General features: G+C 39.0%; 2 protein-coding genes across 4 annotated transcripts; both read right to left on the bottom strand.

Annotated features, from left to right (window-relative positions):
• Positions 1-45,694: 45,694 nt before the first annotated feature.
• On the bottom strand, positions 45,695-140,040 carry POC1B (POC1 centriolar protein B). Of its 3 annotated transcripts, none has more exons than XM_057743195.1 (12): positions 139,782-140,040; positions 139,358-139,442; positions 120,227-120,398; positions 115,011-115,190; positions 97,753-97,860; positions 97,511-97,626; positions 96,298-96,431; positions 94,165-94,233; positions 93,284-93,436; positions 84,628-84,708; positions 49,465-49,683; positions 45,695-46,044 (listed from the first exon to the last, which is right to left on the bottom strand). In XM_057743195.1, exons 3-12 carry the CDS (start codon positions 120,370-120,372, stop codon positions 45,940-45,942), a joined length of 1,311 nt encoding a protein of 436 aa, XP_057599178.1. In that variant the 5' UTR covers positions 120,373-120,398; positions 139,358-139,442; positions 139,782-140,040; the 3' UTR covers positions 45,695-45,939. The 3 variants fall into 3 exon arrangements, with proteins under 3 accessions (XP_057599178.1, XP_057599179.1, XP_057599177.1); XM_057743196.1 differs by having other exon boundaries at positions 139,693-139,953; XM_057743194.1 differs by lacking the exons at positions 139,358-139,442; positions 139,782-140,040 and adding an exon at positions 124,795-124,814.
• Positions 133,008-139,316, bottom strand: GALNT4 (polypeptide N-acetylgalactosaminyltransferase 4). The gene has a single exon (XM_057743193.1). It carries the CDS (start codon positions 138,783-138,785, stop codon positions 137,037-137,039), a length of 1,749 nt encoding a protein of 582 aa, XP_057599176.1. The 5' UTR covers positions 138,786-139,316; the 3' UTR covers positions 133,008-137,036.
• Positions 140,041-144,179: the final 4,139 nt, after the last annotated feature.

Below are 144,179 nucleotides of genomic sequence, written 5' to 3'. Positions count from 1 at the left end.
TGAGACACGGATTCTAGGGCTCAGCTGCTTCCTGTAGGAAGCCTCGGAAAGTGCCCGGGCCCGTCCCAGAGCAGGTGTCCAATTAGATATTCTCTCTCCTTCCTTCCCTTCCTTTCCCACTTCCCTTCCTTCCCCAAAACACTGCCCCAGAGGAAAAGACCCAAGAAATTACTGAAAATTCGTGTAACAAGTTACTCCTACAGCTACTCTCCGGTTGCCATTCCTGAAATTATCAGCCCCTTGTTATTAGGTTACTGCCTAATTCATTTGATAAATCACTATGTGATGAGATGTGTTATCACACACACACACACACACACACACACACACACCCTTTTTATTGAAGTGTAGTTAATTTAAAATGTTGTTGATCTAATGCAGACAATGAAGAGTTCCTAATGTAGACCAAACTGATTCAGTTATGCACCTATATACATATTCCTTTTCATATCCTTTTCCATTATGGTTTATTATAAGGTATTGAATCTAGTTCCCTTGTTTATTTTATATATAGTAGTTTGTATCTGATAATCCCAAACTTCTAATTTATCCCTCTCCCCCTGTTTCCCCTTTGGTAAGCATAAGTCTGTTCTTTATGTCTGTGATTCTGTTTGTGTTGTAAATAAGGTCATTTGTGTCATATTTTAGATTCCACATATAAGTGATATCATATGATATTTGTCTTCCTCTGTCTGACTTCCTTCACTTAGTATGGTAATCTCTGGGTCCATCCATATTGCTACAAATGGCATTACTTCATTCTTTTTTATGGCTGAGTAGTATTCCATTCACACACATTTTTAATGTGAGGACTTCAATACCTCAATTCAAAACAGTGATAAGAGCTGAGAAACTTAAGCCTTCTCACCATCAAGTACTTGCTACTCTTTTAAATCAACCCTAGCTATGAATTGGATTTATATTTTTTAGGGTCTCTTTAGGATGCAAATAACCCCTTAAAGCCTACTGCTTGTCAAATATCTGCCTCAGGGAAGAGTCAGAGCCTAACAATTATAAGAGTTGCTTGAGGCTCAAAACTCCTCAAGGCCATCTTAGACATATGAATCTCCTGCAGTCCAAGAATGACTTCTACATAGGCCAGTTCAGCAGATGTAACCACAGGATCATAGAGTCTCAGAGTAGGAGCTGGTCTCGTATGTTCCATCGTCTATTCCAAGCTACAATTTCCTTGCCAAGTGGTAAGCTAACCTCCCATAAGCTGGCCTCCTTCTGGCAGGGACATGGAGATTCTTATCTCCTTTATTTTCACATATATCCTTCTAAATATTCCTGTATTACCTGAAATAAATCAATGAATGTCTCATCCTTGAACCCACAAGAATTTAACTAAGAGTTCTTGTGTTTTCCAAGCCTCCTCTTCTCCAGGCTAACCATCTGCAAACATTCAAACCCTCCTTCTGAAATGGCTTCCAGTTGCCACAGCTTCTCTGTCCTCCCCTCCCTCCCCATCCTCTCTCTAAAATTCTTGGTCCTACCTCCTCACCTCCAATAACCAGCATCACAAACAAAGCACATCAAATGGCAGCCCATCCTAAGCATGTGCTCTGTATCTCCAGCATAAGCAGAAGGCTTTTATGAAATCAAATCAATATACCTTTTTTTTAATGATAAAAATAAAGATTTCCCTACCTAATCAGTCCCATGGCTCCCAAGGATTGTTAGAACCAAACTTGTGAGAAATGAACTAAAATGAGTGACCATCTGTATGCACTTGAGGGGAACATGATAAGGAGTCTTCCATTGTTCTCCTGACCACTCCTCTCCCTTGGGTACAATAATCAAAGGTATTGGTTCTTATTTCAATTGACTTAGCTAGTATTTGGAAAATAAGTATCTGAAAGAAAATGTAAATGTTCTTATGTATGTTTATTTTTTGGCTGCAAGTAATGGAAAACCTCATAATTGCATAAACCTTAGGATATTGTTGAATGCAGGTATCTAAAACTGGGTGCGTAAAAAGGTCTGTGCTTTTGCTTTTGTTTTCCACTCAAGGTTAGAATCTGTTATTCTGCCTCCAGAATTCTGCTTGGCATTTTCACATAACTGTGTTCAAGACTGAAAGTTCTGAAAATGTGGAGCCACCGGCAAACTTCCCCTCCTATCTCATTAGTTAGAGGCATCAGGCCAATCTGAGCTACGGGGAAGCAAGGAAGTAAGTTTCTGGCGAAGGGAGGTGAGATGGTCATGACCAGGCAAAGCGTCTGCTTCACTGTGTTTAGAATGTTTAAAAATCGAGTTTTATTTTATTATAAAGGTTGGCATATAATTATTAAGAAAGTTTGAGGAAAAAAAATTCCCCAGTGCCAATACCCAAAGTCTTTTCTCAATGTACTATTTTAACATTGTTCTAATCATACTGTATAGTGTGAGGTTTTTTGTTTTTTGTTTTACTTAACATATTATTCTAAAGCTCTATGGTTTTTGAAGTATAGTTATCATTGTGAAATAAAATAGAAACCAAAGGAGGCAGCATAGAACAATGGAAAGAGGGCTGGCTCTGGTGTGAAAAGACCATGCGTGTGGCCTGGGTCCTGGCACTAATCCAGCGCTGTATTCCCATTTCCTCAAAATAGAGAAGTGTGTTTCCTTAGTTCTACCATTTCCGAGTCTTCCAAGTCATGAGAACTGTGTCTTTGAGACACACAAGCCCGCTGTTCAGATACTGATTCAACACAGCAGGTCAGGACCACGAAGGCAAGCAGGCAAGTGAGCTGGAGGTTACCACTGTGTGAAACTGAGGCCTGATATGTAATAATGTAAAATATAATACATGATATGTACTATATGACATTACCAGTGCTTCCTATTTTTCAACGGAAGCCAGAAATCTGGATTTTCATGTGAAATTGTTTGCTTTTCAAACATGGATACCTAATTTGAAAAACAAAATACTCTAGAGGCCAAACAAAACATGTCTATTGAATGCCTGTCTGCAACTCTGGCTAAACCAGCAGCCAACTTGATCAACACTAGATAAAAAGATGTGCAGATGGGGGAGTAAGAAGAGCTGCTTATAAGATGTTTTGGCTAAACAGCAACTGGGTTATCACAATCCGTCCAAAACATCAAGTGCTTATATTAATGGTGAATAAATACAATCTAGGACTTTATCATCTCTAGTTTTTTACATTGACAATACAGTTACTTCCCACTGCTGATTCCAAAACACCCTCAGATATGAGCTGAGCTTTAATGTGCTCTCTTGAATACGTGTGTGCTATACTGGAAACAATAAATTCAGGACCCTGCTAGGACGACTCTTTTCATATGTGTTTTTCATGATCATGATTTCTATGGTTCAAAATCAAGTCCTGTGTCTTTCACCTCAATCATTCAGTTTAAGGACAAAGTGAAAACGACCTCAGGTAGTTTGTTCTCTTCTCACCCTGAATGTTGCATCTGTCATCTCTCTCCTTTTCAGAGAGAGGATGATCAACGTCGCCAGTCACTGCAGGCCTTTGCACCCTGCAATTATGACTCGCACTTTCTGAGAGCTGTGTGGAAAGAGGATTTCACAACTTTGAACTTTTTACGTGATTTTTGCCTTCGACACATTTGTTATTAGAGTTCCAAAAAAGCAACAGCTCTCTACGAGAACATCAGGTTTTTAAATGATTCATCTTCTCACAGACCTTGATATTCAATCCAGGTGTAGGAATAAACAGTATAGCCCTTGGGTTCTATCCTCCGGGCTTGGAAAGGCTTCAGTGAAATTCTATAGCAAAAGGCCCCTGCACTTCCCCTGACTTTCTCTTTGTTCTACTAACTTTTTATCTCTGAAAAGCAAAGGGATTTCCTTTGGGGATTAAGCAGAGGAAACAACCTAAGGTAGCGATAGAGTTTCATCAGAATTATGAGATGCAAAAGTATCCTGAAGTCAACTCAACAAGAAGCTCTTTGCCCCCATCTTGGAAGGGTCCCCCTGTATACCCAGCAGAGAGCATCACAAGCCCTTGACCCGCTGAGGCTTCTCATCCTCTGTTCTCCTGACCCCACGAATATCTTGGACAAACAGTAGTGGGTTTTTGAGTGAGGTGGAGAGGTGTCTCATCTGAATGTGATACATGCCAATTTTTTTTTCCTTTTTCTTTTAAAACTTTTTACAAGTATTATTTTGCTAACATGAAATCATTTTGAAATAAATATTTAAAAATGGATAGGTGCCATTCTCATCCTGCCACATCCTGGTCTTGAGTCACTGAAAGCAACAGAGGTAGAAGAACAAGACAGATGATAAATTTTCTTAATGATAGATCTTAGAAGCTTCTGTTCAAAGAATGAGATGCAAGTGAAGAGTTTCCCGTTCACAGAAGGCCAATGTGCTGCTCTACAGATTGCTCCTAATCACACTTCTTATTCCAAACCTGGAGTCTGCAGAGGGATTAGGATATGACAGTAAAAGAAAAGGATTTGTGTCAAAGCGGCTACACGAATGCCAGCCTGACATATCCATCTTCTGTCAACACAAAGCTGGATTAAAAAGTACATATTTATCTGCTATTCTCACTAAAAATCTTGAAATAAGCAACCACATAAATTACTTTTCTATTAGATTTCTCAGATTTTCACATTCTGATTAATGGCTGACATTTACTTTAAAAATGTTCGATGGTAAACTGAATAGCCAAATTTTAAGTTAACCATGTTTTTATTAATAACTTTTGAAGGAAAACGAGTTTTTCCCTTTCTTTTTGGTTAATGATTAACTTTAAAATTTCCAAAGAGCCAGCTATTTTGCACATTTCCTTATATAACTTTGTTGTATTTTCCTTTCACTTATTATGATCGCTTTTTACATTTTTAGGGATATGCTTGGTTCATACTTTGTTTTTTGGCTGTATGCCATCTAATTTGACATATTGCATTTCTATTTGTATTTTAAAATACTCCTTATTACATTTGGGGGTTTCCTCTCTGGCCCAAGTATTATTTAGTGGAGTTTGTTTTGTTTTTCTTATTTTCTGTGTGATTATTTTATTTTGTTATGTCTAATTTTATGATTTACTCTCTGGATATGTGGAATGTAGAGCTGTGATTTACTTACATTATGTAGTACAGAACATGGTCAATTTTTATCTAAAGTACACTTAGGCAAAAAAGCAAACTTGCTTATATTTCCATGTAGTTTTTTGCTCAGGTGTTAAGTATGTCTTATTCATTTTGTATCACTTTATGTCATGTGGATTAACTAAATTCTACTTCTGACCTGTTGATATTCCTAATTACATTTTGCATTGTATTTCTGCCCATTATTTCTATTCATGTACTTTATAAGTCTAGAAGTTTAAGGTGATTGAGTTATTTCTCCTACTGCTTTTGTTGTAAAATCTACCTTATTATGAGAAGAATCTCAAATGAGTGTCTTTACTTTTAATAGAAACATGCTTGAGATTTGACCCAAAAGAAAATGCAACTGATGGACTCTGAAAACAAACAAGTAGTTACACACACCCTCTCCACCTCCATTAACCTCTGCCTCTTGGCAAGCCACTGACCTATTTTGCTAGTAAGTCCGGGCTACCATTGTGTTATCTGGCTGAGTCACAGTTGGGGCTGGTGGAGGACAACCTGGCAATTACACTGTGTTCCTAGATTCAGTGCACATTCATAAATCTTCTGGTGCATGAAGTCTAAGATCTTGTGATTTGCTAAGGTGGAATGTTGTATAAGCCATCAGGGAAAATGAAGCATAGAGTATATTGATATAATTCCACTTAAATATCTACTATAGACCCATCTGCTTTTACCATTAAAACTGCTCATGAGCTGAGCATAATTATTTGTCAGTAAGCTCCAAATATGTGGATTTTTTTTTTTCCTCGGCAGCTGAATATTTCTACACAGGGGCAGACCCTCTTGTACAGTTGGGCCACTCAGGATGGCTGTTCTCCTGCTCCGTGTCCATCTCCTGCTCCATCAGTCCCTGCCTCGCCTACACCCCGCACACAGGACCATCCCTGCCCCTGTCCCAGCTAGTGCTTGTTCTAAGCCTTAGGCCAGAATGGCTCCGCTCGCTAGTTTATTAAAGGGACACATCTGCCCTCATGATGCTCATTAACCGGAGGGTCAGTGACGGATGTGTCTCAGCTGCTGGTTTCCGTGGTAACAGATAAGCCAATCCAATGGTAATTCCCCCTACAAATGGTAGCCTCCGCCCCTGGGAAGTGAAGACTGCTGCCACGTCCTGCCTGCCTTCGGCCTCGCGGGGTGAAAGTGTTGCTCCAGAGCCTTTTGCTTCGGCGAGTAAGCTCCCCTGTTCAATAAGCCATGATGTCTGTGGCTGCCTGCGGGCTGGGCAAGCACAGGGCTCGCCGGCCTGCAGGGTGCAGCCCAACAACTGACAAGCCCCAGGAGGCCAGGGAAACTCCCGGGAGCACCATGATGTCGGGAAATAAGGACGGGGAATGGAAAGTCGTGGAGGTCATCTTGGGGTGGCTGTCCACTGGTATCTGGGGCCTGAAAGTTGGGGGGGGAAACCTCGGGCTGCACGTGAGGCCCTGTGGCAGCTGACGACCGTGAGAGATGTCTTTCTTTTCCATTATATTGATATATCCTGCTAACCTCCGTCTCTTTCCAGTTTACAGTAGCAGTGCCGAGTTCACAGTTCATTGACCACATGAGGATGGCTAGTAAACACAGACAAAATGCAAGGACCTGGGTTATCTACAGAATACAGGTATACCCCCACCCACCACCCCTAAACAACCACAGATGCAGGCTTTAGGGATAGTAACTCAGGGACAGACTTGTGAATGGGATGTTGCCGGTTACCCTGAAAGGGTTTGGTTGGGGCCTGAGGCAACAGCAAAATAATACGAGTACCCTTGGGCTTCCGGTCCCAGCTATGAAAGGGGGCGGAGCAACGATGTAGTGTAATGGAACGGTGGCTCTGTGCCGTCCACAATGCCTTACACCAGGTGGAAGACGTTCCAAAAGGCCTACCTGGGTCCTCAAGCAACACAAAAAACCCACTTTACCAGCCATGAAGTTCAGGAATGGGGCGACAAAAATAGCCTACACTGGTTTTTCCACCTGCCCTACAACCCTACTGCTGCTGGGCTAATTTGAAAGGATGAGTGGGTGACAAACAATTGAGGTGGAAACCTGCTTTCTCCACACGTGGACCCACGAGGCTAACTCAGGCCCTACGAACTACAGCTGAACATCCCAGGAGCAGTTGCCCCAGTGCCTACGCTGTGTTAACCCAGAGGCAACTAGTCAACATAACCCGATTTCAACTGTTGACCACCGAACGATTGTTAACGACTACCGGTCAGGACAATAACTCACTTTTGCCCTTGTCACAGGATCCCCCAGGGGAACACATTGTAAAATGGGACTCGCATGTTTAGGTCCCTGGTGGTTTGGGTTTGCTGCCCTGTGGGGGCTAGGATTAGAAAGGGATTTACAGATTTCACCTGTCTTCTATCTGGCCCCACCTAAAACCACTCAGGTTATTAATCCAGGCCCCCTGCTGGAGGAAGGCAGCATCCTACTAACCTTGTGCTCTGTTGTTATACGGCCTCTCCAGTACTGGGCACTGGCATGAGGACAGGGTGGACAGGCGGGATGGTGCTGCAGACCAGGAGGAAAACCACAGGCAGGGCTGGTATGATCTCAGAATGCTGTTACTGCTTGTATTTTGCCTAGCAGTCATGATCTTCCCTGTACATGCCTGTTAAACATTTTACATTTTTCCCCTAGTCTGAGCAGGGGGCATCACCTTGTGGACAGGGCCTCACTGAGAAATGAGTTTGATTGCCGGGTCTACGGCAAGGTGCTGTTGTCATCCTCTGGACTTCCATGAAAGGTTGACCTGATAAGTGCCTGGCTCCAAAGTCTGCCCGCCTCTTGGACTCTTGATACTCTAGTTGCTGTTATCTGTATTGCATTTGTGGCATCTGGTTGAAGGGCACCTCTACATACCTGATGCCAGGGATATCAAGGATGAAGGGTGGACCGAGATCATAAGGATTGTGCTGGGTATGTGCAGTGGTGGAGTGTGTGGCCAGGCCACTCAGGATGGCTATTCTCTTCTCCCTGTACATCCCCTGCTCGACCAATCCCTGCCTCACCTACAGTGCCTCACGTGAACGTGCACACCCCCTCTTGACCACGTGCATGGCCCCCCTTGATCACATGTGCACCCCCTGTTGATCATGTGTGCATCCTCTTGATGACATGCATGCCCCCCTGATCAAGTGTGCACCTCCTTTTAATCACATGAATGCCCCCCTGGTTGGGGTCCTTTGCAAGAAAAAGGCTGATTTTTCAGCTCTGTTACATATTTTGGGGTTTTGAACTCAAGGACAGAGCTGCTCCCTGAAGGGAGGGAAGCTCTCACCAGGGCTGTGGTTCCCACCAAGACCACCGCCCAGGTGCCTGAGAACGGCCAGATTCTGCCACATCTGGATCCCCCACTTTGGACTCATAGCAAAACCCTTTGAATGAAGCTTCTAAAGGGGAGATCATGAGTTTCTAGGCTGAGATCTTGGTGGATAAACATCCAGAAGACCAGCTCCATACATGCTGGAAGGGACCTTCTAAGAAATGCGACTGGAAATGGAAACCACACTGCAGAAGAAAAACCCTGACCAAGATCACGCAAGCCTGGGCTGGTTCTAGACCCTGACTCAACCTTCTTACAGCAGGCAGGTGAACCCTGCTGGATATTAAGTTGCCATTCAGAAGCTATGCGAAAGGAATCAAGGTGAGTGGGTTTGCTGCAGTAGTGGCTTTGGTCAAGTCAAACTCTTCAGAATGCCATTTCTATCATTTGCTGGGGTGGAAGAAGGATGTGTTCTTTGGTTAGTCTTCTGTTTATAACCTCCCTAGCCTGGAAAAGAAAACTCTGATGACTAGGATTTCTCCTACTGGGGCAAAAGTAGGGAACCTCTCTAGCATTGGAGTTGTCATCCAAAACTTCTTTCTGGACCAGATCATGCTGACCCCTTGGTTGTGCTGGTCAAATTTTCAACCATCCCCCACTATGCTGACTTCTGATGGCACCTGTCAATAAGGCCGATCTCCTGTCCCCTGTCTTACCCTCGCCTAAACCGAAACTTTGCTCTCTGCCTGTCATGGGATCCTCAGATTTAGTAACAAACTAACCAACCCTGGCATCTACAACTGTCAAGGTTCGATTTGGTCCAGATATTGGAGAAGCTATGTTTTTTCAAGCCTATGTCCCTTCCATATTTCATATTGAAGTGTTTCAGCCAAAAGGATAACGATGGAGGCACTAGAATATGTAAACAGGTGAGACAATCTCCGCTGGATGCTGTCCTAGATAATCCCCCTAAAAAATTCCAAATCTTCATCGTGGCTGGCATTCTGTGTGCCCCCTGAGGTATATCTCACAGATTCAGTTACCAGTCTTGGGCCTGTGGTTGCTCTGACATGTGGTACATAGGTGGGATTTGTTTCTCGGGATCCAAAGGTGAACTTGAAACCAGAAAATACTCTCAAAGGAGTGCTAACCAGTTTCATTTCTCAAGCCTTTGTCGGTCTGCACCCCTTACAGTCAGGAAGTACCCAGAGCTGACCTCACCCCTTTCCCTCAAGATAGAGGAATGATCCAAAGATGGGGGCACTGAGCCCTGAACCTGAGGGTTAAGCCCGTTCCACCCGCCCTCACGAATCAAAGTCCTGAAGACGTCATGTTCTCCCATGAGCGCGGAGCCTCATCAGTGAGCTGTTTGCCTGAGTTACTTTCTGGGAACTTGGATTCTCAGCTGTGCATAGTTGGGGCTGAGCAGGTGAGACTGGATAGGACCACAGACCCCTCCACTGGACCTGCGTGCGCGTGTGCCCTGGACCTTTGTGAAGGTGTGGGCGCCTGGAGCCTCATTCTGCCTGCGCAGAAGGAAGCTTCCCGCACCTTTCCCCAATCACCTGTGCCCACGCTGCGTGCCTCAGCAAGCCCTGCAGCTTCATCCGGAGGGATCAGTCCCCCGCTTCTTGGAGGCAGGCTTGCGGCCTGTCCTCCCATCTCCTTGTCTGGCTGCCTCGTGAAGAAATCCTCTCCTCGCTTCCACCCTCTGCATGTGGGCTTGCCGTGCCTCTGGCAAAATGAACTTGGCCTGGTGACCAATTCGGAAGCCAGCAGGAGGGAGTCCAGAGGGACCTCTGCCCGAAGGTTGTGGCCCCTGGGGGCACTGAGAGCCGGTGTGTGAGCACCACTGGCATAGGGTCCCTTGGTTCCAGCGCAGCCCCGGATTCCTCCAGGCGCCGCCGACCACCTGAGCTTGGTTTGGTTTTGCAGCGGAGAAGCGGTTTGGGTAGGAAGAGGCCTTTGGGTGAGTAAGCTGGTTATGGAAACGCACCAGGCTCTAGATTGTTCTGCAGTCCTGAGCAGGTCATGGTTGGAGGCTCCATTGGAGGGGTTTTGGAGACGACAGGAAAGGTCTCGGCTGCTGAAGTCCTCCGTGCCTGGGGGAGAGGCTGGGCTCAGCTGTCTGGTCTTGTCTGTTCTGGCCTCACATGTCCAGGACCCTCTGTATCTGATTGTCTTGTGAAGGATGGGATATTGGAGACTGAGCTGCTTGGTGACCACAGCAAAGACCCTTAGATTTCATTACTGCGACCACCTGGAAGCAAAGCCCCTTCGAAATGGGAGATGTTAATTCAACAACTTGCAATTCCCTCTAGGTTGCATTCTCCAAAATTGGGTAACTTTGAGTTATGAATCTAAGTTGGAGACACGGTTTTAATTCTTGCTGTAAAACGACAGGTTTTGGAATGAGCTAGATGCATTCATGAATGGTAACTTGTTCTGTTGGGTTCAGATTTCCCACCCTAGAATTCAGTTAGGTCACACCACCCACATGTGGCAAAGAGAGGCATGCGATGGAAGAGTAATGTATATGAGATGGAGACGTCCCGGATTCTTATAGGCATGTTTAGAACAAATGAACATTTCTAAGACGTCTCGTCCATCATGGCTGCCTTCCCCCGCAGATCCCCTTCTAGGGTCCTGCCCCAGAATGAAGAAAGGCGGGGTCCCTCTGTGCGTTCCCTACACTGTAAACCATGAACATGCATATTCATTTTGTCTTGGTGTCCCTGACGACACAACCCTTTACACTCCAGGGGTTGGTCTGGTGGACATACCAAAGGCGTCCAGCAAGTGGGTCATCTTGCCTTTAGCATTTTTGCTAACTGTGAATTTTACCTTGAAATCATGTGTTGGGTGAATAATGATGAGTTCAAGTTTGCCTGCCTCTGTGGGAGTGAAAAAATAGAACATGTATCACTTGAGTGGGTTTAGTATAATTTGCCAGTGAACCTATTGAGGCATGCTGCTTTCTTTTATTCTGAAAATTCATTAATTATTTATTGGATTTCTTTACGAGTGATAGGTCCACTCAAATTTTATATTTCATCTTGTAAAAGTTTTGGTAGTTTGTGTCTTTCATGAAATTGATCCAATTCATCTCAGCAAATCTAGAGCACAGAAGTGTTTGTAGTATTTCTTAATACAGATTGTATTATTATTAATATTGTTCTTATCATTACTCTTGGTTTTGCCTTCCAGCATGCTTTTTAATTTTTTTGTTGAAAGCCCCGTATTTTGTATCAAGTAATAGGAAGTAAAATTGACAAGACTTTTGTGTGAGGGTTTATGACAGTCTGGGTGGTAGTTGTGCTATGATTAATATTTGTGGGTTTCAAACTCCACTTGAGTCTCTTGACTCTGGGCTTCTTTAATTGCTCAACCTCAAAGAGAATCTGCCTCTTTAAGTTCTTTCTGTGGGATCCACTGTTTTTATTTTGGACTCTGTTGGTGTGATGTTGAGGTATGGAGAAGGGAATGCATTTTATAATACTATGACCAAATCAGTGTTCATATGGGTGTGTGTCTTTGGACTGAGACCTTCACAAATATTTCTCCAGTGAAATATGAAGTGTGAAGTATAAAGAATGGCATTTCTTCAGCTGGATTAAGACTGGCAAAACATTTTTTCCTGGAGTGTAAACTTTTGTCGTGGAAAATGCAGTGCCCTTATTTCATGATAGTTTCTCTTCCTCACTCTTGACAGACCCACAGTGGGAAGTTTCTTGGTTTTCACTGTGAAAACCTGGTAGGGTTCCTGGAGATACAACCTATGAAGATGTGTGGACACCTGACTTTAGTTACCTGGATGGTTTCCTTTTCAAAGTCCACATTCCATCTCCAGGAATTTGACAAAATCACCATTAAGTCTGAGCTACCCTGTGATGGCTCCAGAAGCTTATGCTTCAGATTGGCAGGTCTCATCTGTGACTCTGTGCACATCTGTCCCTCCAGAATTTGATGAGTCTCTTTGCCCTTAGACTTCAGTTCTCTAATGTGTCCAAGAAAAGCTGATCTTTTTCATTTCATTCATTTTCTTCATCTGGGGACCTGAGTGATGACTTACAAACTTTATATATGTAGCTAATGTGAAAAGTCCTAGAAGTGTGTTTGCTGTGTCTTCCAAAAATAAGTGTACATCTTTCAGATTTAACAATGTTAAAATATAGTTTCCCTCTAACATACTTGGAAATTACACCCCTAAAAGAGTGTGCATTTATCATGGTATCCATCCAGAAGGTCCAGATTTAAATTTTATAAAATTTTAACAAGGACCTATTTTGATCTTCACTGTGCCCTTAGCATTTGTTGAATGGCCCCACCTAACACCATAAGCATAGGATATGCCTGATTTTCCTGCCCTTGGATATTATGACTGTCCTTTCAAATCATCTTGAACTATCCTTTCAGTAACTCTCTCAGATTACATAATACATGAGAGGGAGTTCTATATACAGTGTAGTCAGTTTGCTCTAGAATTTGTACATGAGTTAAAAGGTGGTCCAAGTTAATAGTTAAAATAGTTGGGGCTATTGGAGGTGAAATATAACAAACGTGTGATGAGGATAAAGACAGGGCATCTGACATGTGTTATAATAGTATGGGGCAGGTACTCTTTAAATCAATGACATAATGTGTTGAACTACTTGATAGGTCGTAGTACCATTTATAGATGTAGAGATGATGAAGTTGGTCTTGAAAGACAGAAGGAAAAGATGTTCAAAACAAAACAATGATACAAGCCAATGTTCTGAGTGCAAGATTTCAAGCCAACAGTGTACACACATGTGCTAAGTCAGCCACTTTAATTTCCATAAATTGCAAGAGCAGGAAATTTAAATCATTTAATGGTATTTCTGGAAGGTTGAAAATTCCCAGTTGTGTAGTTTTAAAGAGATTGGCAAAGAGTGAGGCCTTTATTTACATAGTTCAGAGAAAACTGCTTTTATGCAAGAGGGCAGCATGAACAGATGAGCTCTAGCAATGCTGTCTCATCTCCAAGTGCAGGATGAAAGGTGGAAACAGGAAGTGCTATCATTAAAATCCAGGGGAAGGCTATGGGAGCAATGCAGACCAGAGATGTCCTCAAAAGTCTCAAAGTCAGAGGCTGTAGACGTGAAGAAGAAAGCACACGTCCCCATCACCAGAAACCTAAAAAAGTAATTCCTGCAATTTGGACACTACTAATCCTCAGGCCAAACAAGATCTCCTAGTGAACGGTATTAAGACTCATAAGAAAGCTGTGCATTGAATCAATTCTTGCACAAAAAGCATGTGGAAAGAGCAGACAAACCTACCAATATCTTGGGAGTTCAAAGAAAAGTTTCCTCTACTCAGTCTAGAGATCCAGTTTTGCAGATGGTAGTTCTAACAATCAGATAATATCTTTTCCTGGCATATTTGAATAACTTTGTGTTTATTAAATAGTTTCTTGCCCAGTAATTTATCTCCAAGAAATCGTTTTATTTATCCTTAGCCAAGAATTGAGCCTAAAGGAAATTTACCCTCAGGAAGAGACGATGATGGTTGTTTGATGAAAAATTTCCCAGTCAGATGAATATAATTCCCCCAAGTACCCACACAATGGCCTCTGCTTTGAGGATACATCATAGTTTGGAATATTTTTTTAGGGGGAGTAATTTAATTAATTAGTCAATTAATTTTGTTAATTAGTTAATTTTGTATTGAAGTATAGTTGACTTAGAATGTTGTTTCTGGTGTACAGCAAAAGTGATTCAGTTATACATATATATCTCTCCTATATATTTTTTCAGATTCTTTCCCTTATAGAATCTGACAAAGTTTCTGTAATAGGTTATTACAAGATACTGAGTACAGTTCCCTGTACTACACAGTAGGACCTTGTTGTATGTCTATTTTAGTAGTATGTATCCGTTAATCCCAAACTCCTAATTTATCCCTCCCCCAGCCCCTTTTCCCTCTGTCTTTTTGTCTGACTTACTTCACTTAGTAGGATAATCTCTAGGGCCATCCATGTTGCTGAATATGGCATTATTTCATTCTTTTTCACGGCTGAGGGTAGTATTCCATTGTGTGTGTGTGTGTACACACACACCACATCTTCTTTATCCATTCATCTGTCAATGAACATTTAGGTGGCTTACATGTCTCAGCTTGAATTCTGAGCTTTCTGAAAGTTTTATCTGAATGCATTTAGCTGAATAGGTTTAGCTTTATTTTCACTCTAACTGAAGTCTTACTTTCTTTACTGCATAAAAGACCAACAATGATTATTTAATCTGATTGCCTTCTTTTTATCTATTTCTTTTTGCTTTCGAGCTTAGATGACTCTTAATGTACTGTACTATATTTTACCCCTGTGATCTTGTGTTGTTAATACATGAAATAAAAAATAAAGTCCAGAGCATCTCATCCCTCCTCCCGTCCATCACTTGTGCAAAGCCAACGTGGAGATACTCATTTTCCCAAATACGGACTCCATCTACCATCATTCTTTTTAGGTTCTGTTGAGTATATTTCTTCTTGATACCACCCTCACCTAGAATAAACATGTTACTTTGAGACTCATTTAATAAGGCTTGATTATATCCTAGAGATCTTACTGGTCTTCTCTTTTCAAACTTGAATGGATTTGTGAAAACACCTACTGTAAATTTCTCAGTTGTCAACTTTTCTGCCCGAGTTCTTTTTTTCCTACTTCTGATGTATTACATTCAGATTCTTTGATGTAGTAATCACCTGACTATTTTTCTTTTATATCAGGAAGCTTTATTGAGAAATAATTCATATGCCACCAAATGCAGATTTTCACTGTAAAAATCAATCAGTATTACCATGTGTGTACAATGTAACACACAACCCATCAAGATATAAAATATACCACCACCCAGAAAGGTCCCTCATTTCCCTCCTCAGAAGAAATCATTGATCAGATTTCTGTCGTTTTGCCTACTCTACATCTTTGTAAAACTGCAATCCACAGTGTCTGCTCCTTTGTCTCATTCTTCATAATTTTAGAATTTTTCATGTTGCTGTTTATCAGTAGTTCTTTTCCTTTTTATCATTGAGTCTCACTGTATGTTTTGTTGTTGTTGTCGTTTTTACTCACCTGTACATAGTTACCTGGCATGTATCTAGTTTGCGCCTATTATGACTAAATCTGCTATCAATATTCTTGTGTAAGGCCTCTTGAAGACATGCATTTTTCTCTTTCTGGGTTAGATGCACATCCAGGGGAATTACTTATTAAGCTGTATATGTTTAACTTTTAAGACACAAGCTGACAGTTTTCCAGAGTGTTTGTACCATTTTAAACACATCCTCACCACATTTGGTGTGGCAATATCATTTAAATTTTAGCTATTTTACTCTGCACTAATGACATCTAATTTTGGTTTTATATTGTGCTTCTCTAATCCTAATGATGTTGAGGGCACTTTAGTGTGCTTGTCATTCACTTGTTTAGCTCTTTCTGAGAAGAATGTTTAATTTCACAACAGCATAATGTAATCATTTTCCTTTTATGGTTAATGCTTACATTTTGAATCGTTTTGAACTGATGTGTATGCATCGTCAGAGGTGGGAGTTGAAGTTCATTTTTATCCATACAGGAATCGAAGTATTTCACCAACACTCATTGAAAATATTTTTCTTTCCCAATGAACTTCTTCATCATTTTTGTTTACAAAAGGTCTACATATATACAAGTCAATTTCTAGACTGTTTTCTCCCTCAGTCTGTGTGTCTGTTCTTTGGCTACCATCACATTTTCCCTTATTTTTCCTTTTTTCCCCCAATTTTTTTTATTGTGGTAAAATACATATAACATAAAATGTACCATATATTCATAATGTATGACCATCACCAAGCATCCATCTCCTGAACCCTTTTCCTGCTGTAAAACTGCCCATCTCCTCTTCCTCCATCCCCTGACAACCAACATTTTACTTTCTGAGTCTGTGACTTTGACACTTTACATACCTTATATGAGTGGAATCATGTTTTGATATCAGTAGATACAGGAAAAATCTTGTTATAGTGTAAATCCTCCACTTTTTCTTCGTTTATTCCAGGCATTATAATATAGAAATTATATCATTATATATAATATACATAACTAATAGTAATAGATAAATAATATTATGTATTCATGATATATTAAATAATACTAATATTAATTTAATATTTACAATTTGTATCAATATGATTATGTGTGATCTATATAAAATATATAATTTCTGGAACAATGCCTGGAATAGACAAAAGACAAGGAAAAAATATGTTTTTAAGGTATAGTATCACATCTTTGTTACCCTTATCCTGAAGTAATTCATCTTTTGATACTATTGTGAATGATGTGTTATTTCAGTCAACTCATCAGACCTCCAGTCTGTTTTTCCAGCCCAGGGAAACTCAGGAAACCTCTGCGCGGCAACTTTAGCTGTCCCGGGATCATTCTGTGTTAGGATCCTTTGAGTCTCACACTGAATTGATGCAATTAGCAGCCAGGCTGGGATTTTAAGGGAATTTTTCCTGACTTCTGAGCTCTGCCTTCTGTGGCCCCCTTTGTTGCAGATGGGGACCCTTGATTTACAGGGTCACAGGCTGTATTGAGGGTCAGCCTCTGACTTCCCAAACCTGCAAAACGGCTGTCTTTACCCATGTTACTTGTGTGGTCACACAGGGAGTGCCCTCAGGTGATGGTCAGACGTATGCCCATCTCATCTACTTTCCCGTCTCTTTGCAAAAGGATGTTGACACCTCACATTCTTCTGTTTGGTTACCCACCTTCAGAAATATATATATTTAAAAATTTTGATTGTTGTTGGCAGAAAGATGAGTCCAATACAAGCAGTTTTCCTTTCTCCATAAACAGAATTTCCTGTCAATATACTTAGTCATAAATTTTACACAAAGTCATTATACTGAATTTGGAGGAAAGACAAGAACTAGATTAGAAAATGTATAAAATGAATCATCCTCATTGAAAAATTACCTTTAAATTAATTTGGAAGGTATGAAATATTATTTCATTTGACCCTGGCCATAGCCCCCACATTGGATATCTAAGTTCTCAATATCTGAAATATTTAATAGATTATACATTCATTTTGACTTCCTCACCTTAAGTCTTCATATTAGGTTAAATAAAAATTTGACACAAATACATTTTTATGTAAGCAGCACAGAATGAAATGACAGAAAGTTTCTCTATCTCCAAATATTTCCCCTTTCCTCATTGCGGTCACCACTCCCACCCACCCAGCCGCAGGCAGACAAACCCTGATCTAATTTTATCACTCGCGGTCAGATTTATGTTTCTCTAATTTCATGTAAATGGATCATATTTTGTTTCTCTTTTGTTTCTGGCTTCATGCAGCATAACATTTTAGAGATTATTGAATGTAATCTTGTGGTTCAGGAGTTGTCCTATTATGTTTTAAAACATAAATGACTATTTTTTAAAGCTCTTTATTGGAATATAATTGCTTTACACTCTTGTACCAGCTTTTGAGGTACACCAAAGTGAATCAGCTGTATTTATACATATATCCCCATATCCCCTCCCTCCCACGACTCCCTCCCATCCTCCCTATCCTGGCCCTCTAAGTCATCACCCATCATCAAGTTGATCTCCCTGTGTTATACAGCAACTTTCCACTAGCTATTTTACGTTTGGTAGTATATGTATGTCAGTGCTCCTCCTTCACTTTGTCCCAGCTTCCCCTTCGCCCCCTCCCAACCCTGTGTCCTCAGGTCCGTTCTCTACATCTGCATCTTTATTCTTGCCCTGTCACTTGGTTCATCAGTACCATTTTTTTAGATTCCATGTATATGAGTTAGCTTACAGTATTCGTTTTTCTCTTTCTAGCTTACTTCGCTCTGTATGTACATAAAATGACTATTTTTAGAGGAGTTTTAGGTTTACAGAAGAGTTGAACAGAAAGTAGAGTCCCTGTACACACCCTCTCATCCTGACAGTTTATCAGCATCTCACATTAGTGGTGTGTGCAGTGTTTGGGGTGTTAAAAGTGCTTAACGTCAGGTTGCCAACATTAAAGCATCAAACAATAGTTTTACTGCCCTTAAAAATCCCCTGTGCTCTGCCTATTCCTCCCTACCTCCACCTAAGCCCCTGGAAACTGCTAATTTTTTTTTTTTAACTCTCTCTGCATTTTCCTGAATGTCAGAGTTGGAACCATACAGTGTGTAGCCTTTTCAGATGAGCATCTTTCACTTAGTGACATGCATTTAAGGTTCCTCTATATCTTTTTATGACTTGATAGCTCATTTCTTTTTAACATTGAATAACATTCCATTGTCTGGATGGACCACAGTTTATTAAACAACTCACCTACTGAGGGACATCTTGTTGACTTCCAAGTTTTGGCAATTATGAATAAAGATGTTATAATCATTCATGTGTGGGTTATTGTGTGCACATTTATTTTCACTTTACTTAGGTAAGTACCAAGGATAATTGATTGTTGGACTGCATGGTTACTGTATGTTTATTTTTGTAAGAAACTGTTAAAGTGCCTTGCAAAGTGATTGTACCATTCTGCATTCCTATCAGTGAGTTCCTATTGCTTCACATCCTTACCAGCCTTGGTGTTTGTCAGTGTTTGTATTTTAACCATTTTAGTAAGGTGTGTAGTGGTCTCTCCTTGTTTTAATTTGCAATTCCCTAATGATCTATGATGTTGAAGATCCTTTTATATGCTTATTGAGCCTGAGTATATCTTCTATGGATATTTTCAATTGGGTTTTTGTTTTTATATTGTTGGGCTTCAACTGTTTTATGTATATTTTAGATAGAACTCCTTTATAAGATAAGCACTTTGAAACATTTTGTCTAGTTTGTCTTACTTTTCCATTTTCTTAATAGTACCTCTTGCAGAGCAGAAGTTTTTAATTTTTAATGAAGTTCAATGTATCTTTTTTCTTTCATAAATTGGGCTTTGGGTATAATATTTTAAAATTTACCAGAAATCTAAGATCATCTAGATTTCTCCTGAATCTTGATAATTCACTTCATTCATTTTTTTCATTAACTTTAGGAAAAAGTTCTATTTTGGCATGCACCTGTTACATATTTTGCTAATCGTATCCTAAATATTTCATGTTCCCCATTGCCTTTAAGCATTTCATTTTGTTTTAAATTTCAATTCCAAATGTTTTATAACATATGTAAAAATTAGTTTTGTTTCTTTAACTTGTTCCCTGGAATCTCACTAAACTTACTTGTCTGGTTCCTGTTGTTTATTTTGTAGATAATTTATAAAGAATGTACAAAATTATCATGTTGTGTGTGAACACGGAAAGTTATATGTCTTACTTTTGAACCTGCATTCCTTTCTCCCCCCCTTTTTCTCCATTTTGATACTGCTATCAGCTCCAGTAAAACGTTGACTAGAAGTTGTAGTAACAGATGTCTTCTCTTTTGCTCTTCAACACTGGACTTAATCTCACCATTAGGTTTGAATGCTGTATGTGTGTTTTTATTTTATGCCTACATAAAGTTCATAACATTTTAAAATCCATAGTTTCCTGATAATTTTCATAATTAATATATTAAATTCTGTCAGGTGTTTCTTTATCTATTGAGATGATTATAGGAAATTGTATGAGATTACTAGGGCTGCCATAATAAAGTACTACAGACTGGGCAACTTAAACAACAGACGTGTATTTTCTCACATTCCTGGAGGCTGTAGTTCTGAAATCCAGGTGTCGGCAGGGCTGGTTTCTTCCAAACCTCTCTCCTTGGCTTGACTGTCTCTCTGTGTCCTCACATGGCCTTTCCTCTGTCCTCATGAATCCCTGGTGTCTCATTGTTGTGTCCGAATTTCCTTCTCTTATAAGGACACCACTCAGATTGGAATAGGACTTCTCCAATGGCCTCGTTGTACCTAATTACCTCTTTAAAGGCTCCATCTCCAAATATGGTCACATTGGGATGTACTGGGTATTAGGGCTTCAATATGGGAAATTTACAGGGGGTGGGGGGGACATATTTCAACCTATAACACTAATTTCCTCCTGGATACAGGTCTGTATAATATATACACACTCTTACATTTACCTGTGTAGAAATCTTTATGAGTAGTCTGTCTTTATTTCTTAATGAGCATTCAAGTTACCATCTGCTGTTATTTCTTAGCAGCAAACTGCTTTTAGTCTCTCTTCTGAGGTAACTATGCTAGTAATCAAATTTTCTAAGTCTTTATCTGTGAAAGCATTTATTTGGCCTCCTCGTTTGAAGAACAGTACTGTTGGATATAGGGTTTTTGTTGGGTCTTTTTTCTCTCTTTCAGCATTTGAATGTCATCCCACTGTTTTCTAAACCCCATCACATCTGATCAAAAGTAAGCTGTTAATCATTTTGAGGTTCCTTTACTTGGTGGGTCTTTTTTCTCTTGCCAGTGTTAAGACTGTCCCTGTATCTTTGGCTTTTGACAGTTTTCTTATGATGTATCTAGATGTTAATGTCCTTATATTTGTTCTACTTGGAGTTTCTTGAGCTTTTTGGAAGTATAAGTTAGTTTTTTTTGTTGCTTGTTTCCCATCTAATCTGGGACATGTTCAACCAATATAGTTTCAAATTAAATTTGTGCTTTTTTTTCTCTCTCTTTGCTTTCTATGACTCCCATTATATATGTTTTGGTAATAGTGGGATTTGACAGGTCTCTGAGGCTCTGTTCATTTTCCTTATTCTTTATTCTTTCTGTCCTCAGCAAGAATAACAACTACTGACCTAGCTTCAGATTCACTGATTCATTCTTCCTTCAGGTCAAATCTATGGCTTCGTCACACTAGTAAATTTTTCTTTTATTTTACAACTTTTAATTACAGAATTTCAATTTTTTTCTTTTTTTAAAGGAATTTTTATCCCTTTATCAAAAGCCTTTTTTGGGGTATTTTATTTTCATTATACTCTAGTTTTTACAAATGTTTTCTTATTTGAACATATGTGTAATAGATGATTTAAAGTATTTTTTCACTAAGGGCAATATCTGGCCCTTTCCATTATTTTATGCATATTTATAGGCCATCCTTCCCTCTTTGTTTTTCTATCTGTTTTTTTTTTTTGAAAAATTGGATGTTTTAGATCATTATAGCATAACAAATTTGAATTCTGATTTTTCCCTGAAGCTGTTGTTTCCATTTTTTGTTTTATTATTATTTTGAATGAGGAGCTCAGAAAATTTTGTTTTTTGCTTAGTGACTTACCCATAATAAATTTATAGTCTCTATTCCCTTCAGTGTGTAGTCACTAAAGCCTCCCCTCAGTTTTTGTTTTTTTATTTTTTAATTCTTGTTTTCGTTTTTAAGGCTGACTTCCTAGGGGTCAGACCTGAGTCAGCATAGCTTAGTAGTCAACCACTAATTGTTCAGTTTTCTTTAAACAACTCAACAAGGCACAAACATCTTGCCCTAGGAGACCTGCGTGTGGGTTGCAACATGCATTCAAAGTGCAGGCAGTTTGCAATCAGCCCTGGGCCAGTAGGTAACCAATGCCCTCTTCCTCCTTTCGTGGCACTACTGCAGCCCTGCATACGCACACAGCCTTCCAAATCCTCAGGAATACGCCAAAGGTTTCCAGAATCATCTGGTGCGGTTTCATCTTTCCCATTTCCCTTGTTTTTGACTAGTCTCTTGCCTGATCTAGCAGTATGATCATTTTGGGTTGCCCTGATGCTCTTTTTGTCCCCATCGATCAATTACTACTGATTTTGAAAACACCCCTGATATGGGACTTTTATGCGCAGCTGCAGATAAGTCAGCCTACTCCATCAGCAGCAAGGCTGCTGGTCTTTGGGGATGGGGCAGGACAGTAGCAGCCCCAAGTCAGACAGCACAGCCTGTGCTTTTTAAATTTTTTTCACCAACATTCAGTACTTTTTCTTGAGTAAATATTGTTCATAATTATTGTACACTTTTAATTAATTTCCAGAACTCTAAAAGAGTTGTCTTTGATAATTTCATAGTTTTGTGAGTTTCATAGTTTTTTTTTTGTTGGAGGAGAGAATATTCTGAGTTCCGCATTCGATCCTTCCAGAAGTTCTATAATAACCTTTGGGTTTTTATCAGCTGAAGTTGCTCACTTAGCCCATTCCATTGGTGGCTTTTGGTTAAGAAAGTGATGATCTCCTACATGCTAAGCATTTTGTTCATTTCTAGTGGATAATTGGGAATTCTGTCTACCTGAAAATAGACCCTGACTTTACGTGGGTATCCTGGTGTTATTGTCCTCTAATCATAATGGGTTCTGTATCATACTGGGGCTTCATGCATTACAGGTGCAAGTGCTTTGTCTTGCATCTTAACCAGATTCTCTTCCTATGGTTTAGCATCCATCTTATCAGATTTATGAGACACAAGGATTAAAAAGATAAGAATGACAGATATGCAGAGCTATATCTTATATTCTAAGATAAATTATGAAGAATGAGAGAAAGGAATAGATACTGTGGACTCCAGTTTTATGAAGATGGAGATTAGGCAAAACTATAGAAATCTGATCAATGATTTCCTGGTGAGGGAAAGGACCTTTCTGGGTGATGGTGTATTCTATATCTTGATGGGTTGTGTGTTACATTGTACACACATGGTAATACTGATTGATTTTTACAGTGAAAACCTGCATTTGGTGACATATAAATTATTTCTCAATAAAGCATTCTCAAATAAATAAAATATTCAGCTGATTACTACATCAAAGAACCTGAATGCAGTACATCAGAAGTAGAAAAAAAAACTTGGGTGGAAAATTGATGACTGAGAGATCTAGAATAGGTGTTTTCATGAATCCATTCATGTTTGAAAGGTAGATCTCTAGAATATAATCAAGCCTTGTTAAGTGAGTTTCAAAGTAACACATTTATTCTAGGTGAGGGTGTCTGTCAGGCATGGTACCAGGAAGAAATATACTCAACAGGATCCAAAAAGAACAATGGTAATTGGAGTCTGCAGGTTGGAACAATGAAAGTGTATCTCCACTGTGGCTTTGCACAAATGATGGAGGTGAGGCTTATGAGATGCTCTGAATTTTATTTTTTATTTCATGTGTTTGACAACAGGAGATCACAGGGGTAAAATATGGAACAGTATGTTTAAAGTCAACTAAGCTCGAAAGCGAAGAGAAATAGTTAAAAAGTGAGCAATCATTAAATAATCATTGTTGGTCCTTTATGGAGCAAAGAAAGACTCCAGTTATAGAGTGAAAATATGGCTAAACCTTCAGCTAAACACACTCAGCTAAGACGTTCAGAAAGGTCAGAATTCAAGCCAAGACATGGAAGCAACCTAAATGGCCATTGACAGATGAATAGATAAAGCAGATGTGAGATATATATATATATATATACACACAATGGAATGTTACTCAGCCATAAAAAAGAACAAAATATTGCCATTTGCAGCAACATGAATGGACCTAGAGATCATCATCCTAAGTGAAGTCAGAAAGACAAAGACAACTCTATTATATCACTTATATGTGGAATCTAAAAAATAATACAAATGAACTTATTTATAAAAGAGAAAGAAACACACAGACATAGCAAACAAACTTATAGTTACCGGAGGGGAAAGGGGCTGGGGAAGAGATAAATTAGGAGTTTGGGATTAATAGATACAAACTACTATGTATAAAATAGACAAGCAACAAGGACCTACTGTATAGAACAGGGAAATATAATCTTGTAATAACCTATAATGGAAAAGAATCTGAAAAAGAAAAAATATATATATATATACTATTAAATAAATGCAAAGATATTCAAATATGTCAGGAAAAGGTATTATCTGGTTGTTGGGTCTACTTTTTGCAAAAGTGGAGCTGTAGATAGAGTAGAGGAAATTTCTTTGAGCTCCCAAGGCAGATGGGTGGATTTCTCTACTCTTTTCACATTCTTTTTTTTTTTCCCTTCAGATTTTTATTGGAGTATAATCGCTTTACAATGTTGTGCCAGTTTCTGCTGTATAACAGAGTGAATCAGCTGTATTTATACATATATCCCCATATCCCCTCCCTCTTGAGCCTCCTTCCCATTCTCCCTGTCCCACCCCTCTATGTTGTCACCAGATATCAAGCTGATCTCCCTGTGCTATGCAGCAGCTTCCCACTAATCATCTATTTTACATCTGGTAGTATATATATGTGAATGCTACTTTCTTGCTTCATCCTGGCTTCCCCTCCCCTCACTCCCCTGTGTCCTCAAGTCCGTTCTCTACGTCTGCGTCTTTATTCTTGCCCTGTCACTAGGTTCATGAGTACCGTATTTTTTTAGATTCCATATATATATGCGTTAGCATACGGTATTCGTTTTTCTCTTTCTGACTTCACCTTGTATGACAGACTCTAGGTCCATCCACCTCACTACAAAAAACTGCAAGAATTGATTCAATGCATAGTGCCCTTTTGAGTCTTAACGATGTTCACTAGGAGATCCTGTTCGGCCTGAGGATTTGTAGTGTCCAAATTGCAGGAATTACTTTTCAGGTTTCTGATGATGGGGATGTGTGCTTTCTTCTTCATGTCTACAGCCTCGGACTTCGAGACATTTGAGAACATCTCTGGTCTGCATTGCTCCCATAGACTTCCCCTGGATTTTAATGATAGCACTTCCTATTTCCACTTTACATGCTGCACTTGGAGATGAGACAGCATTGCTAGAGCTCATCTATTCGTGCTGCCCTCTTGCATAAAAGCAGTTTACTCTGAACTATATAAATAATAGAGGCTTCACTCTTTGCCAGAAAAGAGAATAACACTCCAGAAGAGAGAATTTAACTTTCCAGAAATACATTAAATGATTTAAATTTCCTGCTCTTGCAATTTATGGAAATTAAAGTGGCTGACTTAGCACGTGTGTGTTACATCATTGCCTTGGAATCTTGCACTTAGAACATTGGCTTGTATCATTGTTTTGTTTTGAACATCTTTTCCTGTTGTCTTTCAAGACCAGCTTCATCATCTCTACGTCTGTAAATGGTACTACAACCTGTCAAGTAGTTCAACACATTGTTTGTCTTTAATTAAAGAATACCTGCCCCATACTATTATAACACATGCCAAATACCCTGTCTTTTCTTCTCATCACATGTTTGTTATATTTCACCTCAAGTAGTCCCATCTATTTAAACTATTAACTTGGACCACCTTTTAACTCATATACAAATTCTAGAGCAAACTGGCTACATTCTGTACAGAACTCCCTCCCATGTATTATGTAATCTGAGAGAGTTACTGAAAGGATAGTTCAAGATAATGATTTGAAAGGACAGTCATAATATCCAAGGGCAGGAAAATCAGGCATATCCTATGCTTATGGTGTTAGGTGGGGCCATTCAACAAATGCTAAGGGCACAGTGAAGATCGAAATAGGTCCTTGTTAAAATTTTATAAAATTTAAATCTGGACCTTCTGGATGGATACCATGATAAATGCATACTCTTTTAGGGGTGTAATTTCCAAGTATGTTAGAGGGAAACTATATTTTAACATTGTTAAATCTAAGAGACGTACATTTATTTTTGGAAGACACAGCAAACACACTTCTAGGACTTTTCACGTTAGCTACACATACAAAGTTTGGTCACTCAGGTCCCTAGATGAAGAAAATGAACGAAGTGGAAAAGATCAGCTTTTCTTGGACACATTAGAGAACTGAAGTCTAAGGGCAAAGAGACTCATCAAATTCTGGAGAAACAGATGTGCACAGTCACAGGTGAGACCTGCCAACCTGAAGCAAGTCTGTTTGCTTGGCAAGTCTGTTTTCAATGTCTGTGAGTCTGTTTCTGTTTCATGGATAGTTTCATGTGTCATGTTTTAGATTCCACGTGTAAGTGATATCATATGGTATTTGTCTTTCTCTTTCCGACTTACTTCACTTAGTATGATAATCTCTAGGTCCATCCATGTTACTGCAAATGGCATTATTTCATTCTTTTTTATGGCTTACTAGTATCCCATTGTATGTATGTACTACATTGTCTTTATCCATTCATCTGTTGATGGACATTTAGGTTGTTTCCATGTCTTGGCTGCTATGAGTCATGCTGCTATGAACATTGGGGTCATGTAACTTTTTGGATTATAGTTTTGTCTGGATATATGCCAGGAGTGGGATTGCTGAGTCATATGGCAACTCTAGGTTTATGAGGAATCTCCATAGTGTTTTCCATAGTGGCTGCACACACTTACATTCCCACTAACAGTGTAGGAGGGTTGCCTTTTCTGCACACCATCTCTAGCATTTGTTATTTTGTAGACTTTTTAATGATGGCCTTTCTTACTGGTGTGAGGTGGTATCTCATTATAGTTTTGAAATGCATTTCTCTAATAAGTAGCAATGTTGAGCATCTTTCTATGTGCCTATTGGCCATCTATATATCTTCTTTGGAGAAATGTCTATTTAGGTCGTTTTTCAATTTGTTCATTTTTTTGTTGAGTTATATGAGCTGTTTGTATATTTTGGAAATTAAGCCCTTGTCAGTTGCATCGTTTGCAAATATTTTCTCCCATTCTGTAGGTTATCTTTTCATTTTGATTATGGTTCTCTTTGCCATGCAAAAGCTTGTAAGTTTGATTAGGTCCCATTTGTTTCTTTTTATTTCTATTGCCTTGGGAGACTGACCTAAGATAACATTGGAAGGATTTACATCAGAGAATGTTTTGCCTGGGATCTCTTCTAAGAGTTTTATGGTGTCATGTCTTATATTTAAGTCTATAAGCCATTTTGAGTTTATTTTTGTGTAGGGTGTGGGGGAATGTTGTAACTCCATTGATTTACATGCAGCTGTCCAACTTTCCCAGCACCACTTGCTGAAGAGACTTGTCTTTTTCCCATTGTGTGTTCTTGCCTCCTTTGTAAAAGATTAATTGACCATAGGTGTGTGGGTTTATTTCTGGATTCTCTATTCTGTTACACTGATCCATATGTCTCTTTTTTGTGCCAGTTGATTACTGTAGCTTTGTCTGAAGTCTGGGAGGGTTATGCCTCCTGCTTTATTCTTTTTCTTTAGAATTTCTTAGACAATTCTGGGTCTTTTATGGTTCCACATAAATTTTAGGATTAGTTGTTCCAGTTCTGTGAAAAATGTTATAGGTAATTGATAGAGATCACGTTAAATCTGTAGATTACTTTGGGTAGTATGGCCATCTTAACAATATTAATTTTTCCAATCCAAGAGCATGGGATTTTTTTTCCATTTCTTTGAATCATGTTTAACTTCCTTTTTAAATGTTTTATAGTTCTCAGTATATAAGTCTTTCACCTCCTTGATCAGGTTTATTTTTTATTTATTTTTTTTAAATTTATTTATTTATTTATTGGCTGTGTTGGGTCTTTGTTGCTGCATGCAGGCTTACTCTAGTTGTGGCAAGTGGGGGCTACTTTTCATTTTGGTGCATGGGCTTCTCACTGCAGTGGCTTCTCTTGTTGCAGGCACGTGGGCTTCAGTAGCTGTGGCTCACAGGCTTAGTTGCTCTGTAACATGTGAGATCTTCACAGACCAGGGATCGAACCGGTGTGCCCTGCATTGGCAGGCAGATTCTTAACCACTGCACCACCAGGGAAGTCCCAGGCTTATTTTTAAGTATTTTATTTATGGGGGTGTGACTTTAAAAGGTATTGTTTTTTTTACATTCTCTTTCTGATATTTCATTGTTAGTGTAAAGAAATGCAACCAATTTCTGTATGTTAATCTTGTGTCTTGCTACCTTGCTGAATTTGTTGATAAGTTCTAGTATTTTTTTGTGTGGAGTCTTTAGGGTTTTCTGTATATAGTATCACATCATCTGCATATAATGACAATTTTACCTCTTCCCTTCCAATTTGGATAACTTTTCTTTCATGTCTGATTGCTGTGGCTAGGACTTCCAATACTATTTTGAATAGACATAGTGAGAGTGGGCATCCTTCTCTTGTTCAAATTTTAGCAGGAAGGCTTTCAGCTTTTTACCATTGAATATTATATTGACTGTTGTTTTGCATAAATAGCTTTTATTATGTTGAGATATGTTCCCTCTATATCAACTTTGGTAAGAGTTTTTATCATGAATTGATTCTGAATCTTATCATGCTTTTTTCTGCATCTATTAAGATGATCATGTGATTTTTGTCTTTTATTTGTGTAGAGTATCACATTGATTGATTTGCATACGTTGAACCATCCTTGTGAACTTGGGATGAATTCCACTTGGTTGTGATGTATGATCTTTTTTTTTTTTTTTTTGAGCACATATCCTCCTACTCTGCCACCTTGATCGTCTCTGTATGATCTTTTTTATGTGTTGTTGGATTCCATTTAATATTTTGAGAATTTTGAATCTATATTCATGAAGGATATTGCCCTGCAGTTTTCCTTTTTGGTGGTGTCTTTGTCTGGTTTTGGTATCAGGATGATGGTGGTTTCATAGAATGTCTTTGGGAGTCTTCCCTTCTGTGCAAGTTTTGGAAGAGTTTGAGAAGGATCGGTATAAGCTCTTCTTTGTATGTTTGGTGGAATTAGCCTGTGAAGCTGTCTAGTACTGAACTTTTGTTCATTGAGAGCTTCTAAACTGCAGATTCTATTTCACTCCTAGTCATAGGTCTTTTCAAATTATCTATTTCTTCTTGATTCAATTTTGGTGAGCTGTATGTTTCTCAAAACTTGTCCATTTCTTCTAGGTTGTCAAATTTGTTGGCATTTAATTGTTCATAGAATTTCCTTATGTTTTTTTGTATTTCTGCTGTGTCAGTTGTTATGTCTTCTTTTTCATTTCTTATTTTTTGTTTATTTGGGTTCTTTCTCTTTTTCTTTTTGGTGAGCCTGGCTAGAGGTTTGTCAATTTTGTTTATTCTTTTAAAGAACCAGCTCCTGCTTTTATTGATTTTTTTCTATTGTTTATAATCTTGTATTTATTTCCTCTCTGATCTTTATTATTTCCTTCCTTCTGTTGACTTTAGGTTTTGTTTGTTCTTCTTTTTCATATTCTCTTAAGTGGTGGATTAGGTTGTTTATTTGATATTTTTCTTGTTTTTTGAGGAAAGCTTATATTGCTATGAACTTCCCTCTAGGAATGCTTTTGCTGCTTCCCATACATTATGTATGGTTGTGTTTTCATTTTCATATGTCTCAAGGTATATTTCAATTTCCTCTTTGATTTCATCATCAACCCGTTGTTTTTGTTTTTTGTTTTTTGTTTGCTTTTTATAAATTTATTTATTTATTGGCTGCTTTGGGTCTTCATTGCTGCCTGCAGGCTTTCTCTAGTTGGTGGGGGGCGAGTAGGGGCTACTCTTCATTGCGGTGTGCAGGCTTCTCACTATGGTGGCTTCTCTTGTTGTGGAGCGTGGGCTCTAGGTGCATGGGCTTCAGTAGTTGTGGCTCATGGGCTTGGTTGCTCCATGGCATGTGGGATCTTCCCAGAGCAGGGTCAAACCCATGTGCCCTGCATTGGCCGGCAGATTCTTAACCACTGTGCCACCAGGGAAGTCCTGACCCATAGGTTTTTTATTAGCATATTGTTTGGTCTCCACGTGACCATTTTTTTCTTATTTCTTTTTCTGTGGTTAATATCTAGTTTCATGATGTTGTGGTCAGAAAAGATGCTTGAGATAATTTCTGTACTGTTAAAATTGTTGAGGCTTGTTTTGTGCCCTAATATGTGGTCTATTCTAGAGAATGTTCCATGTGCACTTAAAAACAATGTGTATTCTTTTTTTGGATGTAATGTCCTGAAAGTATCAATTAAGTCTAACAGTTCTATTGTATCATTTAGGATCTCTGTTTCCTTATTGATTTTCTGTTCAGAGATCTGTCCATTGATGTGAGTGGGGTGCTAAAGTCTCCTATTTTATCTCTCCCTTTATATCTGTTAGTATTAGTTTTATGTATTTGGGTGCTCCTATATTATGTGCATATATGTTGATGAGTATAAAATCCTCTTCCTGTATTGATCCTTTTATTATAATAGTGTCCTTCTTTATCTTTCTTTATGGCCTTTGTTTTAAAGTCTATTTTGTTTCATGTGAGTATTGCAACCCCTGATTTCTTGTCATTTACATTTGCCTGATATATCTTTTTCCATTCCCTCACTTTCAATCTATGTGTCCTTTGCCTTAAAGTGAGTCTCTTGTAGGCAGCATATTGTAGGCTCTTGTTTTCTCATCCAGTCTGCCACTCTGTGTCTTTTGGTTGGAGCATTTGGTCCATTGACATTTAAGGTAATAATTGATAGATATGTATTTATTACCATTTTAAACCTTGTTTTCCCATTTTATATTTCTTCTTTGTCCCTTTTTCTCTTTGTTTTTCCTTTTGTGTTTGAAGATTTTATGTTTTATTATACTTATGTGCTCTTCTTTTTGGTTTTTGTGAATCTATTGTATGTTTTTGATTTGTGGTTACCCTGTTTTTCAAGTATGTTACCCCCTTCCTATATCTACTTGACTTAGACTGGTAGTTGTATAGACTCAAACACATTCTAGAAAAAAAATCCACATTTTCTTACTCTCCTCCCCCACATTTTATGATTTTGATGTCCTCTTTACATCTTCATGTTCATCCTTTTGGTGTCCATTTGGTTATCATCACTTGCACAAAAATTTTTAATTTTTTTAAAAATGTGTGTACTGGCTTATTTAAGTGCTTTACTTTACAATTGTGATTTTCTCATTCCTATAGGGTCTTACTTCTTTTCTATTTAGAGAAGACCTTTCAATATTTTCTTTAGGATAGGTTTAGTATTGCTGTATTCTTTTAGTTTTTGTTTGAGAAATTCTTTATCTCTCCTTCTATTCTAAATGATAATCTTGCTGGGTACAATATCCTAGGTTGCAGATTTTTTCTTTCAGGACTTGAATATATATTACCACTCCCTTCTGGCCTGCAACATTTCTGTAGAGAAATCAGCTGATAGCCTTATGGAGGTTCCCTTGTAATTAACTCTTTGTTTTTTTCTTGCTGCCTTTAGAATCCTATCTTTATCTTCAACTTTTGCCATGTTTATTATAATATGTATTGGTGTAGGTCTGTTTGTATTTATCTTGTTTGGGACCCTCTGTGCTTCCTATATCTGGATATGTTTCCTTCTTTAGATTTGGGAAATTTTCAGCCATAATTTCTTCAATATATTTTTGATCTCCTTTCCCTTTCTTCTGCTCTGGAGTCCCTAATATGTGTAGATTGGCATACTTTATACTATACCATAGGTTTCTTATATTGCTTTCTTTCTCTTTTTTTTTTTCCTCTCATTTGGCTTTCTGTCTGCTGCCCCGTTTGGGTGATTTGCATTATTATGTCTTCCGGGTCACTTATTCATTCTTCTGCATTATTCATTGCCTTTAGCTCAGCTTCCATCTCTGCAAATGAGTTTTCTAATTTTTCTTGGTTCCTCTTTATAGTTTCTAGTTCTTTTTTACAGTACTCTGCATTTCTGTCAATAGCCTTTCTTAATTCCTTCAGTATTTTCATTATCGCCTTTTTGAACTTGGTGTCTATTAGACTGAAGAGGTCTGTTTCATTGTTTGTTCCTTCAGAAAATTCTGCTTCTTCATTTTACTTATATTTCTCTTACTCTGTGAGTTTAGGAGAAACAACTATGTACTGTGGTCTTGGAGGGCTATTTACATCTGAGGACATTCCTGTGTAGTGGGTTTAATATATTTGGCATGAGGGTTGTTTTTTAGTATGGATGCCTGTTGCCTCTTTCCTCAGTGTGTGCTGGTCATTATCCCCTTGATAGGAGGTGTGCAGATGTAGCAGCTGATGACTGGTCTGGGTTCTCAGCAGTGGCTGCGTACCTCTGGAGCATGTGGTGTGAGCAGAGGCAGCTTATGACCACTCCTGGAGTCCAGGAGGGAGGCAGCAACAGCTCATGACCACTGATGGGTGGCAGAGGCATCTTGTGACCACTCCTGGAGTCTGGGAGGGAGGCAGCAGTGGCTCATCACCACTTCTGGCATCAGGGCAGGTGACAGTGGCTTGTGATCACCCCCAAAGCCCATGCAGATGGTGTCCTGCCCTCTGTGAGTGTGCGCACAGAGAAAAAGGTACAGTGGTGGGTCCTGACCCTCCCCTCCTCTTGTGAAAATTCCAAACAATGGTGCCTGATCTCTCAGGTGGCCCAAGCTTCCTCTACATACACCCTCAGTTGTTGTTGCACCAGATTCCAGCTCCCCCCGACCCAGCCTCTTTCTGCACAGCCAACCCCAGTCCTCTCCCTGGGTCTTATCTCCAGAGCCCAAGTTCCAGCACCCAGCCCTCACCTGCACTGGTGGATGTGTGTCTTAGGCTGTGGAGTGCAGGGCAGTAGCCCTGACCACCTGTGCAGTCCTTTCTCCACTCTGGCTGCCACAAGCCAGCTGCTGCATTCTCCTCTGAGGTTCTGAAGCACCACTTCTGGTGATCTCCTTGTTGGTGAGGGGGCTTTCCAGGGTGCAGGAATCTTTCCTCTTTCACAGCTCCCTCCCAGGGGTGCAGGTCCCATCCTGATTCCTTTCTCACTTTTTTTTTCTTTTGTCTTATCCAGTTACGTGGAGATTGTCTAGCCCTTTCAGCAGTATGATGTCTTCTGCCAGCATTCTCTACATACTCTGTGAGAAACATTCCACATGTAGGTGTATTTTGTTGTGTTTGTGGGAGAAGGTGAGCTTTGCATCCTACTACTACTCCATCTTGATCACATTCCCTAGTTCATTGTAGTTTAGATTTGCATTTTTCTAATGATTAGTGATGTTGAGCATCTTTTCATGAGCTCTTTGGCCATCTGTATGTCTTTGGAGAAATGTCTGTTTAGAACTTCTGCCCATTTTTTGATTGGGTTATTTACTTTTTTGATATTGAGCTGCACGAGTTGTTTGTATATTTTGAAGATTAATCCCTGGTTGGCCGCATTGTTTGCAAATATTTTCTCCCCTTCTGTGGCTTGTCTTTTCATTTTGATTATGGTTTCCTTTGCTCTGCTAAACCTTTTAAGTTTAATTAGGTCCCATTTGTTTGTTTTTATTTTCATTACTCTAGGAGGTGAATCCAAAAAGATATTGCTGCAATTTGTGTCAAAGAGTGTTCTGCCGATGTTTTCCTCTCAGAATTTTATAGCATCTGGTCTTACATTTAGGTTTCTAATCCATTTCGAGTTTATTTTTGTGTATGGTGTTAGAGAATGTTCTAATTTCCTTCTTTTCTGTGTAGCTGTTCAGTTTTCCCAGTACCACTTATTGAAGAGACTGTCACTTCTCCATATTATATTCTTGCCTCCTTTGTCATAGATTAATTGACCATAGATGTGTGGGTTTATTTCTGGGCTTTCTATCTTATTCCATTGATCTGTATTTGTTTTTGTGCCAGTACCATACTGTTCTGATGACTATAGCTTTGTATTATAATCTGAAGTCAAGGCACCTGATTCCTCCAATTCTGTTTTTCTTTCTCAAGATTGCTTTGGCTATTTGGGGTCTTTTGTGTTTCCATACAAAAATTTAAAAACTTTTTGTTCTAGTTCTGTGAAAAATGCCATTGGTAGTTTCATAGGGATTGCATTCAATCTGTAGATTGGCTTAGATAATATAATCATTTTGAAAATATTGATTCTTCCAATCCAAGGACATGATATATCTTTACATCTTTTTGTGTCATCTTTGATTACTTTCATCAGCCTCTTACAGTTTTCAGAGTACAAGTCTTTTCCCTCCTTAGGTAGGTTTATTCCTAGGAATTTTATTCTTTTCAAGGCGATGATAAATGAGATTGTTTCCTTAATTTCTCCTTTTGATCTTTTGTTGTTAGTGTATAGAAATGCAAGAGATTTCTGTGTGTTAATTTTGTACCCTGCAACTTTATCAGATTCATTGATGAGCTCTGGAAATTTTTAAGTAGCATCTTTAAGATTTTCTGTATATAGTATCATGTCCTCTGCAAACAGTAACAGTTTTACTTATTCTTTTCCAATTTGGATTCCTTTTTTTTCTTTTTTTTTTCTCTGATTGCCATGGCTAGGTCTTCCAAAACTATGTTGAATAAAAGTGGCAAGAGTGGACATCCTTGTCTTGTTCCTGATCTTAGAGGAAATGCTTTCAGCTTTTCACCTTGGAATATGATGTTATCTATGGGTTTATCATATATGACCTTTATTATGTTGAGGTAGGACCCCTCTCTGCCCACATTCTGGAGAGTTTTTATCATAAATGGGTGTTGAATTTTGTCAAAAGCTTTTTCTGCATCTATTGATAAGATCATGGTTTTTATTCTTCAGTTTGTTAACATGGTGTATGGTACTGACTGATTTTCAGATAATGAAAACTCCTAGCATCCCTGGGATAAATCCCACTTGATCATAGTGTATAATCCTTTTAATGTATTGTTGAATTTGGTTTGCTAGTATTTTGTTGAGGACTTTTGCCTCTGTGTTCATCAGTGATATTGTCCTATAATTTTCTCTTTTTTTGTAGTATCTTTGGATGTGGTATCAGGGTGATGGTGGCCTCATAGAATGAGTTTGGAAGTGTTCCTCCTGCAATTTTTTGGAAAAATTTCAGAAGGATAGGTGTTCACTCTTGTCTAAATGTTTGATAGAATTCACCTGTGAGGCCATCTGGTCCTGTACTTTTGTTTGTTGGAAGTTTTTTAATCACAGTTTCAATTTCAGTACTTATGTTTGGTCTGTTCATATTTTATATTTCTTCATGGTTCAGTCTTGGAGGATTGTACCCCTCTAAGAATTTGTCCATTTCTTCTAGGTTGTCCATTTTATTGGCATATTGTTGTTTGTAGTATTCTTTTATAGTCCTTTGTATTTCTGTGGTGTTGGTCATAATTTCTCCTTTTTCATTTGTAATTTTATTGATTTGAGCCCTCTCCCTTTTTTCCTTGATGAGTCTGGCTAAAGTGTTATCAATTTTGTTTATCTTTTCAAAGAACCAGCTTTTAATTTCATTGATCTTTTCTATTGTTTTCTTCTCTCTATTTCATTTATTTCTGCTCTGATCTTTATGATTTCTTTCCTTGTACTAACTTAGGGTTTTGTTTGTTCTTTGTCTTGTTGCTTCAGGTGTAAAGTTAGGTTGTATATTTGAGATTTTTCTTGTTTCCTGAGGTAAGATTGCATCACTATAAACTTCCATCTTTGCTTTTGCTGTGCTACATAGGTTTTGCATCATCAAGTTTTCATTTTCAGTTGTTTCTGGGTATTTTTTTATTTCCTCAGTGATCCATTGGCTGTTTAGTAATATATTGTTTAGCCTCCATGAGTTTGTGTTATTTATAGTTTTTTCTTGTAGTTGATTCTAATCTCATAGCATTGTGGTTGAAAAACATGCTTCATATGATTTCAGTTTTCTTAAATTTACTGATGTTTGCTTTCTGACCCAGCATGTGATCTATCCTGGAGAATGTTCCATGTGCACTTGAGAAGAATATGTATTCTGATGCTTTTGGATGGAATGCTCTATAAATATCAATTAAGTCTGTCTGATCTAATGTGTCATTTAAAGCCTGTGTTTCCCTATTGATTTTCTGTCTGGATGATCTGTCCATTGATGTAAGTGGGGTGTTAAAGTTCCCCACTATTATTGTATTACTGTCGATTTCTCCCTTTATGGCTGTTAGCATTTGCCTTATATATTGAGGTGCTCCTATGTTGGGTACATATATATTTACAATTGTTATATTTTCTTCTTGGATTGATCCCTTGATTATTATGTAGTGTCCTTTTTGTCTCTTGTAACAGTCTTTATTTTAAAGTCTGCTTTGTCTCATATGAGTAGTGCTACTCCAGCTTTCTTTTGATTTCCATTTGTGTGGAATAACTTTTTCCATTCCCTCACTTTCAGTCTGTCTTTGTGTCCCTAGATCTGAAGTGGGTTTCTTGTAGACAGCATATGTTCAGTTCTTGTTTTTGTATCCATTCAGCAGGTCTGTGTCTTTCAGTTGAAGCATTTAATCCATTTACATTTAAGGTAATTGTCGATACATATGTTCTTATTGCCATTTTGTTAATTGTTTAGGATTGGTCTTGTACGTCTTTTTTCTTCCCTTCCTCTTTTATTTTCTTGTGATTTGATGACTATGTTTTGTGTTGTACTTGGATTGCTTTTTCTTTTTGTGTGTGTGTGTATCTATTATAGATTTTTAGTTTTGCAGATACCATGAAGTTTCAATATACTGTCTATATATAAATACAAGATTGTTTTAAATTACTGGTCACTTAATTTCAAATGCATCACCAATATCCTGCATTTGTACTCTCCTCATTATTGCTGGTTTTGATATCATATTTCTATGTGGATAATATCTTACCTGTACTGTAGACTTGCCTTTACTGGTGAGTTTCCCATTCATAATTTTCCTATTTCTAGTTGCAGCCTTTTCTTTCCCACCTAGAGAAATTCCCTTTAGCATTTGGTGTAAAGCTGGTTTGATGGTGCTGAATTCTCTTAGCTTTTGCTTGTCTGTAAAGCTTTTGATTTCTGCATCAAATCTGAATGAGACTCTTGCTGGGTAAAGTATTCTTGGTTGTAGGTTTTTCCCTTGCATCACTGTAAATATATCATGTTACTCCCTTCTGGACTGCAGAGTTTGTGCTGAAAAATCAGCTGATAACGTTATGGGGATTTCTTTGTATATTATTTGTTGCTTATACCTTGTTGCTTTTGGTGTTTTCTTGTTGTCTTTAAGTTTTGTTCATTTGATTAATGTGTGTCTTGGTGTGTTCCTCCTTGGGTTTATTCTGTATGGGACTCTCTGTGCTTCCTGAACTTGAGTGAGTGTTTCCTTTCCCATGTTAGGTAAGTTTTTGGCTATTATCTCTTTAAATATTTTCTCAGGCCCTTTCTCTCTCTTTTTCCTTCTGGGAATCTTATTTTGCAAATGTTTGTGTATTTAATGTTGTCCCAGAGTTCTCTTAAATTGTCCTTATTTCTTTTCATTCTTTATCCTGTTCCATGGCAGTGATTTCTACCAATCTGTCTTCCACTTCACTTATTTGTTCTGCCTCATTTATTCTATCGATCCCTTTTAGTTTATTTTTCATGTCAGTTATTTTATTATGCAACTGTTTGCTCTTTATATCTTTTAGCTCTTTGTTAAATATTTATCTTCTCAGTCTGTGCCTCCATTTTTTTCCCAATATCTTAGATCATCTTTACGATCATTACTCAGAATTCTTTTTGAGGTAGATTGCCTGTCTCCACTTCACTCAGTTGTCCTCCTGGGGTTTTTATCTTGTTCCTTCATCTGGAACATATTCCTCTGCCATCTCATTTTGTTTAACTCTGTAATTGCAGTTTCCATTCCATAGCCTGCAGGATTTTAAGTTCCACTCCACCATCTTGTCTCAAACATATTTTGTTTTGTTGTTGATATAAGGAAACCAACTCCTGCTGAGCCTTGAGCTTGCTGTTTATTTGCTGCCTCTAGAGTGGTGGGTAAATTCCTCTAAATCCTAGTGCCTCAGCTTTTGTTTTGTTTTCTTGTTTGTTTTTTCCTGAGCTTTCAGAATCATTTGAAGCATTTCCTAGGAGTAAATTTTGTGAATCTTGTATAGGTGGCATCCTTCTCACTCTTTTGGGAATGCCTCTTGCTTCTTATTGATTTGAGTAGCTATTAAGATATCTCATTAATGGCTGGATGATGAATCCTTTACATTAGAGAAACTTCTAAATTGGTAGATTTTTAGAGAGCTCTCATTATTAACAGCTGTTTCATTGGTAAGTATAAAAAAAAATTAGAAGGTGGAAAAAATATATAGTGTTTAACCTAAGAACTCTTATTTTAAAATAAACAAAAAATGGTTTGGGAAGCCACTTCCCTTCAATGAGTCTCACAGGTGTGAATAAAAACAGCAGGATAATTAATGTTAATTAGGCTGATAAACAGGGAATAAGAAAAAAAACTGAAGGAAAGTCTAGAGACTTCTTCCCAATGAGGTGGAAATTTTAAAAGTAGTTGTCCCAAATGGATAAAGACATCTTTAGATGATTATTAAGAAATAGGATAAATGGACATCAGTGGTATTAAAACAAAAGTTTGATACAATAACACCTAAGGTTGGATAGGCCAAAGAGACCCCTTTTTGGTTCCCAGCATTCAAGCACCCCAAACAAGTTTGCTCTATTTATGCCAGCTTACATGTATACTTAATAGGTTGGAAGAAAATAACACTGAGATACTTTATGAACAATTACTTGGGGCAACAGTTAGGCCTAGTTAAAATCAAGTTAAAAGATTGATAAAAGGGCCTGAGTCCCTTGGTTCAGCCCCTTGCTGGGGACCCCAGAGACTTCTATACAAAAATAAAAAGGGATGAAAGGAAAGCTTCTAGGATTCCTTGTAAGACCAAGGCTTTTTTATTGAGTCCTAATGGAAACTAAAGGTACAAAAGTTGATAGAATTGAGATGAAAATTTATAAAAATTGGTATATTTAAGTAGGTTTAATTGAAGATGGTTCCATCTCTCTTGCTTAATTGTATTGTGGGATAAACAATGTCTCACTGGGGAATGCCTTCCCTGCTTGGAATTATAAGACAGGGCATATGAATCTGCCCCTCAGGAAACATTAATTAAACATACTAAAGGAAAAACCAGTGGGGTTACCTGAAACTGTACAATATAAAGTAAAATCTGGGAGCTAGTATTTAGGGGCTAAAAAAAAAGAAACCAACAGAAACTTTGCTCTGGGTCTCCCCTGTGCACTCTGAAATAGCGCCTTTGTTGAATCCCTTGTGCAAGTTTGTGAAGGCTTAATAAATTAAACTGTAAAATTCTAGAACATAGAACTCTTGAGTTTCAGTTTAGTTGGAAATCTTCTCACTTATATGAAAAAAGCAAATTAAAGAAAACATAGTTGGGCAAATCAATCTTTTAATATTATTTAGGAGGCAGACTAGTTCTTTGGAGAATTAAAAGCAACTATCTTTTGCAAATCTCTACAAATCAGAAATTTAGATATAGCCCACAAGGACCTGAGATGGAGTCTGATTAGTTCAATCAGATAGAACCTGAAACCAAGCAGAGAAAAGGGAAAAAGTGGCCTTTTAAAACTGGAACAGCTGGAAGGGCTCCCTTACCTAGAGTCTAATTCATAGCCTCCTTAAGAGTTTATCAAGGACAAATAAAAATCTATGTCTTTTCCACAAAGAGTAAAGCCCTAATTATCTGAGCAAATAAATTTAACTTATTCCAACTATATTTATAAACTGTTTTTATTGTAAGTTTATATTATTTACAAACTTACTTTTATACTGTTTATGTCTAAGTAAGCTTATATTGTAACACCTGATTCATAACTGTTAAAGTGAAGCTATGAGATTTCTAATTATGTCTGTTTATATGTCTGTGTGTATTACACGTGTCTCTACCTCTAGAAAATATTATCAAAATTAAATTTACAAAAGACCTCTATTTAATTAACTTGAAAGTAAGCAGTAACAAAATATTTCTAAATATAGAGGAAACTGGTCAGAATGAATTTCAGGTTCACATCATCTAAGAAATATTCAATATTAAGCTAGTATCTGGTATTAAAGCTAGCTTAGGCTTGTTGGTTTATCAATATAGACATGTCTTTTATTGTACCTAGGTTAACTGAAGGTCAATAAGGTCATGTCATTTCTGTTGGAGAGTTTGTCAGCAATAAAAAAAATTAACTTGCTATATTTTCATAACTTGTAAAACAAAAGTAAATAAGGAGTTTTCAGATGAACTCTTTAGGAATTTATTTTGGGTATGTCTATCTAAAATAGTTTCTCTAGATTTCTAGTAACTTGAGTTTTGCTAAGTTAAATGATGGTAATTCATTGAATATCGAAGTCATTTCAAATAAGATAAAATACTGGAACATTAAATGCTAAGCAGGTCTAAAACTCCATACCTTTGTATCCTTATGAGAGGGAAACTAAAGATGTTTGGGTTTACTAGACACATGTACCAGAATGAGGAAGGAAATCATGCTATGAGAAGATGTATGTTTCTGGAGGTTATAGATTATTCCAATCAGGAAATGATGGTATGACAAAGTGTGCGCAATTACTTGCTGCTTGTCAGTTTTTGCTAGAGATTAAGGTTTTTAAGGGTTAAAATTGTAATGTGTAATTTATTTTAAACAGTGTCATTTTTTTATATATATATATTTATTGGCTGTGTTGGGTTTTCATTGCTGCACACGGGCTTTCTCTAGTTGTGGTGAGTGGGGGCTACTCTTGGATGTGGTGTGCAGGCTCCTCATTGCCGTGGCTTCTCTTGTTGCAGAGCACGGGCTTTAGGCGAGTGGGCTTCAGTATTTGTGGCACATGGGCTCAATAGGTGTGGCTCACGGGCTTAGTTGCTCTGTAACACATGAGATCTTCCCTGACCAGGGATCAAACCTGTATCCCCTGCATTGGCAGGCAGATTCTTAACCACTGCGCCACCTAGGAAGCCCTGTAATATGTAACTAAAGCTACTAAAAATGAGGGAAATGTTTCAGTACGCAAGGAAAATAGGATGTGCGTTTTCAGCAAAAAGAAGGCATGAGAAATGGCAATACATTTTGTTAAGTGAAAAGAGTGATTTTTGTTCTAGAGCTGGCTCTTGATGGAAAAATAAGGCATAAACTCATATGGATTCAGAAAGTTGTGAAAGTTTATGGAAAGGGAGCCCTGAAAAAGTAGTTTTGTGCATGGTTAGGCTGAGATTACATTAAATTTAATTAGGTAAATGGATTTTGTTAAAAGCAGGCTGGTGTAGGACTGGATTTGCTTCCTCTCTTTGTTAGAGAACAAAGTTTTCTTGGAATACTGCTTTTGATTGTGTTTCTTTACCTTTAAGTGATTTGTATTTGCTTTTGAAATATTTTGTCACTTTGGTTAAATAAGTATTGTTTCATAGTGACCTATGATCCTATTTGACCAAGTGTTTTGAAAACTTGATATTTTTGACAAACTTCTTAAATATCAAATTCTAATTGAAGTTCTTTTGACCTCCAGCTAACACTGGGATGCCTCAAAGGAACCCTGAGGCACCTTAGAGGAATGTTAAACTAATTAGGCTTATTTGGTATGTTAAATTACTTGAAGCATTGTCAAATGATTGGAGACAAACATTGTATAGGTAAATGTCATTATTATAGATACTCCAAAATTTATATGAAATTCCTAAAAATCTGATATGTCCTGGTATGTTATCAGTTATAATTCTAATTATTATCTCAAAATGTTGTATGTCACAAAAATATCCAAGTTTCTTGTCAACTGCATTGTAATCAGATCTTTAATGATGCCATTTTAAGTGTCATTTAAAGACAATCATTGTTTTACTCTAATTTTATAAAATGAGGATCCCCAGGAAGATTCATAAAAAGGACTTTCTTAAATTAACTAATTAATTTTTGGCTGCATTGGGTCTTCATTGCTGTGCGTGGGCTTTCTCTGGTCATGAGTGGGGGCTACTGTTTGTTGGAGTGCACAGACCTCTCAGTGCAGTGGCTTCTCTTGTTGTGGAGCATGGGCTTTAGGTGCACGGACTTCAGTAGTTGCAGCACACAGGCTCAGTAGTTGTGGCTCGTGGGCTCTAGAGCACAGGCTCAGTAGCTGTGACACACAGGCTTAGTTGCTCCACAGCATGTGGGATCTTCCTGGACCAGGGATCGAACCTGTGTCCCCTGCATTGGCAGGCAGATTCTTAACCACTGCACCACCAGGGAAGTCCCAAAAGGACTTTTAGACAAATTAAGTTTCTGATAACTTTTATGTCATACCATTGAACTGGGTAAGAAATTATAAAACTGATTAAAAAAAAAAAAACCTGATGACTTCATCCAAATCAACAGGAATTAGTTACATGGGACTGAATGAGCTGATACATATGACAATTTTATGACTCTTTTCTGAAATATACTGCCTTTTCATCTTTTCCAGAAAATCTTTCCTCTTATGCTGGTGATCTACAAGTTGATAAATTATACCACTGTAATTGATGATAAAACATTTATCTTTTTCTCTCTGATTATTCCAGTTTGGCTTCACCAGGTGGCTCCCCTGCGGACTTGATGGCTTACTGAAACCAAATTATAACTAGTTATACTAATCATTGTTTCAATTTGCTCTCTTGTTGTTTTCAAATTTATACCTTGTGCCTCTCTGTGCTGTACTGGACCTCATTAATGTTACTAGCTATATTACTTATTCTGTCCATTTTATAGGATTGTCATCTCATGAACTACCCAATACGTAACCAGGCCTCTGACAAAATTAATGATGGCTAAAGGTCTTGAGGCAGTTGATCATATGCAACTCTATAAAGAATAATTGTAATAGTGCAATTCTAGATATGGGGAGACGAAATAAGGGAAAATAGTCCCTGGATCATAGTAGACTAGAAAGACAGGTGATCCAGAGAATGTTAGATCAATAGCCCTAATCCAAAAAATAAGCAATCTTCACCTGATCTAGGAAAGAGCCTTCCTAGCACTGTGGTACAAAATTGGCCATTAAATGCCTCCCAGATGTTGGTTCAATTTATGACCAAGAGGAAACACTGTGGACATAGAATGTTGCCAGCATTTCAGTAAATAAAGGATGTTGCTGCTGCTGCAACCACCCCCAACTGTGCACCCTGACCCAATTCAGGATGGAGAAAAACAGGATACTGGCCCTACATAGTTAAGGTGCATATCAAAGGGATCATTTCAATAAGCCCAGACTCTCGCATCTTCCCATACATGGAAAAGTGCTAAAATTCATTAACTTGAGATGTGTGGTTTTCTTTCACAGTGATCTTTTGATGGTCTTTGCTACCTGTTTTTGTTTTTGTTTTGTGTGTATTGTTTTGTTTCATTTGCAAAACTCCTATATATCCTGGCTCCTGTCTTACCTCTTTGGAAAGAGTCCCTCAGAGTTATCTGGCTTAAGTCCACTGAATAAAACATAATGCTCAACTTTTAGGTGTCCAAAAAAATGCTCAACCTATCTGTCAAGCTCCTCCTATGAACAAGACACTGTGCTAGATGGGGAATATAAAGATGATAGTGCTTGGATTTTGAGTCGGTTGGTCGTGGAAGAGGCAGCACTGTAACTGTGTTGCAACCTATGTTGTACTAGAGCTATGCAGGGAGTGAGTGGAGGGTTACTATTCCATAGAGGCTGGTTAGGAAGAGCACCTCTGAAAAGGCAACATGTGAGCAGGTCTGGAATGTTATGAGGGATACCTGGGGACAGAGCTCCAGGCAGAGGAGATGGCAAGATGGCCCTCTACCCCTTCATGTTAGACCTCCCCTCCCCCTTGGGGGTCACCCTTACTCACTGCCCTCTAGCCACAGTGGCCTCTTTTCTTCCCTTTGTAGAAGCAAAATGGCTCCCACCTGAGGGCATTTGAACTCAGACTTTTCAAGAACCACTCTGGCCTGCCGTGCAAGGGTGACTGGGAGACAGTTAAGAGGCACTGCAGTCATCCAGGTAAGAGACGATGGTGGCTTGGGTTTGGTGGCTGATGGAGGTGTGAGAGATGATCAGGTGTTTCATATGTTCTCATAAGATTTGCTGAAGGAGTGGGAGTGGAGTGTGAGACCACAGATTTAAGGATGACTCTGAGGTCTTCAGCCTGAGCGCCTCAAAGGAGAGTTGCCCTTTATCGAGATGGGAAGACTAGGGGAGGAGCTGGCTGGTGGCTGGTGGTTGGGGGTGGGGCGCAGCAGAGTTTGGCTTTGGACATGTTCAGAGACTGCCTGCCACGTCTTCCAAGTGGAGATGTTGATCATGCAGTGAATATTCGTGTAGGACAGATGAAAGGCGGGAATCTGAAGAAAAGAATCCTCAAAGGCATAAAAAGAAAGGTGTGTGTGGGGGGGATTATAAAATAACCCTCCTGAAAATAACTTATGTTATTTCCCTGTTTTAATATCACTTATAAAGCTCTATGACTGTAAAAGTATGTGGCAATACCACGTTGTAGGAAGTGGCTATAGCTGGTCAACGGTTTCTAAAGTGTGGGCCTGAGGCCAACAGCATCAAATCTCCTGTGAGCTGATTAGAGATGCAAATTATTGGGCCCCACCAGACCAGACCTAGTGAATCATAAACCCCAGGCGCAGAAAAAGGCCGGAACTGTTTTGACACGTTCTGCAGGAGACTGTTATAAAGGTTAAAGTTGAGTGAGCTAGATAAGAAGTTTAGTATTTCTAGCTTTTAATCACTTAAAAAGAAACAGCTCTTTTAAAGGTAAAATGTCTTTATTGCTTGAAGCATAAAAAAGTAAACAAAAATTGGTATGACATTTCATTTCTTAGTCTTCTCAATGAGGTTATAAAAATACAACGCCACTTGTAAACTCTTGAAACTGTCTGGAAATTTACACTTAGTATTATCTAAAAAGGCACTTAAAACACACGAGATGATAAAACAAAACCACCTCATAAATACAGTTGAAATTGCTTTGACAAATTTCTAGATTTAGACTCGTACATAAATAGGGCTTTTTTCTTTTCCAAAACATAGACAGTATTTTCCCCATGTTATACCTACAAACATCATAAGTGTGGACTGCCTTCTCCCACCTTCTGTTCTAGATATAGGTTAACAGAAATGCAAACTAAATTCATTTTTTTCAGTTTAATCTCTTATTTTAAGATAAAATTCTTAATTTATAACCAAGATCTTTTAGAAGGCCTGGCTCATTTTCATTTGGTTTCAAATCACAATTCATTAAAAACAAGAATGGGAAGACAATAATGCAGATGTTCTTTTCAAGAACTTACACTGAGCTACCAAAATCACCCTCAACATTTCTGAAGAATGTGAACGTACAAGTAGGTATATTTTTAAATATTGCTGTTGCATCATTCTGGGTTTGAGGATTCTGCACTCAGTCTTTGTAAACTGAGATCACAAGTTTGGATGCAACCCAAATCATTCACTGCATTCATCTATGGGAGCAGATACATGCACTTCACAGGTTTCTAACTTCATTTTCTTTCAGGTTGGTCAGAGAATAAACAAGGTACACCATAAGTTAAATCAAAACCCACTGCCATATGTCTGTATGTGCTGTTGCTAATTAACTGTGTTCTTGCTGTGGAAGTTCTGTGGTTTGGGAGTTTTATGAGATCATCTTTGCAAGGCATGGGTAAAGAATAAAGTTTTTTTTAACTAAAAGAAATACAAGTCAGATCATTAATTCATTCTCTGCATATAAAATGCTGTTTTAGAGGTAAGTGAATTATTTCACCCCAAAGGTATTGTTCACTAAAGACGTACACTAATTGTTTAAGGAATTGCCTGAACATGGTCAATTTGAAATAACAGTGAAATCCAGAGATTTGATTACTTTCCTGGCAGGATTTGGATTATTAATGAAAACTGACATTTAAAATAATACTGGGGAAAATACAGAGCCACTTGAATGCGTCTCACTTTATTACTGCAATCATAAACGCTAATGATTTGAATTAGTCCTCAACATTGATTTGTGTGTTTAAATTAGTCCTTAATTATGCCTTTTCTGCCTTTTGTTCTGTTGCTCACCCTTTTAAGAAATGCCATGATAATTAGCACACGGTTGTGTTGCATGAAGCATCTTGTACTGCCTTCCTGAGTGTATGGACACGTGTTCATTTCTTGTGCCTCTGCTCATATTTTTCTTTTCAACTTTTCTGTTGGATAGCATTGAAAAGTCTTTGCTGATTTTCAAGGCAGTCTTTCAGCTTATCCTCTGTCAAAGTCAGTCGCTGCTCCAAGATTGAAACAGTCTGCAAAAAGGAGGACAAAATAATCAGTGCCTGGTGGCTTGGTGCTGAGGATGATGATGTGATCTGAGCGTTGACCTTTTTCAGAACTGGAATGCCCACCCTTTTGCCAGGAGGTTGGCTCAGATATGAGCCCCAGAACTTGCTCTGCTTTGTGCCCTAACACAAAGTAAAGCACTGTCAATTAGTTTGAGGAAAAGAAAAAAAAGGAGGCATTTGAGGAAAATGGAGTAAATGATCAAGTCTCTGCAGACAATTCTAAAGTCTCATCTTCTAAAGCATCAATGCTAGAGAAGAGGCCACATGAGGCATGTTAAGTAGTGTCACAGGTGACTTGGAATGTGGGAGGTGGGGATGGAATGCCATATACCCCACCACTGGTATCACTGGTCAATCCATGATGGACCATACCTGTATTACCCTAGACAGCTGAATACCTAGCTTACTTTGAAAATATAATGACTGCCACCAATTTCTGCACCCAGAAGACGACAACAGTACCTCACAGGGTTGTTACAAAGACTGACTAAATGAAATCAGGTATGTAAAATGCTTAAGCTAGTGCCTGGCACAGAGGACTTCATGAATCTTAGCTCTTCTAACTCCTTCAGCTCATAAGTGAGTATATGACTACACATACACACACTCACCTACACACACACACAGACACACACGACTACTTTTAAATCTAATTGTGATACTGACTACTTCATCTTTAGTCTTTTATCTTTTAAAAATACTTTACTATAAAAGAGATTTAGGAAGTTGCACAAAAAGCATGTGTCACTTAATGAATTCTCATCAGAGAAGCACCCTTATGACCAACACCCAAGTCAAGAACTAGAACTCTGCCAGCCACCCCACACCTTGCATGTGCTTCCCCCATAACACTATCCTGACCATTATAATAATCACTTTCCTGCATGTCTTTATGGTTTTATCTTTCAAGTGTACATCCTAGACACTATAACTTTATCTTACCCAGTTTCAAGATTTGATGTCATTTAAAGTCTTTCAGTCTATGGATCCCCATTTTCTCCGTTTATTTTCTTTATAATTTGTCTTTTGACAGGTTCAGGCCATTTGACCTGTAGAGTCTCTACCAGTCTGGATTTTAGGAACTGTGTACTCCAGATACAGTTTAATCTGTTCTACTACCCTCTGTATTTTATGTAACTTTGAAGCCAGATTCAAAGGCTTGCTAAGACTCAGGTTAGATCCCTCGGTAAGTCTATTCTTTTTTTAGAGGGCACAATAATAACATTTGATTCTTTTTTCATGATGTTAGTAGCTACTTAATGCCTAGATCTATCGATTCTTGAAGATTGCCAATGATATTCTAATTCCATCATTTAAAAAATTTATTAGTTGGGATAATTTATAAAAGATACTTCTCTCATATATTATTTGGTTACCTGGTAGTACAGTTCATATAGGAAAAGCAACATAAATGCTTGGTTACTTGAGTCAACAAGTTTCAAAATAATGAATTGATTCCCTATCAGCCTCTGAAGGTAATCAGTTTTTTCTTTTAAATGTTACCTAATAGCTTTTGCTCTCATATTTCATACTATAGATCATGACTCATTGAAATTAATAGCAATGCTGATAATACTTTCTACTGTTTCTTGACTGCCTACCTACTATGTGCCAAGCATTTTGTCTGATACTTTACATACATTATCACAATGCAAGATGCAAAAGCTTTTGATATGTATATTATCAACTGTATATTAACACTGGTTACTCACCTCCCATCTTAAAAGTTATAATGAGAAAGTGATACTACAGTCTGTACTGAATCATAAACATTGCCACTGGGTTAGATGTTCAATCATCTGTAAGTAAAGTGAATCAGAATGTGTTTATTTTACTTGCTATTTGCCCACAGATTCACACTTGTTCCCATTTTGCAAGTGTGGTATGCCTGCTTTTAACTTCTTTCATATTTGAAGGAAAGTCAGTCCATAAAAATTAAAAATAAGAAATTAGAGGCTTTCAATAAAATTTAAAGTGATCCATTTAAACTTAAGTCAGGAAAAAAGGCAAAATGAGTCATGAAGCTGACAGAGTAGAGGATGGAAAGACCCTGAAGGGGACCTGCTACCCAATGTGACAGTGCAGATGAGGAAGCAAGGGCCCTGGGAAACAGGCCAACCAAAACTACAGCTGGCATGCAGCTGAGAGAAAAACTGCCTTTTAAAAGAAACACAAAGTCACCTCCAGCTCAATACTGTAAAGCAAAAATGGATGATTTTCCTATGATTTTCACTGAACAAATCTCATGACTCCAAGGCTCATCCCCACAGTCTGTCATAACTCACATCCCTTAACTCCAAGGCCTTGAGATGTTATCTAAAGGGTAAAAACTTTAATTACTGGCTTTAAACCCAAAGGGAACCTTAAAAGTCCGATGCCAAGGTCTTGAATTCTCTGGAGAAGAGAACTGGACATCTGGATGATCCTTTAACTGCCCTGGCGATTATAATGCACAGCCAGATTTGAGAACAAGAATTAGATGATTTCTATGCAAGAGCAATTTCAACTTGAAACAGTTATTCTGGGAAAGTAATTGACATCTTCTCTAGTTCACATTATAGCCTCTTTCTGTATAATTTGGGACAGTGTTTGCTCTGATAAATATTAGTATCCTCATTCTATTTATCAAAGAGAAATGCTAAGAATTCTTCAAAGGAAACACTGAGCAAGGGTGGAAGGGCAACCTCTGATTATCCATTTTAATATACTGCTTCCATTAAATGACATCTGTATTTCCTGACCAAGAGTTGGAAGACCTTTGGTATATTAAGATCCGTGATATTCCTTCTTTGCAAAAGTAAATTGGCATCAAAGGACTGGGTAATATTCTAAAAGGGGAATGCGAAAACCTTACCTCCAGAACAGAGCATCAAGAGTAAGAAACTTCCGAATGAGGGAAGTTATACATTGGACAGAGAGAATTTCTTCAGGGTGAAAAACTAAAAGCATTGTCAGTATTTCATTCTAACCAAAATGATTAATCCCAATACATTTTTCTTATTGCTCTAAATATTTCTTTGATAGTGTCCAAATCTGAATACACTGCATCAAAAATTCTTAGGGCAAAACATTACTGTACAAAATCAAATACATTTGTAGCATGAAGTACATGGTCTCCCCCATTTGCTTCCCATCCTCAGCTGCCAGATAGAGCACAGCGTGTGTGTGCACACATGCATATACGTATATGTGTGCATGGGCTCTGCCTTTGCCTCCACAAGATCTAGAGCAGCTCAGCACAGCATGCATTGCTATATTAACTATAGCCTTTGAGTTTGCCTTGCTAAAAGAAAGAAAAATATCCCCCTGCTCTGCTAGTTCTGCAACCTGCTGTAACTAGGATTTTGTACATCTTACCCCCAAGTGCAAAGCGTGCCAACCCACCTGTGTCAAAACATTGAGCTGCTCCATAATATGCTCTAACGCATCAGTCACAGCGAGTGGTATGCTTCTTTGACTCTCAGAAGGGAGGTCGCTCATGTCTTCTGTTTTCTTTTTCAAGGCTGAAGGTGAACATTCTGATGACATTAAAGAAGGGTTCAAGAAATATCCGCAGACGTCTTCACCCTTGTCTGGTAGAGTTCTAACAGTGGTTTCTGTTGGCTTTGACACCATAGAAAAGACAGGAAGAGTTATATTTTCCAAACTTTAAAATGATATATATTAAAGTTTTCAATATTCCTCTTTTAAAAAAGCCCAGCTTTCACTTCATCGTTCATCCTCGACTACAGCAAATTATGGAAGTTAAAATTATAAGAAGAAAAAAAAAGGCTAAAAAAGAATGGAGGAAATTCACCATTTTCCTTGATTTTTTTTTTTTTAATGAAATATATTTCGTATGTATCTGTCTGAAGGACCAGGTGTTCTATCACTAAAAAGATTGTTACATGCTATCTAATTCTTGACTTTTAAAAAGTCACATCCATTAAGATGACTATTATTTAATTTCTTGGGGGGTGGAGATAAGATGGCAGAGTAGGAAGACTTGAGCTCACCTCCTCTCATGAAAACACCAAAATCACAACTAATTGCTGAACAGCTATTGAAAAAAAGACTGGAACCTAACAAAAAGAAATTCTACATGCAGAGACAAGAAGTCACAACAAACAGTAGGAGGGGTGCATTCATGGTATGTCAGGCCCCCAGCCTGGGGGACTGGCATCAGGAGGAACCCATAGAGCATTCGGCTTTGAAGGCCAGCAGGGCTTGACTGCAGGAGCTCCACAGGACTGGGGGAAATAGACTCCATTACTGGAGGGCGCACACAAGGTTTCATATGCACTGGGACCCAAGGCAAGGCAGTGACTCCACAGGAGCCTGGGCCAGATCTACCTGTGGGTTTTGGAGGGTCTCCTGGGGAGGTGGGAGGGCAGCCGTGGCTCACTGTGGGGTCAAGGAAACTGATGGCAAAGGTACTGGGGAATATTCATTGTTATGAGCTCTCCTGAAGGTCACCATTTTGGCACTGAGATCTGGCCCCACCAAACAACTTATAGGCTGCAATGCTGGGATGCCGCAGGCCAAAGAACCAACAGGGTGGGAACACAGCCCCACCCATCAGCAGACAGGCTGCCTAAAGTCGTCCTGAGCCCACAGCTGCCTCTAAACATACCCCTTGACATGGCCCTATTCTCCAGAGGGAAAAGACCCAGCCCCACCCACTAGTGGGCAGGCACCAGCCCCTCCCACCAGGAAGCCTGCATAAGACACTGAACCAGCCTCACCCACTAGGGTGCAGACACCAGAAACTAGAAGAACACAAACCTGCAGCCTCAGAAACAGAGAATGCAAACACAGAAAGTTAGATAAAATGAGATGGCAAAGAAATATGTTCCACACAAAGGAACAAGATAAAACTCCAGAAGAACAACTAAATGAAGTGGAAATAGGCAATCTGCCTGAAAAAAGAATTGAGTAATGATAGTAAAGATGATCCAAGAACTCAGAAAAAGAATGGAGGCACAGACTGAGAAGATACAAGAAATGTTTAAAAAAGAGCTGGAAGATTTAAAGATCAGAGTAGAACAATATGATAACTGAAATGGAAAATACACTAGAAGGACTCAATTAGCAGAATAAATGAGGCAGGAGAACAAATAAGTGAGCTGGATGACAGACTGATGGAAATCACTGTCATGGAACATATTAACGAAAAAAGAATGAATAAAAATGAGGACAGTCTGAGACCTCTGGAACAAAAGTAAATGCACCAACATTCGCATCATAGGGGTCCCAGAAGGAGAGGAGAGACAGGGCCTGAGAAAATATTTGAAGAGATAATAGCTAAAAACTTACCTAACATAGGAAAGGAAACACTCACGCAGGTCCAGGAAGCACAGAGTTCCATACAGGATAAACCCAAGGAGGAACACTCTAAGACATGCATTAATCAAACTGACAAAAATTAAAGATGAGAAAATATTAAAATCAACAAGGAAAAAGTAACATATAACATACAAGGGACTCCCCATAAAGTTATCAGCTGATTCTTCAGCAGAAATTCCGCAGGCCAGAAGGGAATGGCACAATATATTTAAAATAATGAGAGGGAAAAAACTACAACCAAGAATACTCTACCCAGCAAGGCTCTCACTCAGATTTGACAGAGAAATCAAAAGCATTACAGACAAGCAAAAACTAAGAGAATTTAGCACTACCAAACCAGCTTTATGACAAATGCTAAAGGAACCTCTCTAGATAGAGAAGAAAAGACCACAACTAGAAACAAGAAAATTACGAATGGGAAAGCTCACTGGTAAAGGCAAACATAAAGGTAAGAAATCATCCAGATACAAATATGATATCAAAACCAGCAATCATGAGAAGAAGAGAATACAAACACAGGATATACTGGAAATGCATTTGAAATTGAGACCAGCAACTTGAAACAATCTTGTATATGTATATATATAGATGGCTACAGCAAAACCTCATGGTAACTACGAACTAAAAATCTGTAATAGATACACACACAAAAAAGAAAAAGCAATCCAAACACAGCACTAAAGATAATCATCAAATCACAAGAGAAGAGAACAAAAGAGGAAGGGAAGAAAAAGAGCTACAAGAACAAATCCTAAACAATTAACAAAATGGCAATAAGAGCATCCATATAGATAATTAACTTACAACATAAACCAGTTTAATGCTCAAACTAAAAGACATAGACTGGCTGAATAGATAGAAAAACAAGACCCATATATATGTTATCTATAGGAGATCCACTTCAGATCTAGGGAGACATACGGACTGAAAGTGAAGGGATGGAGAAAGGTATTCCATGCAAATGGAAATCAAAAGAAAGCTGGAGTAGCAGTACTCATAACAGATGAAATAAACTTTAAAATACAGACTTACAGGAGACAAAAAAGGACACTACGTGATGATCAAGGAATCAATCCAAGATGATATAACAATTATAAATATATATGCACCCAACATAGTAGCATTTCAATATATAAGGCAAACACTAACAGCCATTAAAGGAAAAACTGACAGTAACACAGTAATGGTGGGGAACTTTAATGCCCCACTTACATCAATGGACAGGTCACCTAGAAAGAAAGTCAATAAGGAAAAACAGGCCTTAAATGACACATTAGATCAGATAAACTTAATTGATATTTATAGAACATTCCATCCAAAAGCATCAGAATACACATTCTTCTCAAGAGCACATGGAACATTCTCCAGGGTTGATCACATGCTGGGCCACAAAGCAAACCTTGGTAAATTTAAGAAAATTGAAATCATATCAAGGATCTTTTCCAACCACAACACTATGAGATTAGAAATCAACTACAAGAAAAAAAAAAAACCTGTAAATAACACAAACACATGGAGGCTAAACAATATGCTACTAAACAACCAATAGATCACTGAAGAAATCAAAGAGGAAATCAAAAAATATCTAGAGACAAATGAAAACGAAAGCATGATGATTCGAAACCTATGGATGCAACAAAAGCAGTTCTAAGAAGGAAGTTTATAGTGATACAATCTTACCTCAGGAAACAAGAAAAACCTCAAACAACCTAACCTTACACCTACAGTAACTAGAGAAAGAAGAACAAACAAAACCCTAAGTACAAGGATAGAAATCATAAGGATCAAAGAAGAAATAAATGAAATAGGGACGAAGAAAACAATAGAAAAGATCAATGAAACTAAAAGCTGGTTCTTTGAAAAGATAAAATTGATAAACCTTTAGCCAGACTCAAAGAAAAAGAAAGGAGAGGGGTCAAATTAATAAAATTAGAAATGAAAAAGAAGTTACAGTGGACACCACAGAAATACAAAGGATCATGAGACTACTACAAGCAACTATATGCCAATAAAATGGACAACCTAGAAGAAATGGACAAATTCTTAGAAAGAAACAATATTCTAAGACTGAACTGGGAAGAAATAGAAAATATGAAAAGACCAATCACAAGTATTGAAATTGAAACTGTGATTAAAAATCTTCCAACAAACAAAAGTCCAGGACCAGATGGCTTCACAGGCGAATTCTATCAAACATTTAGAGAAGAGTTAACACCTGTCTTTCTGAAACTATTCTAAAAAATCAAACAGTATGGCGGTTCCTTAACTAAAAACAGAAATACCATATGATCCAGCAATACCACTCCTGGGTATGTATCTGGAGAGAACCATAATTTGAAAAGATATATGCACCCCAGTGTTCACTGCAGCAGTATTTACAATAGCCAGGACATGGAAGCAACCTAAATGTTCATCGACAGGTGAATGGATAAAGAAGATGTGGGATATTACCAAGCCATAAAAAAAGAATGAAATAATCCTATTTGCAGTAACATGGATGGGCCCAGAGATTATCATACTAAGTGAAGTAAGTCAGACAGAGAAAGACAAATATATGATATCACTTATATGTGGAATCTAAAAGGATGGTACAAATGAACTTATTTACAGACTCACAGACTTTGAAAACAAAGTTATGGTTACCAAAGGGGAAAGGTGGGAGGGAGGGATAAATTAGGAGTTTGGGATTAACATCTATATGCTACTATATATAAAAATAGATAATCAACAAGGACCTACTGTATAGCACAGGGAATTCTACTCAATATTCTGTAATAACATATATGAGAAAAGGATCTGAAAAAGAATGGATATATATACAGCTAAATCATTTTGCTTAAACTAACACAACATTATAAATCAATTATACCCCAATAAAAATAAAAAATGACTATTATTTTTAAAAATGAAAATAATAAGTGTTGCTGGAGAAACTGGAAACCTCATGCATTGCTGTAGGAATATAAAATGGTCAGCTACTATGGAAAACAGTTTGGCTATTCCTCAAAAGATTACAACATAGAATTAGCATGCAGTCTAGCAATTCCACCCCTGAGTATATATCCACAAGAACTGAAAGCAAGGACTTGAACATATACTTGTACACCAATATTCATAGCAGCACAATAGTCAAGACAGAAAACAGAAACAACCTAGTACCCATCAACAGATAAATGTATAAACAAAATGTTGTACACACATACAATTGAACATTATTTAACCATAAAAATAGAATTCTACTACATCGATGAACCTTGAACACATTACACTAAGTGAAAATAAACAAGACACTAAAGAAAATACTATATGAGTCTACTAATATCAGGTACCTGGAATAGGCAAATTCAGAGTATAGGTTACTAAAAGATGGGGAGGAGAAGAAATGTGGAGTTTATGTACCCATTGCTTAATGAGGAGAGAGTTTTTGTTTGAAATGATGAAAAAGACCTCAAAATAGTGGTGATGGCTACACAATACTGTGAATACTTAATGCCAGGGAACTGTACACTTAAAAATGGTTAAAATGGTCAATTTTATGATATGGATATTTTACCACAATAAAACAAATAAGCCCTCCAAACATATGGCAATGAAAAATCTAAAAATAAAATTAAGAAAACAACTCCATCTACAAAAGCATCAAAAAGAATAAAATGCTTAGGAATAACAAAAAAAGTGCAAAACTTATATACTGAAAACTACAAATAAACCATCAATGAGAGAAATTAAAGATCTAAATAAATGAAAAGACACTCCAAACCCCATGTTCATGGAACAGAAGACCTAAGATCGTTAAGATGGCAATATTCCCCAAATTGATATATACAGATTCAATACAATCCCTATCAAAATCCCAGCTGTCTTTTTAAAAGAAATTGTAATGCTGGTCTTAAAATGTATATAGAAATGCAAGGAACCCAGAAAAGCCAAAATAATATTGAAGGACACAGTTCAAGATTCACATTCCCCAGTTTCAAAATTCACTACGCAAAACTACAGTAATCAAGACAGTGTGGGACTGGTATAAGGACAGACATATAGATCAATGGAATAGATAGACCTTTCCATATATGGTCAATTGATTTTTGACAAGGTTGCCAAGATAATTTAATGAGAAAAGAATAGTCTTTTTCAAGAAATGGTGCTGGGAAAACTATATTAAATTCAAAAGAATGGATTTGGGCCCCTACCTCACACCATATACAAGATTAACTCAAAATGGATCGTAAACATTATGATAAGAGCTAAAGCAATACAAATCTTAGAAGAAAACATAGGAGTAAATTTTCCTCACCTTGGATTAGACTGAAGCTTCTTAGATATCATACCAAACTACAAATGACAAAATAAATAATAAATTGGACTTTATCAAAACGTAAAACTTTTGTATTTCAAAAGACAACAAGAGGGACTTCCCTGGTTGTCCAGTGGCTAAGACTCCAAGCTCCCAATGCAGGGTGCCCAGGTTCAATCCCTGCTCAGGGAACTAGATCCCACAGGCATGCTGCAGCTAAGAGTTTGCATTGCTGCAACTAAGAGTTCTCATGCTGCAACTAAAGATTTCACATGCTGCAATGAAGATGCCACATACTGCAACTAAGACCCAGCACAGCCAAATAAATATTTTTTTAAAAAGTTAACAAGAAAGTGGGAAAAAAATCACACAGAATTGGGGAAAATATTTGCAAATTATGTATTTGATAAGAGACTTGTATGAGAACATTACAACTCAAAGATAAAAAGACAACCCAGTTAAAAATGGTCAAAGGATTTGAATAGACATTTCTCTAAAGAAGATAAACAAATGGCCAATAAGCACATAAAAAGATGCTCAGTATCATTAGTTATCAGGGAAATGCAAATCAAAATCATAATGAGATACCAATTCATACCCATCAGGATGACTAAAATAAAAAGGAAGGAATATAACAAGTGTTGGTGAAGATGTAGAGAAAACTGGAATCCTCATACATTGCTGGTGGGATTGTAAAATGATGCAGCCACTGTGGGAAACAGTTTGAAAAAATTCCTCAAAATATTAAACACTGAATTACTATGACCCAGCAATTCCACTCCTTGGTATATACCTAAGAGAAATGGCATCCTTTACATACATCCACATAAAACTTGTACATGAATACACAGCAGCATTATTCATAACAACCAATAAAATGGAAACTATATGCATCAGAATGTTATAATAATTAATGCAAAAATAAAATGTGGTATTTATTATCCTTACAGTGGATATTATTTACCCACAAAAAAAATAATGAAGTGCTGATACATGCTACAACACAACGAACCTTGGAAACATTAGGTTGAGTTAAAGAAGCCATACACAAAGGCCAAATATTATGTGATTCCATGTATATGAAATAGTCAGAATAGACAAATATATGAAGATAGACTGAGATTAGTGGTTGCCAGGGGCTGGGAGGAGGGAAGAATGGGCAGAGATTGGTAATGGACATGTGCGTGATGAAAATACTCTATTTTTGGAGTGACTTAATATTCTAAAATTAGACAGTGGTGATGGTTGTACAACTTTGTGAATATTCTAAAAACCATAAAAAATGTTTCTAGTATGTGAATTATCTCATTAAACCTATTGTAAAGACAAAGAATCTAAATATATGCATCACAGAAATCAAAGAATTTTTAAAAATTTTAATCCGTTTTTCATCTCTGGTTATCACTTGGCATATGGGATTTCCAGACAGAAGGTATCTCAAACATGGCAGGTATACTTCTGATGATGATGCTGGTGACGACAACGGTGGCGACAGTCAGCACATGCAGAGCTTACTGTGTACTCGGCATTGTTTCAAGTCCCTTACACATGTTAACTGGTTTAATCTTCACAATAACCCTATCAGGTATGTTCTACTATTACTCTCATTTTACAAACAAGGAAACAGAGATACAGAGAGACTAAATAACTTGCCCAAGCTCACACAGGTAGGAAAGGTGTATGAAACATAACCTATCATAAATCTAAGAGATGCCAAAGCACTCTGGATTGTAACCTTGGGGTCAAAGCCACTGTTCTCCATGATCTTCCCAACCATTTTTAGAAAGATGAAAACTTTCAAATTTCCCTCTGTCATAATCTTACTAATTAACCATTTGTTGAAAATAATAAAAACAAACTCAAAAACCCACCACTCCCAGTTCAAGCTTATTTTAAAATACACATAAAACACATCTTAGTACTCCTACCCAGCTGAGTGGATCTGCTCAGGTTCTTTTTATTTGTTCACTCAACAAATATTTCTGGAGCCTCGCTCTGTGTGAGGGGTAGTTCTCAATGGTGAGAGCCCAGCAATGGGTGGCAGGACCCAAGATCCTGCTCTCCTGAAGCTTACGTTCTGGTACCTTCAGTTTAGTGGTACTTTATCTTTTCTACTTTTCTCCCTCAGATTTATGAATTTTTATATTTTTGTTTTGTTGCATACCAGCATATATTTATGTCCAAAACCATCCTGGTCTCTAAGCAGTTATGCTCTGTACCCTCAATTTTCTACCTTTGTGATATGCCTGACAATCACATTGTCTGAACCTAAAATACCTGAATGAAAATGACTTTTTTTTAAAGCATAAAGCACTCATTAACATCCACACCCCCACCAAACAATCCTGTTACTAATGCTTTGAATTACTTAACTCCGTGTGATGAAGAAAATCTAAAACTGTCCTTGAAATGTTCAGAAGCGAAACTCCTAGCAATCACAGATCACAGAACAAGTTCACATAAAGGATTTTTAATGTCACTCATTAGCTATGAAGCACCTATGACCTATGATTCATGTTCTGAGCTAAGGGAACTTAGAAAACAACCTACAGCATTTCTCTACCTGGGTCCCCAACTATTGACTGGTAGCAAACACTGAGATGAAAGCTGTGTGAAAATGAGTATGGAATACGTAAAGGATTCACCAAGAAGTCCTGTCTCTCCCAGTCACAGTCTGCATTCCTGGGCCTCGGCAGCCTCCTCATTGACTGGGGATGCTGTATGGATGGCCACACACAACCATCCTCACCAGAAAGTAAATAATTCCGGCGCAAAAGACATTTTTTTTTTCAACATTGCTTCTGCTGTGCCTTCTCTGCCCTCCTAGCATGACTGAATCTTTTTTGATCTCCAAATTTCAGCTTAATTGTCACATCTTCCGAAAAGTAGGCCCTGACCACCCTAATGAAGGTGGCCTGTCTACTGGCTACCATGGCATCCTGATGTCTTCTTTCATAACTGTTCAGAGTTGTCTTTTCCTTGTCTATTATCTGTCTCCCTCACTAGACTATGCTATACCTACTCTTCTCACCACTGTACCCACTGGACTTCGCAGAAACAAATATTTTTGAATATGTTAACCACTCACATGCAGTTTATCACCATTCTCACAGATGGGAAGCATGCTCTCTATGACCATGACAGTCTTTTTTATCACAACATACCTAAGTATGTACACACATGGTTGCAAATATCACTAATCTCATTGTAGTAGCAGCTCCAGCCCTTCATGGGAAAAGGCCTCAATCTAATTAACAAATTGGTCATTGAACCCTGGGGGTTTCAGTCAGGGTGGTTAGTAAAGAAAGGGCAATAGGAAATGGGCAAAGAAAGATTTAAGGCCATAGACAGTCCAGACAGGAAAAGATCTCAATATAACCTTAACAATAGTTTTCTTGTTTGGGACCAAAAAAAAAAAAAAAAACAAACCTATCATATGACACATAAAGATGAATAGAAAAGGGAAAAGGGTATGGGCAGAGAGAGAAAAACATATGAGATCTCCATCCCACATTAGCCAACTGACAGATCTATTTTCCTATCTCTCAAAGCTATTGGGACCTAGATAATAGCAGATTCTTTCCCACCGACCAAGCTTGCCTTTGCTTCCTGTTTATACAGGAAAAGAGCAAGATGCACAGCTCAGTAAGTTTCAATGCATTCATTCATAAAATCAAAAAAAAAAAACTAAAGGGAAAAAAATATGTTTACGATTATGGGTTATTAAAAGTCTAGCAAATGAGGCTGCAGTACCTGCTGCTCCTCATATATTGAGGTCCTCTCCTACTTCAGAGTTGCTAATGTTCATTTTTTGGGTGAATGCTTACTGAACACTGACATGATAGTAAGCATTTACCAATGTTAAATGTGAGTACAATGTGATAGCAGCAATCAAGGAGGAGTCTCTGTTAAGGGGGGAGAATTAAGGCAGAGCAAGGCCTGGATCCCCCACAGTGCCTGGCATATATCTGGCAGTGAATAAATAAGAAACAGAAGCAAATGACTGTAAGAAAAGAACAAATGCTTTGGAAGTCCATAAAGGAACAAATCACACATTCCCTTACCTCTGACTTTTTTGCAGACACTTGAAATACAATAACATTCATGGATTCATTCAGCAAAAGAAGGCCTCCTATAGGTAGGCATTAAAGCTACAGCAAAGAACAAATTAGATATGGTACCTTCCTTCACGGAGCTTACAGTTCTCCAGTGGGCCACTTCCTTCAAATGGATGGCAGGGCAATCACCACCCTTAAGTTCTCCTTGGATAACCTCATAGTTGCCATCTCAAAGATGGGAAATACAACCTCACCAAGTGCTCAGAATGAATATGAATGACTAAGAAATCCTTATCTCTACAGGTTAAAAGTCTCCACTTTCCCTCTGAACATAGGCAGTAGAGTAAAAAACACAGAGTTGACTGATGCAGACCACTTTGTCCTGAGAGCTAGGCACAAAACCTGTCACATTCTGGGGTCAAATGACTCTTAACAGGTTGTTTAAATGCCATGATTAATATTTTTAATTAATTTATTTTATTGGCTGGGTTGGGTCTTTTTTGCTGTGTGCGGGCTTTCCTTTTTTTTTGTTAAGTTGTGGTGAGTGGGGGCTACTCTTGTTGTGGTGCGCAGGCTCCTCATTGCCGTGGCTTCTCTTGTTGTGGAGCACGGGCTCTAGGCACGTGGGCTTCAGTAGTTGCAGCACACGGGCTCAATAGTTGTGGCTCACAGGCTCTAAAGCGCAGGCTCAACAGTTGCTGCGCACGGGCTTAGATGCTCCGCGGCTTGTGGGATCTTCCTGGAGCAGGGATCAAACCTGTGTCCCCTGCATTGGCAGGCGGATTCTCAACCACTGCGCCACCTAGGAAGCCTGCCACGATTAATTTTAATGCAAAAAATTTCATTTGTCACATTAGAGAATGAATTCTTTTAATGCATCAACAGAAAGTGAAAACTGTGACATTAGCAAGTAAATTTTTAATGGGAAATTAACCATTCAACAATGTAATCAAGGTCTACACATTTAAACTATTACTATTTATATAATTAACAATGAAACATTCAAGATACTCTGGTGCCCAATTACATACAGAAATACATGCATTATATTTATTCTGTTTCTTCCTCTCCTCTTTTCTCCTTCTATTACCCTTCCTACTTACCCACAGTCTGGGCTGGAATGTCAGAACTAATCACTGGCACCACTTCACTCTCAAGGAGGCAAAAGACCTGTACTCTCAAAACTCTAAGATGCTGATGAAAGAAATCGAAGATGACACAAACAGATGGAAAGATATACCGTGTTCTTGGACTGGAAGAATACTGTCAAAATGACTATACTACCCAAGGCAATCTATAGATTCAATGCAATCCCTATCAAATTGCCAATGGCATTTTTGACAGAACTAAAAAAAAATTTTTTTTAATTTGTATGGAAACACAAAAGACCTAGAATAGACAAAACAGTCTTGAGAAAGAAAAACAGAGCTGGAGGAATCATGCTCCCTGACTTCAAACTATACTATAAAGCTACAGTCATCAAAACAGTGTGGTGCTGGCACAAACACAGAAATATAGATCAATGGAAAAGGATAGCTCAGAAATAAACCCACACACTTATGGTCAATTAATCTACGACAAAGGAGGCAAGACTATACAATGGAGAAAAGACAGTCTCTTCAATAAGTGGTGCTGAGAAAACTGGACAGCTACATGTAAAAGAACGAAATCAGAACATTCTCTAACACCACACACTCTCATATGTCTTCATTCATGCCATCAGTAGAGCATTCATCACTTCTTCTTATATTTGTGTTTTCATGTCTATATTCCCTACCAGATTATGAGGGTTACTCTCTTGAGGGTAGGAGCCATAACTTGGTCATCTTTCTTCCTCAGGTGCCTAGCATAGTGCATGAGAGACAGGGCTCAACATCTGTTGGACTGAATTCAACTAACTGTCCTGCATCTGCTGAGCCATCCACAAAATGTAAATGTTAATAATTTGACAGTATTTGGAGAGAAGTATTGATATAAACCCAAAGTTAAGCCAATACGATTCTCTACTAAATATTACTCTTAAATGCCTCCTCAAAGGCACAGCAAGGGAACAATGTAAACATTTATCACTTAACTGAAAATCACTTCTTGATTTTTATCCCCCAAAAGTATATTTGATGGTTTCTGGTGAAATATCATAAGGATTTTCTGACAAGTGTAAATGCAAAAGGAGGTACTTTATGTGTAAAGATAAGCAGTGACGTGAACTTCAGATATATATATTTAGTAAATGGGTTAAAATAAGTCAGTTTGGACTTATACTTAACATTTCTAGTTTTGGTTTAATTCTGTAAGTAGAGAACAAAACAGACCAAAGTCAGAAAAGTCTATCCAAAAGTGGTCTTGACCCTTCCAGCTAAAGTGAGTTTCCCATCATTGAAGGTTCTAAAGTAGACTACGGATGATCACTTGTCAGGGGTATTGTGAGAAATATACAAGTGTCAGATCAGGAAATTCAAACTGAATGCCCTTTAAAAGTCCTTTCCATTCCTGACATTCAGAGATTTTTTTTAAATCACTACATACACGCACACACACACAAACACACTTATAAAATGCCTGCCTGAAATAGACTAGGATAACAAAAAATGTATTTTTCTTGGACAAAAATAAAAGCAAATATTACTTTTCAAAGAAAGAATGGATCATTTATTTTCAGTGATAACATTTAAGAATAGGGATCAGAAACGCCAATAATCTTTATATGGGATCTAAAACAATGAAGACATACCATTTATTCAAACAAAATTGTATTTATTTAGCAACTCTGTGCCAGGAAAATTCTAGGTGCCAGAGATACAGGAGTACATTAGTTTCCTACCACTGCTGTAACAAATTACCACAAGTTTAGTGGCTTAAAATAAAACAAATTTACTATCTTAAAGTTCTGAAGGTCCAAACAGATTTTATGCGGCTAAAATCAAGTGTCAGCAGAGCTGTGTTCCTTCTGGAGGCTCTAGGGGAGAATCTGTCCTTGCCTTTTCCAGCTCCTCAAGGCTGCCTATGTTCATGGCTCTAGGCTGTACCATTGCAATCTCTACTTCTCTAATTCCCAGGCCTCCCTTCGACTGCATTGGACCATAATCTAGGATAATATCCCCATCTCAAGATCCTTAACTTAGTCACACCTGCAAAGCCCCTCTGCCATGTAAAGAAACATATTCATAGATTCTGGGGATGAGGACACGGACATCTTTATGGACCATTACTCTGCCTGATACAAGAAATGAATAAACAAAAGAGATCCTGTTGACGTGGGTATATATAGATATGTGATGTAATGTCAGGTAGTAACAAGGGTTATGAAGAAAAATAAAGCTGGCTAAGTTGTTACATCATGATTTAGCTCCATTGAGGATGCATTTTTTAATTGGGGTAGAGAATAAATTTTGGGCATGTTAAGTTTGATATGCCTATGAGCCTTCCAAGGGGAAAAGTCATGAATACAATTGGAAATATATGATTCTAGATTTCTGTGGAGAGCTTGGGGCTAAAGATATAAATTTGGGAGTTATCAGAATACATATATATATATATATATATATATATATATATATATATATTTACCAGTTTTTATAAAGGATACAAATGAACAGCCAGGTGAAGAGGTACATAAGGCAAGGTCTGGAAGGGTACCAATTGCAGAAGCTTCTATTCCATTGGAGTTGGGTGTTCAGCATATAACTATTTACAGCCACGTGTCTATGACCACTGAGGGAGGAGCCACACAAGAGAACAGTGGCAAAGACTTTAGAAGGCAGGAAGAGAAGGAGCAGGAAAGATGACTAGCTGTCCATGAGGTAGGAGGGGTACTAGACCATAGGCTAAGTAAGGAAAAAGTTTCAAGGGGAAGGGACCAAGACCAAGTCCTGTAGAAAGGCTAATTTGGATGAATCACTGGGACCTTGACATGACTGAAATGGTGGGAACAAAAGCTTAATTGAAGTGGATTCAGAAGAGTAGAAAGTGAAGAAACGAAGACTGAATATATCCCTTTCTTTTGAGGAGTTTTGCTATAAAGGGGAGCAGAGCAATGAGACAGGACTTGAAAAGGGATGAGAGGTAAAATGAAGTTTTCTTTTTTAAAGATGGGAAATGTATTACAAATACGTACTGATGGAAAAGATCAAACAGAAAGAGACCACTGATGTCACAGGACAGTGAGGAGATAACTACTTGGTAAACAGATTGCTAGCCAGTACTGAGCACTCCTGGAGTTTTGCATAAATATATTTAAGGGGAGATCAGTCAGCATGGCTGTCTAGTCAAATTCAGTTGCTTGGGTGTAGGTATAGAGTTGGCAGAAAAAATAGATTTAACCAGGCTGAAGTTTTTCGGGGTGAGTACAATGGAGAGAGAAAGAGGCAATGATGATGAACTATAGAATCTAAGCCCATAATGGCAAGGCACACAGACAAAGAAGGTGGGCAGTGATAAGACAGAGGCTCAATGGATTGGAGGTCCTTCTGGGGTTGATGAATTATCAAAACTGGAGGACTAGAGGAAGTGGTGGCCAGTGACTGGGAGGCTTTACACAGAGTTTACCATCAGCACAAAGGATTCAGACAGTCACTGAGTTCATCTAAGAATCCTGACCAAGAGAGGATGGCTGTCTTTCAGAAGTGACTCAGAGCGTTGCTCTGTCTTTGGTTCTTTCCTTGAGATCATAAGCCAGTGTTAACCAAGGAGTGGATGGATTAATCAGAAAAGCAGAACAAAGAGTTACGGAATCACCCATATGGGGTTGCCACAGGACAATACCGGCAGGATTCGTTCCCAATTTCTAAAACTCTTAGGAAGAAAAGGCTCTTGATCCTGAAGGAGAAAACCGCATCCCTTCTACCTTATATCTGCCCAGTGTACTGTATATCCTTGTAGGAACATACCCACCTGATCCAGCCTGACTGATTTAAAAGTATTTCTAGGATAAACTCAGAGAATGTCATGTGAAATTTGTGTCTCCCAGACTAAATTTGCTGAGCTGAGAAAGTCTTTTGTTTATCCCTGGGGAAAAATCATACGTCTTTTTCTCAAAGAGAGGAAAAGAGGCTTTGGGGATAAGGTTTTACTGAGGGCTTTGATTTTTCTTCTTCAAACCAAAGTGGAAATTTCATTTTTGTCAGAAGACTTGAAAAACACCCCCGCCCCAATGAAACTATCAACTAGAATATCTGAATGATTAATTCAGTGCCCTTGAAAATGACAGCCGAGGCCACAAATCTGTCTGTCTTTGTCTTTAATCTTTACTGTCATCTCCAGAGAAGCTTATTAACTTTGAAGCCATGAATAGGTAGGATAGAGCTAGGACACATAAAATCTGTACAAAAATTTCCTTTCATGTTTCACTTCTTACATGATTAGGCAAAGATAAACTATGAATCCCTTAAAGGAATATTTGTCTTCTAATGCCCTATGCTGAGTCTAGAAACGTGCACTACACCAGATAAATTTTAATTAATGATAAAGTACTGACCAAAATTATCTGGGGGAGGTGGAGGGAGAGAGCAGGTAGTCAGTGAACTAGAATTAGTACTCTCTCTTCTAAGTCAATATAAAACTAAAAATGCTATTCCCAGCATTCTAGACAAATATAACACCAGTAGAACTTTCTGTAAATTCCAAAGAGAAAACAAGTAGTCATTACATCTTTTGTGAATCCTGCTGTTATACCCTAAAGGCCTACAGAGTGAGGGATTCATTCTTATTATCTCTTTTATATAAAATCAACAAGAATATTTTATGCAAATTGCTGAAATGACTAAGGTAGAAATCAATCATTCTTTATAGTGATACCTTACTCTGTTCAAAAAAAGATGTGTGCGTGTGTGAATCTAAATTCTGAGGCAGGTAATAGCTTATGTTGTACAAAGATGTACTTTTAAAAAAATATTTTACATTCAAGTAAGGATTACCTCTTGGAAAAAATTGAATTTTGACTTGGAAAACCACATTTGGTTTAGTTTCACCCACATCATGTCTCAAAAAAGCCATCTGTTCACCTTTCAGAAAGCTGCCCCTTCTTTACATGCACAATAGCAATCAAGTGAAATTAATACAGGCGTGAACAAGAAATGCAACCTCACTGCAACACGAACATTTCTGAATGAATCTGTAATCCTTCTCTTTTCATCTAATAATGACTGATTTTTTTAAGTTCCAATTTTGCTTTTAAAAATTCAATGAAAATACTAAGTGAAGTAAGTCAGAAAGAGAAAGAAATATACCATATGATATCACTTATATGTGAAATCTAAAATATGACACAAATGAACTTATCTATGAAACAGACTCACAGACATAGAGAAAAGACCTGTGGTTGCCAACAGGGTGGGGGAGGAATGGATTGAGAGTTTGGGGTTACCAGATGCAAACTATTATATGTAGGATGGATAAACTACAAGGTCCTACTGTACAGCACAGGAAACTGTATTCAATACCCTGTGATAAACCATAATGGAAAAGAATATGAAAAAGAATGTATATATAACTGAATCACTTTACTGTATGGCAGAAATTAACATAACATTGTAAATCAACTACAATAAAATTAATTTTTTAAAAATTCAATGAAAAGATATAAGAATGATAAAGCAACCCTCTCCCCTACCTTAAGAAATAAAGTATACCCTTTTATGATCTATCTCCCACCTTTCCCTCTTAAAGGATACCAGCATCTTGAATATTGTGTCTCTCATCCCTTTACTTTTATCACATAGGTAGACATCTCTAAACAGCAGTATTGCTTCTGCATGTATTCAAGCTTCACATAAAACAGTATTATATTAGATCTCTTTAGTATTTTCTGTTAACCAACATTGTTGGATTTGTCCATGGTAATGCTGCTAAGTTTACTTCACTTATTTTCACTGCCAAATACTATTCCATTGATTGGGTATTCCACAATTTATGTGTCCTTTCTACTGTTAACTAGCACCGAATTCCACAGTAAGCATTTTATACATGTCTCCTGTACACAGGTAGGTGAGTTTCTCTAGAGTATCATAGTTCAGTCTTAGTTTTACCAGATATTGTCCCAAATGGTGGAATCAACTTACTCTTCATGAGCAGAAGAAAGTCCCTTTTTCTACAAAGTCAAAAATATTTGATTGTCAGACATTTTAAATTTTAACAAAATTATGGGTAGGAAATAGTATCCCGTGGTTTTAATTTCATTGTTCATTTCCTTGATTACTGGTAGCTTGAGTATATTTTATGTATATATTGATCATTCTTCTGCAAATTGCCTATTTAAGTCCTCTGTCTATTTTTCAGTTGGATCAACTTCTCTTTTTTCTAAATTTATACTTGAGTTCCTTATAGAGAGAGAAATGCCAGTCAAAACAACAATGAGGTACCAACTCATGCCAGTTAGAATGGCCATCACTTAAAAGTCCACAAATAAATGCTGGAGAGGATGTGGAGAAAAGGAAACCCTCCTACACTGTTGGTGGGAATGTAGGTTGGTGCAATCACTGTGGAAAACAGTGTGGAGGTTCCTCAGAAAGCTAAAAATAGAATTACCATATGATCCAGCAATCCCACTCCTGGGCATATATCCAGACAAAACTATAATTCAGAAAGATACATACACCCCTATGTTCATAACAGCACTATTCACAACAGCCAAGACATGGAAACAACCTAAATGTCCTTCACCAGATGAATGGATAAATGAGATGTGGTACATGCATACAATGGAATACTACTCATCCATAAAAAAGAATGCCATTTGCAGCAACATGGATGTAACTAGAGATTATCATATTAAGTAAAGTAAGCCAGAAAGAGAAGACAAATACCATATAAAATTACATATATGTGGAATCTAAAATGTGACATAAATGAATCTATCTACGAATCGGGGACATAGAGAACAGACTGGTGGTTGCCAAGGGGGAGGGAGGTGGGAGAGGGTAGGAGTGGAAGTTTGGGATTAGCAGATGCAAACTGGTATATACAGAATGGATAAACAACAAGGTCCTACGGTACAGCACAGGGAACTATATTCAATGTCCTGTGATAAACCATAATGGAAAAGAACATGAAAAAGAATGTATATATGTATATACAGTTATAAGTGAATCACTTTGCTGTATGGCAGAAATTAGCACATTAAAATTCAACTATACTTCAATAAAAATAAATTTTAAAAAAGTTCCTTATATATTATGGATACCAATACTTTGTTTATACGTGTAATACATCCCCTACCCTGTGGATTGTGTTCACTTTTATGGGATTTTTTTACAGACGTTTTTGTCTTAAATGTAGTCAAATTTATTTAACTTTTTTCTTTTATGATTTGTACATTTTATATTTTGCTTAAGCAATCCTTGCCTACCCAGAATACATAAATATATTCTTCTGTTTTCTTTTAGAAGTTTTGAAGTATGGTGTTTCTCACTTAAGTCTTTAACCCATCTGGCATTGATTTCGTTTGTGGTTAAAAGTTAAGAACATAATTTTATTTTATTTTTTTCATACAGCTAGCTATCCCAGAAACATTTATTGAACAATCAATTTAGTGACGAACCATCTTCGTGGGTCTACAGAGTCAGGCCTTTCATATACCAACCATCTGCACTTGTGTGGGTCTGTTTACATGCTCTCCACCTTGTACTCTTTGTCTCTCCGTGTAACAATATCACACTTAGAGCTTAATGAGTCCCCAATATTCAGATTTCTTCAAAATTGTCCTGGCTGTTTTGGGCCCTGTGCTCTTCCATACATACCATAAAATCAACTTTTTAGGTTTCATGAAAAAATCTCACTAGGGTGTTTATTGGAAGTGCCTTGAATGTGTAGATTTATTTGGGGAGAACTAACATCTTTATGACACTGAGCCTCCCTATCTACAAACATAATATTCCAAAACACATGGAACATTTAATAAATTTCATGTTATCCTGTCATGGAGGGCACTCTAATATTTTCTTTATCTTTTCAATTTTAGTATGCACGCTGCAAAAGCAAATACACCACCACCATTTTAGTATCATAATAATGTACACAGAGAGCCAACCAAACCAACAAGCCAAACCTTATCCTCAAATAACTATCCTCATTATTTTCATGAAACATAAAATTATCACAGAATCAGAAGGATTATTTAGAATAAATTTCCAAAAAAATTATTTCCTGGGCTTGCTGACTCTCTAATATAAATGATGCCATTTCTTGACCTTTTTTACAGGCCTATTTTTTGTTCCTCAAAACTCTTCAAATGCCAAGTTCAGGAGAAGTGAGCTGTGTGTTAAAAGTCATGAGATAATTTTTTTTTTTAATTGTACACACAAAGTAACTCATGCTTTGCTCACTTGAATAAGACTAGCTTCCTTACTGTGCTTTAATACTATGAAGAGGCAATTTTAAGGCAGGAATTTATCTAATCATTTAACAAAGCTACATTCAGAAAACTGGCAAGCTTTACAGAACATCTTTTAGAGGGCAAATATTATATTTATTTATTGTCCTATTCACCATCTAGCATAATGTGAACATTCTAGTGCGGTTAATGATAACTGTGATTGTAACAGTAATGTATATTCACAGCTGGGTATTGAGAACCACTCTTCTATTTATTGTTCATTATATCATTCAAAAAACAGAGAGTGAAAGCATTCTGTGTGATCTCAGTATACACAGTGCACTTTATGTTAGTTGACTTTAATTTGCATTTGCAAAATAATGAAGTCATTCCTCATCTTCTCCAAACAGATGCAATTTGCCCCTGTTCTAAATCTCTGTAGGAGTTCAATTTTGTTTCTTAAAGGCAGTTATCAATTTTCCCTGCCTTTCTGCTACGTGTGATACTGTGTAATTATCCATGCTATCATATAATACGGCGCTATATGAATGGGGCATCAAGTCACATAGACTTGGGTTTAATCTTGTCTCCTCTGTGTACTGACTCTGTGACCTTGGACAAATTACTTGGCTTCTCTAAGCGTTAGTTTCCTCATCTGTAAAATGAGGTAAAATAACCCTGAGCTACATTATAAGGTTGTTGTGAGAATATAGGTAAAGAATTTAATCTATAGTGTATAATCAATTACCTATCATTATCAATATTATCATATCGTGTACTCCCCCCACTCCACTAAAATCTAAATTGCACCTTTCTAGAAGGCAGAAGCCAGAACTCACCTTCTTGCAGATAGCTGGCAATATGATAAGTGCCTCCTATGTGTAAGGCACACATAAAGTAATTAATAAAATTTGTTGAATTAAAGATATTTTTCTATTCCTTATATTCAAATTAAAAAAAAATTCTCCTACGTCTAGTTTCTCAGATTAGTTAATAGGCTATTTAAGGGCTGGTGGCAGTTCAATAAATAAATAAATGAGTGACACTAAATAAAGTAATAAATGGATAAGTATATGCTGAATACACATTTAAAATGGAAATCATCGTTTAGCAAATCCAAAACAAAATATTAAGACATTTTCAGATATAGTTAAAAAAAAGGTTCCCATCTTCAGGCAGCTGCCTGAGAAATGTCCATGATACTTTTTTAAAACACTTAGTAGACAAAGATCCAACATCTTTTTTAAAAATTCTGGTCCTATCATTTTAATGGGTGAAAAATGATTTCCTAATAATAATACAAGAAGCCAATCTAACATCAAGCATTTAAATCAATGAATCTCATCTAAAACATTTAACCTCTTGAAAAAGATTATATAACTGGACAAAGTTAGAAAATTATGGCATAAAATCTTCAGGACAAAATGCTCACAAGTAGAAAATCAGTAAGAAATACTTCATTATAGGGACTTCCCTGGTGGCACAGTGGTTAAGAATCCGCCTGCCAATACAGGGGACACAGGTTCGATTCCTAGTCTGGGAAGATCCCACATACTGCAGAGCAACTGAGCTCATGTGCCACAACTACTGAAGCCTGCACACCTAGAGCCCATGCTCCACAAGAGAAGCCACCACAATGGGAAGCCCGCACTCTGCAACAAAGAGTAGCCCCGCTCACTGCAACTAGGGAAAGCCCACACGCAGCAACAAAGACCCAATGCAGCCAATAAGTAAAAATAAATGAATACATTTTTTTAAGTCATAAAAAAAACTTTATTTTAAATATCTGAAAATAAGATGCCATGATAACAGTATTACTGTTTGATAGACATATATTTTTCTTTCCTACATTTTTGTGCATAGAAAGTTATGGGAGCTTTGTTCCTTTCTAATTTTGCTGGTGGAAGAAACTCAGAAAACAAAGGATAACAATGACTGGTAACTAACAAGGACCTACTGTATAGCACAGAGAACTATACTCAGTATTTTTTAATAACCTATAAGGGAAAAGAATTTGAAAAAAAATATATAATATATATAACTGAATCACTTTGCTGTACACCTGAAACTAACACAACATTGTAAATCAACTATACTTAATTTAAAAAATTAATTTTAAAATGACTATAAAAAAAGATTTTTTTTTTTTTGTTAACCAGTTACCATGGGGAAAATGGTCCAGGAGAATTAATATTCAAATACTACCATAAAGTTTAAAAACATTTTTCACAGATATCACGAGTCAAAGAGAATATGAACTAGATTCTATAACTTTATAAAAAGAGTGGTTAAGAATCATGAAAATTTATCTACCCTAAATACATACCAGAGGAGTAAGCAGGAAGTTCTTAAAAGAGGAAGCCGTGACACCACTAATGCACGTCTGCTACTTACATCCATTAAATGCAACCAGTTTTATCTGCTTTATATTTCAGTCACAGTATTTACCAAATAACCAGCATTATTCAAGCAAACAGTCTTCTAATTACCCCTCTTGATGAATGAGATGAGATTACTGCTGATCACGTATTTGTCATAATCATTACTGTATTTAGTATGAAGCTGCAGTTCAGGGATCATCCTGTGGGACCTCACAGCTCGATCCATCAGTTAAAGATTCTCAGGTCTGTACTTCTGCCTGGATGCTCCATAACAGGCCCTGTCTCTGTCCTATCTTGGTAAACAGTGCCATTTTCCACTCAGGAGCTTCAAATTTGGGAGCTATTCTAGACTCTTCCCTCTCCTATGTCCAATCAGTAAACAAAACTTTTAACTCTTTCTCTTCAAGATTTCATGGCTCGGTTTCCACTTCTTCACTCCCGCCATCAAGCACCCCTCACTCCGTATCTGGATTACGACCACACTTGCCTCCTAATTTTCATGTCTCCAGCCTCACTTCCCTCTAACCCCTCCTTTATCACATCTCTAGAGGAACTGTCCTAAAACTCAGATTTGTTTTTGTCACTCTCCTGCTTAAAGTCTTTCACTGGTTCTCCAAAAATTTTTAGGGGGAATCCAAACACCTTCAAATGGCATTCAAGGTCATTCACGATCCAGCCTCATCTATTCTCTCCTGCCTCATCTCTTGCTCTCCCTCAACCCCACCCGACTATTTGTCAGCCCCAAGAGTTGGCTGCTATTCCCTGCAGCCAACCAGGAATGTCCATGTTTCTCTGGATTCACCACCCCCTCTCAAGCCTTCTCACCTGTACACATACTGAACTCTGTCCTTGTTCTCCATAATGGTAGGCAAATTGTTAAAGAACCAGCTCCAGTTTCAACCCATTCCAGGAAGTTATCTCTGATTAAGTTTTCTGTCCCCCACCCGAATTTTCTAGCATGCGCGTGTGCGCGCGCACACACACACACACACACACACGCATTTTACCACTCCGCTGATGTACTCCCATGGCAACTTAGGCATTTATCACTATTATTGGACTGTCTTTCGTCTGTGCATTCTCATTGCTTGGTATATAATAGATGCACAGCAAATGTATTGAATAAAAGAAAGAATAATCTATTCTAGCTATCTTTGTGCTCACCCTGCCCTCTCCACTCACTGTTCAACCCACTTCATACTGGCTCGTATCCATATTAGTCCACTGAAAAAGCTCTCCAAAAAGTAACCAAAAATTTCTGCTAAATTCATTACTTTAAAAATCCTTCTCTTGGCTTTGAGCAATGTTGATGCCCCCATCTTCTTGAAACACTCCTCTCTTGGCTACCCTGATACCACATTCTCCCACCCATTGCTGGGCTCTAGCCCTCTTTTCAATCCCTAGAGCATACCAAGGTCTCTGCAAGTCAGTCTTTGCATACACAGTTTCCTCTGCCTAGAACACTCCAGTACTTCTAATCTTCTCATGCCAACGCTTACTGAAGCTTTAGATCAGCACTTCTCAAACTTCAATGAACACACAAATTAGCTGGGGATCTTATTAAAATGCACAGTCTGATTCAGTAGGTCTGGGAGGGGACCCAAGACTCTGCATTTCTAAGAAGCTCCCAGGGGATGCTCAAACAAACCATGGACCACATTTTGAATAGGAAGGTTTTATATCTCAGCTCAAACAACTTTTTCAGGGAAACTTTCTTTGATTCCGCCTTACCTACACTCCTGACATTCAAATGCCCACAATTCATTCTTTCACTGTATCATGTAACTTTCCATGATACATTTTGCTTATCATTATAACCCACATTTATCCTCCTCCCTCTCAACCCCCCTACTCCCATCTAGTGCCTGGCATGTTCATTTTTGAGAAATGAATGAACAATGTCTGTTGACTCAGCCCCTGACTTAGGCTGAGTCACTTCCCTTCATGATGCTACACACCACAAGGTTCACTGCCCTGAGCTCAGCTCCTGCAGAAATACAGCTCATCTGTGGTTAGTACTCTGAAAGATTTTCTATTCCTGCCAAGATTCACTTATTTGGGGTCTGCAGAGCTATGGCAGGAGAATAATTAATCCCATATGTACAGGTTTTTCCACTCCAAGCTGTTTGGCCATAGTCTCCATATACAGTCAACTAGTACTCCAGATTTTCTTGTGCCAGGTGTATAAGAAGCAGAGGAAAGAAAGCAAATCCTAGTTAATGTGGTCAGATCCAAATCTCCCACCCTGGTGTGAGGACTGGCACCAGGAAGGATAGAGGCAAGAGGAAAAGACAAAAACCGTCAGTACAATCTGATTTTTTTTCCATTCAAAACTCATTTAGATTCTCATAAAATTCATTTTTTTCTTACATTTAGGAAAGTAATTTTGACTAAAAATACTGTAGGGAAAATTATATAAGTTAATGACTGGATAGAACAGCTAGAATATTTGCATGAAATAAGTTGTGATAGGGAATATAATGGAAGAGCTTAATTGCATAAAACACACGACAAGCAGAAGCAATGCCCCTGTTGCCAAGAGAACTGCCTAGAAAAAGTGCCAAAGCAAAACTAAAAATAAACAAATAAAAATAATTTGAGATAAACTCCAGGAATGTCATTTTGCTTGACTAATAAATACACAAAAATAGTCGTGGCACATAGTAACAGAAATAACAAGATCTTAATGCTTGATTAAAATACTAATCATATAATACCTTAGGGAAAACTACTGCTCTCTAAATAAAACGTTTCAAATACATAATTTATTTTTAAGTAGAAAAAATTTTTTCTCAATTCTGTTTGCTAAACCTATCAGTATACTCAACTTTAAAGATGGTCATTTTTAAAAAACATATTATTTGTTTAAAATCTTTCATGTCATTTAATTGCATATCAGAAAGAGGTGTTTTCCCCGAGTTGAGAGGAAGAGGGTGTGACTCTGATAGATTAGTGCCCAAAATGTAAAACAGCCATACTTTTATGGCATTTATAATTCATAGAACATATATAAATGATTTCTTGAAAAAGAACAAACTAAGTTTTTAAATAGTTTTAACAGCTTGAATTTTTTTCAGTACTTTTACTGTGTATTGAATTTTACAAAAAGTACACAGAATTTTCTAAAAGTACAAATCTGGGAGAGTGCATGTCTTAGTCAAATTCTTCAAAATTTCAACTGATTTTCCAAAGCACACAATTGTCTTCACTTTATCTTAAATTAATGCATTTCCAGTTCTGTATAAAACAAGTAATTATTTATCATCCTGAAATTTCATTTGATGATTAATTATTATCCCTAAAATGCATTTTTTTCCTGAATTTAGAATAACATTTACTCTGATACTTTGCCTGATGCTAGATATCATTTAAAATGAATTTATTTTGCATATTATCAACCTTAGAGAATGGACAAAATAGGCACAGATTCATTCTACTGAGCCTGTAGCTTCAAACAGAAGAATTTTTCAAGTGAATTACAAAATGTCTTTTCAAGTTTCACCTATGGGGACAAGGCATACTATTACCGTAACACTGTAATAGTACATAATTACTCCTTAAGAAGAGATAAGAACTGAGTCCAAGGAGCCATGAACTTGGAGGGACTGGATCCCATGTAACTGTGGGTAGTCGTGATCTGAGCAATAATAGCAGCAAGAGAGAAAGGAAGGTTGGAGGAGACAGTCTGGGTTCTGCAAATAGGCGCACAGCTGTAAAAGTATCTCAAATCACTAGGAAAAAAAAACCCAAAATATTATGGAATGGGGCATGCTTTCGAGACTTGCCCATAAGATTTATAGCCAAATAAACAGGTTACCAAGAAAACATAGCTCTGTTTAAAAATAAAAGTCAATGGAAAATAGGATTCACTTTATAAAATTCACACTGTACCCAAATCTGATGGAAACTGATGTTATCACCTATTCCACAAAGGAAATATCTGCACACACCAGAATGAACAGCAATAACACCACCAAAGACGCCTTATGCACACACAATTCTTACCACAAAGAATACTCTTTAAAAAAAAATGAACAAACAAAAAAGTGAAAATAAATGACAGGGTGAGGTTGGAGACCTGGGAAGAGCAGTAAAAGTAACTACAAAGGCCTGTGAAGGAGGTAAATCCCATACTCAGTTTTTGTGAACTGTTATAATGACGTTCTATACAGCAAGCCTTCTCCTGACCCAGAATCAAATTCAGAATCATATACATGCATTTTGTTGTTGTTAAATATGGCATGGCTGTATAATATTCCATCACTTGATATACTATAGTTTTATTTAACTAATACTCTCATAAAGAATATTTGATTTGTGTTCATTTGTTATTGTTGTTATAAGTAATGAAGAAATAAACATCCTTGAACAGACGTCTTTTTCTGTACTTCTTATTTCTTTAGGATGATTTAGGATCTTTAGAATGATCATTCAGCAGGAAAACAGAAACCACAACAGTTATTTCAGCAGAGAGAATTTAATACAGGGAACTGGTTAAACATGTTTGGAAGGCCGCAAAGGGATCACAGAGGTGAGAAGAAACAGTAAATGCATGAAGCAACTACCTCTCTAGGGCTGAAGGAACAAAGGAAAGAAGTTGGTTTGTTAGAACCTTAGACACTTGGAGGCTCCTCCCTGAGTTGAGATGGTTTGTTCATAAGAGGGAAGAGGAATGTTCATTAAAAAGACATTCTGAAAGGAAGAGGAAATGCCTGGCATTCCTTCTCCATCTCCCCTTCAACTTAAAACAAACAACAAGTAATTCTTACGTGCTTCAGTAAAATAATCCAAACAACTACGTGAAAAGTAAAGGAATTTTGCCACCATAAACTCTGAAACCCACTAAAATTCTGTAGTGATCTGGAAAACAATTTAAAAAGAACATATGATATAAAGACTGGGTTTTATAGTGGCCTTCACTGTCGCAAATGAAGGAAAAAGAAAATACTGTAGGAATTAGGAGAAAAAAATTACACCAGAACATACTTTGGTGGTAAAAGTCATTTCAAGTCAGTCTTAATGTTTAAATGATAGGAGCTGATGGGCTGGTTGATTTGAAGCAGCAGAGTTTTCTATATGCTTGAGGATGTATGACTGTGCACACAGTATGAGATCTGCTGATGATGCCTGACTATCTCAGAAAGTAAAAGCAAGGAGACTGAAAGACACAGATGGAACTAGGCAAGAACCAGCACTGGGCATCAGTAGCCCCTTCACTCAGATTCTGAGGATGTTAACCTCTCTGAAGTCTTAATATACTTTACATAACCCGACTTTATCATAAAGCACAAAGAACTGACTGAAAAATTCATTTTGGCACACTTGCTGACTATTTCCACCAAATAATTAGCTGTCAGGTGGCTAAATAAAGGAGCAATGCCAACTAGCTTCACTGTATAAGCAGCACCAAATCACTCAAAACCAGATGGGTGTAATGTACAGAACAGCTGAAAGCAAAGCTCACTCTTTTCCACGCAACTCCAACAGACCCACCAATGGCATTTAGGTCCGTAGTAAACCATCCTCCAGGTCAGCAGGAAGCTCATTATGGGCTGACAGTCCAGGAGACAAGCACTTTGCAGAATATGCTCCTCTAGTGATTTCCTGTGTGAAAAGCTCACTGCTGTTCCTGCATTCCTCAGGGTGCGTTTCTTCTCATCTCAGAGGATGTTGCTCTTCCACAGGAAGAGGAAGGAACCAGTTGTTACTGACTGTGTGGGCTGAGGCTGTCGGGCATGTTCGGCATGCCTGAGTCTCAGCTGTGGGAACTGGGGATGCGGCTTAGATTCCCAGGCCTGCGACAGTCCGGATGACTGCAGCAGTTTAGAAATACAGTATCTCAGGAAGTTGGAAGGCAGAAATAATACCTGGAACTTCAACACCTCCAGTTCCCAGAAATGTGCTAATTTTCTAAAGGAAATTCAAAAACGTATTTACTCTGTTGGGCTCCCAGTTAGTATGTTTTATAAAATCCTTTTGCAGATTGTCTGTCTCTCTCCCTCTCTCTCTCTCTCTTTACATTTCGTTAAAGAAAAGTTTTATAAGTCCTAAATCACTTTTGTCAATGGGTTATAAAGACTAGTTTTACTGCATAAATTTTTTACTAGGATTATGCTTAAAAATTTAATTAGTATAAAATTTTTGGTAAAAGGAAACACTCATTAATGTAAGCTTTCTTTCTCTGTGACCTTGAAACTTAAAGGAAATGAAGCTCAAATTAGCAAATCCTTAAGGATAGTTAAATCAAACACTTGAGGCTTATGATTATTATGATTTTATCAAAAAGTACATGCTATTTGGAGGAAAAAAGACAGCCTCTGACCCACACTATTAATCTCTTTTTAGAGTGGTATTATCTTAGTAAATCAGCTTTAAAAAAAAAAAAAAGCCACATTCCTTTAACAGACCAGAAAGTTTTAGTTGGCTGTTTTTTCTATAATTCCCCAAACACATTTTTTTTTAAAGGTCAGCTATCACATTCACAACTGTTGGTAGTTCTCAAAACATATGGGTCATAAGGTACTTCAAAGGCAAGGATGCAACTAATTTTGAAATAGTTTCTTCCTCTAATGTTTTCTCTATCTCTAAAATTATTTGTATCGGAAAAAACTGTAAGTATGTTTTCTATTCTAAAGGGTAAGAGATTTGTGGAAGTGTATTTTTTCTTATTTACTTCTGTTAGTTATCATGTAGGTCTTATTTTTTTAAATGCTTTGACAATTTAATTACTTTATTTCTTTCAATTTCAAAGGGTGATGTTTTCAAATTATTTCTCAACCCTGGTAAGAATTCATCTTTTACTCCTAATAAGCATCTTAGAGTTACACAACTTTTTGAGACAATGGGTTAAAAAAAAAAAATTACTGTATCTCACTTGACATATCCACTATCATTTGAAATTGAGACTAAATGTCTTTATTAAAAGGAGGATAAATTGTGGAAAGCACCTCTGTGTAAAGTCCATTGGCAGATTTTATAAATGCCTATGTTTATTTTCTTTCAAACACTTAAGAGTGGGAGCAGGAGAAAAATACCAAGGGCCACTGAACTGATGCCTAAAGATACCATAAATATGTCTGTTTCCTAAAGCTTAGCAAGCAACAACATGTCTAGTTTCAGAAATCATATGCACTAAACTTACAAATCAAATGCTACTGTATAGACTGTTGTAAAGTTTAAACACTTAAGAACTTCACCCACCTCCAAATTTAAAAGCTGTTTATATGTAAATCCAGGAATGTTAGTACACAGAAAAGTAGTATAAGCAGGAGGTTTGTGCAACAAGATTTTTACTGATTTTCCTGGAAAGGTAAATGGGGTATCTGGGGACAACACATAGCATACTGCCATTTTATACTTTTCAAGTTACAGATTTTAGTTTTGAGACATTTAGGTTTACATGCACTGTGTTCTTTCAAGTAAGTCTTTCCAAATCTTTGCTTACACAAGCAGTTAGGAACTGGAACAACTCTGAACTAGTTACGCAATGTTGTCCAGTAACCAGGACGAACTGTTGCCACAACATCCACGGAGATGTCCTCTCTGTATCTGCAAGTTTACTCTTTGTATGTCCTTTTATTTTATCAATACATCAGTATTTTTCAGATAGCATATATCATATCCACTCCAGAAAGTGGATAACTTTTTTCTTCCTAAAAATAGGCTGATGCGACAATCTTTCCAAAAGGAAAACCAATGAACTTTGCTGAAAAATGCAACTCTAAAAGGACACCTACGAAGGAGGAGTATGCTTTATTACTGTGCCTCTCGAAGTCACAGAAACAGCACAGTATCTCTTGCTTTGATTCAGCTGATCACTCTCCTGATGCCAGAAAAGAAGACAGGGAAATCACAAGTCTTCTATCTCTCAGCAGCCCCTCTGGCAAAATGATGCTGAGCCAGGGGATCATCTCGGCTCCCATGAGATTACTCAGGGCTGCACCTACCATCCCTGGGGAAAAGCAGATAGGGAATCCCACAGCTGACATCCAAGTCTGTCAGGAAATCCTCTTGGCTCTGCCTTCAAAATGCATCCAGAATCAGATCACTTACCACCACCTCTTCTGCTACCACCCTGGATCGAGCGAGTCCTGCCTCCTGTCTGATGATCTCATTACCTTCCAAAATGGTCTCTTTGCTCCCCGCCACCATCACCCCCAGCTGATTCTCAACACAGTATCCAGAGCGAACCTGCTAAAACACTCGTCAGATATTACACCCCTTTGTCTTCAGGAAACCCTCCAGTGGCTCCTCCTCACTCCCAGTCTGGCCTTACAGCACTGCTCCCAATGGCCTGGAGTGCCTCCCCAGATACGCATCTAACTTGTTCACTTCGTTCCTTCAGTTCCTTCCACAAACGTCGCCTTTCACGTGACTCTTGTCCTGGCCATACTATCTAAATGCACCCTTCTTCCTATCTGACTTCAGTGCTACTCACACCTTTGCACTATTCCCATCTACTAGCCTATGTGGTTTATTTGTTTAAATCTGTGAATTGCGTGTCTGCCCCTCTATATGACGTAGGTGTCTCTAGGGCAGGTATTTTTTTGTTATTCAAGAAGTATTGATTGAGAGCTAAAGATGTGTGTGAGTAGGTATGCTCCCAGCATCCTACCACATCTGTTATCCATTAGTTAGGCAGCATAGAGGCTCCAGATTAGATGAATGCATTTTTATTACTGTGGTGCATACTGTATTCTCAATTACTTCTGAGGCATCTACTTATACCTTGCTTTCCCCACCTGGAATGTCCCTATCAAAATCCTACCCATCTCCGGTCAGGTTAAGAACTGGTAAAAGGTTTTCTTCTAGAGAAGTCTTGTAGTTTCCTCTAGCCCATTCATGACCATTTCTGAATCCTCCTGTTAACAACCTTTCTTTCAATAAATTTATTTATTTAATTCTTTATTGGTTGTGTTGGGTCTTTGTTGCTGCACACGGGCTTTGTCTAGTTGCGGTGAGCAGGGGCTACTCTTCGTTGCAGTGCTCGGGCTCCTCATTGCTGTGGCCTCTCTTGTTGCGGAAGCATGGACTCTAGGCGAGTGGACTTCAGTAGCTGCACACATGGCTCAACAGTTGTGGCTCATGGGCTCTAAAGCGCAGGCTCAGTAGTTGTGGCACATGGGCTTAGCTGCTCAGCAGCATGTGGGATCTTCCTGGAGCAGGGATTGAACCCGTGTCCCCTGCATTGGCAGGCGGATTCTTAATCCACTGCGCCACCTAGGAAGTCCCAACAACGTTTCATTTGACAATCATATACACTTGGCATCTAGTATATTGAAACTGCCACTTACTTCTTATACTGTTATTTCTCTCTAGCTGGGTTGTAAGTTTCTTGAGGTCAGGCAGCCAGATAGGCATCCTGTCTTCAGTATATCATGTGATGCCTCCGTGCAGTGTGACTTTAAATATTTTGACTGATGGAGCAAAAAAAGACTGTAGACCTTGATTTTCTTCTATGATGTAATTGCAGATTTTCAGTTTATTGTGAATAATTAATTTAATCTGAAAACTGTCCCTAATTCTAAAGAAAGGCATAAATATTACGTTCATAGTCTACACAGTTGCCAGAGCGAAGACAAGAACACTCTTTCAGTTCTCTGAGAAGAGTCCAGTGTTTTGACAGTTAATCAGAGTAATACTAGCAAGATCGTCGATTACACTGTGCTCATTTGTTGGACAAACTAATAAAATACATCAAAACCTAGGAATACAGTTCACCTAAAAATAACAATCTTAATAATCCTAGAGTATTCTAAGTAAATTTTATTCAGTCAATATTAAAAAACCAACCACCACTTTATATTAGGACACAGAAGAGAAATTCCTCTTACCTGCCTTTGAGGGGAGAGGGGCTGAGAATGCAGCCATACGGCATGTCAATGCTAATGCTAAATGCCCTTGTACAATTTTAATGACAAAACCTTGATCTATTTCTAATAGAATAAATGAAAACATTAAAAGACTCAATGGGAATCTTGAACTAACTAATCTTTAGAAGATCAGTAAATAACAAGAGACAACATAATTGGAATAAGATTCAGAAATTTGAGATCAACATTTTTAAACTATGTCTATGTGACAGCCAGTATATCCCTTTACCGAAATATTTTTTTTACAACAAAGCTTTAAAAATGCAGACTGGGAACAGCTTATTTTGATCCTGAAATATTGTATCAAATTTCCTGCCTGGCATTAGAGACATAAGTGCAAGCCACAAAGATACCAACTGTTACACTGTATGCCATAGTTTCTTCTCTCTTGTAAGAAGGCATCAGAGCATAGATATCAATACACTTAGATTTAGAAATCATCCTGAATGTAATATTAAATCTAGTCAAAACAGGAACAGAAGCCAACTATTTCTTACTCCATAAAAAACCTGCTTTTATCCTACTAAGAAATTTCACAAATTAAGGTTTAAAGAGTAATCTTTTTATATCGCATCTTGATGAAAATGAATTTCTAAAGAAACCTTCTTCCAGTCTGCAAAAACCAAACAAATCCCCAAAATAAACAGTAACCACAATAACAAAAACAAAAACCACCTTTAAATACTGCTTTTTTTTTGGCTTCCAATATTTCTCTGGGTTTTTAAATTATAATCACATGTAATGTTCATACCAGAACAGTGCTTCATGTCAGAACAGAAACAAATCTCCTTTACAATTATGTTTGATTTGTTGTGCACAAGCAAAAGAAAAGCAGCCAATACAGAAGAGATGACAGATTAAGAATTACCAAGAAAAAAAAAAGAATTACTTACCACTAGATTAATGGAAAGGCAAACAATCACAGTGATTTCACGTTAGTTTTCTAACCACTTATCTATCAATGAGCTAAAAGAAAGACACATACACTGAAAATTTAAAGGAAAGCTCTTTAAAGATACTCTTTATAAAAATCTAAATGCTTCATGAGCATCTGTCTTCAGAAAATGTGTTAGTAAAATAAAATCAGGAGTCTTTATGCCTTGTTGGGAGGCAAGCAGCTATCTTCTAGATTGTAAAAGCATCTCCCAAAGTGGGACATCATTAGCCTAATTCCAAACCTCTTTATAGCAAACAATTTTTTCTTTTCTGCGTTTTTTTGTTTTATTTTTATCTCGCATCAAGCACGCAACTCAAAGTAACAGTGTAGTCTTCCTTTTAATGGTTATGTATTGGGGTGAACCATGGGAAATCACTGATACGTATTAGAACGTTTTTGCCTACAAAATGGCAATATCATATAATTCAGCCTAATATTATCTCTTAAGTGGATAATAATTGCCCTCTTCGTGGTCTTATTATTCCGCTTTGTAACACTTTTGCAGTTGTGTTACATGTTTATTATAAAAATTGTCTTCCCTACAGAGAACAGACTTATGGTTGCCAAGGGGGTGGGGAGGAATACATTGGGAGTTTGGGGTTTGCAGATGCAAACTATTACATATAGAATGGATAAACAACAAAGTCCTACTGTATAGCACAGGGAACTATATTCAATATCCTGAGATAAACCATAATGGAAAAGAATATGAAAAAGAATGTATGTGTATGTATAACTGAATTACTTTGTTGTATAGCAGAAATTAACACAACATTGTAAATCAACTTCAATTAAAAAAAAAAAAAAAGAACTGCCTTCTTGAAGTACCACACACCAGTATATTCCTGAGTTAGGGTCCTATAACATAGACGCTTGACTTTGGCACTTCTGCATTACTATCCAGGGACAGACACCCTGCTATCACTTGCTAGGTGGTATTTATGTCCAACTCCATAGCACCTGGATTGAGAACACCTGGATTCCTCAGGTCATGAGGCTTTGCAAAGTTCGAAGGGTACTGGAAGGGAAAGTGAGTCTCAAAGCTCAGACCAAAGATTTTTGATGATATCTGATATCTTCTAGGCCAGAAACACCCAATTTTAGCCTACCAACTACCTCACAAGAAGGCAGCACATCTCAAAAATCACGAATCTTTTGCTCCTCTCACTATTGAGGCAAAAACCCAACTCACCAGAATTTGTAAACTTCAACAGTGAGACTTTTGAATAATTCGCTGAACGTAAGTATTGAGCGCTTACTATAAGCTAAGGACCGTGGCAAGAATTCGATGTGTAGTTAATTTTTAATGTCATAAGTAAGTTATTAATGCAGGAATGCTCATAAGGTTATTCTATAAACATGAACATTGTAAGAGACCAGACCACAGACTTGCTTAAGGTCCTAGTTGTCACCAACAATTCTTGGACCTCTCTTTGACAATCAGCCCCTGGGTTGAACCTCCAGCTGATTTCCTGTCTCTGGAACTTCTCACGAGTGATCTAGGAATCTTCTCTGCATGGAATAAACACTGAAAAGACCCTTTAATAAGCAGACTTCTTTCTGACACAGAATAGACTCAAGATAGACTAGTTCTCTACAGAATTCCTTTACAATAAATACAATTCTTGAGATTTACTGGAGAGTTTGTAATGTTGTAATGTCAAGTATTTTTCTTGCTTGTTTTCTTTTTTGGCCACGTATTAATAATTTACCCAAAATATTTAACTATACTGACATCATCACAGTAGTGTAGCCAATTCCTCCCATTCATTCTTATGACTAGTTTTGCCCTGACTAGCAGAATTGATGACAGAAATAATCTGCTTTGCAAAAGATTAAGCAGACTCAAACTGAAGGGTAAAACTCTCAATTTTTGAAGTCTTTGGATACACTTAGTAAATAAATTATATACACACACACACACATTTTTAAAAACAAAATTGCAAGTGTTAGAAATTCTTAATTTCTGAATTATCCATCAAGAGAGAAGAACAAAGGGAAATGATTGCTTTTCTTACACCTTCTAAGGCGACTAGGTGTAAGTTTAGCACCTCTGAAAGGCAATTACCAAAGAAGGAAATCTATTTTGTGACAGCAAGTGAAATGTCACACGGGTGGCACCTTAACAGGAGATGAGACAGTATGGATTCTACAGCTCTCAAGTCGTCAAATTGAAGCTCTTCTGGAAATTGGTACTGCTCCCCCTGGTGGCTATTTAGACACATGGTAAACATGACTTTCGCACAAGGTTTTTTTCTATGCTAAGAGGTTAAGCTATTTAGCCCATTTTTTATCTTCTCTCCTACACACTTTTTAAGGAAAATGGATTGTGCAAAACAATTAAGTACCACTTAAATGCCAAAGAAAACTTACTGTGGTAGAATCAAAAGTAAGGATGTCCACAACAGGGGGAGTAGAGGTCTGCAAATCGATTACATCAAGCTTTGGATTAATCTGTATATATACATTAAAAAAGCTAATATTAGATTTTTATACCATAAGAAACTGGATGCCATCTCTAATAATCTAGAGGGTATTTCCTAACATATTCTAAAATTAAAATATATTGGTATATTAGTTGGGATACAAAAATTTTAAATAAAATATTAGCCTATCAAATCTATCAATATATAAGAAAAGATCATTGTGAGCAAGTTGAATTTATCCCAGGAATAAAAAGTTGCTTTTACAAAAATTAATGGGATTCACCTATAAAGGGATTTTAAAAATAAAATAAAATGACCCACCTCAAAAGATGCAGAAAAAAATCCTAGCCAGTTCAGTAAGACAAGAAAAGGAAATAAAAGCATTAAGATGTAAGAATTAGAACAGAAGAAATAAAAATTGTCATTCATATATAATTATCTATAAAGAAATCCCAAAAGAATCTACTGCTAAATCATTAAACCTAAGAGAGTTTACTAGATCCAAAACTGACACACAAAATCAATTACCTATCTGCACTTCAGCACACAGAAAAGGTAAATTTTTAAAAATCATAATTTACAATACCATAAAAAATTTTAAACACATCAGAAAAAAGACAAAGATGCATATGACCTTTATGAAAAAAAAATAATAAAACTCATGTAAAGATATTAAAGAAGTCTTAAATAAATAGAAAGCTATACCACAAACAGCTCAGAAGCAAAGGCCCTATATATATGGAAAACATACAAAAGAAAAATGGTGCCACAAATCAACAGAGGAAAGATGACTTGTACCTAAGAAAATGGGCTCACTAAATAGATCCCTGCCTAATACTACATACAAAGATGGACAGCAGATAAATTATAAACTTAAATGGTATGTTAAAACTATAAAGTTAGTAGAAGTAAATATATAAGAATATCTTTCTGACCTGGAGTAGAGAAGGACATCTTAAAACCTGTAAAAGTAAGGCCATAAGGCAAAAAATAAATAAATAAAAACTGATCCATCTGTCTACACCAAAATTAAGGATTTCTGTTTAGCAATGGATACCACAAAGTTAACAGTCAGATAATGGAATAGGAGGAGCTATTATGTCTGAAACTGAAAAAGGACAAATATCTAAAATATCTAAGAAAAACCTACAAATCAATGTGAAAGGAACAGCAATCCTAAGGAAAAAATTATAGAAAACCTAACAGTTATTTGGAATATGAAGAGATTTTCAGAAACATTAGTAGTAATTAGAAAAGGGACAATTAAAGCAAAATACCACTTAACACCTATAAGACTGCAAAAGTTAGAAAGCTCAATGATGCTGACGTTGTTTAGAACAACACTGTAATGGCAAAAACAGAAACAAACCACAATCTTGCAGAAACTAACACAACACTGTAAATCAACTATACGTCAATAAAAAGTAAATTAATTAAAAAAACAAACCACAGTCAGAAACCCCCAAATGTTTATCAGCAGTAGAATAGATACATAATCATGGGAATTACTACTGTAGTAACTTCATTGGAATCCTATACAGCAGTGAAAATGAATGAAATACAAATACGTGCAACAACATATGAATGTATGAATTCGGAATCCATGCATATGACTCTCAGGATTTTAATGTTAAATAAAAAAGCAGGCGATAGTAAAATATATGCAGTATGATTCCAAGTATATAAAGTTTAAAACTATCCAAAATGAAATAACATCTAATTATCGATTCAATCATATAAAGTAAAATTTAAAAGAAAAGCAAGGGAATAATTAACTAGAGTGGTGACTACTTCTGAGGGATATTATTTCAGAATTCAGGGGAGAAAAAGGAAAGAAACCACATGATCACTATTTACTAAACATTATGAATATAAAGAAGTAAACAAAGGGCAACAAAGAGAGCGGAAATCAGTATCAAATAAATGCTACCAACCATAAGCGTACTGGTGGGACTGCTGGTGGCGCAGTGGTTAAGAATCCACCTGCCAATGCAGGGAACAGTTAAGAATCCACCTGCCAATGCAGGGAACACAGGTCCGATCCCTGGTTAGGGAAGATCCCACAACTACTGAGTCTGCACTCTAGAGCCTGAGAGCCACAACTACTGAGCCCACGCGCCGCAACTACTGAAGCCCACACAGCTAGAAGCCCGTGCTCCACAACAAAAGAAGCCACAGCAATGAGAAGCCTGCGCACCACAATGAGCAGTAGCCCCTGCTCGCTGCAGCTAGAGAGCCTGTGTGCAGCAACGAAGACCCAACGCAGCCAAAAATAAATGAAAGAAAGAAAGAGACAGAGAGGGAGGGAGGAAGGAAGGAAGAGGCAAACATACTGTCGAACCTCAAAGGAGAAACTGTTGACTGAGCACTTAATGAGAAAGGCTTCCCGTGGAGGAAACAGAACTTAAGATGGCTCCCTTAGAAAAGATTCATAAAACAAAAGCAAAAAGAGAGAGACAGAGATGAGATTATGAGGGTGGCAAAGGTCAAATTGTGAGGGGTGGAGGAATTTGGGAAGGCACAGAAAAATTGGAGGCTAAAATGTGCTTTAGAAAGATTAATCTGACAGGAACAGATAGAGTGCCAAGAATAAAGTAGAGATAAGATGAGGACAATTCTGCAGCAGTCAGGGACTGTGGTGATAAGGGCTGAGTCAGTGGTAAGAGGAGTGGAATGATTTTTACAGCATTTACCAAGTTTGATGGCTGTAGCTGTAGTTCTGGAAATATTAAGAAGTGTTTATATTTATCCAAACACTTGTGTTAGAAGCAGAGCTGTACACTCCCAATAATCCCCACGCTGCAGCAAAGAAGGAATTAGAACCGTGCAGGACTATCTGCTCGACCCCCAACACCTCTGTTTCTTTCTGGCCATTCCACAGAGCAGATGCACAGCCTCCTTCCTGTCGGCTCTGAGTCCAGAGTTGAGGCAAAGTAAGAAACATGAGGCTGACTTGCTTTCCTTTCAATCTTGGGCTAGCTGTCCTGAAAGAGTGCTTGCAGACAGACACACGATTCTCTTTTATCTACTGCCACCTAGTGTAGATACGAAACTGTTTACCAATGAAAAATACAATCTGGTTTTGCCATATGAAACTGGAATTGCTCAAAAAACCACTAAATCACATGGAAATGGTCAGCATCTCTCACAGAGAAATCTTTGAGTTCTACGAGCTGGGAAACTCTTGATGTAAAAATATTTTACTGTACTGTGCCACAAGTTGTTGCCACATGCATTAAATGGGACAGGAAATTCTTACCAAGTAAAAGTTTACAGTCTTCTCCACAAAGAAAATATGCAGAGGCAGTACCATTTACAGTTAAGTTCTCTGCAAGGTAATCTCCATGAATATTAACAGTATCTTCCAGCTCTCCAGTTTTATTAAAGGAAAGAACCCTTCAGTAACTACAGCTGCCTTGAAATGGAGTCAGCTGCCTTATGAGAGACTGAGTTCTCCATCACCGAACAATAGATTCATAAATGAGGGAGGGTTAGTATATATGGCCTCACCGATACCATCCCACTCTGAGGTTCTGATGTATTCATCATAGTGAGGAGTCCATGAGCACAAACCCTGCTTCTAACAAATTCTGAAGGGCAAGAATTATGCCCATTTTGTTCACTGTTGCACACTCTCAAAGCTAGTACGATGTCCAATACCTGTTAACAGGATGCAATTAAATTTGGATTCTGTTGAAGCATTGCATCAAAACAGATACAGGTACAGAATGGAACCAGAATGATGGGTTAAAATTCTCATGCTTTAAGATTTAACCTACATGTGCCTTAATTTCTCATAGGATAAAAACGGTGCTGACTTCATAGAGTTTTAAGGAATATTTAATGACAATTTATGTAAGGTAATTAGAATAATGTTGCACATGTTAGATATTACTATTATCATTACTGTTATGATTATCATGTAATCTCTGAAGAAGAGTTTTTGAGGTCCCATAGACATATACCACAGCTAGAACTAAAATACAAAATTGATAGAGGAGTGGTCATTTTTTTAATTATAAATTATAATGTTTCAATCTTAATAGAAGGCTGAGATAAAAACCCAGTCTCAGACTCCAAGACTTAAATTGATCACCTGTAGTTTTCAACTATGAATCATGGCCAGACTACTGCAAAATATCATTATTTAAATATTTGATTACGTTAAAGGAAGTTTTCCTTCCTGATCAATGTCATACAGAATTTCCTATGCAATGTATAGATTAAGATAATCTCAAATGACCATTATAAAATTAGGTGCCATCAAAACAATTATTTTATTAACAAATTCTTTTTAACAAACTAACCACTAATCCTTCTTCAATAATCTGCAATTTTCCTAGAATAGCTATTTTGATGCCTTTCTGTCACCAAGATCAACCACCATCCCTTAGAATGGCTCTATGTCTTCCCATCAAAATATGCAAAAGGGTAGGGCACTGCTCAGGAGAGAAGTGTCAGGCACGCACACTAAGTTAGTTCCTCCTTCAAAAAGGAAAGTTTGGTTTTGTCTGGGGGCTGGACTGTGGAGTCCAGCTCGTGACAGTCTGAAGAAGACGAAGTCAGCATGAATTAGTGCCATGCCACTGCACAACACAGGCAGGGTTAAGGTACCTTGTTTTAAAAGTGGGCTTCTTTCCCATCAAAAAAAGAAAGAAGTGGTTCTTATGTTTTAATTAAGACAGAGGGCGCAGGCCAGGAGTTACAAAGGCTCTGCAGTCAGATGAGCAGAAAGGACGGAGGAGAGGTCTGTCTGACACAGTAAGGGAAAGGATTTTATGCTTCCTGCCTTCTTTCATGTGGCCTTCTTCTCTCATTTATTCTAAAAGCAATCTGGCTATCACCCTCTCTATCTGTGTAGGAATTAGTAATTTATATATGTAGGCAGCTGGTACCCAAGGTCTGACGACTCCCCACCTTCAAACAAGTGGTGCCTTTAAGGCTGGCAAATGGATGGCTTTTGCAAAATGCCAAATAATTCTACCCAGCAGATTGAGATTATGAGATTCAGATGAGCCTCACAGAAAATACAATAAAATACAAATCACAGGAATGCTATGTTACTTCAAACTCAGAAATGAAACATTTGTGATTACTATAAAAAGAGAAAGCTGGGGACATTAGATCATTTAGATGCCATTTATTTCACATCTTCTAATATTTACATTTTTATTCTTTTAATCAGGAATTCTGACCTGGGGTGGGGGGAGGGGAAGGTTTGTTAGTTTCCAAATATTTCCAAAGTAACATATGTAGGCTGACCTTGCCTGAAACTTTGAAAAAAAAATCTAATCCATCTAATTTAGTATTAACGGTAAAATTTGCTAATCTTAAATGAATACAACTTCTGATTCATACTAGTCTACTCTAAATGATATTTAAAAATTAATAGTCTTTTGGTTCTGAGTGATTCACAGACATTACTTTGAAGTCTTTAAAAAATAATTTGATATTTAACAATTATTTATTCATAACATTAAAGACATTCTTTGTCCAGAAAACTTTATACCCTTGCTTTATTATAAGAGATTTTCAGGGGGAAAAAAATGAACAGTTGGTTGTTCACATGCAGAATCCTATATCATAAAATCTATGGCATTTTGTGTCACAAAATCTGAATTTTGACAAATGTAAGTCATATTGTATACTTAATTTAAGCAGATAATAAATGTAAAGTATCCAGGTAGTAACTGATATTTAGTAAATATTCAATATGCGCTATTACTTACCGGCATCTAGAAAGAACCACGCCTTTTGCTAGGTATGAAAAATAAAAATAGAAAGCGGAGAGTATCTATGTGCACAATGTATATACTCTCACAGGACATTTCTCTCGTCACTGTCCTGTATACAAGCCGTATTTGGAGTGGTAAATCATAATTACTTGTTTAGCTTACGGAGACAGAGCATTAGTTCCCTCAGTCATCTTCCTTAACTAAGACGAGGATAACAATTCTTTCAGAATTGGTCTCTGATCCTCTAAGATTAGAAACAGAATAATGTATTCTGACATTCACTTTCTCAGAAGTACCATTTTCTAAAATTTTCTTGGTAGATAAATGATAGATGCTACAATTGCTACTGTGAGTTTATTTCAATCCCCATTCAGTGAGTATGTATGAGGGCTTACAGATAATTTAAACCGTACACATAGGCTGACTTTCTTAAGGCAACAAACGTAATTCAGTCACAGTGTTTAAGATTCTGCAGAGTGTAACTGAGGTGTAACTCCAAGATGAAAAGCCAGATTTTAATAGATTTTTTCAGTGTATATGGGAAAAATATGGGTTGAGAATGGCTCTGCATGGCCTGGGTCATCTTGACTTCACCACACAAAGCAACCCAGCTGGTTTTACTGCTTTCTGGCTGCACTGCCAGAGAAGAGCTACTCAGAGAACTTGCTGACATTTTAAATAAAGTCTAGCACTCTTAAGTGAGCTGGGGCTGGGAGTAAATCACAAAGAAAATGGCTTGAGTCCCCAACACTGAGGCAGCGTGATGTCATGGAAGTATCACTGAATTAGGAATAAGGAGACCTGGGCTCAGCCTGCAGCTCTGTCACCTACCACTCTGGAAAGGCAGGTGGCTGCGTGGATAAAAGGACAGCAGCAGTGCTGCTGGTCAGGCCCAGCTAAGCTGCAGAAATCCTAGAATAAAAACCACCAAGAGTCCATGAAGCCAGCTTAGGTAAAACAAGAGAAGAAAATGCAAGTTAAAATATATTTCACAGGGCTTCCTGGGTGGCGCAGTGGTTAAGAATCCACCTGCCAATGCAGGGGACACGGGTTCCATCCCTGCTCCAGGAAGATCCCACATGCCGCGGAGCAACTAAGCCTGTGCGCCACAACCATTGAGCCTGCGCTTTAGAGCCCGTGAGCCACAACTATTGAGCCCATGTGCTGCAACTACTGAAGCCCATGCGCCTAGAGCCCATGCTCCACAACAAGAGAAGCCATGGCAATGAGGAGCCCGTGCACCACAATGAAGAGTAGCCCCCACTCACCGCAACTAAAGAAAGCCCGTGCACAGCAACAAAGACCCAACACAGCCATAAAATAAATAAATAAATAAATAAATTTATAAAATATATTTCACATATATTTGATGTGAATGCATGTGATCACAGGGGATCAGCAAATGCATCTATAATTGCAGAAACGAAATGTGGTGAACCACAAACTACGTTACACTCTTTCTTTCAAAGAAATGAAAGGGGGGGAGATGATACTACGATAAGTGGCATGAAGCAGTAGTAAAGCACAAGGCTAAACGCTTTATTTAGAAGGTCTGGAAAGATGGTCGGAAATTGGAAAGGACAAAAATTATAGCAAAGAACTGAAAATAAACACTACCATTGAAAAACAAGGGAAGAAATCCCCAAAATGTGTCTAGATTAAACAAAATCTAGAAAACAGTCCAAAAAAATTCTAAGCTTTAAAAACTTAAACTTATGTGCATGTGTACGCACACGCACACACAAAACCTGAAACTGAAAGAAATACCTGCGCTAAGAGAAACGGCTAAAACCAAGGAAACCAACATTAAAGAAAATGACGTGGCGTGAGGAACCCAGAGACCATGGAAGGGAGTCTGGCACCATAGCATGAATAACAAGCAAGAGGTGGCCATGAACTGCCACTCAGGAATAATATCTCAAGAATTTAGAGCATCTCCTCTAAAAGCAAAGAAAGACTCTGACAGTGACTGGAAAAAAATATTCAGATGAACAGATAATAGTGACTCCTGATATCAGCTCTTTCTGAGAGAAAAAAGAACTTAAGAAGAGTCATGCAATGGGAATTCCCCGGCAGTGCAGTCCAGCAGTTAGGACTCGGCGCTTTCACTGCTGTGGGCCCAGGTTCAATCCCTCATCAGGGAAATAATCCCTTGCAGCATGGGAAAAGAAAAAAAAAAAAAAAAAAGAAAAGAAAAGAAAGAAGAATCACACAAAACGGTAAGAAGCAGACTAATACCAGCTAAATATCCAGCAAAGACAGAATTTTTTCTTTGAAGTAAAACATTTAAATCTATAGGACCTAAGCGAACTTGACAACAAAAACTTACAGCTAGATAGATAATTACATATTTGAAAATATATGTTGGCAAACAGTAAAATAGTCTCAATTATTAGGTTTAATGCTTAAATCTCTTCTTTTTACTGTTCATAAGCTGCCTTCCCCCCTTTTTTTTTCTGTAAAAGGGCTTCAAGATACCTATTTCAATAACTACTCTAAACATTCTTGCCCTTTGGCCCTGTTCTCATGACAGCCATCACATCTGCTCCCTAAACACGTCTAGAGTATGAATCTAGCTCAGACTTTACAGTCATTAGAGGCATTAGGTTTGATTCCTCACTTTCCATTAATACAATTTTTAAGTTTTATTTCTAAATCTTCAAGAAGCAAATATGAAAGGCTTTAATACTATTACACACTACCCTACTTATAGTTTTATTTTATTCGTGAAAATAATTGTTTCTTGGAGTGCTGCTGTTTTAAAGCAGGACTAGGTTTTACATAGTTAAGTATAATTTCAAGCATCTAGCTGACCAATAGCCCCAAAGTGTACACTTACACATGGTAGGACAAATACAGAGTACTCACTTCAACAGTTTCAACTCTTCCCTCATGGGGATGTGGTGTCCTTGGGTAGATATCGAGAAGATGTGGTGGTGAATCAAAGTGTAATCTTTTAAGGTTTCTTTTAATAACATCTTTACAATTCAATTCATCAAAGTTAGTTCTCCATAATAAGACCTATAAAAATTAATCAGGTTGGCAGTTATTGATTTACATGTACAAGCAGTAGACGTACATTTAAAAAAAAATGAATACATATAATTGTCTCTCAAAATAGGAAGGCTAGATATATATTCCCACAACACTACATCTCAATACTTTTTTTTTAAAGGGTGACAGGGAGAGATTTAGCATTTTGAATTGCCTTTATGTCCAGTTTAAAATTTATATTAAGAAAGTAACTTATTACCTTAAAATCCTCTCCCCCCCGCCCAAAGCCCAAAATCATATTTTCGGCTTTATTGTTCACGTTATTCAATAAATCTGGCTCTGAATGATTTTTGGTCATTTCAAATAAATGCAGATTTGCTACACAAGCAATTTAATTTTACCATCCTCCAGAAGCTTAATCAACATTTGACAAAGAAGATACACAGACAACAGATTAGGCAATAATTCAAGTGAAAGGGCCACAGCAACATGAGGCATTTGGTAAGCGTCAGGTTTATGTGTAATTGAGTGTAAAGATGAGCAAAAGAGAATAACTGCTACTTGAGTCCTCAGAACTATCAGAACTGGCATTATTTCAGCTATGAGATAGCAGACTTCCTGGCACTAAATTAAAATATAAACTCACTGATAACCATCTTAACATATACAAACTAGCTGGTTGTAACAATCTTAGCTGAGGTCTCAGATGCCAGTCCCCTAACCAAATCAAAGAGGGAGCCGAGAGATTTACAAACCTGTGCATCTGCACCTCCTGATGTAAACAGCTCTCCACTTTTTGAAAATGAAACGGTGAAGACAGGCCCCTAAGAAATAAAGGGAGATAAAAGAAAAAATTACTTGGTAATGTGTTCTCGTGCCCAAGAGGGCCATGAGTATTAATTTTTCATTCTAACTTATGCAGACTATTTATGCAATAGGTCTGAGAACATATCCACGTGATAGCAACTAATGCAGGCAAAGAGAATCAAAGAATCAACCCAACCATATTAAAACATCTATAAATGATAGTAAATGAAAAAGATACTAATAAAAAATGAGAAAATATACTTTGCTCCCCTTTAAAGAAAAGCTTGTGCATTGGCAAGTTAGTAAGAATTTCTGTTAAGATTTCCTGGCTTTGGATTCTTTATTCAACAAGTCACTAGCGGAAACTGAATGATAACTCTGTAGGTGATGGGAATGAGGCTGTATGAACACAGGTCATTTCCTGACCACAACAGGCTTCACCGAGTTCTCTCTTCATGTGTGCAACAGTGAGCCACTCAAAGTTTTAAGAGCAGGACATGGATAGAAGAGCTGTGATTGATGAAAATTCATATCACGATTGTGAGAACGATGAGCTGGAGTCACAACGAATGGCTGGAAGCCAGTTAGGAAGTTACTGCAATTATCTGGGTAAGAGGTAACAGGAACATGAAATTAAACAAAGACTGTGGAGCTGGATGAGACTCTACTCAGCACAGTCACAACATGACCTCTAGGTCAAGTTTCAGCCAAGATAAGAGTAATTACTTCTCATTTCAAAAATATTAGTATACTGTTTCTTTTTAATATGTTCTTAATCTAGACAAGAAAATTTGGGGGGGGGGAATGTTTTATATTTTTCAAGTAGACCATCCCACAGGTTCAGGTTATTATAGTCTCATCAACACTTTCACCTCCAGACTGTGAAACATTCCATCTTCATATGTAGTGCTTTTCTCTTAGATTATTCTATTTATCTTTTTTCTATTACTCTGTCTTTCTTCCATGGATACTTTAATCCTTGGCCACTTTTATTAGTTGTTCATCCAGCCTAAATCCATGGGTACACATATATCTGAGCTGGTCAGGATGTATTTCTGCTTCACTCTAACATAGCTGTAGAACAAATGATCAAGCAAGCAGGAAGTCTGGCAGGATACGCGAAGGCAGAAAAAAAAACCCTCTCCCTTAGATCACAAAGCCCATTCTATTTCTGGATATAAATAGCTTATACTTGTTTAAAAGGAAGTACCTGGTAATCTTATAAAAAAAAAAAAAAAGAAGATGTGTTCTAAAAAATTTTAAGAAGTTTGAATATCCTCCCAGAAAGGAAGGATAGTTTCTACACTTAAAAAAGTTTTTCTTTAGTATATTATATACCAGTGTGTGTGTGTGTGTGTGTGTGTGTGATTGAACAGGCTCAATAAAGAGCACCTCACTTCCCCACTGGGTTCCTAAAACAATTCAAAAATAATACAAAAGAAATATTATCCTTCTTACCGATAAAGGCTTATAAAGAGAGAATGTGGCTTTATCTGTGGCCAAATGGGCTTTCTAGAACTGAATCCCAGAATGAGTCAGATTTGAGTCCCTAGTCATAGGCAAGACTGGACAAGGGCAGGCCTTCTCACAAGAAATATCAGAGGAAAACCGTGAGGACAGGCACAGGCTCCCAAGAGCACAGGGCATTGCACTCGACTTGTCAAATTTTTCCTTCTAAACTCACCAGATTAGTGAAAGGAGAGAGCGGGGGGGTGTGGAGGCTAAGAGGGTCAGAGCTAGTGGGATAGCCTCCACATGAGGGGAGAGATCAAAAGTAAGAAAAACATGTATCCATTACCACTTAACCAATCAAACCTATACTACATACTGAGGAAGACAGCAGCAGAGGAATAAGTTAATGGCCATTGAAAGATACACATTGATTTTGACAAGAATTACAATAAATAATATTTCTAAGAGTTGCTTCCAGAGGATAAAAAACATAGCCTTGGAAGGAAAAAAAAAAAATGTGATAGCAGCAATGTGTGCTACACTTGGAAAAATAATAAAGCCGTATCATAAAATGGATCAAAACTTTTAAATATATATTATTTAAGAAGCAAAAAACTTAGTGTTCATACCGTATGTCCTTGAAGTGTATATATGAGCCTTCCTTCTAAGAGGTCCAGAATCTTAAGTGTACCATCGGAAGAAGCAGTGATGAGATAGTTACCCGAAGGATGGAATGATACACAATTAACTCCACCACTGTGAACTGATTTGTAGAAAATTAAAGCAGAAAGTTCAGGGAACACTCCTTAATTCTAAAGATGCCCTCTTTACCCTATTAGCAATACTAGGTTGAAAGCAAGAATCAATTAGAGGCAATGTTTCCATAGCACCAAAATTCCACACAGCTCATGAGACAGAACAGCTTTGCAAATGAGAGTGTATCACAGAAAGATGATCTTAATAAACACATAACTATAAAATCTTCAGATATATTACCAATATAAGCAACCACTGATTACCACCAGCTCACATACGGTTTACATCCCAGACTTAAACTCATTTTAATAACCAATTAGTTGCTTGGGACAAGGGGTGAAGAGTATGGAGATGTATTTGGAGAAGGACAGTCTTGCCAGCTTGAGAATTCATTTCTGGACACCATCCTTCCAATAGGAGGCAGTATAACACCGTAATCAAAAGTCCGTTCATCACTGTACTTTGTAAAAATGTACTTTATAAACAGAAAGACCCATGTCAGTTATATCAATATTTTAGCAAAGTAGGCTCTTTAAGCCTCCGTTTTCTTATCTTTAGAGTGGAGGTAATAGTAATGCCTCTTAGGGTTGTTGTGAGGATTTAGCACAGTGTCTGCTACATTATATTTATTAAGAAAGGGAAATGTGGATTTAATATAAATCTAATATACATTAAGAAATCAATTCATTTCTCTTTTAACATCTATACACAGGCACAGTAGGGTGTTGTTTTCTACCAGTTATAACACCTATTTGTGCTCACATATCTCCTTCTGAGTCAATTTCTATCCCAGATTCTTATACAAAGCAGATAACCAAAGTCCGAAAATCTTACAGCAATTTTTTTTTTTCTTACAGCCCTGGCATCATTTTTAAGGTCCCTCCGCCTCCCTCTGCATGCTGGCCTCTACCCCAGCTCCTTGGACCATGCTGTCAATGAGGGCTAACTGTTCTCCAGTCAGTTCAGAGTCAGCCCATCACTCATTAAGAGGGCCAAGCAAGCCACACTGAGAAGGACAGTCTGTCAGAGTAAGAACTTCCTAGAGGAGCCCATTCCACAACCGAATTTTTTTATGGCAATTGTTACCTTGGTAATGCTGGAGTAACTTGTTCACTCTTATATCCCAGATTTTCACGGTATGATCAGAACCTGCTGAAGCTATGCATGTACCATTGGGGTTAAAATCCACAAAATTTGCAAACCTAGGAGGAAAGAATAAGATGGTCTATTATTTCGATTTCTCTTTACTCTCATTTATTTGAATTGTAATAATTAAATGTCTACTTAGCAAACTAACCCATATAAATGCAGAAAGAGAAGGGACTCACCCTACAAAATCTGAGAAGTTATTAACACACTGCTTATTTGTGGTATCCCAGATTTTAATAGTTTTATCTTCACTACATGATACAATTAGTCTTCCATCAGGTGAAAACCTGGAAAGCATAAGAAAGATGATTTCTGTGGAGGGCTCCTGACAGCCACAATCCACCCCCCACCCCCAGCACAACATAAAGTCAGGCTGTGCGTAATAAATACCACAGGCCAGTGTTACCGCACCACACAGCGAAATCATATGCTGCTACCAGCATCTTTCCAACTAAAAATAAGCACAAGGGATAACACTGATAGACCATTAAAAAGATCAAAATATACTATATAGACTAACCAAGTGTCTTTTAACCTTTTATTCTTTTATATTTAAATAATTTAGTTTTATGGTATCTGTTCTATGTCTGCACTGCTTCCAAGCCAAGTACCTTATCTTTTAAAAGTATTCTCTATTTCTTTCTTCTATTTCTGTCATTTTCCAGTGTTATCCATATGATCCAAGAGAGCCTTTATTACTCATCCTACCAACCCTGCAGTGAGGCTTTTTGTAAGAAAGAACTGGTGTGTTGACAATTAAAATTAAATGCTGTCAACTCCCCAAGCCTGTAACTTCCTGCACTTGGGGAGGCCAGAGAGTTCCAATGGACTGAAAATAGGACAACTCATATATACAAAACTTAAGTTCCTTCATGGACACACCTATTATCCACACGCCCCATTAAAAAACAAATGAGAAAATTCTCAGGCATCTTGTCTACTGCTTCTATACTCTCCCTCCCTTTAAGATCCTTTCCAAGGTTCTTTTTCTCCCTTAAGTGCCTTTTTAGAATGGAGACAGAAGAGCAAAAGACCAAAAAGAAAATGAAAAATTTTAGACTATTGAGAAACTATGAACAGTAATTTTGCTATTAATATTTTAACAACAATAGAAACCAAAAAAGACAGATTTAGGTCACAGACCAATTATTTTTCCATTTTATTTGTAGTTTCCCTCTCTGCCCAGATTACTATAAAAGTCATTAACTAAGGGTGTGGATTGTAATGGAAGGTTTTTCTTTTTGTTCTCTCACTGTCCCCTCTCCTGCCCTCCCATTCTTAAGGCGGGCCTAAAAATAATTCTTCCTAACAGAAACTTTCAATTTGGAATTATGAATTCACCATATTTTAAAAGGTACATGGTTGCATAATTAAGTTCTATGTGAAACAGTCTTTAAAAATTCAAGAAAATAACTCTTGCAAGGAAATATCTTCCACACTGAGCAGTTCAGCTTGATTTTATAGTAACATAATATTTTATTAATCTTTTCCTTTAGGAAAATATGTAAGAAAGATTCAAATATGAAATTCAATATTATAGAAATGCTCCAAACAGCTGTAACTTATTTTGTACAGACCCTGGGGAAGAAAAACCTATTCAGTATCCCCATGCTGAAGAGTATAGTGTGGGGATTTGCACAGTAATTTGCACAGTAATTGTAAACAACTAATGCAAGAAATCAAATTGTGTTTATTAATAAGCTGTCTTAAAAAATTATTTAATGTGAGCATTTTAAATGATAAGAATATTTCTAAGAGATGACTTGATTCTTACATTTTAAGAAAGCAATGATAAAAAATTAGAATGGAAGGATTAAATTAAAAGCAAAGTACAAATACATTCAACTCTATGACATTACTGGCCAAATACAACCAGCACCACCACCATCGTCATCATCCTGTCAACATATACTGAGCATATGGGTCCTAGAATGGTTCTTAACACTTTACCTATAGCAACTCATTTAATCCTCAAAATAACCCTACAAAACAATTGCTGGCCTCTGTTTACAGATGAGTAAACCAACTGCACATAAAGGATGAGTAACTGCCAGTCACACAGCCAGGAAGATTTGAACTAGGCAGCCTGGCTCCAGAGCCAAACCTCTTAGCCACTCTGTTTCAGCCTCTGACAGAAAGGAAAGTTTCTTTTACTGGCCAAAGCAGAGCACAGGAAGTTCTGTGTGGCTTCTGTGTAACCACAGAAAGTTCTAAAGTAGAGAGAAACCACAAGGCAATGCTCTTAGGAGGCCACTGATTGGACTCTGGCCGACAGGTTAACCACTAGACCATCCTTTAATAAAAATCTCGTGTCTGCTGCATACCCCGTCAATGTCCTTGAGGAGTTTATGGGGAAGATATACATTCACTGACTCATTCAAATATTTACTGAGCACCTGCCAGAACCAGGCCCTGGGCACTGACCTGGGTAATAGGAATACCGCGGTAAATGAGACAGACAAGGCTCCCGCTCTCACGAGGCTTTCATTTTAGGGAGGAGGGAGGGCACATAAATAGTATAATTTTAGATAATGGTAAGAAAAGAGTTTGTAACAAAGAGGTGTTACCAGAAGCTCCACAGCAGAAACGGGATTTTAAAGAAACTTGTGAATAAGGAAAAGAAGGTACCTTGACCTGCCAGAAATTCATCCTGAGCAGGAGGGGCTGTAGCCTGGGAGAAATTTCCCCAGCGCTAGAGAAATGAAGGGAATGTGAACTTCAGATAAGTGGGGAGTGGAGGAGCTGGCTGGGATGAAAGAAGCTGGTGCCGGAGGAGAGGGGAGGAGGGGATGTTTCTACCTCCAGCTCTGCAGGATCAAAGTGGGGCTCAAGGTTCAGGCCTCTCACCCGCTCCGGACACTGTGTTATAATCCCTGCATGTACTCTCTGTAGGTTCTTTTTGCCTTTGGAGGGATTGAAAGTGAGCATGGCGGTTTGTATCTTCTCGTCCCTTTTATTTTTAATTAGCTACATCAGACATAGGTTAGCACCAATAAAACAGGTCTCTCTTTGTCCTGACTTTGATCAGGAAAGGTTAGTCCCTTTTTTTGTCAGGACTCAAACAACATCTAATAGAGATATTAATTTTAAGAATGTTAAGAGGATATAAAATTTCTACCAAGACATTAAAAAAACCTTCTAACACTCTAATTCAGTACCACCCAACCACCTTTTAAAACATCCAGCAACTGTGTCACCAAGATGGATATCACATTAGTCAAGTGACTAATGGATCAGCAGACGTGCTGCCTGTAAGGCATCTAAGAAGTTAACTACTTCCTATTCAATCCCTTAAAATGTACTGGTACTCATTGGAGAAAATGAGGAAATTCTTCAACTTTTTTCTAGAAAAATTGGTTCACATGTCCTTGAGAGTAGTCCAAGTTGTTTAACGGGAGTTCTTTAACTTTGAATCTATGGAGTTCCTGAAACTATATATAAAATTGTATGTCCATAAGCACAGTCACTGAGTTATTCGTTCACTAGCGAGCCAAACAGGTCCATGAACCCTGAGAAGTTTTAAAGAGCTTCCACAAGAAATCAAATTTTTCATTTGGCTATTCCTTATCATTAGACTACATATTCTATAAAAACAATATATACATGCATCAAATCACCACATTGTACACCTTATACTTATACAAGGTTATATGTCAATTATATCTTATTAAAGCTGGGGGAGTGGGGGCAGACAAGGGCACACAAGCCCCAGCCCTGCCAGATACTCAGCTACATGGAGGAAGGGCTAAGCCTTCCAACCATCAGCCCTCCAAGCAGGAGAAGGAAACAGAAGACTAATTTGGGAGTTAGATATGCCACATTTAGGAATTAGATATGGTCCCGGAGGACCAACCTGGACTCCACAGGCTGAAGGATCTCTGCTTAGCATCCAATATCAGCCACACCCACCAGCTCCAACTGGGGGGTGGGGGGCGGGGGGAGGTGGTAAAAAGAAAAAAAAGAAATTAAAATAAGGGCGAACAGAAAGGGAAGAGGGGGAGAGAAGAAAAGAATGAAAGAAATACAGAGAGAAAAACATTCTCAAAAAAAAAAAAACCCACAAAAAAACCCTATATTTCTGGCCCCCAGGACTCTGAGACCAGAGTAGGCACTGTTCCATGTCCCATAAGAAACAAATCATTAGTAAGTGGTACTCTGAGGCCAACAACTATTCCACTGGAGGGGAAAGCAGTAAAAAGCAGTGAAAGTAAGGCTGCCCAGTCCGCACAGAATCCTGAATTCTAAGGCCAATTTTGCAACTGCCCAGCTATGTAACCTTGTGAAACGCATAACCACCCTGGCCACCAGTTTCTATTTGGATAATGAGAAATTCTGGATTGCATTCAGGTTTAAAACGTTCATAGACTCATTAAAAAAAAAAAAGGACTGGCAGCCTCAGAGTTTGCTTTGATGGGATTTTGGGTTTACATACTGAAGGTGGAGTTCAAGGCAATAAGCAAAACATTTATGTTTTTTTAAGTGTTGGTCAGCATCAGAAGAGAAAACATCTGTTGATCGCAGTAACAGGATTCATTCCTGTAACAGCTGAGAGACAAAAAGCAGATGAAGGAGACGTAAAAAGATTTAAGTATGCCACGAAACATGCTAATTATTTTTGGGTCATTTACCATTTACACGCCCAGACTCCTCTCCCGGGATTTCCACCCATAAGTACAACTGCCTGCTGAGCGTTTCCTCTTGGGTATCCTGCAGGCACCTGTGACTTTGAACTTGTCCAGATTTGAACTCACCTTCTTCCTCCCCTAACTGCTCCTTCTCCAGCATTCCTTTTCTCAGTAAATGCTTTCTCAAGCCAGAAACCTAGGAGTCAAGCTTGATTCCCTTCTCCACTTGCTGTCACATTCCAATTCATCATCAGGCCCTTTCTCCTCAAACCGTTAACAAGCCCTGCTGATATTCTATTCTCCACAATCAATAGAAGTGATCTTTAAATCTTAAACAATTTTTTTTTTGATTAAAACCTTTCGGTGGTTTCACATTTCCCTTGGGAAAAAGTGACATCCTTACCACTGCTTCCCGGGTCCTCCACCATCTGCCCTCCCGTCTCTTCACCACTTTACTCTTCCTGGCACCACACCCCTCTTCTCGTGGGTCTTTCCCTCGCCTCAGGTGTTCCCTCATCTACTGTTCCCTTTGCTTCAAACACCACTGCCTACTCTTTATCTAGTTTTAAATACCTAAGGGGAGGTATTACTCATCCTTCAAGTCTCTGCTCTGGGTCGCTTCCTCAGGAAAAGCTTTCCTGAACTCCCCCCACCCCAGTAGGTTTGCTCCCCAGTTATGTGTGTGTCTTACAGTAGTTCACGGTCACACTTACAACCAAGTATTCTGTTTGCTTCCCTAAGAGAAAGTAAACTTCAGGAAGAGAGAAACCACATCTGTCTTATTCACTGCTCTATCCCCAGACACAGTGTATGGTACTGAGTAGGTCCTCAGTAAGTATGTAGGGCATTAAAAAACTTTTCAAGGGGATTTTCATCAACCAGGGAAAGCTGATGTTTAAAATCTTCGCAATTATTTGTAAGTACATAATGTACATAAATGTACGTAAAGCCATCGCACTGTATACTTGAAAGTGGTTACATGGTAAATTTTATGTTATATATAGTTCACTGCAATAATGAAAAATCTTTGCAATTCAGATGATCAAAGATCACTTGTTACACTACCAAAAACTGAAAATTAAGGTCAGATTTTCCCCTTAAAATTAATGCTAGAAAAACAACGTTGGAAAAGTCGTTTCTTTAGCTTCTACTTATTTTTGACTGAGGACACCATAAAGAAATATTAGTTACCCCATAACACACATTATTTTTAAAAATACAGGATTATAATAATTTGAACTTTTAGAAAAATTCATCTGCCACTAAAAAAAATATTTCTCACCTGCATATGTAGATATTTTAAATGATACATGTTTTCTCCATTACTCATTAAAGACAAATTGCTTTTTTTAAAAAAACTGCGAAATACAGTAAGTAAAAAATGTCCACAGTACCATCACCCAAACAAAAATCATACAACATTTTATGTATGTAGATACTTTATCTTTTGTTCACGTATAGATCTTTTATATTATAATCATGAGTTCTGAATTCTGCCTCTCTTACCCCACACATAAACATGTTTTCACGTCACTATTTACATATATTCTCCTTTTAATGGCTACGTAATAATCTAAATTTTTTTAACCAGCTTTCTTTATTTGGAAAATCTGGTTATTTCCAGTTTCTCATCATTATAAATTACGCTGAAAGCAATATCTTTAAATACAAAGCTTTTTTCCTTTGAATACAAAAGAGTATTCACTTAGGACAGATTTCCAGTTGTGGACTCACTGCAACAAAGACTCCTGATATATTTTGCAAATTGATTTCTAAAAAGACCATACTATACATTTATATTTTTATAAATTAAAAATAGATGGCATATCTTAAAATATTTCTGTGTATCAAGATGTAGGATCATAAACTTTAGTTAGTCCAGAAAACATGGCTATTCATCTCTTCCTGCACTAATGGGTGCATCTCTGTGCCACATGGAGTAAGTCTAGGCTCCAGGGACACACTCATAATCAGTACTGGGCCCAGACAGAGACACAGAATTTTAATTACCTAAGTCCGTGGCACATTCAAAATTCAAATACTTAAGGGAGAAGTAATTGCTCTGTTGACCCTCTACATTCATTTAAATATGCTGTCCATGCACTGGGAGGAAAAGCAGTGTCACTTGGACTATTTTTAATGTTTAGTCGTTTAATTCATCTACAAATTTGATACATGTGTTGTGTGCAACACAGACCCAACTTTAAATTTTTCCACATAGAAACTGAATTATCTTAACTACATATGAAATAACTATTTTAATATATTAAATATATTTTAATATATTAAATAACTATTTAATGTTATCTTAACATTTTAAATAACTATTAATCCACTTCCCCACTGACTGGAAATTCCATCTTTATCAGAAAACATATATGGGTCTGCAGCTGAGCCTTCTATGACTTATTTTCCTAATCTGGTACCATGAACACCATATTTTAATTTCTATAGGTTTATACTGTGTTCTGAGAGCTGATTGAACAAGTTTCTTTCAGTTTTTTCTGGTCATTTTTTTCTTGGCTGCTCTCACAGATGTAACTCATCCACACAAATTTTGATATTGGCTTGTCAGTTTCCACTAAATGCCTCTGGCAAAACTTCCCCTTCTGGATAGGAGCAGCAATGACTAGCAGACTCACTCCCCTACCATAAACAATCGTAAACTCAGCAGCATATATGGAGCAATTGTTTTCAGGCACCGGAGAAGCGACAGCACAGGGCTGTGAAAACCGAGAGAGAGAAAACAAATGAGATAAGCACCAGATCCATCCCAGATTTCTACCTGGGAACATTTTTCAGGCATGGCATAAGGACACAGAGTCTAAGGAGACAGCTGCAGTCTCCCTGGGCAGAGGAAACAACAATTAGAGTTCAGAACTGTGAAAGGGCTGGAATTTTGAGCGCAGGGTAGGTGGGAGGGCCTGTGAAGAGCAGAAATCCCCCAAAGCTGGCTATGAGTCTCACTGAGTCTTTGGTCAGATACAAACCTGATGGTGCCCAGGACAAGAAGGCTTGGCAGAGGACAGTGGAGGTCACACAGCACCAAGAGGTGTTCACCTTCTGAACAGATTTGGCTGAACACTCTAGGCGTTCAGCTGAGGCCCTAGGAAGTCCACTAGTTATAGCCCAAGAGCAAAGGCCACTCTGGTCCGTCCTAAGAAGTCTAAATCCAACACAATCTAGCTAGGCCAGCAGAAAGTTAAGTGCTTACCAAAACAAAACTCAATATTGTTTAGAAGATGATAGAGTAACTCAGACTCAAACGTTTAGCAATGTTTGGGCATACAATAAAAAATTTTAAAAATACAAAGAAGCAAAACATTTTGACCCAGATATGACATAAATGTTGGAATTATAAGACAAGAACTTTAAAACAGTTATTATAAATATATTCAAGGATTTAAAGGAAACCATGGGCTTAATGAGCCACCAAATGGAAAATTTCATCAGAGAAATGGATGCGCTTACAGTAGACTGGACTGCAGGGGAAAATACCTGTGAACATGAAAACAGGCCAACAGAAACTACGCCACTGAGGCAGAAAGAAAACAAAAGTTTGAGAACATGAACAAAGCATCAATAAATGATGGGGCAATATCAAGTAGTTACCATGTGAATTTGGAATTCCAGGAGGAGATGAGAAAAAAAAATAGGGCAGAGAAATAATATATGAAGAAAAGATAAAAATTTTCCAAATAAGATGAAAAAAAATCAATCCATAGGTCCACACAGTTCCGTGAACCACAAGAAAAAATATAAGAAAACCATACCAAGGTTAATTACGGTCAAAAAACTAAAAATGTAAGATGAAGCAAAAAAATCTTAGACCAGCAGAGGAAAAAAAAGACACATTACATATATGGGAATAACAACAAAAATGACTGTTGCTTTCACCTTAAATTGCAAATCCGAAGACAATGGAATGATATCTTTAAAGTGCTGAAAGAAAAATTATCCACTGAAATAAACTTCTACATCTCAGCAAAAATATCCTTCAAAAAGGATAAACAATAAGCTGAGAGAATTCATCACCAGAAGCCCTGGGATACAAGAAATAGTAAATGAAGTTTTTCAGGTTAAAAGGAAATGATATCAGATGGAAACTTGTATCTACACAAAGGAATAAAGAGTGCTGCAAAAGCTAAATATAAAAGCCTTTTTTTGTTTCTTACTTTCTTTAGAAGAAAATGGTTACTTAATGTATTATGGGTGTGTATGATAGGTAGAAGTAAAACTGTCAAGAGGTGGATGAATGGTGGTATATTTTTATAAGTTCTAATGTTATATATAGAATGGCATAAAATTAATTCTGACTGTGATATGTTAAGGTCACCAGCAAACAAAAATAGAAGACCCAAAGTAGAGTTAAAAAGATAGTAGAGGGCATAAAATGGGATACTAAGAAATACTTGATTGATCCAAAAGAAACTGAGTAAAAAGAAAAAAACAAATGAGACAAGTAGTAAACAAAGAGTAAGATGGTAGTCTTGAATTAAACCTAATCATAGGACGAGTTATATAAATTTAAGTGGACTAAGCACTCCAATGAAAAGGTAGAGATTTTTCAGACCAAAGTACTTAAAAGTAAAGTTACTCCCTATAGTTAAGCATATAAAATGCATTCAAAGGTTGACAGTATTGATAGTTACCCATAGCAGCAACCCCCAAAACTATGTGCAAATGTGTGAAATGACTTTGGAACACAACCTAAAGGTGACTCCAGTATAACCCCGAGGAGAAAAAGCTAGAATGTGAGGGAAGTTAATAGCTGACATTATTTAAACTCATTGGACTTCCCAGGTGGCGCAGTGGTAAAGAATCTGCCTACCAATGCAGGGGACACGGGTTCGAGCCCTGCTCTGGGAAAATTCCACATGCCATGGAGCAACTAAGCCTGTGCACCACAACTACTGAGCCTGTGCTCTAGAGCCCGTGAACCACAACAACTGAGCCCATGTGCTGCAACTACTGAAGCCCACGTGCCTAGGGCCTATGCTCCACAACAAGAGAAGCCACTAAAATGAGGAGCCTGCGCACCACAATGAAGAGTAGCCACCACTCGCCGCAACTAGAGAAAGCCTGTGTGCAGCAACGAAGACCCAATGCAGCCAATAAATAAATAAAATAAATAAATTTATTAAAAAAAATAATAAAAAAAAATAAATTCATTAACTTGCTCAATTTTCAGGATGACTCTCTGAGGAAGGTATCCCTTTGTATCCATTTTATAAGGGAGCAGACTCAGGCCCAGAAGAGTTATGTCTTGTTTGCAAGATCACATTCTAGTGAAACCAGTCACCTACACTGCACCACCAGAAAGATACTCTTGTCAACAGCAGGGAGGCGCCCAGCGACTGCCTGAGGCCAGAGCGAGAGCAGTCATCCATCCGGGTGTCTCCAGCCTGGCCCAGGGGTGAGAGCACCTGACCAGCAGGACGCATCCTGCAGTTCCCATGGCAGGTACATATATGTGGAGGAGATGTGCCTGTCTCACTAGCCTAACCTGAAAAAACTATCCATCGATTTTTTTCCAACAAACTTTTTGTCCTAGTTCCAGGGCCCCCTGAGCCCTTATCCTGACTGTGTTGACAGAGGAAGAAGGCCCTGACGCATGCAAATACACTAGCCCCTTTGAAAATTAACATTGTCATAGTAAATATGAGTGTGAGTCAAAAATTATCCACACTCCGCTTATACTAAAACTTCTGTTGGCTGCACTGTTTTATCAGCACTTTCCCTTCAAGGCTACTGTCCCCCCAGTCACTGCTATGCAGGTGTGAATGTGTTACATCAGTTCATTTCTAACTGTGGTTCGAGCAAAAAATGGATGCCCCACTTGTGATGTGCACGAAAGAGCAGCGTGCAGTGATTCAGTTTTTGTGGTCTGAGGGTGTACTTGGGGCCATTATTTATTGAAGACTTTGTGTGCAGTATGGAGAAAGTGTTTTGTTGCAAAGAAGTGTGTATGAATGGATAGAGAAGTTCAAGGAAGGTTGCACAAGTGCTAGCCATCAAGAAGGAGCTGGCCCATCCACAACCACAGCTGATGACAACATTGAGCGCACACGTGAAATGATTCTGTCGAATAGATGAGTGACAGTGGATTATGTGGCAAATCATTTGCAAATCAGCCATGGCTCTGCCTATGAAATAATCCACGACAGACTTAGGTATTGAAAAGTTTGTGCTGAAGCCTAAACTTTGGATTAAATGCAGAGGACTGATATCCAAGGGCGCTGTGATCTTGCATGACAATGCACATCCGCACACTTCTGCCCACACTATCAACAGTCTGCAAAAACTTCGTTTTGAGGTGTTAAAGCATCCTCCCTGTGGTCCTGATCTTGCTCCATCGGACGTTCACCTGTTTGGTCCCCTGAAAGCAGCCCTACAAGGATGAGGATTCACTTCTGATGAAGTGAAGACAGCGGTGCATTCGTGGCTCACAGCTCAGCCTAAAACATTTTTTAATGAGGGACTACGAAAGCTTGTTGACAGATGGACAAAGTGTATTGAAAAACAAGGAGACTATGTTGGAAAATGGTGTATTTGTCTTTTCTAAAAGTTAATGAAAATACATCCTACAGCCAGAGTGCGGATAATTTTTGACTCACCCTCGTAAATTGTAAATTTGGCTTCTGTTTCAGACTCTCCTACATTTATTAAGCCTGACTTAGTTCCCCCTGAGCCTTCTCACCTCTGGACAAACAGGACTCCTGATCCTTCAGACATTTAGAAGGAAGTCCTAGACTGGAATGACCCCATCAAGGCGAAGCTCTCACAGGAAGTTGCACAAACACTGAGAGGCCAGGCCTGAGTGGTCAAGTAGGCCCTCTCAGCTCTCTCGGTCTCCAACTACATTAAGAGGAGCCAAGGAAAAAGACGGTAATAAATGTGTGAGAAAGAACACATGTTGTCGAGCACATATATGGAAGGCTACCCAAAAGATGAAATCTTTATTCATTAAATTTAGCCAAATTACTTATCAAAGAACATTCCTCCACAGGGGCCTCTGCAGAATTCCACAGGAATCACTCACTCCAAACAGTAGGAAAACAACTGATTGAAAAATAAATAAATAAATAATAAATACATAAATCCCTCAGGTCCACAAGCTACCAGCAAAATAAAGGTATTCCCTTAGGACCAGGTGTGCAGAGTGTACAAAGTTATCCGTCTGATCAGAGATAAAACAAAATGAAAAAGCACTGACGCCACATAAATATTCCTCATGCATAACATGCGTGTACAGCACTCCTGAATTTGGTATAAAAAAATCCACAGAAATGACTTCCTTGAGGAAGCCCGTGAAAACTCCCACCAAAGCCACCTGCACATGAGTGGTCAACCTTTTACTGGTTCATTCAACCCACATTTGTATACAACCCCTCTGAGCCTTCCTCACTCTATAACTAACACTCCGCAGCGTCTCTCACACTGTATCTGACCTTAAATTGAACGCTCTCCCCTGATGCCCACCCTACTAGCTCCCCCATGTGAGTCAATGTCACCTTAATAGAGCCACCCTCCCAGCCGCCATGCGTAAAAGAGCTCCTCCCATCCCCGTCACTCTCTACCTCGTTACCCTACAGTACTTTTCTGCAGAGCACACATCAGTAGTGTATTTGGTTACTGTCTGTCTCCCTTTGATAGAAGGAGCTCCATGGCAGTAGGAATTTTGTCTGTTTTACTTTCTGCCGAGTTTATAGAATTTAGAACGGTCCCTGGCATGAGAATACACAATGGATAAAATACTTGTAATTCAAAGTCTAATAGGGAAGTGAGGCCTAAACTGGTGAACGCACCTCATTAACAGGGTGATGTGGTGGCATAAAGGAATCATAACAGGCTCGGCTGGGAAGAGTCAGAATCACTTCTCAGAGGAAGAGATGCAAAGCAGGCTGGTGAAGGGAGGGTGGAACTGGGGGCGTTCCAGGCGTGGCAAGTAGCATGTGAAGGGGCACAGAACACAGGAGAGCATCGCACACTAGGGGAACCTTGTGTAGCTGCAATAAAGTGAACGGTGAAAGGGAAAGAAAGCCAAGGTTGTAACAAGGAGCCAGAGCAGATATGCCAGGACAAGTGTGCCTGGACAGGAGTCACCGAGCGGCTTTCACCTGAGGAAGAGCACAGTCAGGTTTGCATTTCACAGAAGCCTCTTTGGAGGCAGTAGGGGAAGGAGGGAATAGATGCCAGTCTGTAGGCCTGGAAAGCATTCAGGGGTTCACTGCAAAAGTCTCCACCAGGGACAATGATGCTGAAAACTAAGGCCATGTTGGGGATGAAGACAAAACAGGGATCATGAGTGCACACACCTGGATGCAAGGACCACTCCCACTTTTCCAAAACTCTGCCTATCACTTCCTATGGGAAGTGCCTTTTAAAAGAAGAGTGAAAGGAAATATTTTAAGGTTCATGTTTCTGTCTCCGTCTCCATCTCCCTCCCCTCCTCTCCTCCCCAGCTAATAATTCCAGGTATGGCTGTATCCACAGACCACACCATGTAATTAGAGAGCAATTTCTATCTTCCTCTTACAGCTCTGCTCTCCTCTGAAAGAACCAGCATCATTCTCAGGTCAGTATTTTGTTCACGGTGTCCCCCAGCAGTACAGGTTTAAATAAGCCTCAAAGCAGCAATCCCATGACAAAGGTGTAGGTTCCAACAAGGCTCACGCCTTCCTGTAGGAAGGGGGATGCTCTGTCCTGGATGGCAAACCTGAGCTGAGCCTGCTGCTGGACTGGAGAGAGGGCCGCCGCAGCACAGAGGGACGGTGGGGGAGGGCTGGCTCCGGGGAAAACTTGGGCACTGTTACCAGGAAACAGGGAATTATGCTAGGCAAAGTGCAAAGTTCCACCATAGCTTTCTTCTCTTGAATTGTGGGAAAATGACATTTTCAAAGGCTCCCCCCAGTTACTGAGTTTCACCCTAGCTGGCGGGGCTCAGCTGGAGGAATGGCAGTCTCATGGCATCTCAATTCCAAGCGCTGTAGACCTGCATCTCTCATCCTCACAGCGTCCACCGTGAGGAGCGCCATCCCTCTCACTTTCCACGGAGGCTGAGCACGGTGAACTAAAACACGCCCGAGGCGGACACGGTGCCACATGTGGGCACAGGGATCTTGGACTGTGTCATGCCAACCCTCTAAAGGCAAAGTCATGCCAGTAGAACAGACCAATTGATAAAGAAGAGCTCAGATCATGCCTCTTCCAGATCCCAAGCTCTCTGGTGTCTCCGTATCACCTGCAGAATGAAGTCCGAAGTCCTTTCACATCATCCAGGACCCTGAGCCTTCCAGGCTCCTCCTCCACCTCAGCCCACTTTGTCTCCCGAGCAGGGCCACCGCTGAACAGAGCACCACTCTCCCTGGGCCCTGGCGCCCACTCCCGCTGCTCCCCCTGGAAGGTTTGCCAGCCGCTTCCTACCCAATGATGCGCTGCTGCCTCCTCGTCTCCTTCTCTCCCTCCCCTCAGCTCGGGGCTCAGAGTGTCTCTTTTGACTTTTCCTCACATGAGCCTAGACCAGTGCTCTACGCGCACACTCCCTTGTCATCGTGTATGTCATTTTCCCATAGGACACATCTTTTTGTAATCATTTATATCTTTTTTTCCCATTGAATTATGAAAGCTTCTGGAGGCTACACGTGTCTTTCATCTCTCCATACTTAACCCCCAGCACAGATGTATAGCTCGTATCAGGGGCTATGCTTATGAAAGGAATGTTTCAAAGACCAAAATTTCACATTATTGGTGATCTTTCAACATCTCATAAGTTCTGTCTTACATTAGTGTTGCCTTTCTAACATTTATATTCTACACAGACAATTCAATACAAGGGCAAGGAATAAAGTATTTCCTAGAATCTACTCCTTGAAACATTTTCTCTTATCTGAACAACCTGATAGGATTCCTTCTTGTTATTAGCAAATGAAAATGTGTTAGCCTCCATCATGCCATCAATACCTGGCTGTAGGAAGCTCAGGCCACACCTCATGCCCAAACCGGATGAACCTGGGTTACGTGGTTCTAGATAGAACTGTCTCTCTGTTCCCTCCAGTGACTGATGTATACACAGGTATGTCAGTTATCATAAACCACTTTAAATTCTTTGTGAAAGGAAACAGAGATACATAGGGCACAGTGGATAAGTAATAGCTGTCATTATTAGTCAGAATGTACAGGACACATTCTGCCTTGATTAGTTAAACCAATATTCAGTGCTTTTGCTTACGTTGAGCTCCCTGATGAAAATAACAGAAAACATACCTAGAGTCGGCACACAGTGGGAGCTAAGTGACTATTCCCAGTACCCAGCCCTGTCACCTGCACCTCTGCTCTCCAGGTCCCAACCGCTAAATGCTAGACCTCCGCCTCCTCTTATTTACAACATCATTTCATAAATACAAATGATTTAACCAGCCTCTTGGGACCATCACATGTGCCACCTCCTTAGGTGGGGAAAAAACTATCAAGTTACATAATACACTTAAAAATTAAATAAGAATGAGATGTCCAACGATGCTGATGGGGATGATGGCTAAGATTCACCTACTGCTTAGTATGTGGTGCTCTATGCATGTTTACTCACTTAAATACCATGACAACCTAGGTGGCAGGTTACTATTACCATCATAATTTACAGATAAGAAAACTGAGGCATGAGAAATTAGGTTATTCCCCCAAAGGTCACATAGCTAGTGAGTGGTGAGGCTGGGATTTGAACCTATATATCTGCAACCACACAGATACGTGGCATATGTAGAAAATAATACTGAGATTGCCAGAGCCAAAAGTAGCTGAGCCCTCTAGGAAAAAACTACTGCCTAAAAGCATGACCTTCTATCTTTTTTTAGTCGGCTTACTCATTACCATAAATTATAATCAACACCTCCTGAGCAATAACACCCCACAGAAGGCATAACCAGAGTTAAGAGTTTGGACTGTAATGCAAGACAGAAAGAGCTGGGTTCATATGCTCGCTCCACCACCTCCTAGCTGGGGACACCTGGCATTTATGTTCTATGGTGGCCACAAATCCAGATGACCGCAGGGTTCACAGATTCCCCCAGTGATGACCTCTAAACCAGGCCCCTTCTTGTGAGAACTGTCCCCTCTCTCCATCACCAGAGCATGTGGTTGGTACGACCCCGCCTCCCCAGCCAGGGCAGCTTGTCTCTGTTGGGTGCCTGGATAAATCTGAACAATCACAGTATCTCACTGCCTGGTGAAGGGATGGGCACAGGGTCCTAGCTGGGCCAGAGTCATCCCCAGGTACTTTTCTAACTGGAGCTGGAAGAAGCTTTTTTCCTCTCTGGTCACAAAGTTGTGAGGACATCAGTTTAGAGTTGGCAGTGACCTCAGTACCAAGGTTTCTGGGAGAATAAAGGTGGCATGTAGAGAGGCCTAGAGAGCGGACAGCATTAGAGTCCCTGGTACTAGTCTCTTCTTACCAACTCCAAGGTTATCAAACACATCAGCCAACTAACCACCTTGAAAAGTGAAAAAGAATGGGTTTCTGTCACTTCCAGCTAGATGAACTCTAACTCTAACTCTGAAACTCAGTTTCCTCCTCTGTAAAATGGGGAACTTAAAACAATAGCCTTTCCCTCGCAGGCCAGTTCCGATGGGGAAAGGAGATACGTATTTTAAGTACTACAGCATTGTGTCTTAGGAACAGAGGGCTCCGTGGCTATTAGCAGACCTTAATAACACTTACAACAGCACTTGTCGCAACAGACTGTTGCCAAAGATTATGGAGTATTTCTTGGTTTCCCTCTTTCTCGTCACAACCAACACGACAGCAAGTACTTTCGGTTGTAACGTCACACTACAGCTGACCCTTGAGCAACATGGGGGTCAGGGGTGCCAGCCCTCCACACAGTCAAAAATCCACGTGTGACTTAGTTTGCCCTTGGAATCCAAGGGTCCTCTTCATTTGCGGTTCCACACCCGTGGATTCAACCAACCTCGATTTATGAAGTACGCTAGTATTTACAGATACTATTGAAAAAAATCCATGTATACATGGACCCCTGCAGCTCAAACCCGTTCAAGGGTCAACCGTATAGATTATCTAAAATCCAACCACTTCTCGAAACTTCCACAGCCACCACCCTGGACCGAGCCAGGATGAGAACTACTGCAACAGCCTGCACCTCCCAGCTCTGCCCTGACTTTTGACAGTCTACTCTCCAACAGTGGTCAGAAGGGTCCCATTAAAGAGTAAATCAGACAGATGAACACGCTCCCATGTCTCACCTACTCAGCATGTCCATCAGGGCTGTGCCCCGCTTCCCCCATGCTCTGGGCCACCCCTGCCTTCTTGTCCTCACACAGCCACCAGCTCCTGCCTGAAGGCTTTCACTCATGTCTCCTCTGTGTGGACCTTCCTTTCCCCAACCTCTTCAACCTCACTCCCTGTCCTCCCTCTGCTCAAACGCCACCCTCTCTGGGAGCAGCTGCTGAACACCCTGTTTAAACCAGCAGCTCCCCTCCCCATCTAGCTCTGTTTTTCTCCGCAGCACTCACCACCATCTGACCTACCATATCTAGTTTCCCATTTGTTTACTGTCTGTCTCCCCTCCCCAGGACATAAGCTTCAAGAGAGCAGCAGGTTTTGATCGTTTTGTTTACTATTGATCCCAGCACACAGCAGGCACGCGAAAAATATCTGCTGAATGAATGGATCAATGAATGAATGAATGAATGAAAGAATTTGCCCTCAATCCCCTTTTCTGGGAGTTGGGGGGGTAAAACACAGACTATAGCAGGAAAGAACATGTGGAAACCTTACTGTGAAACTTTGCACTTACTTGGCACAGCGAACCCAGTGTGTGTGTCGGTACAAGGAATATAAGAAGCGCTGACGATACATGTTCCATACTTTGATGGATTTGTCCTCAGAAGCTGTAGCAAGAAACTGGCCATCGGCAGAGAAGTCCACACTTCTAACTGGAGCCGTGTGAGCTTTAAATTCAGAGGATTTCCCTCTCCTGGAAACACACAGTTTAATATTTATAACATTTGATTTCATTATAATCAAGATCTAATCCGTATACAGACTTTGAAACATAAAATAGTTTGCTGTAACAGTTGACAAGAGTATGAAAAGGCTATGTCGTACTGGACTCTTCATCAACACTGTTTCAAGCTGGTTTTGTTAGTTAGTCATGGCTGATACTTAACAAAAGAGACCCTAGTGGTTCCCACCCTGAAATTCATTTGCTGATTTTGCTTTAATTGGAAGCTAGGGAATAATATTTTGAACAAATCTCTACCGTGCATTTTAAGTTCCTATTGTTCCTCTAGAGACAGCAATACACAATTTAAATAAACTGCAACCTAGAAAAGCTAAGATTCATTAAATGAAGAGCTCTAAGGCAGTGTTTTCAAACTGGGGTCACGTGGAAGTTGTGTGGACTGGCAGTCTGGGTTGGAAAGGAGGAGATGTCCCCTATGTCACTTGCCTCTATACAGAATGTCCCCGGGTGACCTGACTTTCCTGTTTTCACCCACCAGCAATGGGAACTGAGACCCTGGGGTGTACCTAAGGCCTTGCTCACCCCTGGGCCCAATCTTACATTCACAAGCAAAACAAGAGATAAATGGTAATAACATATTGATACTTCAGTTCTCAATACCTTGAAATTTCAGATACTTTTTTTTTCTTGGCTAGGGTGAGAAAAAGAGAATAGGAAAAAAGATGAAGTTAATAATGGGTGGCCTTTAAGGAGAAGCAGCAGGAAAAATGTGGAGATAATTAAGGGCAGGCTAGTATATAGTGCTGGAATTAAATGGTGACATTTGGGAAATGCTACTTTGTGTCAGCATTTCCAAGTTCCCAAGGTACTTTCACTTTATACTACGTTTAGACTTAGCAACTTTTTCATTCAGAAAGTCATATTTATACGGCTGATGCCTTATGGGAAAAATGGCCACAAGTGTTTGAAAAAGATCAGGCAGCAGAATTTGCAGAAGCCTGGAAGTTACACTCAGCTCTTCCCTTCCTCCCCAATATCCGATACTTCAGCAAACCTGTTTAGTGATAGTGAGATCGCTATCACCTCCTAAGTATCTTTTGAATCCCTCCTCTTCTTTCCATCCCAGCTACGCTTGCATTAAGGTAGATATACTTACCCTCAATATCCTTCACCTAGATTACTGCAAAAGCCTCTTAACTGGTCTTCCTGCTCTAATCTTTTACCTCCCTCCAGTCACCTACATACTGTGCTTACAGCCTTGCTAAATGTATAATTATAAGCATGTAAATCCCCATGTAAACGTGTCACAGGCTGCTCTCCAAGAAAAATACAAAGCCCAAGCTCTTTGGAGAGACATCCTGCCACTGCACTGACCTTTGTACTTTTACAACAGTCACACTGCTTCAAGCACACCTCTGGCTTTGTACCTACAGCTTTCTTAGCCTGACTACTTCCCCCTACCCTCAAAGCTCCCTTGACCAACCCAGATAGGCTTAATTGTTCCCTATCTGCTATATCTATTTTGCTTATTACATATGTCAACTTAAAAAAAATGCACAACGTGAGAGTTGTGACTTGAGTTTCAGGCAAAATGAGGACTGCAGCCCGGGAGGCAGCATCCCAGACAGCTCTGAGAAACTGTTCCAAAGAGGCAGGGGGAGGATTAGTATATACGTATCCTTGGTAAAGGAGGAGTACATGCAATCAAATACATTTTTTGTAGGGGCTTTCTGCTAGTCATGAGGAGCAGAGGTCACCATGTAGGGATTTAGTGCTTTTCTAGATATGAAGAGATGCAAGGGTTGGGCTCATAAAATCAGCTCCTGAAAACATGTAACTATCTGAAAACCTGTTCCGTCTGGCCTAGTTTTCCAAAGCACAGAGGGCCTCATTCCTGGTCTCCACCCTGAACTCCCTTCAGGGGAGGTGGAAGGTCAGCAGCTGCAGCAGCACGTGTGATTTAATCCTTGTAGCAGAGGTAGATGGCAAGGGCCCATGGCAAGTGCCAATTTATAGTTGACACATCATACAGTCATTTTTGTTTTAAAATAGACCTGTCTCTCTCCTATGAGGCAGTAATCTTTTCGAGGACAGGAATGATGACGTATCTCTAAAAGACCAGCATCTAGCGCAATGTCAGGCAAGTAAAAAGAACTCAGTACATTTTGTTGAATTCTGCTGGGAAGAGTCAATACTTAATGGTTCTTAGATCCATCCTGGCCTTCCCTCCCAGTGGTCTGTAGAAGGCAGAGGTGACTTTGTCATAAATCTCCATCACCTGGTATATGATAATACACCAGGAATAACTCAAATCAATAATAAAAAAAAAAAAAAAAGACTGGAGGGAGCATTCAGGAACTAGTTCAGTGAGGTTTCAAGGGAAAGTTCTATGAGTGGAAGTCAGAAGTACACTGTGGCCTGATTTTAAGCTATAAGGCTTAGAGAAAACAAAGACAAGACTTGGCATCTGCTCTGACCAGGAAGCCAGGAGACAGCTGGTATCATCAAAGTCTGCCCTGATCTTGAGTTCTGCACTCCGCACTTCAGGAAGCTCTTCTGCTTGCCTTCTTTCTAAAAGCCCCTCCTCTCGGCTCTAGGCTGGCCCAGCTGCCAGATCCAGATCCCGGCCCAACAGGAAGCACGTAAGAAACCAAGATAAGAGTGTCCGGTGTTTGCTGTGCTAGTGCTTAACTTGTTTCTGGTTCCTCGCCTTAACACAGGCTTTCCACCTCTCACACATTTACCTGCCCTTTCTGCCTGAATTCTCTCCACTGCCCACCGTGACGAACGCCAGGCCAGACCCGCCTCTAATCTTGTTCCTACTCTTCTTTCTTCGCCTTGCGGTCACCAGCGGTGGTGTCTGTCTGCTCCTCTGGCTGCCCACAGGTCCCCTCATCCCCGTGCACACACATCACTCCTCGCTACCGGAGGTCGAATCCATCCACTTCTCCTCCCTTCGACTCTCGGCTGGTGTTGTGACTTACTTTGACCAACAGAATGTGGCAGAAGGGACACTGTGCGAGTTTCAGGCCCAGCCTTTTAAAAGTCTAGCAGCTTCGGCTTTTTACTTTCCTAGAACCCAGCTGCCACACTGTAAGGAAGTCTTTATGCTGCTGGAGAAAGGGCATATGGAGGACCAAGGTGCCCCAGCCAAGAGCCGGCACCAAGGCCACAGGCACGGGAGGGAGGTACTGGACCTGCCAGCCCAGCTGCCAGCTTAATGAAGCTGCGAGAGTAGTAGCCCACGTCAATGGGGCAGAGGAATCATCCAGAAAACCCATAAAATTGTGAGAAATGATAGTTACTGTATTAAGCTACTACATTTTTTGTTTTTAAGCTCTTTATTGGAGTATAATTGCTTTGCACTGTTGTGCCAGTTTCTGCTGTACAACGTGAATCAGCTGTATTTATACATATATCCCCGTATCCCCTCCCTCCTGCGACTCCCTCCCACCCTCCCTATCCCACCCCCTAAGTCATCACCCATCATCCAGTCGACCTCCCTGTGTCATGCAGCTTCCCCCTAGCTATCTGTTTTACATTTGGTGGTGTATGTATGGAAGCTACGAAGTTCTGAGGACTGTTAAGCAGCAGTAGGTAACTGGTTCATCAGTTTCCTTCTCGTTGCCATGACTCACGATCGCCCTGGCCCCACTGTGATGTGATTTAGGAAGAGGAACGAGACACATCTACACAAGCCTGATTGTTGTACGCAGATGAGCCAGTACAAGTTAATGATTCCGTGTGTTTTAGCTCATCTACCCTTGTGCAGTTTACTGAGGTTTCCCTGAATTAGCAATGGGAGCCTGAGACTGTGCTGGAAATAGTAAACCACTAGTCCTAAATTCCCAAAGTTAAGGATTTTAGAAAATGCTTTCACTTTCGGATTCCAAACCAGCCTCTCATCCTTACAATTCCCTCTACATTGCCATCTGCAGTGTCATAACGCGTCACTTCTCCTCAATAGCGTTTGCTACCTTGGGATAATGTTCAGATTTCTCAGTATGGAGTTTCCTTTGGGTGGTGGCACAAAAAAGTGCCCACTGGCAAGGAAATGCCCTGGGAACTTCCATTCATTTGGGAGTACCCATTCAGGCACGTACCACAAATCAAATCCTGCCACAACGCAGTGAAGGAAAACGCCCATTTCTTATTATCCAAAGTGTTTATGGAGGAAATGATGTGATGTGTGGGATTTGTTCTAAAAATATGTATTCCAGAAAAAAAAAAAAAAAAAGGTGGGAGGAAGGGGGGACCAGATAAAACAAGACTGACAGAACACTGATAACGGTTGGATCTGGTGGGTAGTTTTGGTGGGGAGGGAGTTGTCATGCTATCTATTCTATCTTCATGTATGTTTGAAATTCTATATAATTAAAAGTTTAAAAACTTTTTTAAAATAATCAAGGCTCAGTAATTGCTTAAAATAGATGGGCTATCATCGAGGGTCTGAAAAACCTCGTAAAGAGACATTTGCTGCGCCAGGGTAGGACTGCGCACAACTGCAATGGGGCTCATACATTTGTCAGAAATCTTCTTTAATGAGAATATTCCGGAGCCCAAACGGATGTTACGCATCAGAGAATAGCTAGCCCCGGGGTTTTTAACAGATTCAAAGTCCCCTAAAGGATCCACGATGGGTGGCAGTAGGTTAATAAACTATAAAATCTTGGTTAGACAGGTTGATGTGTATGTATCTCTCTGGGGAGATGATCTAAAGCTTACATCAGATTTATAAAGGGACTGATAACCATCACCCTTCCTAACCAGCCCCCCACAAAAAAAACCCCTTAAGACATATTAAGCATATTTACATGGTAAGAAATAGTTTTCAAACAGAAGACGCAATCATGAGTTAAAGATGAGGAAAAATGGTGTGAAATAGTTTGACTTTACGACAAGGGCAGTACACCTCGTTTGTGACTCAGACTAAAGATGTGCAAGTAACTGGGGGGTTTAGGCATTCCAAGCAGGGCACCAGGAATAGCCTGGCTCGTTTTCTTTCACATTTCTAAATGCAGAGCATATCAGGTGTTTGTTTCTCTTACTTATCAGGAATCCAGAGTCTAACAGTCCTGTCTCGTGAAGCAGATGCCAATAAGTTTCCAAGCGGAGAAAACTGCACGCTGGTTACAACGTCCTTGTGACCCACATATCTGAAAGCTCTAGCTTGCGGCTTGAAACTCCATAGCATGAGAAATGTATCCCAAGAACCAGTAGCTATTAAGAAACAGAAGAACAAAACCACTGTGTGTTAAAACGCAAATGTAGACATGTCTCATTACAATAGGCAGCATATCTAATAACAAGACATCCAGGTAACAGAGGGGCTGGAGGTTGTAAGACAGACCAGGTAATGGCAAAAATATTTGTAAAAGAAACCCAAAGCCACATCATTAATAGGCAAGGTTGGCTGTGTCCTATGTAGCCACACAGAAGGATGATTGGCCCCTATATCTGGTTAGAACTCAACGACTATTTACTAGAAGGCAGCACAATACAACAGAGACACAGGACCAGGAGTCAGTTCTGTCTCTCTCAGGGTGACTGAGAAAGTAACTTAATCTTTGTGTCATAAGGACTGAATGCTTTTCCTGAGAGGGCAGGATGAGATGACTTTTTTAAACTGTTATGTGGAGATAATTTCACAGTTACAGAAGTCATAATAATAGTATAAAGAACCTTAATATATCCTTTACCAGATCCACCTGTTGTTACTATTTTGCCCCATTTGGTTTATAATTTGCTCCTGTGCTCACGCTCTCTTTTTCTGGACACAAGCATGCATGTGTGGCTGCACATATACAAACACACAATTTTTTTTCCTAAGCCATTTAAGTAAATTAATCATCATGGCACCTTTATAACTAAATACTTAAGTGTATTTTTCTAAGAATAAAGATATTCTTTTATACTCCAATAGCACTGTAATCAACTTCAGAAAATTTATCAGTGACAGTACTTTAGTCCAACTGTTTCCCAGTTTTGTTAATTGACCAGTGATGTCTTTTATAGCTAGATAAGTTAACCCTAAAGCACACTTTTTACTCTGTTATGACATTCTACAATTAATAAAATAATCATGTATTTCAGACATTAGCTTAAGGCTTTAAGAAAAGGAAAACAAATGGAATCAATAGTTGACATAAATGCCTTAAACAAAGAATGACAAAATAAACAAATGAAAGATAGATCTCTTGCCCCAAAACGAAATTTTATAGCCCCAATGAGAGGAACAGGTCAATGAGAATCACTAAGTCTAGACTGTAGAATGTTTAGAAAAAACACAACTTTATAAACTTGAAATACAATTAGTATTACTGTTAGAGGAGAAATATACAGTCACTGAAAACCTTCCAAGTTCCTTAGCCATAGATAAAATTCATCTGGATTTGGCCTATGCGTTGTTTCCATGTAAAATAATTAAAGTGAGTTTATAAGCTGTATACTACCCCCTATTTTTAAAGTCCAAAAAGGTGATACTCCACTACAGCTCAGCAAATTATTAAACAAATTAGGCTTTGAATTATCTGCGGCTTATGTGGACAAAATAGGGAAAACAATGAATTATTACATGCATTATATTTGGGACTCTATTTGAGTTCTAAGGTCTTTATGCTACACACAAGAGCTACAAAAGGAAATAAGACACAATCTCTTGCCCTCAAGGAATCACAATAAAGCAGGAAACAGTTCATTAGATTATACTATTGTACATGTTCAGAGGATTTTATATATTATTTATTCTTTTTTTCTTCCAGGTTTGAGATATACATCATGAAATGATTACTACTATAGGTTTAGTGAACATTCATCATGTCATATTTCTCATTAAAGAAATAGAAAAAAAAATTTTTTTTCCCTTGTGATAAGAATTCTTAGGATTTACTCTCTCAACTTTCACATATAACATACAGCAGTGCTAATTATATTAATCATGTTGTACATTACATCCCTAGTACTTATAAGTGGGAGCTTATACCTTTTGACCATATTCTCAATGTTAGTGGTCCTTTCCAAGGAAGGGACATTTGAGCAGAGAAATGAGTGAAATGAGGAGTGATCCAGGCTAAGACATGAAGAAAGAGCACACTAGGCAGAAGGACTCCACGTGCAAGGGCCTGAGACAGCAATGCACTTGTCAGCCTGAGGAACAGCAAGGAGACCAGCATGTCCACAAGGGAGGGGAGAAAAAGAGAACATGGGACGAAAAAGCCCAGAAGGAAGCAGATGCCAGCCAGGAACCATGGTGAGAGGTGTGTATTTAGTTTTAAACCACTGAAGGATTCTGAGCAGGGGATCTTGTGATCTGATTTAAGAAAACTGCCACTCTGAAGGTGAGAAAAGGATGGTCTTTGCAAAAAATGATGTTGGGTCAACTGGGTATTTTGCAAGGAAAAAAAAAATGTATCTTGAATTCTACAGTTTATACTATACACAAAAAAATTCCATATGGATTGCAGATCTAAATGTGATAGGTAAAACAATGAGCTTTTAGAAGAGAACTTAGGGGAATATCTTCATGGCCATTGGGGTAGGCAACGAATGCTTAAATAATACATGAAAATGACTAAATTACTAAAATTACCAAAGCAAAAGAATGATAATTTGTACTACACTAAAATTAAGAAATTTTATTCATAGAAAGATACCACTAAGTGAGTAAAAAGGCAAGCCACAGAGAGGAAAAAGATATTTAAATACATTTATCCAACACAACAAAGAATACATAAAGAACCCTACAAATCAATAAAGAAAGGCAGGAAAATACAACAGGCAAATAGGCAAAGGGCTTAAACAGGCACGTCGTAAAGGAGGCTATGCAAATAGCCAATAAACATGAAAAGGTGCTCAAATCCACTAGTCATCAGAAAAGTGCAAATTAAAACCACAATAAGATATCGCTACACACTCATTAGAAAGGTTACAATAAAAGAGATCAATCGTACCAAATCTTGGTGAGTATGTGGAACAACTGGAACTCTCAAATAATGCTGGTGGTTATAAGCACCCTTGGAAAATTGTTTTGAAATCTGTTGAAGCTGAATGTATACTTACCATCTGACTCAGCAATTCGACTCCTAGGTATATACCCACAGAAATTCTTACGCGTGTTTAGCAGAAGACATGTACAATAATGTTTGTGGAAGTACTGTTCAAAGAAGACCAAAACTAGAAACCCAACTGTCCTCAAAGTAAGGTGGATACATAAATTGTGGTATATTCATACTGTCTACCTACTGTGGAATTAAATTTCATTTATATGAGGTTCAAGAAGCAGCAAAACTATGGAGTTAGAAGTCAGCAGAGAGATTATATGGGTGGCAGGGAGGGAGGACAGTGTCTAGAAGGGAGCACAAAGGGGCTTCTGGCTCTGGGTGTTGGCAAAATGGGCACGTCACATGGTGGAAATTCAGCAAGTTGTACACTTTTGTACAATAAATTGTTTAGAAGAAACGAACAAAAAAAATCTCACTCTGGCTGTTGTGTGGAGTATACACAGGGGGAAGAAAGAAATCAATGAGGAGGCTTTTGCAATAACTCAGCCAGAATGTGGTGGTCTGGACTAGGCTGAAAGCTGTGGAAGTGGAGAGGTAGTCAAAACCAAGATATAACAGAGTTCAGGAGGCTTGCAAACACATTAGATGTGAGGGGGAAAGAAAGAAAAGAACAAAGGTGCCTGGTGTTTGGTGTGGCACCCAGGTGAATATTAGAGACACTTAATGAGGTTAAGGCATTTAAAGTATTAAGTGAAATAATACTCCTAAGACATGCCTGGCACATAGAAAACACTCAAAATGTAGCTGTTATTACTGTAGTTTTAGTTTTTGTTACTGTCAGCAGCGACAGTGTAGATAATACAGTAAAGACTGGAAACTGGAAGGGACCATTCAGGCAGCAAGTCTGGGTAAAGAAGTGGGTGAAGGTACTCAACCTGGAGAGAAGGAAGGGAAAGGGAGGGGCCCTAAACGGAGGAGGAGGAGGAGGCCAGGAGACTGTGGTGTCCAGGAATTCAGTGCGTGTTCCAAGAGGTGATGAGCTGTGTCAAGCACTTTGAAGAGACCTGGCCTGAACACGACCAGTTACATAATTTGTGGGGTCCCGTGTAAAATGTAAATGGGGGCCCTTGTAGGAAATCATTAAGAATTTCAAGACAGTGGTAGCAGGGCTTTAAACTAAGTGTGGAACCTGTGGGACTACACAGGCCATTTGCCCAAGAAGCCAGGCCTCAGGATCAAAGGTTGGTTTGGCAGTAAGAACTGTTTCAGTGAAGTGGTGGGATCAAAGCTGGAATGGTGTGGGTTGAGGAGAAAATGGGAGGGAGGCAGTGAAGAGAATTAATATACACAATTGATCCATGAACTCATTGAAGGTTTACAGGGTCCCTAATATTCAATATGACAAGGACCAGAAAAAATGTTATCACAGGTCATGGTGAAGCAACAATTAATTGGGGGTAGCAGGGGCAGGGCGGGGTGGAGGGCAGAGCCAGAGGAGTAAGAATATGACACTTAACTGACTTGAGCCTTTACATATTTTGTCAGAAAAGGAAAAGGGCATCTTAATCAGAGTGGACATTCAAAAATCATAAAATTTAGAGCTGATGGCTACATACCCATATTAAAGCAACACTTGCTGTTATCAGCATGAGGCCTGCTAAAGAGAAGAGATGAAACAGCACATGAACACGTGGTTTAAAGGACAGCCGAACCTTAGAGCAAGGTGGCATTTCTGAGCCCTATTAATTATGAAACACTGGACGTAGGGATGTCCCAATTACAACTGTGTGGCTCAGGGTACACTCTACATTTTCTTCCAAGTTTCAAGAAAACAGAAAAAAAAAAGACTAACAATCTACAAAAAAACCCATGAATGCATTCTTAGTGGAAACTATGAAAACCAATGCTGAATTTCTCTCCTTACTTCCTTAACCCTGCCCTACCAAACCTTAATAGCATGATAATAAAAGGTATTTGATTATTGGTGTTAGGACTGTACAGTGTCAACTTGGAATTTGCTTTCAGACATTTCTAGTGAACCACACCCTCTATAAACATTACCACATCATTTAAAATGTCAAAGCTTGTACCTAATCATCATCTGACTAGTCTATTTTGAGATAAACTACCCAAGGGCGGAAGTTAAAAGTTTAACTAGTAAATCAACTCATTTAAAAAAATTAAAAAGGTATTTATATTCTATAACAATAATCTATTGTTTCAAGAAATCCTCATTAGGACAAAAGCAAGAACAAAGTCCACACTTACCTAGGCCAGTGTCAGGTCTCTGGAGGTGACAACAGAGAGTGCACTAATGGTTTGCTTCCCATAATGTCCAAAAGGCCAACAGTTATTGTGTCACCTTAAGCAGCAATAACTTTCTTTAGTCAACCAGAGCACTCTCATTGATTTAACCAAAATCAGCTACGGTTAATCAGAGGTTTGTTTTGTGAGGAATACCTTTTTCTAGAAAGAAATGATACTGCCTCCAATTTTTGTTGTTAAATTACGTTATTTTTTCTATTGGTAATAAATGTATATGACACAGAATTCCAATATTACAAGAGAATTTACCAAATTTTCTTCCAGCCCTTGGCCACCTGGTTTCCCTTCCTACAGGTGTAACAGGGAAGAGCTAAGTCGGACTCCATGTTGCATCAGTTTCTCTGACTTTAACCTTTGCTTTTTGTTGCTTTTATTATTATAATCATACATAACGGCCTGCCTCAGGGAACCCTACCCACCTGTGAATGGCTGCAGAAAAGAAGAAATTAACATCTCTTCCCTGAGGCTAGTCATTTCAGAGATGTTTTGCACGACTGATAACCCTTTTTACTTTCCCGTCCCTGCCTCTCTGATACTATAAAAGAAACTGGCATCCAGACCCCGATAAGATGGTTTTTCGGAGACACTAGTCTGCCATCTTCTTGGTCTGCCGGCCTTGCCTCAACACCTCATCTCCAATTCACTGGCCTGTCATGCAGCAAGCAGAGCGAGCTTGGACTCGGTAACAGAGGCATATTTAAAATACCTGCTTAAGCACACAGGAGAGAAGATACTTATTTTCTTGAGTATCCTCCTATGTGCGTAAACAAATGTGTGCCTAATCACATTTTTTTCTAGATTAATTTCTTCTTCCAGTTTATTTGAGATATAATCAACACACCAAACTGTACACGTTTAAGGTGTACAGCATATTGATTTGACTTCCACACATCAAATGATTACTGCAGTAAGTTCAGTGAACATCCATCATCTCATATAGACACAGTAAAGACACAGGGAAAAAAATATTCTTCCTCCTGATGAGAGCTCTTAGGATTTACTCTCTTGACAACTTTTATATATAATGTCAGCAGTGTTAATCATATTTATACATCCCTAGGACTTATTTATCTTACCACTGGAGGTTTTTACCTTTTGACCACCTTCATCCAATTCTCTCTTCCCCTACCACTGCCTCTGGTAATCACAAATCTGATCTCTTTTTTTTTATGAGTTTGTTTTTTTCTAATGTTTCCTTGTCATTAGATTCAAGTTATACATTTCTGACAAGGGTACCACAATAATTATGTTGTGCCCTTATCAATGCACCACATTAGGGTACACTTGATATCTGTTTGTCCCAATATTGGTGAGATTAACTTTGATCACTTGGTTTGGGCGGTTTTTGCCTTGCAAAATCAGTATTTTTCCCCTTAATAATTATGTATTTTGTGGGGAGATACTTTAAACTATATAAATATCCTCCTCCTCAATAAACTGTCACCCACTAATTTTAGCATCCTTCAATGATTTTCCAACCCATTATTCTTTCTATAATTTACTAATTAATGTTTAATCAATGAACTAATATCTAACTTGTTAATTTATTATTTTAAAGGATAATCTTTTTTTCTCCACTTATCTACTCATTCAATTACTTGTTTATATCAGTGTGGGCTCAGATTGTTTTACTCAATGGGTTATAATCCAAAACTATCATTATTTATTTTGACTCATATTGTTCCAGATTTGGCTACTAAGAGCCCCTTAAAGCTGGCCTCTGTCTCCTGCTACGTGTCCATCATTTTGAGTACTTCCTTACTTATAAAATTACAAAATGTTCCAAGATGTACTTTCCCTACTCCAGCCCTGGAATAGGTCTTTTTTCCCCCAAGAATCTCTGATTCCTCTTAACAGAGAATAGTATTTAGAAACCAAGATCTTGAAACGATGTTTGCTCATTGCTACTGTTGTGACAGCTAACAGAACTAAGAAATAAGATATAAACAGAAATCTCAAAAGGCAGAGCTAAGAAATTAGATATAAATAGAAAGCTGTATCTATCCATATGTAGAAATGAGTATAAAGATATTAAAAACCATAAGTTCATACTGATAACTCTAAATCCAATCTTACAGCACAGAATACATTCCAGTTCTCCCTCTTCTAATATTTGTAACTCTCTTCCCCCACAGTAAAAAATCATGGCTCACATTACACTCAATATATTTTTGTTTGTTTGTTCAAGTCTAGAGCGCACAGTTTCAGAATCACTAAGCCACATGCCTGCAAAAAGCAATCCTGCTAACTAGAGTTCAGGGTGCAGTTTTACTCCTTTTGATATTGTCAGACTTGGTTTTATTCTTTGTTAGAATGGATCTACTTCAGCTCTGAATTTAGTTTTCGGGCATGCTCTTTATTTCAGATGTGGTCCTGATGCCTAAGGCCTGGCCTCCCTGGTGTCTCGCCTGAGGTGCTGAGCAAGATCTCCCCTGTATCTGAGCTAGAGCTGTAGGGCTCTAGCCCGGCATGGTCACTGGGATCATAATTCCCCTTCCAGCCCAGCAGGAAGGGATCGCTGCTAGACCTCACACTATTTCAACTTGCACCTCAGCCAAAACTGCAGTGGCTCCCACAGACATCCGAGGCCGCCTACCCCACGCAGCAGCAGCAGCTTCTCAGGAATCTGGCCACACGCATTTCAGCCCTGACACAGCCAGAATAAGACCTCTGCTGCCTCAGCTCAGCCAGGCTGTCACTCTGCTTCTCTCTACCTCTGCTGTGCAGTAGGAAGAGTGCCCCCAGGAAGAAAGCCAAGGCCACAGGTGGAGGGGGAGGTCACCTTGTGTTTCCTTCTTGCAAGGATCACCGATTTATATTCCCTCTTGGTAAACGCCTGAAAGCAGCTGCCTCTATATTCTGTCTCATTTTACAGTTGTTTTCAGCTGGAGGGCAAGTTTGGCTACCAATTACTATTATGACTGGTGGCAGAAGTTGGCCTTAATCTTTTTAATAGCTGCATAGTATTCTGTGGTGTAGCTATACCTTAATTTATTTAACCAGACTACCCTATTTAGGTTGTTTACAAATGATGCTGTAATGTACATGTGTCATTTCTGACATGTGCAAAATAACAGTGATAAATGCCCAAAAGAATTACTGGTGGGTCAAAGAGTACATAGCTTAGAATTTACTAAAAAGCTCCATGTTCACAATCTTTCACAACTTTATACATTTGGATTATATTCCTCTTGGGCCTTTTCATTCCATTATCAAGAGAGTCCTAATAACTCAATCACTTCCATACAGAAGTTCTTGAATTTTTCAATTATTTCAGAAGTCCCTCAATATATTTCCTTCTCTCTTTATGTTCTGCTTTAAAACCCACTACCAGAATGAAACTCAACTTTCTAGCTTGAGGGCACCATGATTTTGTACTTTCGGTTGCATTTCCAGGTGTTGGAGGAATTGGTAGAGGTAGGCAGGACACCTAGGCTTGTAATGCAGGAAGCAATGTCTATTGTACTGGTACAGGCCCAGTAGATTCACATCCAAAGACTGAGCCTTGAAATAAAGGAGAGTTTCTCCTTTTATAGACTAGTTCCCGGGCTTTTGGGAGCCTATAGCTATGTTTATCTATGCAGAAGCAATGTACAGAAGCCAGAGTGCATAGGTTAGTTGTTTTCTTATCTCATTGACCCAGATGTTTATGCTGCCCCTGGCAGGGTCCTGTGAAAGAGGCCATAAGTTATTCATTCCCTGGGGCTTGCATTTTCTTATTTTTGCTTTGTCCTTCCCTGTTTTGTTATTAAACTGCCTCACAGGTTCCTGCTGGTCTTTGGGTCACAACAGAAACACTGGACCACCTTCTTCAGGGCAATATAAACAAAGAAATCTTCTAAGGAAATCTAATAGAAGGAGTTCACTATAAATATTTTTAAGAAAAGAAAAATAAAATGTAATCCCCAGGCATACACATCCATAAACCCAGACAGAAGTAAGGGAGAGAGTTGCACAATAAAGACAATATTCTAATTGTAACTAGATAAACCTTTAATACCCTATCAAATACTTCCAGAGTTAGTATGTACAATCCAAGCACTATGTAATAGTATAATTAAGTGATGGCATGGACTTAAAATCCCTCTGCCCTGAATGAAGGAATAATTTTCCTGCTGGCTGACACTAAGTAATTATCTTGCTAGTGTAAGCAGTCTCAAAGGAGCTGTGGCTGCTTTAAAAATAATCTTTAGTAATGACAATGTGGAGAAATTTAACTTATTCAAATTCCATATCTCGATGAGGGGTGACAATCTTCACACAAACCCTTCTTGAGCTGTCACTATGGGCCAAGTACTTTTAGGAACTTGGTAAACATCCTTTTATGTAATCCCTACAGCAAGGTTAGTGACTATAATTATCCCTTTTTTAACAGATGAGGAAATGAGGCTTGGTGAGGTGAGGTAACTTGCCCAGGGTCACGCAGATGGAAAGGAGCAGAGCTCCATGTTTAACCTGGGTCTATCAGACTCCACAGCCTGGGCATTTAACCAAGAACCCAGTGCTTGGAGAAGCTCTGGGGATTTACAGATTATCCCCACTGTAATTACTGGCGACCTTGTTAGAAACGCGCATTTCTAGTAAGTTACATTATCTGGAGTGAGACCCAGGTATCTGAACTTTTGACCACTTTCTCAGTTAATTCTGGTGTACATGGAAATCTGAGAAATACTGCACTCTGCTACTGCCTCTCAGTGTGTGCCCGAGATTACTTTAGCACTTGGGAGCAATTTTTAAAACTATAACAGTAGGAGGAACTTCAATAAAGCTGCTACACAGGTTTGCCATCGAGAATCGGAACAGAAAAAGAATTTCTGGCAAACTTTAATTATGGTTTCACTGTGAGGAAAATAACTTAAATATTCACAATTTCATTCTGCCTCTATTCAGTCAGAAAAAGGAGAAATAAATTTCTTCTATACTGTCATTTATTCTACAAACATCCCACACATTAAATAGGGACTGGGTCAATGACAGGATAACCTCCAATGCAAAAAGAGGAAAAGGTGACAACGTCAATGTTAAAATGTATCATTTTAAATGGAAACTTCTAAAGTGCAGCTCAGATCGTGCACATCATATGAAAATGCTCTTAGACTCTTCTAATATTTGTATAAACTTGACTGTGGCCCTCTGGGAAGCTGGCTTAATGCAAAAGAGTGTGGCTCCAGAAGCTGACTGGAAATCAGGCTTGGCCAGGCTCTGCTGCTTACTCGCTATACGGCTTCGGCAAAGTTACTCAACTTCCAGTTTCACAGGTTATCGTTTTCTCCCATCCTCTCCTCTCTCATCACCTCCCAACCCATCCTGTGAAACCCAAGAGCCCACCATCTTCCAAGAGGCTATTGAGTATAAATCCACCATACTTCATGCTCTGTTTCCTCTGCTTATGACCAGAAATTTAAGCCTTCAGCCCCTCTGGTCATTGATCATCCTGCACTCTCACGTCTATAATGCTCCAGATAGCCCCTTAGCTGACCCTGGTACCCACACCTGCTCTCGTTCCCCAAAGAGAGACACCCACTACATGACCTCTCTTATACACACATCTTCCTCGCTGAAGGTCCATCCTCCTACTCACTTACACACACTTTGACTCTGCTTGGGGACATCAAGTTCCCTGAAACCCTTTCAAGCGACAGTCATTTTCTCTTTCACACTTCACCCTTCTCTCCTTTCTAACTCCTGGTATTATTAGTTCGTTCCACAGATACCTCATCCCTACAACATGTAAGGCATGGTTTGGGGGCAGGAGGGGGGCTGCAGGAGTCCTAAGTAACAAAATAGGCAAAATCTCTAAATAAAGAGCTTAGATTTAAGCAGAGAAAAGGGAAACAAGTCAACAGGCAGACAACCATATCATTTTAAGTTGGGCTAAGAGACATGAAAGAATAAAGCAAGATGTCATCCGAGAATTTTTCGTGGGCATAGAATACTTAATTCAGATGGAGTGATCGGTGGCATTTTAAGTGGAGACAAGAAGGACAAGAAGGAGCCAGCCCCGCAGAGTGAGGTGGTGAAGAGCACTGCAGGCCAAGGGGACAACCAAGGCCTCTCCCAAGACCTTTTCTTCCTGCTTCCTCGGCAGCCCATTGGCTCGTCACACCCGGATCTTGTTACCAGCAGGACCAACGCTTCCCTGATTGCTAACCAAAACCCACTGTCCTTTGTCAGCATGCTTTTCTCATAGCTTGCTTGTTCAGTAGCTTCTAAATCATCCAGAACTCCAATCCATCAACCTGTGTTCTCCACTGAGGCTCTCTTTCACGATCGTCATTTCACTATCTGATTTATAATCTTTGCGTCTCTCCTCCTCCAAATCATAAACCCCTTCTTACACATATATTCAAGTCTTTGCCTTTTCCTCCATTCAAATTCCCCTGGCGAAATCCCAGTCACTCTACCTTTTCTGAGACTATCAGAATTGCTAGACACACTCTCAGGAAGGTTGAGAACACCATAAACTCACGATCGCTAATTTCACATGGGTCTTCTACACTGCCTAAGGGTGCTCAATTCTGGAATAGCTCCCTCCCCACTCTCTCTAATGGCTATTTAATATCTTCTCGCTCTTCAACACTTTTACCCCACTCAATGTACACCTGGGCTTTCATAATACCCTACTGTAATGGCTTTTCCTATTTTTCTGACTATTCTTTCTTTGATTCTTTTGTTTCTTTCCTCTTCTGATCCAAAGGTTGGAGATCTTTAAGACTCAGAAACGGGCCATTTGCTCTCTTTGTTCAATGTATTTCCCAGGTGACCTCATCTATTCCCATGACTTTAAATACCATTTGTGTGCTAGTTGTATCTGCACATGATTTGTATGTTTACTTCTTAATATCTATCTCTATCACTGGATCATGAATTCTTCATAGCATTGTAAGAAGCACACCTGTTTTGTACATCTCTGTATGTTCACCCAAGCATAGGACAGCACCTGACACACAGCAGAATTAACTTAAAAAAAAAAGGGAGTACTAAGTAGATAGAGTACCTCCTACTCCTTTTTTGAATAGGATTAGATAAGTATAAATAAATGGGTTAGAATGATGATCAGACACCTGAGGACACTGCTGGCCTGAAGCAGACATCCCTCCCTGTCCAGCCTGGGAAATAATCAGGTTGGGCACAAAAGGAAAAGTAGTACCCGATTACTAGCAAGTTAGAAGGACTTCTCTAGTCTTCAGTTCTGCCACAGACAACTAACTGTATACTCCATGAACTCATTTCACCTTTTATAATAATCTCTACCTCCTGTTCAAAAGGATTGATTGAAGTTTTTCTGAAATTTTAGAAAAACTCCAATACAAATTGATTTCCACCTGCAGCCTCATACTAAGCTGGGAGAGTCACATATTTATCTAACTTCCTTAATTCTACTGAATTACAGCAGGACTCAAATGTTTATTAATAAACAGTGCTGGCTTGTTTTAAAGTCTAGTATGCACAGAGGGACAGAAAAGAACAAGACACATGAAATTCTCCAGGCTCTTTTTCTCCCTTTTAAGTTTTTTTTTAATTGAGATACAATTCACATACCACAAATTCACCCTTTTAAAGTGTACAATTCAGTGTTTTGCCCAAAGCTGTACAACCATTGTCACTAATTTCAGAACATTCTCATCACCACCACCACATGCTCCAAAAAACCCCATCCTCATTAGCAATCATTCTCTATTCTTGCCTTCCCCAGGCCCTGGCAACCACTAATATCTCTACAGATTTTCCAGTCTTTTTTTATGCCCATGAAACTGAAACACAGATGAAATGATTTGCATAGGGTTGCAGTCACTTAGAAACTTACTAGGAAGACTATATTACTCATTATTAGGAAGATCATAACATGTATATTCATAGTAACACTTTAAACCGTACATATAAAAAAAAGATCAGTGAAGATATGTTTCGCTTGACTATTCATACCCTAAATGTTGTTATAAGACATCTGATATATAAAGCAGAGTCCTTAGGCTAGTGATGCTCAGGCAGTGTGTGTCAGGCCAGGGAGAGGCAATGGTGGAGGGCGTTTGGCAGGAATCACCAAAAAGAGGAAGAAAGATGCTACTGGTGGACAGGAATTGTGCTTAGGGTCAAGGTGATGCAGAGAGAAGGTTGAGGGAAGTGTGAGGCTATGCAGTTACAGGACAGACATATTTCTTTTGGGCCCAGGGTTTTGAAATTTGTGCTAAGGTGCCCAGATGTCCACTTGTTTCCTTTTGTAGTGCCCCCAATTTGTCCCAGAGACCTCCGATCATTTCCAGTTTGTTTATGAGCAGTTAATGCACGCAAGAGCAGCGTTAACATCACTTCAGAATACTTGCTGGTTAATGACATTTTGCAAAATAATACACGAAATTCAACTTTTTTTTAATATTCTACTGCCTGCATTGTCAAATAAACAAAATAATTACAAGCTTAACTTATTTCTATTATCATCAATAAATATGTACACAGGAAGACTGACTGCAGAGACTAAAAGCATCAGAATCTATTTGCAAAAATAATTAGGCACACATTTTATTTTACATGTCTTAATCAATATTGCAGATACCATTAACAAAAGGTAAAAAGGATGGAAATCACTCATCACACACAAAAATTCATCATTCAAAAGAGATTAATCTGAACCTCAGCATTCTTTGTGCTCATTTTAAAACATTATTAAAACATCAATTCAAAAGGACAAACAAGTCAAAACAAAGTATTTTCTTAATTAAAATTGAGACCCTAAACCAACTAAAAATACACAACTGAAAAATAACCTCCTATCATCAACCTAGAAAAGTTTGATTTGCCAACATATAATGAATACTCAGGAGCCTACTACTGGGTGCAGAGACAAACTTTCTTTTACAAACAAGTTATTCTGAGTTATAGAGATCCTGTAGATGACTTAATTATCATTTTTTTTAAATCACTGCTAAAAACGACTATTCAGATAGCCTATTCATAGAATTGAACACTAAATAATATAGCGACCATTTAAAGTTGAAACTTCTTGTCTACCAAATTTTTTATAAAATTGTTTTTAAGCATGTAAATTAATTTAAAAGATCAATTCTTAATTGTCTACAGCAAAAGAGAGCTTTGGTACCAATAAATTAGAAGTAGGGAATCAAAATACACTTTGTAGTTTTACAGTGTATTTTAGGAATTAAATTGGAAATCACCTACGTTATTGTGAGGAATGAACAGCCCACTTATTTCAAATTACTGATATGAATAAAACACTAGCCTAAAATTTCTTCCAAAAAGATTAATAGGTCACACCCTGCAATTTAGGCAAAAGGTAAATAAAGAATTAAGTGCTTTGCTTTTCAATGCTTCCTTTTCTTTTGATGGGAGCAGCAAGATACTGGAATAAAAATAATTCCAATAAGTACATTTAGAATATATCATTCTTAGTTCTCCCACTTGACAGGGGGCTAAGAAGAACAATGAAAATAAATAAAAAGAGAAAGGTTGATTTTAAAAACAAAAAGGCAGACTGAGCAAGGGGTGAGGGAGGGTTTCGGAGAGTATCTGCTACCAATTAACCATTTCAGAGCCTAAATCACACCCAGGGCCATGCGCACTATACACGGAGTCTGTGGACAATTCTTTGCTAGGTAACATACAGGAAGTTATTAACGCACTTTTAAGAAACAAAAGAGAAACAAAATATTCCAAATACATAGCAATTTTACTTTTTGAAATGGTTATCCTAAAAACTTTTCTTAGATTTCGCAAAGTTCCTCCCCTCCAAGTCATCAAGTAGATACCAAAAACAACTGACGAGTACTGTGGACCAATGCTTTATGGAGCATGCATTTTTCACAAATCTAGACCAAAATGACCTAGTTAAGATTTAATTCTGAATTCAGCCTGTAATTGATTTCCGGACATAACAATGGAATAAAACCAGTAAAAATAATTTTTTTACAGTATGTTTACTTCTCACGTAATTTAGTTTAGAAAATACTCATATTCTTAACCCAAAAGATTACTTTTAGAGTTTGAAAGACTGAAGATAAAAAACAAAAACTGGTTCAGCAATTGTCAAAATAAAATGAATACAAATACTGACCACAACTTTCCACTCAATCCAAAATAAACCACTTCAGTTGAGCTCAGCTCACTTAATTTTTAAAACCATTTCTTTTTTCCAGCTTCATAACTGGGCTGAACATTGCTCAACAACATTACCTACATTAACAGGGAGGAGATAAAAGTTTTGTAAAGGTTGCACAGTGACTGAACATACAAGCATAACATTTCAGAGCTGGAGGGGACTTTCAAGACCTGCTCCAGCAGCCACATTTTACAGATAAAGAAACTGAGGCCCAAACTGAGTCAATCAAATGACTTGACCAAAGTCACATTCCTCGGTCAGCCATTCATTCATTCGGTCAATCAGTCATTCACCCACAACTACTGACAGCTGCCTAAGCACCAGGCTCAGGGCTGGTGCAGAAACGAACCTGGGAGGCAGCATGCACCAGTGCCAAGGCTATTTTCCCCCCTTGTTTTCTTAAAATTAATCTTTAAAAGACCTAATCAGCAAGAACTCTGTAGGAGAGTTCTGCAGTCTTTGCAGAACTGGACCCACTTTCAGTTTCACACATTTCAGTAAACAGTTGTCCTCTATTGTGTTTATTTTAAGTGATTAAGCATTTACTTTAAGTGATTAAGCATTAACAAACAAAAGCACAGTATTCTGAATGAATCCCTCTACAATACATTCATAGCTTAAGGAAGTGCAATCAGAAAATGCCCTACACACACAAACAAGTTCACAGAGAGGACAGCTTACAAAGTCAGAGTGATCTGAGGTATCAGTATAGATCAGTTAAGTCCAAAAGCTCAAGTTTGCAGTGTGGAATGTAAATATCTCCCATTTCATTCAGAGGTGGGTATATTTTTCTGAGATGTCTGTATGTTAAAAAGACCTCTAAACTCACATTCAAATTCACATCAAATGACACATATGTCTAAACCAGGTCTTTCTCCTTAAGATTAACTTTCCTTGATTTCTATTTGAGTAAAGGAAAATTAGAATTAAAACAATAAACAAAACCTAAAATGCAATGTGCTGGCTAAAGGAAATTCAATTTCTATGTACAATAAAAGTAGCAATAGCTCAAACTGCATATTTCTGAGTTTTTCTTTTTTTTTTTTTTAATGGGATGTGGAGTGAATTTACCCATCAACATAAATCATCCCTCATTTTGCTTGGACTTTTACATTTTTAACATTAAGTCTGGCACTGAAATGTTTTGTGTATCTCAAGTCACAGTCAACTTCTTTAAGAAGCAAGAGACCATATTGACGAAGCTCTTAAATAAAACAACCTATAAGTAAGGCACTTTGAAATATTAAACAGCAGCTCTCTGTGTACCCAGCTTCAGTGTTTTTACCAAAACGATCCACAGCTTTTACAGAGCTCTCACAGATGACCACTGGGTGAATGCCGATAAAATAAATCTCACTGAGGCTCTGTGACTTTCCTCAGGCTATTGTCATCTTGGGCCGAAAGTGCTGTTATGCTCTTCTATTTCTCAAACCTCCAGATTTGATTTTTATCTAGAGCATCACAAGTTCTCATCTGAACATCAGGTCGGCCCTCAGGTGTCCGGTAAGCACTAAGACACAGTCCGGAGTGGGGATGAAAAATGGTTCCATCTTCTTTGAAATACCAAATAATGTTTGCTGGAACAGGAAACCCATCTTTGGGACAATTCTGCATTCCCACGTGACTTTTTTGCTCAGGAACCTCGGCACATAACTCTGTCACTGAATTAAACCTTATTTCTTTGTTTGAAGTATATTCAAAGAATTGATTGCCTCCTTGACCGTGGCATCCAAACAGTGAAAGGTTAGCACCTGTCGGGTTGTTGTCAGGAGAATTATAATCTAAACATTCAGAAGAGATCCCAATACTGCGAATAGCTCCGTGCCAGCCTGGCCTATCCTCTGGAACATGTAAATTAGAAAATATGTTTTTCAGATACCAGTCAAAGCTCTTGCACCTCAGCCGTTCTCGTAGTAATTTTCTTTCAGAAATATCGCCATAAGCTTCTTTCCTTGCTGGAGGGTTTCGATTGTAGAAATGCTCTTTGTACTCGTCCATCCACACTTCCGCTGCCCGAGCAGTATTCTGCAGGAAATTGGGCCGAGCATATGGTGCCCGCTTGGGGAATACGTGCCCCACGTGGGAACACGGGTGGATCTCCAATTTACCTCCACACTGCCACACCCTAAAAGACAGCTCCAGGTTTTCACCTCCCCACACTTCCATCCCAGTGTCATAAGTTCCAAGGTACTGAAAATATTTCTTGCTGACAGCAAACAGTCCTCCGGCCATGGTGGGAGATCTGATTGGGTCAATTCTGGATTTCCGCCTGTCCCTTTCATGTTTGGGGACAGAATGCCACTGGAACGTTAGACGCCAGTCGAACCCACCAATCATGGGCTCCCCGGTCTGCATATAGAATTCAAAAGTATTCCAATCAATGGTGTCTATAACAGGACAAACAATTGCTGTTTCGTCTTTAGCAATCCTTTCCAAAAGCGGCTCCAGCCAACCAGAATTACACTCACAGTGACAATCCAGGAATGTGAGCACATCCCCAGTGGCAAAAGTGGCCCCGATCAGGCGGGCCCTAACCAGCCCCTCCCGCTTATTTGTTCTAATCAAGCGGACTCTATCAAGATTGCTGATATAAGTTTCAAGCTGTGTCTTCAAATAAACTCTGTCGCTCAAGTCATCGACTAAGATGATCTCCTTCAAAAGGACTGCAGGAGAAGTTTCTAAAACACTGTGGATGGTGCGGAGCAAAGTCGACCAGGCTTCGTTATAGAAAGCAATGATAACAGAAGTGGTGGGAAGTCTCCTATAGTTAAACTTCTTGGATTTACACTCATACATTCTTTTATCCTCTATGTGGCGGTGCAGGGAAATCCTGTCACTGAGGTAAATATTAATGGCATATCTCTCAATGAGTTCTTCTTGCTGCTTCAGCTCACCCTCGTTGAGCTGGAGTTTGCTGGCTTTCCCCCACTCCCCAAGTGCATGGGAATCCGCAGGGGGCTTTTCATAAACTGGTCGAGACAAATCCACTGCTTTCTTCCCGGGATCTGAGATCTGTCTTGGCCCCCGCTCCCTGGCACGGCCGGCTCCTAGGGAGGCGTGGAAAGTGGAGACGGAGAGTTCCACCAGGAGATAGGCCAATGTTAAAAGCGCCAGCAGCAGGCAGCTTTTGCCTGCCCACGTCCACCTCGCGGCCATCCGGATCCTCATGGCTGGGGCGCGGACGCGGCCACGAGAGTCAGCACGCAGCGGAAGGGCTGCCGGACCCGACGCGCGAGTTTCCAGCTCAGGTAGGAGCGAATTTCCGAGCAGGTCCCTCCTTTCATGCAGGCGCTCGGTTCCTCTGCAGCCGCGGGGGCTTCCCGAGAGTCACCTGGGACCTCCCCGTGCTCGGCCTCCGGTTCAGCCCCAACTCCTCTCTCCCTACTTCCTCCTGCTGGTCTCACAACTTTTCACAAACTCTGCAGCCAACACCCCACCCGCCCCGGGCCGAGGACAAACTCCTCCCCTGCCCACTTACTCCTCCTGGTGGTTAGTTCGCGAAAGTCGCCGGCCAGGCCCAGGCCTATAGGCGACTCTGCGGGGCCAGGCCGGGGACCGCGGGCCGGGATGCGCAAGGTGGCCCCGGCTCGGGCCCACTCTGGCTCCGACTGCATCTCGGGCGCCCTCAGCACCACGTCCAACCCACAGGTCCTCAGTGGTTCTCCCGGGGGCCCAGTGTGGACAGGAGGCAAGGGTTCCGACACGTCTCATCACGAAAAGAAAAAAAAAAAAAAACTTACCAAGTTGCTTGCCGTTGGGACTAAAGTCCACGGAGGTGATCGCAGCTTTGTGGCCCTTAAAATAACGCTCCAGAACGGGGTCCTCCTGAGAAGGAAAGTTGTCAAGTTCTGAAAGCAGGCGCAGACCTCGAACTTGGGGGCCCGGGGATCAAGGCCGCCCCCTCCCCCGGGGGCCGGCCCGGGAGCGGCCACACCGGCGGTGGATGTGCGGCGGCAGCAGCGCCCTGCGCGGCCCCCGCTCCGGGGCGGGGGAACGCCGAGCGCTAGCTTCCCCGGCAGCGCCGGCGGAATCCGCCCCCCGCGCTCCCCAGAGCCGAGCGCACGCGAGGGACCACCTGGGCAGCGCGACTGAAATTCACGCTCCGGGGCCCCGCCCGCGCCCGCGCGCAGTCACAGGTGCGAGGCCGGGCCCCGGCTTCGGTACTTTTCAAAAACTTCCCAGGTGATTCTGACGCAGGCGCTCCACGGAAACCCTCAGAGAATTCTAGGGGCCATGGAGCTGCCGGGGCCGTCGCAGCTCCGGGACTGGGGGAGGGGTGCCCGGGAGCCCGGCCGGGGCTCTGCGCTCCCGCTGCCCCAGTGGCGGAGAGAGTCACCGGCGCCCCGGCGCGAGGGGCGAGGAGCTAGCGGCTCGGGACCCAGCTGAGGACGTCTGCCTCCATCTCCCGCCAGGTGCGGGCGCGGCCCGGACCTGCCACCCCAGCCCGCGGGACCGGCTCCGGAGGGGCGCGCCCCAGCCCGTCCTTACCGGGGCAGAGGCCATGGGGCGGGGGGGAGCGGTCGGCTCCCGGCTCCTGCCCGTGGTGGGGGTACCGGGGGAAGGGAGGGGGCAGGGTAGGAGGGGGGACCGTGCGGCGCCCGGAACCGTCTGCCCGGAGCCGGCAGCGCCTCCCGGTCACTACAACAACGGCGGCCCAGTCAAACCCCGCGCTCCAGGCGTGGCCAGCCGAGCCCCGAGGCTCCGCCGGCGCCGGAGAAAGCAGGGCCTCCGCCACCGGGCAAGCGGGAAGCCCCAGGGTCAGGTGCCAGCAGGCATCAAAGCCAACGTTTACTAACATCTGCGCTGCCCCCGGCTTGACACAAGAAGGAGAGTGTTAACCGGGATAGGAAAGAGACCGATGAGTGGGAGAGGGTAATGAGCCTGCGATCGATGCAATCAGAATTCTATTACACGTTAAAGAGACAGCGCGCGCGAATTTCACGCTGATCCCAGACAGCTTGTTAGGACGCGGAAGACAGTTTGATCTGAAATGGGGCAGCTTGCTGTTTATTAATGTACCCAAAGGAACTAAGCTTCTGGAGGACAGACTTGAATTTATTTAATCACTAGCTTTCACACGATGCCTGGAATGTTATAAATGTAGATGCTGGATAAAGGTGATGAATGAATGAATGTTTTCCTCTCAATGTTTTCCTGCTGTGTTTCTATTCCAATCTCATTCGCGTAAGCTCCAGAGCAGCACATGGATACAGCAGCATACTTAAACTTTTTTAGGAAGACTTAGAAACATATTTTTTTGTTCTATTTAAATGATTGGGCCACAAAGTAACTACAAACATTGCTACGTAGGCTTTCTTACGCAGAATATCGTTTGAGCTTCAGCAACACTATAAAGTTAATAGTTACAAAATGTTACCAACCTTTACAAATCATAAACTTGATTCTTGGATATTTTAATTTAATTATCATAGATCTCACAAAGACAGCTTTTCCAGTTCCAAGTCTATATCCTTTTTTACCCTGCCAGAAAGCTTGAAGGACTCAGCTGAAAATTACATGCAGAATAAAGATTCTTGACAGCATAAGATGGCATAATAGACCACTGGTAAGAACACATTCTATGCAAATAAAAGATAAACTACACAGCGAAATTACAGGTTAACTAGTTGTCTAGTGATAGAATTTAGTTCAAGCAAATAGGAAATAGCTTTGACTGCAATATTAATTCAAGTATATATTTGTTGAATATCTCCTGTATATTTGGCTCTGAGGAATACAAAGGTGACTGAGATATTTTCCCTGCCTTTAAAAACTCAACAATCTAGGTTTCTGAGTCTCATATTTTAGCATGCATAATGATGATTTAGGAGACCTCATTCCCAAATGAGGGGATGCTGAATCAGTATATATGGGGTGAGACTGACGACCCTGCAGATGTAATAAGCCCCTTAGGAGATTGCCATGGGAGTCTCAGCTGTGTACATTGAGAAACATTGCTCTAGTCTGGGAGGTGATACATCAAAATTGTTGATACCAGCAACTTATCCACAAACTGTGGCAGGACTCTAAGCTTTGCTACTTATTCCCAGTCTAGGTTTGACCTTAAAAAAAAAAAAAAAGACCAACATATTTAAAAATGTTGCTGGATGCTGGTGGGAATGTGAAAGGATATAGCACTGTGGAAACAGTTTGGCAGTTCCTCAAAAAGTTAACTCCTAGATATACACCCAAGTGTATTAAAAACAGGGACTGGAACAGATACTTGCACACCCATATTTATAGCAGCATTACTCACAATAACCAATAAGTGGAAACAATTCACGTATCCAACACATGAATCGATAAACAAAATGTGATATACATAAAATGGACCGTTATTCAGTCATAAAAAGGAATGAAATTCTGATACATGCTACAACATGAGTGAACCTTAAAATATTATAATAAGTAAACTAAGCCAGACATAGAGGAACATACATGATTCCACCTATATGAGATACCTCAAATACACAGATTCCTAGAGACAGACCGTGGAATGGAGGTTACCAGAGGCTGGGGTTAAGAAAGCATGGAGAGTTTAACGGGTGTGGAGCTTTTGTTTGAGATGATGAAATTCTTCCATTTTGTTGAGATATAATGGAATTACAGCAGTGTATAAGTTTAAAGTGTACAACGTAAGAGCTGACTTTCATAGAACATGAAATGATTACCACAGTAAGTTTAGTGAACACCCATCATCTCACATAGATACACAATAAAAGTGTACACAGCTAGGAAGTGGCAGAGCTTTAGATTTTAGTGAGTGCTTCCAGACTCCACCTCTTAATCACTATGTCATGATGCCTTTTTTGTGGTTGCAAGTGTATTATAAATGTGCATTCTGTATCCTACCTAATGCTTTTCCAGTTTACAAGTTTTACAAAAGAAAAAAAAGTAACACCTCCTTTATTTCCATTCCACTGTCCTCATTTATTACTCCAAACTGCCCCTCCCATAATTCTTTTCCATATTTGATTTTATTTCTTTTTGCTATGCAAAAGCTCTGCAAACAGCAAAAGCTCAGAGGTGGACATTTGGAAATGTGCCCAAGTTGGGGATTTTTTTCCTAACCCTAAGCCTGCTTGAGTTCATGTAATTCTGCTTGCTACAGTCATTATTTGGGACCTCTTCAAATTGCAAATTTATTAATCGGGATGGGAGCCACACTATTTAAAAATCTAAGGTATCATTGGAGGCCAGGTACAAAGGTCAGGCAAAACGGATTCTTTAATTAGCCCTCCTTTTCCAGATTCCCCCTCAAATCAGAAATTGAATTTATCCACCTGAACACTACAAAGGGTTGTTTTTGTTTTAGCATGAGTTATTCCGAGGTTAGTTCCCTTCAAAAGTTGAGAATTCAGGCATAGCACAAAAGTGCCTTCTACTGTTCATTTCCCTATGTGGCACCTGGACTGAAAATACAAGTTGACCCTTAAACAACATGAGTTTGAACTGCGCAGGTGCACTTATATGTGGATTTTTTTCAATAAATATATTGGAAAATTTTTTTGAAATTTTCAACAATTCGAAAAAAACTTTAAAACTGTGTATCCGAGAAATATCAAAAAATTAAGAGAAACTTAGGTATGTCATGCATGCATAAAAATATGTAGGTTATAGTCTATCCTTCATAGGCATAAGGTGAGTGATCTGAATATTACATTAATAATGTGTTAGTCTTCTTACTGTTGTATAACTTTGCTTTCAAAGAATTTCATTAGCATACAGTATGCCTCTCTATCTCTTGTTATTAGAGAAACTGCGTGTCAGCCTATCATCACGGGTGTTTTTTTTTAATGTAACAATGTTTCCAATATTATACTATGAACACGACCACAATACTGTATGCCATAGAATTTTTATATTGATTCATTCATTATTGTATAGACTAGGCTATCGTGAAGCATTTGCATTGATTACACTAGGCTACAATAAAGCAATCATATTGCTGCTGCTTCCTTAAATTTACTATTTATTTATTTATTTATTTTTATTGGCTGTGTTGGTTCTTCGTTGCTGCACACGGGCTTTCTCTAGTTGTGGCGAGTGGGAGCTACTCTTCATTGTGGTGCACAGGCTCCTTATTGTGGTGGCTTCTCTTGGTTGTGGAGCATGAGCTCTAGGCATGTGGGCTTCAGTAGTTGTGGCGCATGGGTTCAGTAGTTGTGGCCCACAGGCTATAGAGCACAGGCTCAGTAGTTGTGGTGCATGGGCTTAGTTGCTCTGAGGCATGTGGGGTCTTCCTGGCCCAGGGATGGAACCCATATCCCCTGCATTGGCAGGCAGATTTTTAACCACTGCACCACCAGGGAAGTCCCTATTTTATCATAATTGAAAAAAATGTAAGAGAGAAGTGTTGAAGGGGAAGAAAGCAGATAAGTAAAGGCATCCTATTCATGGGATGAACTTCAGTAGAATGGAGGGCACTATAGAATGGGGAATTATGGCATTGTCAGAGAACTGGCAGTAGGGATGTGAAGAAATTCACAGATGTGTGCAAGTGTGACATAAATAAAATGAAGGGAGGGGGGCAGAAAAACTGTGAAATACTGTCCTTGGTCC

Source organism: Hippopotamus amphibius, chromosome 7, assembly GCF_030028045.1.
Source record: "Hippopotamus amphibius kiboko isolate mHipAmp2 chromosome 7, mHipAmp2.hap2, whole genome shotgun sequence".
NCBI classification, from domain to species: Eukaryota; Metazoa; Chordata; class Mammalia; order Artiodactyla; family Hippopotamidae; genus Hippopotamus; species Hippopotamus amphibius.
Note: the sequence above shows the minus strand (reverse complement) of the source record. Positions and strands in the feature narration are given on the sequence as shown.

Excerpts from the sequence above, each read along its gene's own strand:
- POC1B (XM_057743194.1), bottom strand. Across the intron at positions 97,861-115,010 it reads CACTGGGTTCGCTGTGCCAA|GTTTTCACCTGATGGAAGAC; the intron begins GTAAGTGCAAAG and ends TATGCTTTCCAG. Across the intron at positions 93,437-94,164 it reads CAGGAGGTGCAGATGCACAG|GTCTTATTATGGAGAACTAA; the intron begins GTTTGTAAATCT and ends TAATTTTTATAG.
- GALNT4 (XM_057743193.1), bottom strand. The coding sequence starts at position 138,785 with ATGAGGATCCGGATGGCCGCGAGGTGGACGTGGGCAGGCAAAAGCTGC.